General features: G+C 42.3%; 1 pseudogene; it reads right to left on the bottom strand.

The window, feature by feature from the left end:
* Positions 1-1607: 1607 nt before the first annotated feature.
* Positions 1608-86807, bottom strand: LOC115117530 (microfibril-associated glycoprotein 4-like; annotated as a pseudogene).
* Positions 86808-109679: the final 22872 nt, after the last annotated feature.

Below are 109679 nucleotides of genomic sequence, written 5' to 3' on the forward strand. Positions count from 1 at the left end.
AGGTGGATCAGGGAATCGCCCGCAGCAAGAGCAACATCATTGATATATACAGAGAAAAGAGTCGGCCCGAGAATTGAACCCTGTGGCACCCCCATAGAGACTGCCAGAGGACCGGACAGCATGCCCTCCGATTTGACACACTGAACTCTGTCTGCAAAGTAATTGGTGAACCAGGCAAGGCAGTCATCCGAGAACCCGAGGCTACTGAGTCTGCCGATAAGAATATGGTGATTGACAGAGTCGAAAGCCTTGGCGAGGTCGATGAAGACGGCTGCACAGTACTGTCTTTTATCGATAGCGGTTATGATATCGTTTAGTACCTTGAGCGTGGCTGAGGTGCACCCGTGACCGGCTCGGAAACCAGATTGCACAGCGGAGAAGGTACGGTGGGATTCGAGATGGTCAGTGACCTGTTTGTTGACTTGGCTTTCGAAGACCTTAGATAGGCAGGGCAGGATGGATATAAGTCTATAGCAGTTTGGGTCCAGGGTGTCTCCCCCTTTGAAGAGGGGGATGACTGCGGCAGCTTTCCAATCCTTGGGGATCTCAGACGATATGAAAGAGAGGTTGAACAGGCTGGTAATAGGGGTTGCGACAATGGCGGCAGATAGTTTCAGAAATAGAGGGTCCAGATTGTCAAGCCCAGCTGATTTGTACGGGTCTAGGTTTTGCAGCTCTTTCAGAACATCTGCTATCTGGATTTGGGTAAAGGAGAACCTGGAGAGGCTTGGGCGAGGAGCTGCGGGGGGGGCGGAGCTGTTGGCCGAGGTTGGAGTAGCCAGGCGGAAGGCATGGCCAGCCGTTGAGAAGTGCTTATTGAAGCTTTCGATAATCGTGGATTTATCGGTGGAGACCGTGTTACCTAGCCTCAGTGCAGTGGGCAGCTGGGAGGAGGTACTCTTGTTCTCCATGGACTTCACAGTGTCCCAGAACTTTTTGGAGTTGGAGCTACAGGATGCAAACTTCTGCCTGAAGAAGCTGGCCTTAGCTTTCCTGACTGACTGCGTGTATTGGTTCCTGACTTCCCTGAACAGTTGCATATCACGGGGCTATTCGATGCTATTGCAGTCCAATATTACATAATGGAGAACCCAAATATTGTAACACAATTGTAGACCTAGACCTGGAGAGATGAGATGAACACCTACTGTATATTGTATATGTTTAGCTGAGTAAACAATCATGTTGGATGGGAACCTGAAATTCACATTGGGTAGTTCGGGCAATTCAAATTACTCTCTTCTCTTTTTCAATTATAGGAATAGCTTTCAGACGACAGATATTCAATCACACTGGCTTCAGAGACATGTATGTCTTCTTGACCTCCGACCTATTGCTGTACTGACCCCAAAACAAACCTCTGGTTTGAGTATATCAATCCAAATCCTAACAACAATGATTCCTTTTTCCTTGCTGAAAGTGACGTTTGGTGCAGGAGGGCGTATATATTGGCAGATTTCATAACCCTCAGTCCATCCTGCCCATACGGGCCCAGTTGGCAATGTTTGTAGCAAATGTAACAATGAGACCTTTGTGTCTCTCACACCCACTGCCTCATTGGCAGTTGCTTTCCTCCGTTCTTCCCTCTAATTTACATGCTTTCTCTCTCACACTGCATCCAACTCACCCCTAGGAAATGAAGGAGAGAAGAGAGGGAGGATGTATCAAAGAGTGTTATTGTTTATGGGGATCATCCGGACAGAAAGGATCCTTTAACCCCCTTTTTGTCTTACCAATTTCAGTCATCCGACTGCTGACAAACTTCCTGTGGGTTGCCAAAAATAACGCAGGCGACTTGTGTCTGAATGACTATAGATCATTTTAGTTTCAGCCTGTCTGGTGGCTTGCTAACTCATGATTAGCCAGCCTGATCAGCATGCCATAGATTTACCCTGTTTGGAGAGGAAGCAGGGGCCACTGTGAATCAGGCACCGGGAATCACCTCTCAAATAAACTCTCAGCCACATCTCCTTCAAACCACTTCCGAAGGTACTCCGTGGGTGTTATCGGCGGCTTAGTTAATTGCAGCAACAAATGGATGTCTATAAAGGGTGTGGAGTGGGAAGCAGATGTTTTTAGAATGGCACAATTCCTATTTTCTCATCTTTGCTAGAGTGTGTACTCAGGGGATACTTGGCTTAGCAGTTATGTAAGACCATACCCTTGTGCAGAAGTGACATCCAGATAACCCTAGATTCCCCAGTCCCACAGGCTGCAGTCAGCGGTGCATTGGGAATCGATTTCAGGACACCCAATTGCACAGCAAATGCTAGATCAAGTCCCCGGAATAACCTGCAAATTAGATAATTAGTTGAATCCCTACAGAGCCCCTCTCATTCACTCTCTATTCTTGCATACTCTCTCTCACACATAAGCACACATACTCACTCATATACAATCTTTCAAAATAGTGTTAAATCATCTTTGCACTTTGTGTACGTTCTATTTAGATATTTTAGGTATCATCCCCCCAACCACTTTCTTGCTGTACCAGAAGGGGAATGGATAACACATGTGAAGTACAAGCACTTCAGTGCATTGAGTGGCAGGCCTTTTGCAGTGCTAAGAGCTCTGATTGTATCTACAGAACAGTTCAGGTCAATCAGTGTTCAATGGAAACAGACAGTCACTGAGAATAGATGCTGACAGTGACACAAGACGACACTCCCAGCTGGTGTTTGAGATGCTTGAGGAACAGGGGGTTCCAAAGGAAATTCACTGCATACTTGATAAGCCAGACGGCTAGAAACACACAGGCATGACTCATCCTATGATGTAACATCCTGCCAAGCCAAAGCCACACCTGAAAAAAAGCCCCAGACGATGTGATGATACAACCACTCAGCAATCACTGTCTGACTCTGACCTTCGGAAAGACTTCAGCAGCAATTCCTGCTTACAAGACAAGGCTGGTCTGTACTGCACTTGTAGTACCCATGCTTTCACTTCCAAAAGATACATGGCACTGGGTAAATACATTTACTCTTAAAATGTAACAGCTGTACATTATCACTTACACTGAGTGTACAAAACATGAAGGACACCTGTTCTTTCCATGGCGTAGATTAACCAGGTGAAAGCTATTATCCATATTTGATGTCACTTTTTACACCCACTTTAATCAGGTTAAATAAGGATTTGTAAGCCTTGTGACATGGATAGTGTATGTGTGCCATTCAGAGGATGAATGGACAAGACAAAATATTTAAGTGCCTTTGAACGGGGTATGGTAACAGATGGCAGGGGCACCTGTTTGTGTCAAGAACTGCAACACTGCTGGGTTTTTCATGCTCAACAGTTTCCCGTGAGTATCAAGAATGGTCCACTACCCAAAGAGCATCCAGCCAACTTGAAACAACTTTGGGAAGCATTGGAGTCAACATGGGCCTGCATCCATGTAGGATGCTTTGGACACCTTGCAGAGTCCATGCCCTGATGAATTGAGGCTGTTCTGTGTGCAAGTCAATATTAGGAAGGTGTCAATGTTTTGTACACTCAGTGTATATATATTGATTTGTCCAAATTCCAACGAGCTTCATATCGTTCTTCAGAATACTGCCAAATCGAAAAGGAAAACAGCTAAAGGTTATGTTGAAAATCAGATTTTGCTCCTGCAAATGTTTTGTTTTATCCCAGCATTTTGCATTTGTAGCTCAGTTGGTAGAGCATGGCACTTGCAACACAAGGATAGTGGGTTCAATTGTAATGAACACGAGGGGAGACAGAGAGCTAGTTTCAGGGCGCAGCAGGTGTTTATTACAGAGGACCACAGGAGGAGGCAGGTAGCTGGGACCAGGGGCAGGCAGAAGGTCATACACAGGAGGAGGCAGGTAGCTGAGACCAGGGGCAGGTAGAAAGTCATACACAGAAGGAGGCAGGTAGCTGGGACCAGGGGCAGGCAGAAGGTCATACACAGAAGGAGGCAGGTAGCTGGGACCAGGGGCAGGTAGAAAGTCATACACAGAAGGAGGCAGGTAGCTGGGACCAGGGGCAGGCAGAAGGTCATACACAGGAGGAGGCAGGTAGCTGGGACCAGGGGCAGGCAGAAGGTCATACACAGGAGGAGGCAGGTAGCTGGGACCAGGGGCAGGCAGAAGGTCAAACACAGGAGGAGGCAGGTAGCTGGGACCAGGGGCAGGTAGAAGGTCATACACAGGAGGAGGCAGGTAGCTGGGACCAGGGGCAGGCAGAAGGTCATACACAGGAGGAGGCAGGTAGCTGGGACCAGGGGCAGGCAGAAGGTCATACACAGAAGGAGGCAGGTAGCTGGGACCAGGGGCAGGCAGAAGGTCATACACAGAAGGAGGCAGGTAGCTGGGACCAGGGGCAGGCAGAAGGTCATACACAGGAGGCAGGTAGCTGGGACCAGGGGCAGGCAGAAGGTCATACACAGGAGGAGGCAGGTAGCTGGGACCAGGGGCAGGCAGAAGGTCATACACAGGAGGAGGCAGGTAGCTGGGACCAGGGGCAGGCAGAAGGTCATACACAGGAGGAGGCAGGTAGCTGGGACCAGGGGCAGGTAGAAGGTCATACACAGGAGGAGGCAGGTAGCTGGGACCAGGGGCAGGCAGAAGGTCATACACAGAAGGAGGCAGGTAGCTGGGACCAGGGGCAGGCAGAAGGTCATACACAGGAGGAGGCAGGTAGCTGGGACCAGGGGCAGGCAGAAGGTCATACACAGAAGGAGGCAGGTAGCTGGGACCAGGGGCAGGCAGAAGGTCATACACAGGAGGAGGCAGGTAGCTGGGACCAGGGGCAGGCAGAAGGTCATACACAGAAGGAGGCAGGTAGCTGGGACCAGGGGCAGAAGGAGGCAGGTAGCTGGGACCAGGGGCAGGCAGAAGGTCATACACAGGAGGCAGGTCTGGGACCAGGGGCACACAGGAGGAGGCAGGTAGCTGGGACCAGGGGCAGGCAGAAGGTCATACACAGAAGGAGGCAGGTAGCTGGGACCAGGGGCAGGCAGAAGGTCATACACAGAAGGAGGCAGGTAGCTGGGACCAGGGGCAGGCAGAAGGTCATACACAGGAGGCAGGTAGCTGGGACCAGGGGCAGGCAGAAGGTCAAACACAGGAGGAGGCAGGTAGCTGGGACCAGGGGCAGGCAGAAGGTCATACACAGGAGGAGGCAGGTAGCTGGGACCAGGGGCAGGCAGAAGGTCATACACAGGAGGAGGCAGGTAGCTGGGACCAAGGGCAGGCAGAAGGTCATACACAGAAGGAGGCAGGTAGCTGGGACCAGGGGCAGGCAGAAGGTCATACACAGAAGGAGGCAGGTAGCTGGGACCAGGGGCAGGCAGAAGGTCATACACAGGAGGCAGGTAGCTGGGACCAGGGGCAGGCAGAAGGTCATACACAGGAGGAGGCAGGTAGCTGGGACCAGGGGCAGGCAGAAGGTCATACACAGGAGGAGGCAGGTAGCTGGGACCAGGGGCAGGCAGAAGGTCATACACAGGAGGAGGCAGGTAGCTGGGACCAGGGGCAGGCAGAAGGTCATACACAGAAGGAGGCAGGTAGCTGGGACCAGGGGCAGGCAGAAGGTCATACACAGGAGGCAGGTAGCTGGGACCAGGGGCAGGCAGAAGGTCATACACAGGGAGGCAGGTAGCTGGGACCAGGGGCAGGCAGAAGGTCATACACAGGAGGAGGCCACCAGGGGCAGGCAGAAGGTCATACACAGGAGGAGGCAGGTAGCTGGGACCAGGGGCAGGCAGAAGGTCATACACAGGGTAGCTGGGACCAGGGGCAGGCAGAAGGTCATACACAGGGAGGCAGGTAGCTGGGACCAGGGGCAGGCAGAAGGTCATACACAGGAGGCAGGTAGCTGGGACCAGGGGCAGGCACAAGGTCATACACAGGAGGAGGCAGGTAGCTGGGACCAGGGGCAGGCAGAAGGTCATACACAGGAGGAGGCAGGTAGCTGGGACCAGGGGCAGGCAGAAGGTCATACACAGAAGGAGGCAGGTAGCTGGGACCAGGGGCAGGCAGAAGGTCATACACAGAAGGAGGCAGGTAGCTGGGACCAGGGGCAGGCAGAAGGTCATACACAGGAGGAGGCAGGTAGCTGGGACCAGGGGCAGGCAGAAGGTGGGGGTCCAAAAGGGAAACAGTACAGGCAGGGGAAAGGCTAGTAACGTAGTCCGGGAGATCAGGCAATGGGTAGATAACAGGAAATCCGATAGGCTAAAGTACAGGTAAGGAATAGGCAAAAAGTCGTTGTTAGTGAGGCAGGCAAAAACTATCATACACGGGAGGAGTCAATCACAGGGAAAACTGAACTCTGACAGACATGTGTCACAAAACAAACAATACCTCACAGTGATGGGGTACAAAGAACTGAACTAAATATTGTGTGATAATGACATACAGGTGTGTGAACAGGTGATTTAAATGCAGGTGATTGGGATCTGGAACGTGAGCTGCATTCAGGGGATCTATGTGTTTGAGAGTGTGAGCTGGAAAGTGGGTTGGAAAGTGAGCTGCGTTCAGGGGATCTACGTGTTTGAGGGTGTGAGTTGGAAGCAGATGTTACATCAATTCCCGGGACCACCCGTCTGCTATATGCTACATATTTTATTATATTATTATTTGTGGTTAGTTACAAAAAAAAATGCTATTTGTATAGTTTTCATGTATAATACAAATGTATAAATGAATCAATAATACAATGTGCTTTATTCATAATATTACTAGACCATAGTTTAAAGTGTTACCAAAACATATTCACACCATCAGCAAATGGGCTGTAAGCCTAGTGAATATATGGACTTAAATGTCTACAATGTCCAGTCTTCCACAAAACACTTTATTTTGTGTGTGTGGCTTTGTTTCTCAACACATTTTTTATTTATTTAACCTTTATTTAACCAGGAAGGGCTCATTGAGATTAAAATCTATTTTTCAAGAGCGCGCTGGCCAAGATAGGCAGCACCAAGTCATTGCAAAGAAATTACAGACAGACAACATGAAAAACTACAAGTAATCTAGTAAAAACCATTGAATTCACAAGAGTATAAAACAGCAAATTAAAAACATTGATAGGTCAGGGAATCAGCCTCAAAATCCTTCATCAGTGATTTAAAAACACCAATCGGGACAAGTTCTTCCAGTTTAAAAGTATTTTGTAAGGTGTTCCAAGACGATGGCGCAGAGTACATAAAAGCCCTTTTACCAAATTCAGTTCGGACATTTGGAACAGTTAGCAGGATAAAGTCCAGCGAACGAAGAGAGTACCCACCACATTTCTGAACAATAAAAATGCACAAATAAAAAGGCTTTGTAAATAAAAGTATACCAGTGACTGAGTCTACGAGTGACTAGAGAAGGCCAGCCAACCCTGGTATACAAAGTGCAGTGGTGCGTAAGGGTTTTTCAGTTTAAAATAAATGTCAAAGTGCCATGGTAAAGAGTGTCAATTGATCTCAAACACTGAGCGGAAGCATTCATATATAAAATATCCCCATAGTCTAGTAAAGGCATAAATGTAGCTGACACCAGCCTCCTTCTGGCTTCAAAAGAAAAACAGGCCTTATTCCTAAAATAAAATCCCAATTTCAGCTTCAATTTTTGTGTAAGTTGTTGAATATGCAATTTAAAAGAGAGGCCGTCATCAATTAAAATTCCAAGATATTTACATGAGGTTACAACCTCAATCTCCTTGCCCTGACAGGTAGTAATAGGTGAAAGGTTCAGAGGTCTATTTCTTGCATTAGAAAACACCATTAGTTTAGTTTTGTCAGTATTGAGGATAAGCTTCAATTGACACAAGGTATGTTGAACAGTATAAAAAGCAGTTTGCATGTGCTGGAAAGCTTTTGTAAGAGATGAGGCACAACAGTAAATAACAGTATCATCAGCATTTATGTAATCAGGTGTACGTTTCCATAAAACATTATGTTCTTGACTGATGAGAGCCCGTCAAAAGGGCACAACTGATAAGGATGAACATCATCCTGAAGAGGATGTACTGTATTTCCACCAAGAGGACACTCTTTCAGCCAAGTCCCATGAGCGCCCTCTCTAGCCCAGCATCCCAGCTGCTAGGCTAAGCCTCAACTAGTGCCCTGGTGAATTTCCAGTCCACGAATCAACACTTGCCAGCCAACCTTACACCCTGTTGCCATCTTCACGCCCCTATGCCACTGCTTTGGGGCCTACCTTAAATGCCCCAAATATACAGTAGTGGGCAAGGAGGAGGAACAGGGGGGTGGAGGAAACACATGGGGTGTTTGTTTACTCACAGCCCCCCATAAAGGTCTGAATAAGTCTCAATTCTAATGGTACGGCCATGGGACATAACTCTGCCACAGTGCTGTGGGTTTCACGCCAGTGGGCCTGAGGGACGGAACGTCATGGTGGGTCTCAGGAATGTGAGAGCGAGGTTGAATGCAGTGGGCTATTCCAGTCTCCCGTGGCCGTTGGCACTGCTTTGGCAACGAGCGGTGGTTTTGCTGTTGAGAGCAAAGGTCCCTTGTAATGTGCTGAGACACTGAATTCATACACACCGCAAAGGTGCTGGGCTGTGAAGAAGTCATTATAGGGGCCCTGTTTGAAATGCTTGAACCCCGGAAAGAACAGTGAAGAGATTGAGAAAAGCATTTTTTTCCCACCCATCAGCTCTAAGGTATATTTGATGCATGGCAGAATGATAATACATTTCTAAATTCACATCTCACTTTAGCCTTCTGTATTGTAAGTCATACATCTTGATGTGATCTCCCAACACCATGACAGAACCAAGGGCAAATCCTTCCCCCTGTGGAAATATGTTATTCTAAACACATTACTCCATCTCTACAGTGACTCAGTGCACTTGGTTCCATGTCTCTACTGTAGATTTTCATGTCATATTTGACAATCATCCCTCTCAATTTCCTTACAGATCATAATTATTATAATTTGTACACTGCAAGTTGACTACATCTAAGCCCAAAAATAGGTTGCATTTGAAAATAACAACCATTTCATATCTTGAGACATTATTTCATATCACATTTAGACATTATCACATTTCTTATTTTGTCAGAATATATTTGAACAGATTTTCAGCTCAATTCCTGGTGATGATACAGTCTTTGTTTACAAAAATAAATAAATAAATAATAATAATGCTTTACAAAAAACTTTAGTTCCTGGTTGCTGTTGTGAGTCAACTGTGAGTGTTCCCATCTCGCGAGCCCTGTGAGGCTCCAAAACATCTGTCTGCGATCGTATGCCTTGGCCACACTTCTAATAGACAGGCCTCGCCAAACAAATCCAACTTTTGGGACATCAGTCGAAAAGTACTGTTTCTTTCCCTAGTAATGTTGGGGGTCCCAAAAAAAAGGTTGCTGCTTTCTCATTTCCAAGACAAACATTGGTGATACAAAGCTAAGGCACTTTATTTCCACACACCCCTGATGTCAATAGAGAAATATGCAACGATTGATTCAGACAGACAAAAGAAAACAGAGGTGGACTGGAATAAGCCACACACCCTTGTCATAAGCCACACACACAAACCTTACTCCCTACACCCCCCCCCCCCCCCCCACAGCCTTGGCCGCCTAAATCTTAGGGAGTGAACATTTATTTATAATAAGGGTTACATGGAGAAAATCAGACCTCTCTGAAATGAAAATGGATGGCCCTCCCTTCAGCAAAATATATTTTGCCTAAACCCTCCCTGAATGCTTAAAAAAACAAGTGATCTTCCCCTATACCCCAAATAATAATTTAAACAAAGTGGATAACAGAGAACATGTCTACCCTTTACCCTCATGTCTTGGACAGACCAGATCCTTCAATATGCAGTTTTAGAAACTGTTATTCATCCTGTAAGCATTACATGGCAATACAGTAATTTTGATAGCATTCAGGGCTGTGGACCAGAAGGTTGTGGGTTTGCAGACTACTGTAGACAAGAGTAGGGTGGAAAGATTTTCTTTATAGTAAAAGCATTGTATAAATCTTTCACCATATTTGCAGGTCCGGGAAAAAATGGCCTTTTATAAACATTTCATGCAATTCTACCTAATAACTATTTTAATACCACACAAATTACCAAAATGACAGTTTTAGAATGGACAGAGAGAGAGGCCTATGTGTTCATCTTATCATATTTCTCCAATGCCAAATCAGTGCCTACTTTGCCTACTTTCAGCACCATGACCTGTTAATTTCTGATTGATTGTGCTGCTTCAAGTTTCAGCACCACAATGTAAGTTACTCGAATCAGGCTTATTGTGAGGTCAATAACTCTGTTGTCCTTCGGTTCTCCTTCTCATCTTCGAGCTCTCCTTCTCAAACTGAACAGAACATAGGCTATAGGCAAGTCTGAGTGCAAGATGGTGCATTTCTATCAATAATTATTTTTGGAAGCAGTCTTTGACTCTTCTCCTGAACTGCCACCTTAGACCTACACAGCACAGCCATTGGTTAGGCAACACACAAAGTTTTTGATCATCAAGAGCAGAGCAGGCAGAGGCTTAGGACTGGAATATCCAATGCAGTGTGTATTTACACCATCCCAGCAGCTATCTTAGAAATATAACTTTGCTCTGTGCTTCTCCAAGCATGTACTTCGTAGCCTATAGCCTATAGGATATGGATCTTTCGATTGAGACCACACTAAATAGCCTATAGGCACACTTGATATTGTGCGCCCAGTGGAAGATCAGACATGAGTGGCGGCATTGGGCACACATCAATATATAGCCTAATAAGCAACTAACTCTAAAACACTAAGAAATATTGAACTTTCATCAATTACAAATGACATGACCCTGCTCTGGCCTAGATTTTAAAAATCCCCTTGACTGAAATTGAAAAAGCATGACCCTCCCCCATTTTCCTCCAGGTAACCATTCTGTAAATTTCAATCAGTCCCTTACCATACTTTTTTGTATGTGTAATTGATGATCTGATGTGTGTGTGTGTGTGCGCGTGCATGTGCCTCTCAATGTTTACAATCCGGCTGAACCATATCAATACAGTATGTCCAAGTCAACAGGGGTAGCAGCACTGAATGAGTGTGTATGACAGAAGGGGTTTGTCAATGAGAATCCCCACTCTTCCTCTTGGGGCCGCAGCCTTGGTGGTGTGAAGTGGAATCACTTGATAATGAACTTGATTAACGCCATAGATCCTTCCCTTGCAGCCTGTAGTATTGCTTCCTAACACACCCTGTGAATTCTAAATGCATGACAAACATATTTACGTGACCCTTTCTTTATCAAAACCAGCTGACAGTGAGACCAAGCTTAGATCAGTTATTTCAGTTTCAACACCTCAACAACGCCTGGCAGTGTCTGCTTTTGGCTCAACGCGTGTTGTTCTATTCAATGACAACAACAACATGCCAACTAGTAGGTGACGCCTAGCGTTCACCGAGGTAGCCTTGGCAAACAGTATGTACCATTATATTTGAAGAAAAACACAGATGCTTTTCTTGTCAAGATTTGGTGGGATCAAAGACATTTCTTGGCTCTGTCTGAGCTTGGAGGTTGAATGCAGTGAAGTGCTCCTACTACCCTTGTTATATGAGCCCTTTCCCCCCACAAATAACACATTCCAACATTTATTTTTTCCACTAGTCCACTTAAATAATTGGGTCAAGTCAAGTGACCACTGGAACCCAAATGGAAGAGTAAGCCTTTATTTACTTTGTCTAAAGGAAATTTAACACAGCCTTCTTCCAAATCTGGACAGCTTGTGATTTAAAAAAATCTTTAAATAATATTTTTGCAATTGGAAGACTCTCCATTGTTGAGTAGGTGAGCTCATCATGTTTAAAGCCATGATAAAATATGTCCAAACTAATAAACAGGAAATTATGATTTGTGTGGTCAGCCTGGTTTCTGGGGTTGCATTGGTGGCAGCAATTAAAACGCAACGACCCATTTCAGGCACAACAGATAAGGAGGGAGTAGGGCTGGCTGGCACTTGCTCAGTCCATTCATGAGACACATGATGAGGCACGCAGAGGGAGACAGGCTCAGGGTCAGTTTCAGGAGTCTCATGGAATAGACCTCAAACTTCCTCCCGCTTTCTCTCTTTTTCTCTCTTTCTCACTCTCTCTAAAACAACACTCAGAATATAAGCCAAACAGAAACATTTCAATGAACCCCAGAGATAAAACGTACGTACATTCAGTGGACCCCATGGACCAGATTCAGTTCCAATATAATATCGCTCTTGAACACGTCCCAAAATGATGGGAGATACTCTACCTCACCTAAAAATTCAATATAGAAACAGTAGCATCTGTTTTCCATTTCCTGAGGAGAATTAGCCAATCAGTAGAGTAGCGTCTCAGGTGGTTCAGAGGGATCAGCCTGCTGAGAGAGAAAGAGAACATCTGCACACTGGGCTCAGACGTCATTTCAATGTCTAGTTTTGATTTACATTTGGTTGAATTCAACGTGAAATCAGAAAATAAATGTCACGTCATTGATTTAGGTGAAAAGTTGGGTGAAAAAATATTCCCCTACTTTGATGATATTTTGCAAATCCAATCAGTTTTCCACATTGATTCATCGTCATCACATCATTTTATTTTTATGACGTGGAAACAATGTTGACTCAACCAGTTTTTGTCCAGCAGGTGGTGAGTGGAGATGTTCATCCTTCTCTAAACAATAATTAAAGTACATAAAGCCAAAAACATGCACTACCACCTGCATAATACTCAACCTAACTAACTGCACCTAACTAACTGCATTGTAATGGAGAGAATTTGCATGGGGGCTACTCACACTCTTTTTTTTCTTTTACAGTATTTGTGTGTCAAGCAGTTTTGTGCAAGTTTGTATGTGAGTGTGAGGAGAGGAGAGAAGAGAGAGAAAAAACAAGTGTGAGAGAAAATGAGAGAGGGAGAGAGAATGTCAAGGGTTATTTTTGGCCTTGTCACAGCAACTTGTAAATCAATCAAGAGTATTCTGCTGGAGCTACTGATGTGGGACTATTGTCGGAGGAGGTCTGATTCTGGAAATATGTAGAAGGGGTAATAATAAACACATGGGGTGGACATTTTGGAAGTCTTTCAGTCATTTTTGATGTATTCCTCCCCAGAAACAGTTCTCACAGTTACTGTTCCACTTGGTGTTTCTTGGCGCTGAAACTTAGACCGCCAGTGTGAAGTATATCAATAATCCAAAAGAGAGGGAAACTTATCTATTTGCCACAACTGAGTCCCCCAAATGTCTCACATGCATTTGTTTGTCAGAAACAAAGATATTCTCTCTACCAGAGGTCTTGGGTAAATTAACAGCTCTATTTTTAGCCCATTACGCTTCTCCCTAACAAATCAAACTGCACATGGGTAGATCGATGTAGAACAGCTGTGCATTATGATTCCCTTGCCTTTCCCATTGTCAAAGCTCAAATAAAAGAAGAAAGTATGTATGGAACATCTGAATTCTGCACCAGAGCTCTGTTGATACAGCGTAACGACATGTAATTTGGCATGCTGCACACGTGTCCACTTCTATTAGCTTGGATATGAATCAGCAAATGAATGGTTAATGTTATCCTTCTGGAATATCACAGAGTATGTTGTATTTTATATGAACTGTGTTGGGTCATCTTAGAGTGTATTAGGGAACGGACAATGTAAATACAGGACTCCTGTTCTGTTGTCAACATTTCACTATTCCAATGGTTGCACCGTCATAGTGGGTGGATTTCCCCCTCAGTGTTTTTCTTTTCAAGAATCTCATCTTGGAGAGACCAGAATACTCTGTATTTCTGACCACTTCATAGTTGTCAATAATCAACCCCATCCACAATTTAGCCTGAAACCAGGCACATTTCCACTGATGCCCTATTGGCAAGGATCTGTGTCACACACACTTATAGCCTACACTCACACTTATAGCCCACACTCACTCAGTTACTCAGTTACTCACATACCTAACTTACATACTGTACCTAACAGAGCCATATGACCTTGGTGTAGGGAAGACAAAAGTGGTCTTATGGCCAACAGATGGAAGCCTAGTTTTAGATGAACAGGTAAAGATCCTGAAATGGCAGCTAGTATCAACCTGTTAAACCTCCACACACACGCACGCATACACATACACATACACACATGCCACATATCCCACCACACCCACAGATCCTCCCCAGCCAAGCCACACAAGCCTGGCCCGGTTAGATAATTTATGCACAATGGAACATTACATCCTATCACTGGCCTCTCTCCTTTCATAAATACTCTACTGGTCATCTGGAAACCATTAGGCCTCCTTTCCAGAGACAGAGACGGACTATTTGAGATAAAGTTACCCGTTTTTTTTACGTTTCATTAGACAGAAAAAAATGACATCTGTGTAAAAAAAAACAGGTTGCGTGCTGAGCCATACAAAGACTCAGAGCCCAGGGATAATTCCATCTAATTATTTCTTGTCACTTATAATAATCATTCAAATCAAACTAGTTTAAGAAACCCCCCCACACACATGAGCCAATATCCTAGGTCAGAGCCGATGTTGTGGGTCTTAAAGGGATTTCACCCTGGCTTTGCCACAGCATATAGTAGTTACTATATTAACAACATTACGTTTTTGTCATAAACATAAAAATGATCGAAACCACAGTCTAGAGCGAGCTCATTTTAATTTCACTGGTAGAATTGATACTTTTCGACTTCCTGTGTATTCGGCTGCTCATAGTGAACCAAGCATGGCATAAACATGGCATAATTATTTCGCCACTACGGCCTATGTATTGCCTTACCTCCCTAATCTTACTTCATTTGCACGCACTGTATATAGACCTTTCTATTGTGCTATTGACTGTACGTTTGTTCATTTCATGTGTAACTCTGTGTTGTTGTTTGTGTCGCACTGCTTTGCTTTATCTTGGCCAGGTCGCAGTTGTAAATGAGAACTTGTTCTCAACTGACCTACCTGGTTAAATAAAAGTGAAGTAAAAGTCTTTTAACCTTTTCTCTTTGTTAAACTCAGGTTACATGGAGTCCTTCCAAAGGCCCTGCTGAAAAATACCCCAAAGTAGTGGAATTTTGGCTATACGAGTATGAGGGAGTGGACACCTCGCGGTTATGGAGCACAACAAGATTATGGGACAAAACCAGCAAGGGACATTGAAACGTATAAAATCAAGACTACAACAGTAGTCTTAAAAAAACAAGACACATGTACCATGTCAGATGTATAGCTGAAATGTATTAACAAAATAGTTTTCATCCCAATATTACACTTTATATACGTCACAGAAGACTGAAATATAACAAAAACAGCTTGACATAGAAACACTGGATTTTTGGCTGTTTAAAATGTTTTTATTTTATTAATTATAAAATACTATTCCACTCATTCCACCCATGAGGCCACTAGGCCATTTGACTGCAGGAATGGGCTACGGTCTAGAAGCCCTACACCACATCCTACACCCTACACCGCAGAGTCCAGCACACCAGCACACCATGCCAAACACCATTGCCAGTATACCGAAGCCAGATAAAAGACTATAGCTGTGTTTACACAAGCAGCCCAATTCCAATATTTTTTCCACCCCAAAGTGCTGCATGTCATGATGACAGACACTTGTCTCGATCAAAGAGAGAAAACTTGAAATAGCAGCGTACACATTGTTGGATTACTTCATGGAGCAAAAAAAGCTATTCATTTTAATAACGGAGCATCTTCTGAATTCAAACTGACCCCCTGCAATTGGACACGGACATTTCATGAGACTCCTGTTTCCACAAATCAAGGACGTAGAGAGAATTGCCAAGCTAAGGTTGGTCTAAAATTCTCTGTGCTACACCAAACAGTACCTATCCTGTAACTGCCAGTAATGGATACCAAAACTCTGTGGTTCAATCACATTACCTTGTGTAACAATCTGTAGCAAAGAGAACTGGTGATCAGCAGATGATGGGAGAGTCATGATGAAATTGTCATTCACAAATAAAATACAGTACGAAAATACAGTATGATTGGTGTAGTAAAGTTCAGGAAATACTTGTACAGCTGTGGGAGGAGTGTTGTCATGATCAAACTGCCATTCAGCTCCTCTTGAGTCATTTTCTGCTTGAAATCCAGCATAATGTCCAATCCATCCAGAGGGATACAGAACTAGGAGATACAGTTCTGCTACAATGGCGCAGGAAGTCAGAGGAATTATGTTTCTCTCTATCTGGAATCCACTCAGGAAGAAGCCCAGGCACCACATGGTATTCTCTCTAAGATAAGAAAATATAGAATATGTTCAATTGTACAGTTTGAACAACAGTTGTAATGTGCCAGCATAACATGTAGTAAAACCAGCTGATCAGTTTGATATTTACAACAGCAAATTGCTGTATCAATGTTTCTCCTCACTGTTAGCTAGCAAAAACTTAGCTAGCTAGGTAGCTGGATAGCCATAATGGTTTGGAATTATATTTTGCGTCATGCTTATAATTTTGTGTTATTAAAATGCATTCACTGTCATAGTCATAACCAATGTCATTCCTCATCAATTATGTTACATAGCTAGCTAGTAAAATGATTTACCATTGCTGATGTTACATATGTTTGCTAACAAACATGAGGCGTGGCACATAACAATTTAGCAGGTGCCAGGCTAACTAGCTAGCCGACTCCAGTCAAGTGCTAATGTTTGCTGGTAAACCTAGCTTTAGGTGGTTGGTTGTAACATTGTAGCTTCCTGATTAGTAACCATGTCAACAACTAAGAAGAGGTTTTACAATCGAGATACAATACAGTGAGTATACAAAACAATAAGATAACCTGCTATTTCCATAACATAGACTTACCAGGTGAATTCAGGTGAAAGCTGTGATGTCACTTATTAAATCCACGTCCATGAGTGTAGATGAAGTGGAGGAGAAAGGTTAAAGAAGGATTTTTAAGCCTTGAGACAATTGAGACATGGATTGTGTATGTGTCCCATTCAGGGGGTGAAGTGCCTTTGAACGAGGTATGGTAGTAGGTGCCAGGCACACCGTTTTGTGTCAAGAACTATAACAGTGCTGGGGTTTTCATACTTAACAGTTTCGTGTGTGTATCAAGAATGGTCCACCACCCAAAGGACATCCAGCCAGCTTGACACAACTGTGGGAAGCAGTGTTGTCAACATGAGCCAGCATTCCTCTGGAATGCTTTGGACACCTTGTAGAGTCCATGATGGGGTACTGAGGGGGTCCTATAATGTTTGATAAACTCAGTGATGATCTCAGATTGTAAAACCTCTTCTATTTTCTGTCATAGTTATGGCTACCCATAGTTGTTTAGCTAACTTAGCTAGCTACCTACCTAGCTAACTCCCTAAGATAGCAAACACATTTTTTTCTCGATCTCCCCCCACTGTAACACAGTAGTATGTTTGCCAGCAATACACAATATGGGTTTCAATAGATAAACTAAAGATAGATAGCAAGCTAGGTGGCTTGCAGGAAACATTACATACTTAGTTAGCAACCGTATTTGTATTTGTCATCTGCTGTTGATGAGCTTCTAGATCCAACTCTATGTTTCAAATCCTTTTCGCTATATTCCGGTTGAAACATGTGTGGTTGAATGTCACCATGTAGCTCATAGAACATATAGAAATACCTATTTATATTTGACAAACGGCAGCGAAGCAACGATGATCATGTCACCAGAATAAGACCCTCAATATTTATTGGAAAGGAGCATCAAGCTCATCACAATGCACTTTCACCACCCTGCGAAGTTCATCATAACTCATTTAATCTGTAGCCTAATAAACTGCATGCTTTCCCAGATGAGTCGTAGTGAGAGGGTCACAAAACATGTCTATTTTACCTCTATTTGACTAGGCAAGTCAGTTAAGAACATATTCTTATTTTCAATGGCGGCCTTTGATCTTGCAGCCTTTCGTTTACTATTCCAACGCTCTAATCACTTGGCTACCTGCCGCCCTAGTCTTGTGAACTTCCAAGTTTACTTTGATATGATGGTTATTACATCAATATTTGCGCATAAAATCATTTCCACAGATACTTGCAATATACATTTTTTACCGACACAAAAAGATCCCACCTCTTCTCTTTCCATCAGGCCTGTCATGGCTTTTTTTTCAAGTTATACTTTTCAGTATGAATTCAAAGCTTCAAAAGTGCTTCAAAGATGCTTTCCATAAGTGCACAAAACTCAACACTCTCCCCTGTACATAGGAGTGCTGTGAGAATGCAGTGTAATAAAATGTCATCTAGTGTCACACTGTAATAACATTTGGAGTGAAGGGCTTCTAGCGTGCATTCACTCAATCCCTCTTATGATAAATGTCTTCCTGTATACATCAATACTTTATATGCTGTGCAGAACAGTTTTGTTTTACACTCGGTTGACAATATACATGCAAGAGTTTAAAAAAGTGATTGTCTGTCTTTTGCTCCCTCGCATTCTATCTCCCTCTTGCTCTCATTCTTATTCCCTCTCCCTTTCCCTCTCCCTTTCCCTCTCCCTTTCCCTCTCTGTTCCAAAAAAATAAGATGAAAACACACTTATGAAAATGTGTGCCATGGAAGAGTGAGAGAACCACGTCTGGACGGTTCCAGCAGGTGAGTCACAGCGTTCTGACTGGCTCAGGCCCAGGGAGAGGCCTTTATGCAACACCAAAATAACTATGGGGAAAGCAGTAGGGGGGAAACTCTCTCTGTGTATCACATTTTTCCAGAAAATGTCTAATAGCCTAGCAACCCTATAACCTTTGAGGAGAAAGAAAAAAACAATCCTTCATACACTGTTGAGTTACTACCAATGAGGTACAGTACCAGTCAAAAGTTTGGACACATACTTATTCAAGGGTTTTTCTTCATTTTAAATTTTCTACTTTGTAGAATAATAGTTAAGACATCAAACCTATGAAATAACACATATGGAATCACGTAGTAATCAAAAAGTGTTAAACAAATAGATTTTAGATTCTTCAAAGTAGCCACCCCTTGCCTTCATTGCAGCTTTGCACACTCTTGGCATTCTCTCAGCCAGCTTCACCTGGATTGCTTTTCCAACAGTCTTGAAGGAATTTCCACATATGCTGAGCACTTGTTGGCTGCTTTTCTTTCACTCTGCTGTCCAACTCATTCCAAACCATCACAATTGGGTTGATGTCAGGTGATTGTGGAGGCCAGGTCATCTGATGCAGCACTCCATCACTCTCCTTCTTGGTCAAATAGCCCTTACACAGACTGGAGGAGTATTGGGTCATTGTCCTTTAAAAAACAAATGATAGTACTAAGCGCAAACCAGATGACATGGCGTATCGCTGCAATTGCAGCCTTGCTGATTAAATGTTCCTTGAATTCTAAATAAATCACCAACAATCTCACCAGCAAAGAACCCCCACACCATCACACCTCCGCCTCCATGCTTCACGGTGGGAACCACACATTCGGAAATCATCCGGTCACGTACTCTGCATTTCACAAAGACACGGTGGTTGGAACCAGAAAGATACGGTGGTTGGAACCAGAAAGACACGGTGGTTGGAACCAGAAAGACACAGTGGTTGGAACCAAACATTTCAAATATCTTGTTATTGGTGTCTGAATCAAACAGTCTCCTCTGAACAGTTGATGTTGTTACTTGATCTCTCTGAAGGATTTATTTGGGCTGCAATTTCTGAGGCTGGTAACTCTAATGAACTCATCCTCTGCAGCAGAGGTAACTCTGTGTCTTCCTTTCCTGTGGCGATCCTCGTGAGAGCCAGTTTCATCACAGCGCTTGATGGTTTTTTCGACTGCACTTGAAGAAACTTTCAAAGTTCTTGAAATGTTCCCGATTGACTAAACTTCATGTCTTAAAGTAATGATGGACTATCGTTTCTCTTTGCTTATTTGAGCTGTTTTTGCCATAATATATATTTTAACCTAAGTTTAACTAGGCAAGTCAACTAGGCAAATATGGACTTGGTCTTTTAGTAAATAGGGCTATCTTCTGTATACCAACCCTTCCTTGTCACAACACAAATGATTGGCTCAAACGCATTAGGAAGGAAAGAAAATCCACAATTGAACTTTTAACAAGGCACACCTGTTAATTTAAATGCATTCCAGGTGACTACCTCATGAATCTGGTTGAGAGAATGCCAAGAGTGTGCAAACTCACCAACAATCTCACCAGCAAAGAACCCCCACACCATCACACCTCCGCCTCCATGCTTCACGGTGGGAACAACACATTCGGAAACCATCCGTTCACGTACTCTGCATTTCACAAAGACACGGTGGTTGGAACCAGAAAGACACGGTGGTTGGAAATCATCAAGGCAACGCATGGCTACTTTGAAGAATCTCAAATATAAAATGTAACACATTTTTGGTTACTACATTATTCCATGTGTGCTTTTCATAGTTTTGATGTCATCACTATTATTCTACTACAATAGAAAATATAACAAATAAAGAAAAACTCTTGAATGAGTAGGTGTGTCCAAACGTTTTACTGGTACTGTATATTAAACCTGGATTGCTGATCCTGTGTCTTGGCCAGTTAGAGGCTTTGAACCACAGGTCAGTAATATTGGCGCTTCCCAGTGGGAGCAGTCCTCCAATAGGAACGAAATGAATTCCACAGTATTTCAATGAAATATTTATAGGACAATATTACATGTATTTAGGTATTTTTGTTGTTGATGTGCGGACAGTAACAGTAAACCTTTTTGTGTTGTCGTGTCTTTGGCTATGCCGGATTAAGTGATATGACATGCTATTCTGTAAAATCCTTTCTCTGTAATTAATATTACCTGATTGAGCTTATCATGTCAATGTAATTAACTAGAAAGTCGGGGCACCACAAAATAATATTTATAGAGCAGTTATCTTCCGAATAAAATGCCCTAGTAATATTTTACATCAATAGCAGTCAATAATAATCGTCACCTTATTTCAGTCTCATCTGAAAGTTGTAAATTCTTGGTTATCTTCATGAACCCTGGCTAACAAGTTGAATCAGCAATACAAAATTGGGTTTCATTATTTATTTACTAAATACCTAACTAATCACACAGAATTACATATGCACAGAATGAATCATACCTTGATTACAAATTACATGCCATCCAGGTGGTGCTGGATGGCACGGGGAACTCCAAGTGAGTCCAGCAGGATATTATAGTCATTATAAGTGCATAAATTTCTCCTTTACCCAAATCCAGATAGCAGATGTTCTGAAAGAGCTGCAAAACCTAGACCCATACAAATCAGCTGGGCTTGACAATCTGGACCCTCTATTTCTGAAACTATCTGCCGCCATTGTCGCAACCCCTATTACCAGCCTGTTCAACCTCTCTTTCATATCGTCTGAGATCCCCAAGGATTGGAAAGCTGCCGCAGTCATCCCCCTCTTCAAAGGGGGAGACACCCTGGACCCAAACTGCTATAGACCTATATCCATCCTGCCCTGCCTATCTAAGGTCTTCGAAAGCCAAGTCAACAAACAGGTCACTGACCATCTCGAATCCCACCGTACCTTCTCCGCTGTGCAATCTGGTTTCCGAGCCGGTCACGGGTGCACCTCAGCCACGCTCAAGGTACTAAACGATATCATAACCGCTATCGATAAAAGACAGTACTGTGCAGCCGTCTTCATCGACCTCGCCAAGGCTTTCGACTCTGTCAATCACCATATTCTTATCGGCAGACTCAGTAGCCTCGGTTTCTCGGATGACTGCCTTGCCTGGTTCACCAATTACTTTGCAGACAGAGTTCAGTGTGTCAAATCGGAGGGCATGCTGTCCGGTCCTCTGGCAGTCTCTATGGGGGTGCCACAGGGTTCAATTCTCGGGCCGACTCTTTTCTCTGTATATATCAATGATGTTGCTCTTGCTGCGGGCGATTCCCTGATCCACCTCTCGCAGACGACACCATTCTATATACTTTCGGCCCGTCATTGGACACTGTGCTATCTAACCTCCAAACGAGCTTCAATGCCATACAGCACTCCTTCCGTGGCCTCCACTGCTCTTAAACGCGAGTAAAACCAAATGCATGCTTTTCAACCGATCGCTGCCTGCACCCGCATGCCCGACTAGCATCACCACCCTGGATGGTTCCGACCTTGAATATGTGGACATCTATAAGTACCTAGGTGTCTGGCTAGACTGCAAACTCTCCTTCCAGACTCACATCAAACATCTCCAATCGAAAATCAAATCAAGAGTCGGCTTTCTATTCCGCAACAAAGCCTCCTTCACTCACGCCGCCAAGCTTACCCTAGTAAAACTGACTATCCTACCGATCCTCGATTTCGGCGATGTCATCTACAAAATGGCTTCCAACACTCTACTCAGCAAACTGGATGCAGTCTATCATAGTGCCATCCGTTTTGTCACCAAAGCACCTTATACCACCCACCACTGCGACTTGTATGCTCTAGTCGGCTGGCCCTCGCTACATATTCGTCGCCAGACCGACTGGCTCAGGTCATCTACAAGTCCATGCTAGGTAAAGCTCCGCCTTATCTCAGTTCACTGGTCACGATGGCAACACCCATCCGTAGCACACGCTCCAGCAGGTGTATCTCACTGATCATCCCTAAAGCCAACACCTCATTTGGCCGCCTTTCGTTCCAGTACTCTGCTGCCTGTGACTGGAATGAACTGCAAAAATCGCTGAAGTTGGAGACTTTTATCTCCCTCACCAACTTCAAACATCAGCTATCCGAGCAGCTAACCGATCGCTGCAGCTGTACATAGTCTATTGGTAAATAGCCCACCCATTTTCACCTACCTCATCCCCATACTGTTTTTATACTGTTTTTTATTTTATTTATTTATTTATTTACTTTTCTGCTCTTTTGCACACCAATATCTCTACCTGTACATGACCATCTGATCTTTTATCACCCCAGTGTTAATCTGCAAAATTGTATTATTCGCCTACCTCCTCATGCCTTTTGCACACATTGTATATAGACTGCCCATTTTTTTTCTACTGTGTTATTGACTTGTTAATTGCTTACTCCATGTGTAACTCTGTGTTGTCTGTTCACACTGCTATGCTTTATCTTGGCCAGGTCGCAGTTGCAAATGAGAACTTGTTCTCAACTAGCCTACCTGGTTAAATAAAGGTGAAATAAAAAATAAATAAAAAATAATACCTGCTCTATTCCTTTTGGACACGTTTGACCTTCACCAAGTCCTGTACAATCACCAATCACCATTTCTGTCTGGGAGGTCCTTTCAATTCAAAGCCCACTGTCTGTATTTGTAGATCTATGATTGCATTTGAATGAAGTACTGTACACCCTCCATCAGTGCTTAGTTATAACCCTCTGAGACGTTTTGTCAATACATTGAATTTAAATCATTAAGACTGATGGAATTTGTTATTGTCTGAAATATGTCAACATGTACTGCAATATAATTAAAGGATTTATTAAAGGGATGTTGCTAACCGAAATGATCTTGGAGGAACATATAGGGTGACCACATTTAAAATACCCAAATGCGGTACAACAGGATGCCACATACACACACACACAAAAATAAATCTCCCTCCCATGCATGGTGTATTGCAAATGTTTAAGGTGCCGGAGGCCAATACAAATGTAAATGACGTCATAATTTCTCAACATTTCTACAGACAGAATGTCATTATAGGAATATCATTATAGGATATGCATAAAATACATCCTCCAAATGTCTGCCTATGCCCACACACATACTTGGAGCTAGGAACACAAGCATTTCGCTACATCCGCCATAACATCTGCTAAATATGTATGTGACCAAGAAAATTTGATTTGATATTGTCTCAATATTTTTATGTTATTTTTAATACCCTCAAGCACCAAGATAGACATACCTCAATACAAAATAGGCCTATGCATCATCACTGTCAATGGTGAATGATAATTCTTCACATTTTCCCTGTAAAATGTCCCAACTGCATGTGCCTGACATTCATTTGATCTCAAACAGTGTCATGTTAATATGCATATAGATATTCTTGAGTTACTGTTTTGTGAGCAAAGTAGAGCAGATAGTGTTAACAAACTAGGCTATATAGCCTTCCTGTTTTTGTTTCAATCCAAGCACATTCTGCCAAGTGGTGCACGTTGTTGAGTTTTGGCCGTATGATACATCATAAAATCTATTAAGAAATTAGGTGGTGTTTTGGTGTAACAGTAAGGTTATATGCTTTTATATTTGGTTCTGTTATGTAGAATACTAATTAATCATTATGTGCTATTCCAAGACCTTGATTCAGCCTTGATCTAACTCTACTAAAAGAGCACCATTGTGAGAAGTGGGGGCTCAGGCGGATAGGTGGGGGCTCTCAGAGTGAGTTTTTGCGCTACAGAGTAAAGCCTCCATTGTTCCTCCCGCTGTTATTGAAAAACCTAAACACTCGGTTGATATATTATCGAATATATATTTTAAAAACTACCCGAGGAATGATTATAAAAAACGTTTGACATGTTTCTGTGGACATTATGAAGAGTATTTGGAATTTCCGTCTGCGTTGTCGTGACTGCTCTTTCCTGTGGATTTCTGAACATAACGCGACAAATAAACTTAGGTATTTCGGGTATAAAAATAATCTTTATGAAACAAAAGGAACATTTGTTGTGTACCTGGGGGTCTCGCGAGTGAAAACATCCGAAGATCATCAAAGGTAAACGGTTAATTTGATTGCTTTTGTGATTTTCGTGACCAAGCTTCCTGATGCTAAGTGTACATAATGCTATGCTAGGCTATCGATAAACTTACGCAAACGCTTGGGTTGCTTTCGCTGTAAAGCATAATTTCAAAATCTGAGACGACAGGTGGATTAACAAAAGGCTAAGCTGTGTTTTGCAATATTGCACTTGTGATTTCATGAATATGAATATTTTTTTTTGCTATTCAGCGGTTGCTGACGAAAATGATCCCGCGCCAGGGATGGGTAGCGTCAATAAGTTAAATGGTTCCAGTCTGCCGGAAAGCATTCATCCATGTATACGGGTAACAATCTAGCTACATTTTCAGATATTGTGATTGCGCCAGAGGGGAAGGCTACCATCTTATCGACTCTTAACCAACCATGCTATTTTGTTTGTATTTCGTATTGTTCGTAACTTGTTTTGTACACAATGGTGCTGTTACCGTCTCTTATGACTGAAAAGAGTTTCTGGACATCCGAACTGTGATTGCTCACCTCAAACTGGATGAAGAGTTCATCTTCAATGAGTCGGACGGGAGATATATAATACAGACACCTGACCAGGCCCAGATCCCCCTTATTCGCTGGAGAAGGAAATGCAGATTTCGCAGAAAAAGATCAGAGTGCCTTGTGAGGATTATGCGACGAGAGGCTAACCTGCCCATGCCTTCCGTCCTGCTAGCTAAAGTTCAATCGCTGGAAAATAAATGGGACGAACTGAAAGCACGTTTATCCTACCAAAACACTGTAATATCTTATTTTTCACCAAGTCGTGGCTGAACAATGACATTAAGAACATAAAGCTGGCGGGTTATACACTCTATCGGCAGGACAGAACAGCAGCCTCTGGTAAGACACGATGCAGGGGCCTATGCATATTTAAAAACAACATCTGGTGCATGATATCTAAGGAAGTCTCAAGGTTTTCCTCACCTGAGGTAGAGTATCTCATGATAAGCTGAAGAGCACACTATCTAATAACTAGAGAGGTTACATCTGTATTTTTCATAGCTGTCTACATACCACCACAGACCGATGCTGGGACTAAAACCGCACTCAATGAGCTGTATACCGCCAAAATCAAACAGGAAAACTCTAATCCAGAGGCCGAGCTCCTAGTGGCCGGGGACTTTAATGCAGGAAAATTAAATCAGTTTTACCTCATTTCTATCAGCATGTTAAATGTGCAACCAGAGGGAAAAATTCTAGATCACCTTTACTCCACACACAGAGACACATACAAAGCTCTCCCTTACCCTCCATTTGGCAAATCTGACCATAATTCTATCCTCCTGATTCCTGCTTACAAGCAAAAAATGAAATTGTGTGCCCAGGGTGGAGGTCCGAACAAAGGATCCGCTTCGGGAAAGAAGTATTCCTGGTCGTAATGATGGTAAGTTGACATCACTTTTATATCCAATAGTTCTTCCCGGTTGTATGTAATAACACTTGAGATTTTCTGGGCTAGCAATGTAAGAAATTGTACATAAACATTTTTTTTTCAAATGCTTTATTCTCTAAGGACCTGAAGCGAGGTGACCATCTCTGTCGGCGCCATCACCTCAGGAGGCTGAAGAAATTTGGCTTGTCATCTAAAACACTCACAAACTTTTACAGATGCACCATCGAGAGCATCCTGTTTGGCTGTATCACCGCCTGGTAAGGCAATTGCACAGCCCTCAACTGCAAGGCTCTCCAGAGGGTAGTGCGGTCAAAACAATATATCCCCGGGGGCAAACTACCTGCTCTCCAGGACACCTACAGCACCCGATGTCACAGGAAGGCCAAAAAGATCATCAAGGACAACAACCACCAGAGCCACTGCCTGTTCACCCTGCTATCATCCAGAAGGTGAGGTCAGTACAGCTGCATCAAAGCTGGGACCGAGAGACTGAAAAACAGCTTCTATCTCAAGGCCATCAGACTGTTAAACAGCCATCACTAACATAGAGAGGCTGATGCCAACATACAGACTCAAATCTCTGGCCACTTAAATAAATGTACTTAATAAAGGTATCACTGGTCACTTTAAAAATAATTTAAGAATGTTTACACATCCTACATTACTCATCTCATATGTATACACTTTTCTATACCATCTACTGCATCTTGCCTATGCCACATGCCATCACTCATCCATATATTTATATGTACAGTTGAAGTCGGAAGTTTTCATACACTTAGGTTAGTGTCATTAAAACTTGTTTTTCAACCACTCCACAAATGTCTTGTTAACAAACTATTGTTCTGGCAAGTCGGTTAAGACATCAACTTTGTGGATGACACAAGTAATTTTTCCAAAAATTGTTTACAGACAGATTATTTCACTAATAAATCACTGTATCACAATTCCAGTGAGTCAGAAGTTTACATACACTAAGTTGACTGTGCCTTTAAACAGCTTGGAACATTCCAGGAAATTATGGCATGTCTTTAGAAGCTTCTGATAGGCTAATTGACATAATTTGAGTCAATAGGAGGTGTAGCTGTGGATGTATTTCAAGGCCTACCTTCAAACTCAGTGCCTCTTTGCTTGAGATCATGGGAAAATCAAATGAAATCAGTCAAGACCTCAGAAAAAAAGTGTAGACCTCCACAAGTCTGGTTCATCCTTGGGAGCAATTTTCAAACGCCTGAAGGTACCATGTTCATCTGTACAAACAATAGTACACAAGTATAAACATCACGGGATCACGCAGCCTTCATACCGCTCAGGAAGGAGACGCGTTCTGTCTCCTAGAGATGAATGTGCAAATCAATCCCAGAACAACAGCAAAGGACCTTGTGAAGACACTGGAGGAAACAGGTACAAAAGTATCTATATCCACAGTAAAACGAGTCCTATATCGACATAACCTGAAAGGCCACTCAGCAAGGAAGAAGCCACAGCTCCAAAACTGTCATATAAAAGCCAGTCTACAGTTTGAAGCTGCACATGGAAATCAAGATTGTACTTTTTGGAGAAATGTCCTCTGATCTGATGAAACAAAAATAGAACTGTTTGGCCATAATGACCATCGCTATGTTTGGAGGAACAAGGGGGAGGCTTGCAAGCCGAAGAACATCAACCCAACCGTGAAGCACAGGGGTGGCAGCATCATGTTGTGGGGGTGCTTAGCTGCATTAGGGACTGGTGCACTTCACAAAATAGATGGCATCATGAGGAATGGAATATTTTGTAGATATATTGAAGCAACTCAAGACATCAGTCAGGAAGTTAAAGCTTGGTCGCAAATGGGTCTTCCAAATTGACAATGACCTTAAGCATTCTTCCAAAGTTGTGGCAAAATGGCTTAAGGACAACAAAGTCAAGGTATTGGAGTTGCCATATCAAAGCCCTGACTTCAATCCTATAGAAAATTTGTGGGCAGAACTGAAAAAGTGTGTGCAAGCAAGATGGCCTACAAACCGGACTCAGTTACACAAGCTCTGTCAGGAGGAATGGGCAAAAATTCACCCAACCTATTGTGGTAGGCTTTTGGAAGGCTACCTGAAACGTTTGACCCAAGTTAAACCATTTCTAGGCAATGCTGCCGAATACTAATTGAGTGTATGTAAACTTCTGACCCACTGGGAATGTGATGAAAGAAATAAAAGCTGAAAAAAATCATTCTCTCTACTATTATTCTGACATTTCACATTCTTAAAATGTGGTGATCCTAACTGACCCACGACAGGGACTTTTTACTAGGATTAAATGTCAGGAATTGTGAAAAACTCAGTTTAAATGTAGTTGGCTAAGGTGTATGTAAACTTCTGATTCCAACTGTATATGCATTGTTTGCGACCGATCAGTCCCCCATCGACCGATCAGCCCCCCATCTAGCTAGCTAGATGTCTAAACATAAGACATTTCTAAAGAAAACACTTTGCCAGATGATTACATGACCCATCAAGTTAGGGTGTCTGGGGGTTGGTTATAGCATTTCCTTCACATGACCCACCAATTTAGACAACTGTGTGTCAGATAAGTGTCATCTATTAATTTAAAAAAATGTATTAAATATTTTTATCTGGACACAATCTGTTTTTTATATGGCTACTATGCAAGTATCCATTTCACTGTACTGTTTACACATTCTGTATCCTGTGCATGTGACAATTCAACTGTTCATTTGATTTGATTTGATATGGTGTGTGTTTACCAGAGACAGTCATGTGAAGAACAATATGACCTGCACCAAAGTCAGAGTTAGGATATAGGCCATGGACTAAATAAAGTGTGTTTTTACCTGCAGTCTTTCTAGGTTACTACTTTCAGCACTTTTAGTCTTGAAATATTGTGTTGTTTACCACACTAATCACTCTGTTTAGTAAATGCCTCACATGCGAATCCTTAAGGTGATGGGTGGGGCTAAGGTTTAAGAGGGTGTGAACTATGCTGAATGGGTGTAGACAAAGAAGAGCTATCTAGTAGGTGACCCAAAACATTTTAGGGCCATTTTCTCAACAGTGGTTTTACAAGTTTATCAACTTTCAAAGCAGAATTACTTTCCCATTGTTCTTCAACTGCAGTGTCTGATATAGCATTTTATAGCTCGGAGTCTATACTTTTATCCAAAGTAAAAAAACACTGTTTCAAATTTTGCTACATAAGCCCGAATTGAGGCGGTCGGTCAAAAATGTCCTCTCCAGAATGGATTTGAGAAATACTGTATGATTGGTTGATGATAGGCCTATGGCATTGGCCTAAGTCTCGTCTTGCACAGAATATCAGATCTCAACAACGATTGGAGACATATTTAACATCACCAGTAGGCTAGACTACCACATCCTTATGATAACTTTATATATTTTCATAAGGGTAAAGTGGCTGCAAGAGACAGGTTGGGATGTCTGACTGAAATATGGTAAAAATCTACTTTTTTTCTCAATTAGTGGTGTTTGAATTCATTGATACAATGCGGGACCTGATTGTTTGGTTGCGTGACGTGAGACAAAGGGCCAAAATGCAGCACTGTCTGGGACAGTCTGGGACATGTGGTCACCCTAGGAACGTTCAATATTACACTAACTGTATAACATATCTCTGAGACACCGAATTTACGACTTTGTAATGAATGCGTCTGCGTCACGTCAGGCGTTCTGTAAGCATGCCAGAGACTAGAGAAAACATTTTGGTTCAGCAAATAACATTTCTAAATGCTTCGGCTTGGTCGCATTCCTCTCTTTAGCACAAAGACACAACAAAGGCCGATGTGATCGTCCAATATCCTCTCTAGCACCCTAGTAACAGTACAGGGCGCATTACATTAACCGCAGGAGCGTCATATGTGTATAATATCCAGGAATGGAAAGTGTTTCCCCGAAGTGAGTAGAAGGTAAGTTCCCTTCTGGCTCACAGTTCGTCTCAGCACTGTTTTCAATCGACCTAAAGGCATACTATAACACAAAAGCATACTGTGTGTCTTCTTTAATCAAATAATTTTCCATATTAAATCTCAGCCTATCTTTCAGTGCAGTCCTAATATGATTTCCAGTAAAAGAAACAATGTCTCCTTAAATATGTTTTTCATAGATCCTATCCACAACATTATAAAACTCCACAGATAATCCCAATGAAGCAGAATTTGGGAAGTGGGACTATTCCCAGTTACAGTTACCCACCAGGGTGCATCCATGCTAGCCTGCCATGGAGAGCCCAGTCACAGACACACACTGACAATAGGCTACTGAAAGACTGACAGACATGTCACATATGTGTCGCCGCCTCAATTCGGGCTTATGTAGAAACATTTTAAACAGTGTTTTTTACATTGAATAAAAGTAGAGACTCAGAGATAGAAAATTGTATACCATACACTGCAGTTGAAGAACAATGGGAAAGTAATTATCTTTCGAAAGTAGATAAACCTGTTAACCTCCGTTTGGGGAAAATGAACCTTGAATGTTTTGGTTCACCTACTGGAGAGCTCTTCTTTGTCTACACCCATTCAGCATCGTTCACACCCTCTTAAGCCTTAGCCCCACCCATCACCTTAAGGATTTGCATGTGGCATTTACTAAACAGAGTGATTAATGTAGTAAACAACAAAACATTTCAAGACTAAAAGCGGTGAAAGTAGCAGCCTACAATAAGGAAAACTGCAGGTAAAAATACACTTATCTAGTAGTTGGCCTATGTCCTAATCTGATGTTGTTCTTCACATTACCGTCTCTGGTAAATACACACTATATCAAATTAAATCAAATCAAATGTTTATTTGTAACATGCACAGGATAGAGAAGGTGCAAACAGTACAGTAAAATGGTTCATTGCAAAGTAGCAATATCAAAAACAGAAAGTCTCCAGAGAAAAAATATTTTCTAAATATGTTCTAAATATTAGAGGACGCTTCCCTGACACACTTGTCTAAAATGATGGGTCATGTGAAGGAAGTGCTATAACCAACCCACAGCCACATCTAGCTAAGTGAACGTGATCACACAGTCTTCCGGAACAGCTGGTGCTCCCATGCATGTTTCAGTGTTATTTGCCTCAAAGCGAGCGTAGAAGTATTTTAACTTCTGGTAGGCTTATGTCACTGGGCAGCACTTGGCTGTGCTTCCCTTTGTAGTCTGTAATGGTTTTCAATCACTGCCACATCCGACGAGCGTCAGAGCCGATGTAGTCCAATTCGAACTTAGTCCTGTACTGACGCTTTGCCTGTTTGATGGTTCTTCGGATGCCATAATGGGAGTTCTTATAAGCTTCCGGGTTAGAGTCCCTCTCCTTGAAAGCGGCAGCTCTAGCCTTTAGCTCAGTGCAGATGTTGCCTGTAATCCCTGGCTTCTGGTTAGGGTATGTATGCACGTGTAGCCGATGTGAAATGGCTAGCTAGTTAGCGGTGGTGCGCGCTAGTGGCGTTTCAATCGGTGACGTCACTTGCTCTGAGACCTTGAAGTAGTGGTTCCCCTTGCTTCGAGGGTGACTGTTGACGTATGCAGAGCGTCGCTGGTTCGCGCCCACGTCAGGGTGAGGGGACGGACGCAAATTCTATACTGTTACACATGGTCACTGTGGGGACGACGTCATCAATGCACTTATTGATGAAGCCAATGACTGATGTGGTGTACTCCTCAATGCCATTGGAGGAATCCCAGAACATATTCCAGTCTGTGCTAGCAAAACAGTCCTGTAGCTTAGCATCTGCTTCATCTGACCACTTTTTTATAGATCGAGTCACTGGTGCTTCTTGCTTTAATTTTAGCTTGTAAGCAGGAATCAGGAGGATGGAATTCTTGTCAGATTTGCCAAATGGAGGGCGAGGGAGAGCTTTGTATGCGTTTCTGTGTGTGGAGTAAAGGTGGTGTAGAGTTTTTGTCCCCTCTGGTTGCACATTTAACATGCTGATAGAAATTTGGTAAGACGAATTTAAGGTTCCCTGCATTAAAGTCCCCAGCCAATAGGAGCGCCGCCTCTGGGTGAGCGTTTTCCTGTTTCCTTATCGTGGAATACAGCTCATTAGTGCCAGCATCAATCTGTGGTATTATGTAGACAGCTATGAAAAATACAGATGAAAGTGTGGTCTACAGCTTATGATGAGACTCTCTACCTCAGGTGAGCAAAACCTTGAGACTTCTTTAGATATTGTGTCTTACCAGACGCCGCTGTTCCATCCTGCCGACACAGTGTATAACCAGCCAGCTGTATGTTGATAATGTTATCGTTCAGCCACGACTCCGTGAAGCATGAGATATTACAGTTTTGAATGCAATGTTGGTAGTTTAATCTTACGCATAGGTCATCGATTTTATTTTCCAAAGATTACATGTTTGCTTGCAGAATGGAAGTCAGTGGGGGTTTATTAGATCGCCTACAATTTCTCAGAAGGCAGCCCGCCCTCCGGCCCCTTTTTCTCCACCTTCTCTTCTTGCAAATGACGGGGATCTGGGCCTGTTCCCGGGAAAGCAGTATATCATTCATGTTGGGCTCTTCGGACTCGTTAAAGGAAAAAAAGGATTCTGCCAGTTCGTGGTAAGTAATCACAGTTCTGATGTCCAGAAGTTATTTTCGGTCATAAGAAACAAAAGCAGCAACATTCTGTACAAAATAAGTAAAACATTTGTTACAAACAACGCAACGAAACAAGCAAAAAAAACACAATTGGTTAGGAACACGGAAAACGTCAGCCTTCTTCTCCGGCGCCATCTAACTTGTTTTGCCAGTGTTGTGTCGAGTCACAGCGGTTCACACTGACCGTGGCGTTGGCAAAAAGTAGCAAATCACTTTTTCCAAATGATCTGTCGATAGCGCCTGCGATAATTCAGGGCATCAATGATTTTTGGAAAGGAGCAAAACAACTTCTGAAGTACTCGATGAATAACGGCGCAGTAGAAAAGACTATCAACACGTACTGAGCAGCTCACATTATAAACAGAAGCATTCTACATGGCAGACCAATCCAAACTCCTCTCCTGGCATGTCCCAGCCAAACATGGCTAGCGGGAAGGTTCCTGCCTTTTCCATGACTAAACCAACTAGGCTCGTAATTTAAATGTTTTATTTGGATTTACGGATGGAATACAAGTTTGTTTTTAAGGCACATGGAAGTTCACATGTTCCAGAAGGCATTTCAGCCAAAAATGCATTTTGATAAAACATGTTTACGTTCAAATGCCTCTTCTGTGAAGTAGTGACGTGTGACATACGCCCAGTTTCCTGAAACGAGTCACATATTCCAGGCATGTAGGGTCCGTTTTTAAAGAGATTTACATGTGATAAGGCCTGTGATTGGGGCGGTTTAGCATTTGCGCAATGGGGAGCCTCTTCCACGCAGTGGAATTACTTAAACTATGTGGAATGAATAGAAGGCCAAACATGCTATATTAAACAGAAGAGCTCTATTTAAAAAGCAGGCATTGTGAGTAACATAAAACCTATTTGTCTGGACCACTTTGGAAAGGGCACCCATCATACTTGCGCTCAAAGTGTTTCTATATGCACCATGACGGTAGATATTACTTACAGTATAATGCTGCCGCTGTATGTTTTTATTAAGTGTATGGGAATCATACGCCATAAACGTCTTCACTAATGTCTGTAGTGCTGGTAATCTTATTATTCAATTCAATTCTTAGAACTTTCCACATGTTCAAAATACTTACCTCCTTTTTGAATGATTTGTCTCTATCTGCTGGTCTATATGTATGTATGTATGTATGTATGTATGTATGTATGTATGTATGCATGCATGTATGTATGTATGTATGTATGTATGTATGTATGTATGTATGTATGTATGTATGTATGTATGTATGTATGTATGTATGTATGCATGCATGTATGTATGTATGTATGTATGTATGTATGTATGTATGTATGTATGTATGTATGTATGTATGTATGTATGCATGCATGCATGCATGTGCATGCATGTATGCATGCATGCATGCATGTATGTATGTATGTATGTATGTATGTATGTATGTATGTACGTACGTATGTATGTATGTATGTATGTATGTATGTATGTATGCATGTGCTTAAAATGTCTATACGTGTGCGTCTTTGTCTTTGTCTGTTGTGTGTGTGTGTGTGTGTGTGTGTGTGTGTGTGTGTGTGTGTGTGTGTGTGTGTGTGTGTGTGTGTGTGTGTGTGTGTGTGTGTGTGTAAGAGTAAGTGTGTGTGACCTTTAGTGAGAGCGAGCCAGTCCTCATTTCTGATCTGATTTTGCTGTGATTCAAGTCCTTGCGACATCACATCTGATGTAATCCTACTCTGGATTAGAGGACCATTCAAGCGCTCTCTCTCTCTCGCTGTGTGTGTGTGTGTCTAGATGCACTCATGCATGTGTGTTACTGTATGACAGACATGAAGGAGTCCTGTTGAGGGTTTGACTCTATTATAGTAAGGTTTAGTATATTGTTAAGGTGTACAACATTGGCAGCGAAGAGCTGAATTGCAGTCAATCTAAAAAAATTAAAATAAAAATTCCATAAACAAATCAATGGTGAAAATGTGTGATAAATGCCATTGTGAGGAAGGAGGGAGAGTCACGATCAGCCACAAATAAGTGAAAGCCACTAGAGCCTTGGTCAGGGACAGAGTAATACAGATTTGGACTTGGCGCAATGATGACTGTGGTCAGCAGCACAACTTTTCTTTGTAGCCAGTAGCTAGCCAGCTCCTCCCTGACCACCACCAACCGGAGAGCTCACCATACATGGGTAATAGTCTGAAGTAGTACTCCCCAGCATCTGCAAACATCCTCTGCCATCTCAATTGTCCTCTCTGGGCTATTTCTTAGGGCTTCTCTGTTCAACCTCAAACTCGCATTTAAATTTAAAAATCCAGTTAGCCAGCTTGCTATCCAAACCAACCATCCAACCATTTGACTTGCTTGACAGTTTTGAAACACCGTGGTGGTTTCAGACAATAATAATTGTTTTGTCAATTCTTAAAACAAAATGTTAAAAAAATGCTATAAAAAAACAAATATGTACTGCAGAGAGATGACTCATAGCCTCCTCACTGCGCTCCACCCATTACATGTAAAGGAACAGCACTCTGCAGACCACACTGGAAGACAGAGTGCATTTGGAAAGTAATCAAACCCCTTCACATTTTGCGAATTTTGTGAATTTTTACATTTATTCTAAAATTGATTAAATACATATTTTTTTCAGTCACACAATGCCCCATAATGACAAAGAAACCCCTTTTTTTTGCACATTTATTCCCCCCCAAAAAACAGAACTATTACATTTACATAAGTATTCAGACCCTTTACTCAATACTTTGTTGTGTATGACGGTACAAGCTTGGCACACCTGTATTTGGGGAGTTTCTCCCATTCTTCTCTGCAGATCATATCAAGCTCTGTCAGGTTGGATGGGAAGCGTCTCTGCACAGATGTTCAATCGGGTTCAAGTCCGGGCTCTGGCTGGGCCACTCAAGTACATTCAGAGACTTGTCCCGAAGCCACTCCTGTGTTGTCTTGGCTGTGTTTAGTGTTATTGGAAGGTGAACCTATGCCCCAGTCTGAGGTCCTGAGCACTCTTGATCAGGTGTTATCAAAGATCTCTCTGTACTTTGCTCCATTCATCTTTCCCTCCCATCCTGACTAGTCTCCAAGTCCCTGCCGCTGACAAAACATCCCTACAGCATGATGCTGTCACCACCATGCTTCACCGTAAGGATGATATTGGCGAGGTGATAATCGGTTCCTGGTTTCCTCCAGACGTGAAGCTTGGCATTCAGGCCAAAGAGTCCAATCTTGGTTTCATCAGACCAGAGAATCTTGTTTCTTATGGTCTGAGAGTCTTTAGGTGCCTTTTGGTAAACTCCAAGCAGGCTACCGTGTGCATTTTACTGAGAAGTGGAATCCGTCTGGCCACTCTACCATAAAGGACTGATTGGTGGAGTGCTGCAGAGAAGGTTGTCCTTCTGTAAGGTTCTCCCATCTACACAGAGGAACTCTGGAGCTCTGTCAGGGTTACCATCGGGTTCTTGGTCACCTACCTGACCAAGGCCCTTCTCCCTCGATTGCTGAGTTTGGCTGGGTGGCCAGCTCTAGGAAGAGCCTTGGTGGTTCCAAAATTCTTCCATTTAAAAATGACGGAGGCCACTGTGTTCTTGGGTACACTTCCCCAGATCTGTGCCTCGACACAATCATGTCTATGAGCTCTACGGACAATTCCTCACGGCTTGGTCTTTGCTCCGAAATGCACGGTCAACTGTGGGACCTTATATAGACAGGTGTGTGCCTTTCCAAATGTCCAATCAATTGACTTTACCACAGGTGGACTCCAATCAAGTTGTAGAAACATCTCAAGGATGATCAAAGGAAACAGAATGCACCTGAGCTCAATTTTGAGTCTCAGGGTCTAAATACTTAAGGCATTTATGTCTTTTATTTTGAATAAATTTGCAAAATATTCAAAAATATCTGTTTTCGCTTTGTAATTATGAGCTATTGTGTGTAGATTGATATGGAACATTTATTTAGAATAAGGCTGTAAAGTTTCAAAATGTGGAAAAAGTGAAGGGGTAAGAGCTGATCCAGTTTGTTTGGGGGGGGTTAAAGATGAAGATTTAAGGAGGATATAATGATTCATGATCTGTGCTTCGATAATAACCTTCAAGCTCCAGGACTATTACAATCTGGGATGAGATTCCTCAATGTCAGTGGTCAACAACCTTTTCTGAGTCAAGATAACTTTCTGAGTCAAAATGCAAGCCAAGATATATCGCTCAGATTTATTTACACATGACTATGCAACATTAACCAATTAAAAAGCAATGAGGTTTGTGCACTAGGCTATCAGCCCAACATATTATCATTGCATATTAACTACGCTTCTCAGATCATTTTGAAATTATATTTAAAAATAATTGGGTATGTCATCACACTGGTAATAGATCATTTGTTGTTTTACTTGTGAGGCACAGCTAAGTGAGCATAATAATGTGTTTCTTTTTTTTTTACAAGACTGATGGACTGCATCAGTCTGAGAGGAGGGAGGGAGCAGAGGTGAGGCTGTCTTTCACCCAACTCACACTCCCTCCGTCCTCCTTCCCTCCACTGAGAAAAGGGGATACAGTCTTCCAGCTGCCTCATGCACCAATTAATGTTGTTACTGCTATGACCAGAGAAAGTGAAATATTCCTCGATATTAAAAAATATAATAATAAAAACGCAAGCTTATCAGAAGGAATACTTTGCTATACTCATTCAATGCAGCTGCAGTGCTGGTGGCTTATAAAGCTTATAGGCGTTGAACCAAGTGCTGACAGTGCTGAATAACAACTTAAACATGAACTTACTGTACACATAAAAACAGCAGCTCTTTGCTGTTTTTGTTGAGTCTCTAGTCATTTTTTAAAAAGTTTTGAAATCTCACAGTATACACTTTGCTGTGGATTCAAGTTTGTTTTTACAGTCTATGGCTCGAGGAAACTGTGCAGACACAGTGATCTGAGCTATCTGATTTGCCAGTGGTAGGCCTATAGGTGCACTTGATTAGCTCTCTGGGCCTGCCGGGTAGGCAGAGTTCTACCTTCGGACCCATGAAATGGTTAAAAATGGGAACACTTTGCCTTCCTGGCTTAGGGCTGCTGTCGCCCCATAGCACTAACTTCTGTCATCATGAAGTGCTTTGAGAGACTAGTCAAGGATCATATCACCTCCACCTTACCTGCCAGCCTAGACCCACTTCAATTTGCATACCACCCCAATAGGTTCACAGATGATACAATCTCCATCACACGGCACACTGCCCTATCCAATCTGGACAAGAGTAATACCTATGTAAGAATGCTGTTCATCGTCTACAGCTCAGCATTCAACACCATAGTACCCTCAAAAGTTCATAAATAAGCTTGAGGCCCTGGGTCTCAACCCCAACCTGTGCAATTGGGTCCTGGACTATCTGACGGGCCGCCCCCCAGGTGGTGAAGGTAGAAAACAACATCTCCACTTCGCTGATCCTCAACAATGGGGCTCCACAAGGGCGCGTGCTCAGCCACCTCCTGTACTCCCTGTTCACCCATGACTGTTGGCCATGCACGCCTTTAACTCAATGATCAAGTTTGCAGATGGGCAAACAGTAGTGGGCTTGATCACCAACAACAATGAGACAGCCTACAGGGAGGAGGTGAGGGCACTCGGAGTGTGATGTCAGGAAAACAACCTCTCACTCAACGTCAACAAACAAAGGAGATGATTGTGAACTTCAGGAAACAGCAGAGGGAGCACCCCCCTATTCACTTTGACGGGACAGCAGTGGAGAAGGTTGAAAGTTTTAAGTTCCTCAGCGTACACATCACGGACAAACTGAAATGGTCCACCCACATAGACAGTGTGGTGAAGAAGGCACAACAGCGCCTCTCAAACATCTGGAGGCTGAAGAAATGTGGCTTGTCACCTAAAACCTGCACAAACTTTTACATCGGCTGGTACGGCAACTGCACCACCTACAACCACATTACTCTCCTGGGGGTGGATTGGTATGCACAACGCATCACCGGGTGCAAACTACCTGCCCTCCAGGACACCTATAACACACAATGTCAAAGGAAGTGTCACAGGAAGCAATGTCAAAGGAAGTGTCACAGGAAGGCCAAAAATATCATCAAGGACAACAACCACCCGAGCCACTGCCTGTTCACCCCGCTACCATCCAGAAGGCAAGGTCAGTACAGGTGCATCAAAGCTGGGACCAAGAGACTGAAAAACAGCTTCTATATCAAGGCCATCAGAACATTAAACAGCCATCACTGGAACAGAGGCTGCTGCCTACATACAGACCCAAAATCATTGGCCACTTTAATAAATGGATCCCTAGTCACTTTAATAATGCCACTTTAATAATGTTTACATATCTTACATTACTCATCTCATATGTATATACTGTATTCTATACCATCTATTGCAACTTGCCTATGCCCCTCGCTCATCGCTCGTCCATATAATTATATGTACATATTCTTATTCCATCCCTTTACTTAGATTTGTGTGTATTAGGTAGTTGTAGTGGAATTGTTAGATTACTTGTTAGATATTACTGCACTGTTGGAACTAGAAGCACAAGCATTTCGCTACACTCGCATTAACATCTGCTCACCATGTGTATGTGACTAATAAAATTAGATTTGTGCACTTACCGCTAACAGTGCGAAACAAATTTAAAAAATAGGAACGCATTGCTTTATCGTTGGGTTTTTTCCGAAACGTTTGGTGATCGACTAGGAATGCCATGGACATCGACCAGTTGATCACGATTGACCAGTTGGTGACCACTGCTTTATGTTAACAGATTAGAGCCTAGCGCTAACGTTTGGCTGACAATCCCCTGTCTCTGGTGTCAACAGGGAGGTTGGTTATGGCTCCATTTAGATTATGATGATGAATTATGGAGGATTTTACCCACAGAAGATAAAAGGAGATGATGGCTCTAGTTCCCTACATGTCGGTGTGTGTGTCTCTCAGTGTAATTGTTTATGTGTGTGCACACGTTAGCTCGCAATTCTGCAGCTGGACCATCAAAGTTATTTGATTCCTATTTTTAGAAACATTCTGGGTTGTCCATCTGTAGATGCTCTACAGACTATCATAATATCAACAAACTATCTGTTGATAAGCAACTGCTTGCTAAGGTTACGGTTAGGGTTAGGTTTAGAAGAAGAGTTAGGGTAAGGGGGAAGGTTAGGTTAAGAGTTAAGTTTAGGTTAGGATAAGAGTTAGGGTTAGGGTTTGTAGATAGTTAGTTGAAAGGTTACTGATCGTCTGCAGAGCATCTACAGATGGACTAGCCAAATAAAGTGTTACCCAAAGGTTTAATCACTCCCTTTGGAATATCAATTATGGAGAGGCATTCAAGTATGAAGTATGTTTGACGTATGCTCTGACTATATAACAAAAATGGCTGCAAAAAGTAGCAACTTATGATACACATTTTTTTCAATTGAAAACACACACATTAGATGTTTCATTAACATGTATACAGTACCAGTCAAAGGTTTGGACACACCTACTCATTCCAGGGTTTTCCTTTATTGTGGCTATTTTCTACATTGCAGAATAATAGTGAAGACATCAAAACTGTATGGAATCATGTAGTAACCAAAAAAAGTGTTAAACAAATCTAAATATGTTATATATTTGAGATACTTCAAAGTTGCCACCATTTGCCTTGATGACAGCTTTACACAATTGTGGCATTCTCTCAACCAGCTTCATGAGGTAGTCACCTGGAATGCATTTCAATTAACAAGTGTGCCTTGTTTAAAGTTAATTTGTGCAATTTCTTTCCTTTTTAATGTGTTTGAGTCAATCAGTTGCATTGTGACAAGGTAGGGGTGATAAACAGAAGCCCTATTTGGTAAAAGACCAAGTCCATATTATGGCAAGAACAGCTCAAATAAGCAAAGAGAAATGGCAGTCCATCATTATTTTAAGACATGAAGGTCAGTCAATCTGGAGTATTTCAAGAACTTCAAGTGCAGTCACAAAAACCAACATGCGCTGTGATGAAACTGGCTCTCATGAGTTAACTAATCCAAGTTTATAATTTTAAAATTATAAAATTGGATTAGCTAACACAACGTGCCATTGGAACACAGGAGCGATGGTTGCTGATAATGGGCCTCTGTACGCCTATGTAGATATTCCATTAAAAATCATCAGTTTCCAGCTACAGTACAATAGTAATTTACAACATTAACAATGTCTACACTGTAGTTCTGATCAATTTTATGTTATTTTGGGGCGGCAGGTAGCTTAGTGGTTAGAGCGTTGGGCCAGTAACTGAAAGGTTGCTAGATCGAATCCCTGAGCTGAAAAGGTAAAGAAAAGGTCGTTCTGCCCCTGAATGAGGCAGTTAACCCACTGTTCCTAGGCCGTAATTGTAAATAAGAATTTATTCTTAACTGACTTGCCTAGTTAAATAAATATATATATTTTTTAATGGACAAAAAATGTGCTTTTCTTTCAAAAACAAGGACCTTTCAATGTGACCCCAAACTTTTGAACGGTAGTGTATTATTATTATTATTATTTTATTTGTATATCTTTTTTTTTTCTTTGCGATTTTGGAAATTCTCCCGTGACCGCATTTTCATATCAGGTTAGCCCCATACGGGGTCGCGACCCCTAGTTTGGGAATCCCTGTAATAGATAGAACAGTGATGAATGTAGTCGTTACAAAAATGTATTTTTAAACGATAATTTCAAAAAGGTTTTGGCCTTAAAACTCTCTTATTGTAGTTGTAAATCTATTTATGTAATGAACGTTAAAAAAAAATTAGAATCTGAAATGACCAAACCGTGTTGATATTGCTGATGTATCTCTAACCAAAACGTTGTTTCCAAGAAATCTTGTCCACCTCTTTGGTTATGTCCTTTTGCAGACATGGCTTAGTGCACTCTCTGATCCACCTGAATTAGGTTTTACTTTGAAAGCTTGAAAATGTTATAATTTTTTTCATTAGAAAATTGAGGATTGAATTGAAAATAGCTAATTTCATCAATAGCAGCTGAAAAAATTATGTGCTTGCCTCATATAACCACTACTGCATACTATCCTTAAAATGGCACAAAAACTATTGAAGGATTAGTGAAGAAAATGTTACATCATCTCTATCCACTCAATGTGCAAACATGAACTTGGCTTTTTACTTTTTACAACCTTTAATATTTAGGTTGTCGGCTACCATAAGAAGGTGGATTTGGCTTCATGCGAAAATATAACACGACATGCAATTCCCCAAGTCACCAATATGCAAACACACATATGATGAAGAAATATGCTTCCATATGTGTCTTTAAACCAGGCACGCCAGCAACATGGCCCATGCAAGTGGCAGGAGTTGGCCAGTATCCTTATTTTTTCTTCCCTCCAGTATTTTTGATTTGTAGACAGCTTAATAACCTGTCAGAACCATTTTCCATGGGGAAGGAGGTTAAGACATGAGATATGGCTTGCTCCAGGGAAGATTGCTACTGTTACGCCATGAGAAAACAAGGCCAAATGGGTTCACTGAGATGAAAATGAAATATTTCTCAAAGGTCAAATTATATAATCTCAATATCAAATCATTTCTGAGTAACAATTAAGTACCTTACTGTGATTGTTTAAAAAAAAGAATGTCAAAAATAATTTATGACTACCTGGGAGTGGTCTGAGTAGAGAGTAGAAAACTAAACACTAGCTATTATTGACAGAGAGGTTTGGAACTCTCTTTCTTATTGGTCTATTAACTAATTTACCGGCTGGTAATATCACCAGACAGTCCAAAACTCAATCCCACCATAACAGGCAACATTTTCAAACAGCTTTTACACTCAAATGGAATTATCATAATTTTCATGATTTCACAGTATTATTTCAATCTCAGTGTGGAAATATATATAAAACATAGGAAAATCACATTCTTTGACTGCACTGGGCCTTTAAGGGGGGAACATTGAGATAAAAAGGAAGTAGACAGAAAAATATCCACCATGATTTGGTATCTAATGATGAGGCTAGCCCATTATGAAAGTACAGTAGTCCTAGGCCAGCTGGCCTGGCCACTTCATCCGAAACAGTCACAATCAATGTAATCGGTGGGGGAACTGAGGTAAGGAAAATGTGTTATTACATCAGAATATGACAACCTCAGTCGAAGATTATGAAATGGCCACCTTCACATGGCCAGAAAGGCTTCTGGAAAAGCACCACAAGGTGATTTACCTCAGACCAGGCAAGCAAGAAGGTGTTGGATGAACCCTGGCACTGGGAAGCTACATGTAGCAATTTATAATTCATTTACAAAAACACAAGGCTTTCTCAGAGGGATGGATGCGCTTTCCCTCATTTCCCCTTCTCTCGCCACCACTCACTGTGTCCATTTTGGCTGCTGTGGGCATTAGGCTTCCTCTGTCTGCTGGGAGATAGGGAAGCTTGTAAGTAGTCTGGGTAGACATTTGACTAGGTGTTCAGAAGTTTTATTGCTTGGGGGTAGAAGCTGTTTAGAAGCCTCTTGGACCTAGACTTGGCTTTCCGGTACCGCTTGCTATGCGGTAGCAGAGAGAACAGTCTATGACTAGGGCCTTCCTCTCACACCGCCTGGTATAGATGTCCTGGATGGCAGGAAGCTTGGCCCCCGTGACGTACTGGGCTGTACATACTACCCTCTGTAGTGCCTTGCTGATCAGGCCTACCACTGTTGTGTCATCGGCAAACTTAATGATGGTGTTGGAGTCGTACCTGGCTGTGTAGTCATGAGTGAAAAGGGAGTACAGGAGGGGACTGAGCACGCACCCCTGAGGGGATAATGGTGTTGATGTGAGACATGACCAGCCTTTCAAAGCACTTCATAGCTACAGACGTGAGTGCTACGAGTCGCTAGTCATTTAGGCAGGTTACCTTAGTGTTCTTGGGCACAGGGACTATGGTGGTCAGCTTAATGAAATAACAGGATGTATGGCTTTCCCAGGCATTTCAGATAATCACATAATATCCCTGCTGGATTGTAGCCGTACTGTAATACAGCTAATGGTCTGTAATTTGGGAGCTGTAGTGGGTCCTGGTGGTTTACTTTGTCCTTGTGATGGTGACTGGGGTTATGGGTGATGAAAGACAATTGGACCACAGCTGCACTCTCCCAAAAACACCCTAAACGTACACCTCCCACTCAACATTGACCACCGTGGCTGATTTCCCATCATCCCCTGGGCGCTGACAACCGACTCATAACATTGCAGTTTCTACCCCTATGCCGTCTCCAAGACAACCAGTTATATACAGTAAACACTGAAGTGTGAAAACATGATTCACTGGGGATCTATGAAGAGCAGAGATACAAGGGGTCTGTAACTTGACTAATTTGACCACTTTTAGGACTAATATGTTTATATATATTTTTCTGTCGGGTCGTAAGGGAGATTAATTGAACTAGCAAGGGGTAAAACAGTAAAAACTGTTAGCATTGAGATGGTGGGCTTCCAGTTGGTCGTCTGCCAACCTTCCAAAGTCTGGCTTTTCATTTATGTTTAATTTACAGACTGTTTACTCACCAACTCTCTTTCCACCTTCCATACATGTATCTCTGAATAGAACCCAGTTGACAAGAGTCCATGTATAATCCTCCTTTACAGTATGGATGTGGGTGCTGTCTTGCTCTGTGCAACAAAAGATAATAGCCATTCTTTCATGACAATAACGAGCTAATATGGCTGTAGAACATCAAGTTGACATCAGTTTGACCAATTCAAAAACAAGTGAAAGCCCTCTGACATTGGAGCCATATTCGAGCAATTGCGAAGTATAGGTGGAATGCTAAAAATGAAATTCTGACAATTCACTCCAGAACACAATAACATATTCTCCAAAGGATGAAAGGCAATATGTTTTTTTTATGAAGCTCAGAGCATGTAGGGCAATGCAGCTAACGTTTAGGCATTACATGTCAAATTGGGATTTGGAACCGACTTGCTCATTGTCTTTCTACAGGCTGGCCCATGACATTTAACTATGGCAGATTGGGATATTTTTTTATGATAGGCAGTCTGACAATGTTTACCCCAATACCCTGTAATATTGTTTCTGTTGCAAACAAAGTGCTACTGCACAGGTACAAAGCTAATTAAATAAGTACAAGTGCAACCAAATATATTGTTGATTAACACATTTCCTCTTTCTTTCTTTGCATTCTTGACTGAACACCTGCCTGGGCATTATGCAGCTATGCAACTTTCTGTTCTCTATGAGCCCTCAATGTAGCCTAACCAGCCTGAACGAAGATGAAGTCATCCCTGACCTCTGTCTTGGCTGTCACCACGGAACTGAGAACCTAAGAAGCCTTTCACTCTCCAGGTCAGACAGAAACCTGCTTGCCCCTCCATCCGCGTCCACATTCCTCAGGGTCTGTTAACTTCACATTCTTGACCAGCCTCTTGATGCCTCAGGAGACCTTCCCCACTGGCCCACCACCTAGCCATCCCGACCCCCATCCTCTCCCCCTCGTCTCCCATCCCTCTTCTCTGGGCTTGTGGTTAGTGATCCAACTACATCAGTCTGGTTACATAACCAGCTGTATAAATATTGCAAGTGCTACAGCTATCTCCATATGTTTTTTTTCTGGGCTATTTATACTTCAGGGGCTGCCTGGCTAGAGATGGTGAAAGAGGGAAGCGAGGAACAGGGCTTTTATGGAAGATGAGAGTGTACACAGTAACTGTCAAGAAAGATAAATTGGGCAGCTCAATCAAATCATTCCTGTCAGCCAGACAATAACTCCATCTCTGATAGCCTCGTCAGACCCAGGTTTGAACTGGTAGCCTCATCATGCATGCTATATTTACCGATAATGAGTGCGTGGCATTTCTCTTGAAACCTCAGTGATAATGAATGTTACAGTAAACTTTACAGTTCACTGAGCAAACCACTTAATGCTGACCATATTTAATTGTGGTTAAATATTAACCCCATGCTTTTTCGTGATCCTCTTGTGAGCACTCGTGCTAAACTGATGTTTTCTTCAGAAAGGAACTTGATCTTTCTATCACGTTTTGTTATCCTCCATTTAATCACACACAGACAAATATTTTGAGTCACTGAATTACTGAAGTCAGGTAGTAATAATAGTTTGGGGGGTGCTTATATTTGAACTGTTACACACAAATGTGTTTTTTTTTGCATATCGCAACTACCCCTGAGACACCCGCAGGGAGTCACGGTCACCATTGTACAGCGCCCTTGGAACAATTAGGTTTAAGTGCCTTGCTTAAGGGAACAGTGACAGATTTCTTCAACTTGTCAGTTACAGTACTGAAACCAGCAACCTTTCGGTTACTGGCCCAACACTCTAACCTCGAGGCTACAGCCGCTCTGGGTCTAAGAATGTAATGTTTTGGTCATTTGAAGCACTTAATAATTGACCAAATGTAGCTCTAGTCTTAGGCTATACCCCCTGCTAACAACTCAAACAAGTGTTTTGTGTGTGTGTGTGTGTACCTGGACCTGCGTGTGTGTGTGTTTTGTTGTGTCTGTATAACTTTATGTTTTTATTTGTTGTATTTATTTATTTTTTCAATCGTTAGTTTTATGTTGTTTTGTTTTTTCGTTTTTTTTATATACACTGTAAACCTCTTTGAAATGGAACTGTATGTTCTAGGTGTGTTAACCTGTCTGTGGAGTCTCATTATTGCAGCGTGCCATTTGTATATTTTCTCATGTCTGCCACAAAAATAAAAGCAGTGGAAAGAGCCCAATAATAACGTATTTTCTCTGTTGTCCAGACGCTAGATTGGACCAAGAGCCAATGAATAAATCCACTTATTCTCCCCCCTCAGGCTAGACTATATATAGCTCCGTCTGCATATGATTAGTTATGCTGTTAAAGTGAAAACACACCAAAAACGCTCATTTCCACCCACCAAGAAGAGAGAAAAAATAACAACATATTTTCCATTCACACATCAAGGGCTAGACGGCATATATAAACTGAAAGCTAACATTTTGGGGTTTGTTTATTTTTCTCTGAAGTATTTCATTGTGGCACCTCTTCGCTCAAAAAAAAGACTGGGTTAAAAATAACCCACTTTTACATTTTAAATTCATCTAGAATCTGATAGAATGTTCATATTTCATGTACCAAGGTTCATATTTGTGTTATTTAAGCCATTGTGTAAAATAGGTCATTTGTAACAAGTCAAATCCAACATTTTAAATTCTGACAGCACAGGCCTGAACCATTATGGCCTGTTGTTAGAGATGGAAAATGAATCTGCAAAGAAATATATTTTGTTCTCCAAGAGCATATGAATGGTGGTTTTGTTATGATTTAGCTTTGGCCATTTATGTTAAAAAAAAAAATTTAAAAACTTGTGAAAAGCTCAAAATATGAGGTCAATAAAATTCCATCCTGGCCTCCAGGATTTGTCTGGAATGTGTCACTGCTTGGATAGTAACTTTATCTCTGCACTTTTTACTAGCTTTGACAATTTCTTGGCAAATAACAACTTTTAAATCGATTGAATATGTGAGTCATTAAACACATTCTCAGAAAATACCAAAATACTACATTGTCCAAAAATAGGCATTTTCAGGACTTTTTAATAGTTACGGGCTTAGTTGTGGATTCTCTCCTTGCGTTGGCCTGGTGTTGGCCTATGGTCGCAGGTCTGTTTGTTCTGTCCTGCCAACTACTATGGTCATTGTAACGCCATAGGCGTTGGCGAGACAGCACAAACAGATCTGGGACCAGGCTAGGTATTATCCTGCCCCCCTCTCACATGACTATGGTGACACTATTTACCAGAATGCCGCATCCACTACACTTAAACCTTTGGATCCAGTCTACCATAGCGCCCTTCATTTTATTACAGGTGACAGTTTTAATACTCATTACTGCATCCTGTATCAGAAGGTCGGCTGGACCTCACAAAAGACCCGTCGATCACTTCATTACTCCTTTTTTTTTTTTACAAAGCTCTACTCCACAAGCTTCCAACATACCTCACTTCTCTGTTGAAATATAAAAATACAAGAGACCAAATTAGTTTGCAGGGTTGGTTAACTCAAGGACCCGCTTATCTCCACAAGGTAAATCCACCTTAAGTTTTAATGCACCACAATTATAGAATACCTTACAAAACAAATTACACCTTGATTCCTTGCTGCCGATAGGGCAGTTTAAAACTCTGTTGTTAAATGAGTGCACTGAAGTGTGCAGTTGTTTCAGTTCATTATTAAAACTTGTTATAATAACCTGATGTAATGTATTTAGGGCTGTTGAGTAGTTTATATTTTTGTTGTTGCTGTATTGGATGTAATTACTGTCCTCAGGGCACCATTTTAAATGAGACATTGGTCTCAATTGGGTTCCCCTGACTAAATCTAAGTTAATAAAACAAAAAAACATTCCTTCACTAGAAGGCTAATCAGCCCAGCCGTGCTGGTCAGTCCTGTTCCTTGAACCCAGGCATGTGGGTGGACACCCCAAGAGGAGGGAGGGACAGAGAGACTCACCCCAGGAAGCCAAGGATGGATATATTCACCTGGGAAGAGAAAAGAACAACAAAGGATAGGATAAGGCAGAGGAAGGAAGAAGTGAAAGATATGACATGGAGGAGAGAGAAAGGAAGGACTAGAGGATGAAGAAAAATGGAAGAGGAGAAGGGGAATATAGAGAAGAGAGATTATAAGAGGGCAAGAGAAGAAATAGGATGAAAATAGATCATGAGTGCAGGGGAGATACCTCAGAGATGGAAGAGAGAGAGAGATGGAAAATTGTAAATTGGTGAGAGAGAGGGCCAATGGCTTTGTTTTAGCCTACCCAGACCCTCTTTGGTTCGGTCTAGTTGGCAGAGGATGACGCACAACAATACTCAAATTCAATTCAAGCTAGCGGGAAAAACATGAGAGGAGTCCCAGGGTAGTAGAGTGATCTGCAGGCCCTGTGACTGGAACCCTAATGGAAGAAATGTAGACTGGGCAGCCAAGCGAGGAATAAACTCAGGGGAAGTAGAGTTGAAAAGCATGAGCTTTCTGTGTATGTGTGTGTACTACATTATGCATGGTCTAATTCAGCGGTAGTATGATTTCCTGTTAGCAATCATTACTCTGTTTCTCTGAGTAAAATGTTAAATACAGGGGGTCTTAACAGCATCTTTCATCTGTCAAGGCCTTATTGCTTAAATGGCCAGGCATTGGATTTCCTGTTTATTTCAGGTTCCACAAGGCTCTAGTGATAGCATTTATAAGGAAAATGAAAGCACTTGTATCATGGGTATTCCCCCCACCCTCCTCTATTCTTAAACTCTTGTATTCATGACCCCCTTCTTAAGGATACTTTATAGGAAGCATTAAGTGGAATCATTATCCTGGAATGTTTCGTAACTTTATTTCCTGGGGGAAACCATCCAGCCAATGTTTTGACAAGCTTTTAGGGGGGTTTCATAACTTTCTGACACATCCTTGGTTGTTTTGTTCTCCATGGGGATTTAATGTTTTTGTGTTTGGATAGATTACAATAAAAGGGCACTCTTCTCATTACAGTAGATCCCTGGCCATGTTGGCGTTGTCATGTAGGCACAGATCTTGGATTATCCTTTTTCAAATGTAACCTTCCCATTAGGCACCATTTTTTTATATACACTACCATTCCGTGAAAACATACATGAAATGAGTTGCATCGTCAAGATATAGTCAAGATGTTGATCAGGTTATAAATAATGATTTTTAATAATTGTGTCCTTCAAACTTTGCTTTCGTCAAAGAATCCTCCATTTGCAGCAATTACAGCCTTGCAGACATTTGGCATTCTAGTTAATTTGTTGAGATAATCTGAAGAGATTTCACCCCATGCTTCCTGAAGCACCTCCCACAAGTTGGATTGGCTTGATGGGCACTTCTTACGTATCATACGGTCAAGCAAACCCACAACAGCTCAATAGGGTTCAGATCCGGTGACTGTGATGGCGACTCCATTATAGACAGAATACCAGCAGACTGCTTCTTCCCTAAATAGTCATTGCATAGTTTGGAGCTGTGCTTTGGGTCATTGTCCTGTTGTAGGAGGAAATTGGCTCCAATTTAGCGGCGTCCACAGGGTATGGCATGGCGTTGCAAATGGAGTGATAGCCTTCCTTCTTCAAGATCCTTTGAACCATGTACAAATCTTCCACTTTACCACCACCAAAGCACCCTCAGACCATCACATTGCCTCAGATGGCGTCAAGCACTCCTCCAGCATCTTTTAATTTTTTCTGCATCTCACAAATGTTCTTCTTTGTGATCCGAACACCGCTAACTTAGATACAGTGGGGCAAAAAAGTATTTAGTCAGCCACCAATTGTGAAAGTTATCCCACTTAAAAAGATGAGAGAGGCCTGTAATACTCATCATAGGTACACTTCAACTATGACAGACAAAATGAGAAAAAAAAATCCAGAAAATCACATTGTAGGATTTTTAATGAATTTATTTGCAAATTATGGTGGAAAATAAGTATTTGGTCACCTACAAACAAGCAAGATTTCTGTCTCTCACAGACCTGTACCTTCTTCTTTAAGAGGCTCCTCTGTCCTCCACTCATTACCTATATTAATGGCACCTGTTTGAACTTGTTATCAGTATAAAAGACACCTGTCCACGACCTCAAACAGTCACACTCCAAACTCCACTATGGCCAAGACCAAAGAGCTGTCAAAGGACACCAGAAACAAAATTGTAGATCTGCACCAGGCTGGGAAGCCTGAATCTGCAATAGGTAAGCAGCTTGGTTTGAAGAAATCAACTGTGGAAGCAATTATTAGGAAATGGAAGACATACAAGACCACTGATAATCTCCCTCGATCTGGGGCTCCATGCAAGATCTCACCCCGTGGGGTCAAAATGATCACAAGAACGGTGAGCAAAAATCTCAGAACCACACGGGGGGACCTAGTGAATGACCTGCAGAAAGCTGGGACCAAAGTAACAAAGCCTACCACACTACGTCACCAGGGACTCAAATCCTGCAGTGCCAGACGTGTCCCCCTGCTTAAGCCAGTACATGTCCAGGCCCATCTGAAGTTTGCTAGAGAGAATTTGGATGATCCAGAAGAAGATTGGGAGAATGTCATATGGTCAGATGAAACCAAAATATAACTTTTTGGTAAAAACTCAATTCGTCGTGTTTGGAGGACAAAGAATGCTGAGTTGCATCCAAAGAACACCATACCTACTGTGAAGCATGGGGGTGGAAACATCATGCTTTGGGGCTGTTTTTCTGCAAATGGACCAGGACGACTGATCCGTGTAAAGGATAGTTGAAGTGTACCTATGATGAATATTACAGGCCTCTCTCATCTTTTTAAGTGGGAGAACTTGCATAATTGGTGGCTGACTAAATAGTTTTTTGCCCCACTGTATGTCTGTCCATAACACTTCTTTCCAATCTTCTTCTGTCCAGTGTCTGTATTCTTTTGCCCATCTTAATCTTTTATTTTTATTGGCCAGTCTGAGATATGGCTTTTTCTTTGCAACTCTGCCTAGAAGGCCAGCATCCCAGAGTCGACTCTTCACTGTTGACATTGAGATTGGTGTTTTGTTTGCACTGTTCTGTGAAGGGAGTAGTACATAGAATTGTATGAGATCTTCAGTTTCTTGGCAATTTCTCACATGGAATAACCTTCATTTCTCAGAACAAGAATAGACTGATGAGTTTCAGAAGAAAGTTATTTGTTTCTGGCCATTTTGAGCCTGTAATCGAACCCACAAATGCTGACACTCCAGATAACCAACTAGTCTAAAGAAGGTAAGTTTAATCGCCTCTTTACAGTAATCAGCACAAAAGTTTTCAGCTATGCTAACATAATTGCAAAGGGGTTTTCTAATGATCAATTAGTCTTTTAAAATTATAAACTTGGATTAGCTAACACAACATGCCATTGGAACACAGGAGTGATAGTTGCTGATAATGGGCTCTGTACGCCTACGTAGATATTCCATAAAAAATCAGCCGTTTCCAGCTACAATAGTCATTTACAACACTAACAATGTCTACACTATATTTCTGATCAATTTGATGTTATTTTAATGTAGAAAAAAAATGATTTTCCTTCAAAAACATGGACATTTCTAAGTGACCCCAAAATTTTGAATGGTAGTGTATATATCTGATCAGTTTTACCTTCCTCCTACCCCTCTAGATGTTTCCACTCAAGGCTGTGCAGAAACATAATCAGCGCCATGCAGAGTCAACACACTTCCCGCCTCTCACCTCCCCAGAGTCGCACACACTACACTGTACACTACTGAGGTCTGATCCCCATTAACCCTCCATTAAGCCTTATGACTGCTAATGACACCTAATGACCTAATGAGAGGCCTGGAATAGCACCAGGCTCCCTGGCTTCATACCCTCCATACCATACTATTACTATCCCACCACAGAGCCACATGCCTGGGCTAGGAGCCTGGGCTAGAGACCCAGCCTACCTCTACCTTGTGTATAAAGGCTAAGGGATAATGCAAAGCTCCTCGGGACTGGAAATAGCCCCTGTTAGAGGACCCCCCCCCCCCCCTCCGCTAGCCTTTGGAAAGCTAGGGTGAAAAACATACTGTAACTCACTGATGAGGAGCAGGCCAGTTTGGGGCATGGGGAGGGGACAGAGGGATTTGTGTTTGTAGGGAAGGGAGGTCAGGGGTCGGACTATTTTGTAACTGGGTGTATAGGGGGATTGGATGGAGAGATGGAAGGAGAGTGGGACTAAGTGGATGGATAAGGTCGACCCACTACAAATAGTGATCGTTACATACAAAAATGATGTACTACTGGTGCTTGGCAAATACTAGAACACAGAAACACAAGACACTCACCCTTTGTCTATCCTGTGTAGACCCTGTCTGGACCAGAGTGCATACCGTTCACATTGCAGCATTCTGCCTCTGTCTGATGGTTGTGATAATTCATTGACAGGTTGATAGTTGCACCAGACAAATAAAAATTGATTCATAGGTGTGTGTGTGTGTGTGTGTGTGTGTGTGTGTGTGTGTGTGTGTGTGTGTGTGTGTGTGTGTGTGTTTGCGCGCACATGCGTGTGGGCGTGCATGAGTATGTACAGTACATGTTGGCATGCAAATCTCAGATGGACCATCAAGGTTATTTGATTGTTATTTTTAGAAACATACATCAAAACATTACAACTCTGCATTTATTATCTATCCTGTTGCCTAGTCACTTTATTTGTAGTTATATGTACATATCTACCTCAATTACCTCATAACCCTGCACATTGACTTGGTACTGGTACCCCATGTATATGTAAGTTATTATTACTCATTGTGTTTTTATTACTACTTTTATTATTACATGTTTTACCTTTCTATTATTTCTTTCTGTAACGTACTTTAGGCGTAGTGGGTGCGGAGTCAGGCGCAGGAAGCAAAAGGTACAGAACAATGTGTTATTCTGGTACAGAGAAAAATGGTCACCCAAATACCGGACGCACATACAAGACTGGCCCAAAACCAGGACCCAACCAGTCCGGAGGAAAAACAAAGGGAAACACACTACCACAAACATACACAGAGGAAAAATAAGCCCAAAGAGCAGGCGGGCCTTACCGGCTTAAATAGCTCAACTAAAAACCTAAACAAGAAACAGGTGTAACCAATAAGACAAAACCAACTGAAAAGGGAAAAGGGATCGGTGGCAGCTAGTAGACCGGTGACGACGACTTCCGAGCGCCGCCCGAATAGGAAGAGGAGCCACCTTCGGTGGGAGTCGTGACACTTTCTCTCTGCATTTTTGGGAAGGGCCCGTAAGTAAGCATTTCACTGTTAGTCCACACCTGATGTTTATGAAGCATGTGACAATACAATTAGGTTGAAATTAGAAACATTTATTGTGTAACTGGGAGTCTCATGAGTGCAAACATCCGAAGATCATCAAAGGTAAGCGATTTAATTTATTGCTTTTCTGACTTTCGTGACCAATCTACTTGGCTGCTAGCTGTTTCTAATATTTTGTCTACTGAGAGAGATGTTCTTACATAAACGCTTGGTATGCTTTCGCCAAAAAGCTTTATTGAAATCTGAATGTATTCAACTGAAATGTTGAAATGTTGAAATGCCTTTGAACGGGGTATGGTAGTAGGTGACAGGTGCACTGGTTTGAGTGTGTCAAAAACTGTAACGCTGCTGGGTTTTTTCCGCTCAACAGTTTCCTGTGTGTATCTATAATGGACCACAACCCAAAGGACATCCAGCCAACAGCAGGCCAGTGGTTGAAAACGAGTCATTGATGAACTAGGAGAAAGGAGGCTAACGCGAATTTGAGCTCTACAAACAATTACTGCGACCTCATGGCTTGGTTTTTGCTCTGACATGCACTGTCAACTGTGGGACCTTATATAGACAGTTGTGTTCCTTTCCAGATCATGTCCAATCAATTTAATTTACCACAGGGGGACTCTCATCATGTTGTAGAAACATCCCAAGGATGATCAATGGAAACAGGATGCACCTGAGCTGTAACGTAACAAAATGTGGAAAAGTCAAAGGGTCTGAATAATTTCCGAAAGCACTGTACATTTCCCAGAATGGTGTCAGTTTGTCACAGGACCACATCATATGTAATAGTGTTCCTTTGTGCTTTTTGCATCTACAACGGAGAAGTGACATTTCTGGGTGCATTAGATGCATTCTGGCAGGGGTGTAATAATGATCTTAAAATGCAGTAGTTTATGTCTTAGATTGTAGGAACAGGTATGAGCATTTTCACATATCTGTGACCAATGGCTCTCCTTACTTTCTTCCTTTAGATCTGTTTCCCATTATTTCCTTAGGTTCTGAACCATCAGGAACTTTCAATCAAACCTTGATGTACGGTAACTCGGCAATCAACTTCTTTGGCGCAGGAGCTTCTTTCAGTATTTTTTTTATCTGCTAGATGCCCTAGGTTCATCCAGACTCTGTTGAAGTGATTAAATAACATTTCAGGGTTGTACAAACTTAAAGAAGTCAGCCTTGGATAATCCAAATGTTTCTTGTAATTGACTGAATGACAGTAAAGATCCATCATAGCACACGCTCAAAATCATCCAAATATGTCCAATAGGAAACAAATAAACATTGAATAAAAATGAATTTGGATCATGGGTTACCCAGGATAAACTGGACTGGTGACTGGTCAGTTCTAGTTAGTTTCTACCATGACATTGGACATTTGATTGAAGCTGGTTCTGGGTCATTGATCACCAATCTCCCCTAGGGCTGTGTATTTTATATGACCTGCTCTTTTCTCCACTTGTTTTCCCTCTATTTCTTAGATGAACTGAATACCCTCTGTGACATATTTACTAAATCGGTGGACTTTGAGATTAAAAGGGAAGGAATATTAATATTTACGACCACACGAGAGGGGCTTTTCAGGATAACATCACTGTGCAAAAGGCATATGAGGAATGTTTATTTCTAGCATCAGTAGTTTGACTTTATTTTCCTCTGCAGACAACATAGACCTCTCTGATAGGTTGGCACTGAAAAAGCAATTGGCACTGAAAAAGCCACGTTTTTCCCTATTTTTCCTTGAGTCGTCATGACAACACTGCAATACCTTAGTTTATTTATCATTTTGTTTTGGAAGATAAGTGAAACATATTTCAAAACCACTTTTACTCTGATGAATTACTGTTCCTGTACATAGAAGTGCTAGATTACTGTCTAGATAAAGATTATTTGTACATATGGGCTGGTTCAAACATACTCCAAAGAATTGAATCAAAGCATTGGATAGGGGTAGCAACATGCAGGGTAACATTGGATAGGGGTAGCAACATGCAGGGTAACATTGGATAGGGGTAGCAACATGCAGGGTAACATTGGATAGGGGTAGCAACATGCAGGGTAACATTGGATAGGGGTAGCAACATGCAGGGTAACATTGGATAGGGGTAGCAACATGCAGGGTAACATTTGAACAATGCATAACAGAGTATGTCTGAGGGGTACATACTGAGTGGCGGAAAACAACCATTTCTTGTTTAGCTCGGCTAGGTGTGACATCTGAACGAGGTGTGTGTGTGTGTGTCTGTGTCTGTGTGTGTGTGTGTGTGTGTGTGTGTGTGTGTGTGTGTGTGTGTGTGTGTGTGTGTGTGTGTGTGTGTGTGTGTGTGTGTGTGTGTGTGTGTGTGTGTGTGTGTGTGTGTGTGTGTGTGTGTGTGTGTGTGTGTGAGTAATATATAGGGGAGTGCTGATGGAAGAGGGATGAAGATGTGCTGCAGTGTTTTGTAACATTGCTCCCTGGTCCGCAACATCTCTGTCTCAGCCTCACCCTCAGCCCCTGCCTCTTCAGCACAAGAGAGGGGATGGAGATGGAGAGAGGTGGAGAGAGCAAGGGGAGGTAGAGAGGAATGAGAGAGAGAGAATAGGGAAAGAGGAAGGGAAGTGTATGTGGATAGGACACAGAAACAAAGAGGCAAGAGAGAAATGGAGAAGAAAAAAGAACAGAGGATAGAGAGGAAGGAAAAAGAGGGACAGATCGGAGAAAGAAAGGGGAAAAGATATCGAGACAATCAGACAGGGGAAAGGAAAGAGAGAGACAAAAACAGAGTGAAAAAGAGGAGGGAGGAAATATTGAGATTCTCAGAGAGCATTCAATCAAAAGTAAATTAGAACGCTATGTACCCACATGGCCCTCCACCGTCCCCTGCATCCCCATGACTTCAGACCCTGACCAAACCCTGTAGGTCTCTACTCATTCAAAGTCCCAAAATAAATCATTATCTTAATTCTTTAAAAGGCCCAGTGCAGCCAAAAACTTGATTTCCTGTGCTTTGTATACACAACATGACCAAAAGTATTTGGTCACCTGGTCTTTGAACATCTCATTCCAAATCATGGGCATTAATATGGAGTTGGTCCCTCCCTCCCCCCTTTGCTGCTATAACAGCCTCCACTCTTCTGGGAAGGCTTTCCACTAGATGTTGGAACATTGCTGCGAGGACTTGCTTCCATTCAGCCACAAGGGCATTAGTGAGGTCGAACACTGATTTTGGGCGATTAGGCCTGGCTCGCTGTCGGTGTTCCAATTTATCCCAAAGGTGTTCGATGGGGTTGAGGTCAGGGCAGGCCAGTCAAGTTCTTCCACACCGATCTCGACAAACCATTTCTATATGGACCTCGCTTTGTGCACGGGGTCATTGTCATGCTGAAACAGGAAAGGGCCTTCCCCAAACTGTTGCCACAAAGTTGGAAGCACAGTTTCATCTAGAATGTCATTGTATGCTATACCATTAAGATTTCCTTCACTGGAACTAAGGGTCCTAGCCCGAACCATGAAAAACAGTCCCAGACCATTATTCCTCCTCCACTAAACTTTACAGTTGGCACTATGCATTGGGGCAGGAAGCATTCCAAACCCAGATTTGTCCGTCGTACTGCCAGCTGGTGAAGCATGAATTATCACTCCAGAGAACGTCTTTCCACTGCTCCAGTGTCCAAAGGCGGCGAACTTTACACCGCTCCAGCCGACACTTGGCATTGCGCATGGTGACCTTAGGCTTGTGTGCAGCTGCTCGTCCATGGAAACCCATTTCATGAAGCTCCCTACGAACAGTTATTGTGCAGATGTTGCATCCATAGGCAGTTTGGAACTCGATAGTGAGTGTTTGCAACTGAGGACAGACTATTTTTATGAGCTACGTGCTTCAACAATCGGCGGTCCCGTGTTGTGAGCTTGTGTGACCTACCACTCCTGGCTGAGCCATTGTTGCTCCTAGACATTTCCACTTCACAATAACAGCACTTACAGTTTACCGGGGCAGCTCTAGCAGGGCAGAAATTTGTTGGAAAGGTGGAATCCTATGACAGTGCCACGTTGACAGTCACTGAGGTCTTCAGTAAGGCCATTCTACTGACAATGTTTGTCTATGGAGATTGCATGGCTGTGTGCTCAATTTTATACACCTGTCAGCAAAGGATGTGGCTAAAATAACCGAATTCACTAACTTGAAGTGGTGTCCACATCCTTTTGTATATATAGTGTATATTTCCACAGTATGACATTCGAATAATACTGTGAAATTGTGATAATTATGATAACGCCCATTTAATGCAAGAGCTGTTTGAAAATACTGGCAGAAACTTCAGCCTGTTTCGGTGGGGTGGATTTTTGGCCCCTCCCCACTCAGACCCCTCTCAGACAGTCAAAAAGTATAGTCAAAAGTCTAGCTTTTTTTATGGGGTAGATCAGCTTTAACATTGTAGATATATTGTTGCTTCATTTGTCTGCATCATTTCCAATCCCCCGTATATATTTTTTAAAATATATATTTTACTTTATTATTTTCCCTAACCCTACCACCCCTCCTCTAATTGGAGTAAACTAATAGACAGCAACACTTAGATTTCTACTTCCATCTTATACATTCTATATGCTTTTTACGGACACAGTATTTTTAACTGTGCTTTTTCACAAAGGTTCTGAACCTATGTACATTTTATTTTATATTTTTTTAATTGAATATTTAAAACATACAATATACTTGCAGGGAAACCGCTCAACAACTACATCACATTAGTCATCTAACAGACTCACATCCAGAGTGACACACAGAAGCAACCAGGGTCAACACCCTGCTCAAGGGCATGTCGACAGAACTCGCACAAGGTCAAAAACGGGGACCCAAACCAGCGATCCATCAGCCACTGGCCCAAGCTCCCAACAGCCAGGCCACCAGCCCTCCAAGATCCCCCCCACAGTTCCACAAGAGCTGCCCATCAACCATCTGAGACCCAACTCCCCCCCACAGCCCCCCACTGAGAAAATAAGATAAAAAAATAAAATACAGAAATAATTCCGCCTGTCCCCCCAAGACCCCCCCCCCCCCTCAATAACCAAGAATATGAACAAAGAGAAAGAGAAAGAAAAACAGAAAACAACAATGCAAAAAACAAAACACATTAAGGACAACACAAATAATAACAGCAAGGTCAATTGAATATGTTTGAGTGCATGTATGGCACTATTTACATGTGTGTGTCCGTCTTTGTGCATCTGTGTGCATTTGAATGAGTGTGTACGTATATGCATGTGTACAAACACCTGCATGGCATCAGCCTCAGGCAACCTGAATTAGCTGTAAAAACACTGCCCTTCAGTGTCATTCAAACTGACGTTTTGTTATGTTTTATTTTGACTTTATTTTTTATACTTTTATCTTTGACCGTCATTCTGTCCCCCGCCCAGCAACTTTACTCCCACTTCCACATCCCGATCCTCAGCTTCCCTCAGCCCATCCCATCTATCTCTGCTGGCCACCCTCTTCAGATTTCTACGCACCATATATCTTTGAACTATACTGTGATGTTTATCATACAATTTCAATCTATCTAATCGAATAGAATCCATAGATTGCGAGATCAAGAAAAAATAATTTTACTTAGAGAATTGGTATATTAGTTATTGACTGACCCGGTCTCTGAAGATCTCACAACAGTACTATTTCCAGGGTAAATTTTAGATCCATGTTATGCATTTTCAGCCATTCCTGAACATGAGACCAGAAACAGGCTACCTGAGGGCAACACCAAATAAATGATCTATTGATTCTGTATCCTCACAACAAAATCTGCAGAGCTTCGATGATTGTATGCCCCAAATATTCAACATTTTGTTGGTGGCATAAATTCTAGGTAATAATTTTAGCTGAAAAGCACAAAGTCTTGAATCTTGCTTCATTTAATATATCAACTCATACACCCTGTACCATGGAATCCGTATATCAACAATCTCTTCCCAACTCTTTTGCAATATGTATAGCACAGCTTGGTTGTCAAACCCTGACCGTAGAGATCCTTTTTATGTCTCTATTTGGTTTGGTCAGGGTGTGATTTGGGTGGGCATTCTATGTGTTGTATTTCTTTGTGTTTGGCCGAGTGTGATTCCCAATCAGAGGCAGCTGTCTATCGTTGTCTCTGATTGGGAATCATACTTCGGTAGCCTGTTTTCCCACCTATGTTGTGGGAACTTGTTTTTTTGTTAGCGCTGTGAAGCCTGTAGAACGTGAAGGTCGTGATTTCGTTTGTTGTTTTTGTTTGGTGTTCTGACTATTAAAGATGATGAACACTTACACGCTGCACCTTGGTCCACTTCTTCAGACGAGCGTTACACTGGTACTCAAATGAAACTGGTATACTTTCCTATTTATGCTATTTTTATTCCTCCGCCAGTTTTGATCCTTTATATTGGGCACACAGACCAGTTCCATACCTTCTCCCGCTGCCACCAGCCTCCTTTTTTGGGGGTAATGCTGTAATCAATTGGTTGTACCCTTGGATTGAGCAGACCTTCCCGTACAATTCTGATAACTCCATGAAAGACAACTCTTCCAGTCCAATTTACAATATAATTGAACCTCTATGGGATTCTGATATATGAACAATTCTTGTTAATCTAATCTGCACTGTCCAATTTACAGTAGCTGTTTGAGGAGAGTGCACAATTATGAACATGAAAATGTATTAACAAACAAATCAGGCACATTTGGGCAGTCTTGACACAACATTTTGAACAGATATGCAATGGTTCATTTGATCAGTCGAAAACGTTGCACATGCACTGCTGCCATCTAGTGGTCAAAATCTAAATTGCGCCTGGGCTGGAATAACACAATATGGCCTTTCTCTTGCATTTCAAAGATGATGGAGAAAAAAATGCATGTTTTTTCTTTACTATCTTTTACCAGATCTAATGTGTTATATTCTCCTACATTAATTTCACATTTCCACAAACTTCAAAGTGTTTCCTTTCAAATGGTATCAGGAATGTGCATATCATTGCTTCAGGTCATGAGCTACAGGCAGTCAGATTTGGGTATGTCATTTCATAGTTTCAGATTGTAAATTAAAGAGACATTTTAGCTAAAAGTATTATTGTATTATGGATGGATTGACTATGAGTTTTCAAATCACCCAGCATTACTATTTGTAGAGTTAGCTCCAGGTATATGTTGCAATTCTTCAGCCATTTCTGGACTTGTGACCAAAAACAAGCTACAGTGATGGAAAAAAGTATTTGCTCCCCTGTTGATTTTGTACATTTGCCCAATGACAAATAAATGATCAGTCTATAATTTTAATTGTAGGTTTATTTGAACAGTGAGAGACAGAATAACAACAAAAATCCAGAAAAACACATGTCAAAAATTGTATAAATTGATTTGCATTTTAATGAGGGAAATAAGTATTTGACCCCCTCTCAATCAGAAAGATATCTGCCTCTCAGGTGTCTTTTATACAGGTAACGAGCTGAGATTAGGAGCACACTCTTAAAGGAGTGCTCCTAATCTCAGTTTGTTACCTGTATAAAAGACACCTGTCCACAGAAGCAATCAATCAATCAGATTCCAAACTCTCCACCATGGCCAAGACCAAAGAGCTCTCCAAGGATGTCAGGGACAAGATTGTAGACCTACACACGGCTGGAATGGGCTACAAGACCATTGCCAAGCAGCTTGGTGAGAAGGTGACAACAGTTGGTGCGATTATTTGCAAATGGAAGAAACACAAAAGAACTGTCAATCTCCCTCGGCCTGGGGCTCCATGCAAGATCTCACCTCGTGGAGTTGCAATGATCATGAGAACGGTGAGGAATCAGCCCAGAACTACACGGGAGGATCTTGTCAATGATCTCAAGGCAGCTGGGACCATAGTCACCAAGAAAACAATTGGTAACACACTACGCCGTGAAGGACTGAAATCCTGCAGCCGCCGCAAGGTCCCCCTGCTCAAGAAAGCACATACATGCCCGCCTGAAGTGTGCGAATGAATCTGAATGATTCCGAGGACAACTGAGAGGAAGGGTTGTGGTCAGATGAGACCAAAATGGAGCTCTTTGGCATCAACTCAACTCGTGTTTGGAGGAGGAGGAATGCTGCCTATGACCCCAAGAACACCATCCCCACCGTCAAACATGGAGGTGGAAACATTATGCTTTGGGGGTGTTTTTCTGCTAAGGGGACAGGACAACTTCACCGCATCAAAGGGACGATGGACGGGGCCATGTACCGTCAAATCTTGGGTGAGAACCTCCTTCCCTCAGCCAGGGCATTGAAAATGAGTTGTGGATGGGTATTCCAGCATGACAATGACCCTAAACACACGGCCAAGGCAATAAAGGAGTGGCTCAAGAAGAAGCACATGAAGGTTCTGGAGTGGCCTAGCCAGTCTCCAGACCTTAATCCCATAGAACATCTATGGAGGGCGCTGAAGGTTCGAGTTGCCAAACGTTAACCTTGAAACCTTAATTAATGACTTGGAGAAGATCTGCAAAGAGGAGTGGTACAAAATCCCTCCTGAGATGTGTGCAAACCTGGTGGCCAACTACAAGAAACGTCTGACCTCTGTGATTGCCAACAAGGGTTTTGCCACCAAGTACTAAGTCATGTTTTGCAGAGGGGTCAAATACTTAATTCCCTCATTAAAATGCAAATAAATGTATAACATTTTTGACATGCGTTTTTCTGGATTTTTGTTGTTATTCGGTCTCTCACTGTTCAAATAAACCTACAATTAAAATTATAGACTGATCATTTCTTTGTCAGTGGGCAAACGTACAAAATCAGCAGGGGATCAAATACTTTTTCCCCTACTTTTTGGACTGTACCAAAATAAAATATCTTCGCAACAAAATCTGCAGAGCTGGGATTGTTGTATCCCCCATATACAGTGCCTTGCGAAAGTATTCGGCCCCCTTGAACTTTGCGACCTTTTGCCACATTTCAGGCTTCAAACATAAAGATATAAAACTGTATTTTTTTGTGAAGAATCAACAACAAGTGGGACACAATCATGAAGTGGATCGACATTTATTGGATATTTCAAACTTTTTTAACAAATCAAAAACTGAAAAATTGGGCGTGCAAAATTATTCAGCCCCTTTACTTTCAGTGCAGCAAACTCTCCCCAGAAGTTCAGTGAGGATCTCTGAATGATCCAATGTTGACCTAAATGACAAATGATGATAAATACAATCCACCTGTGAGTAATCAAGTCTCCGTATAAATGCACCTGCACTGTGATAGTCTCAGAGGTCCGTTAAAAGCGCAGAGAGCATCATGAAGAACAAGGAACACACCAGGCAGGTCCGAGATACTGTTGTGAAGAAGTTTAAAGCCGGATTTGGATACAAAAATTTCCCAAGCTTTAAACATCCCAAGGAGCACTGTGCAAGCGATAATATTGAAATGGAAGGAGTATCAGACCACTGCAAATCTACCAAGACCTGGCCGTCCCTCTAAACTTTCAGCTCAAACAAGGAGAAGACTGATCAGAGATGCTGCCAAGAGGCCCATGATCACTCTGGATGAACTGCAGAGATCTACAGCTGAGGTTGGAGACTTTGTCCATAGGACAACAATCAGTCGTATATTGCACACATCTGGCCTTTATGGAAGAGTGGCAAGAAGAAAGCCATTTCTTAAAGATATCCATAAAAAGTGTTGTTTAAAGTTTGCCACACGCCACCTGGGAGACACACCAAACATGTGGAAGAAGGTGCTCTGGTCAGATGAAACCAAAATTGAACATTTTGGCAACAATGCAAAACGTTATGTTTGGCGTAAAAGCAACACAGTTCATCACCCTGAACACACCATCCCCACTGTCAAACATGGTGGTGGCAGCATCACGGTTTGGGCCTGCTTTTCTTCAGCAGGGACAGGGAAGATGGTTAAAATTGATGGGAAGATGGATGGAGCCAAATACAGGACCATTCTGGAAGAAAACCTGATGGAGTCTGCAAAAGACCTGAGACTGGGACGGAGATTTGTCTTCCAACAAGACAATGATCCAAAACATAAAGCAAAATCTACAATGGAATGGTTCAAAAATAAACATATCCAGGTGTTAGAATGGCCAAGTCAAAGTCCAGACCTGAATCCAATCGAGAATCTGTGGAAAGAACTGAAAACTGCTGTTCACAAATGCTCTCCATCCAACCTCACTGAGCTCGAGCTGTTTTGCAAGGAGGAATGGGAAAAATTTTCAGTCTCTCGATGTGCAAAACTGATAGAGATATACCCCAAGCGACTTACAGCTGTAATCGCAGCAAAAGGTGGCGCTACAAAGTATTAACTTAAGGGGGCTGAATAATTTTGCACGCCCAATTTTTCAGTTTTTGATTTGTTAAAAAAGTTTGAAATATCCAATAAATGTCGTTCCACTTCATGATTGTGTCCCACTTGTTGTTGATTCTTCACAAAAAAATACAGTTTTATATCTTTATGTTTGAAGCCTGAAATGTGGCAAAAGGTCGCAAAGTTCAAGGGGGCCAAATACTTTCGCAAGGCACTGTATATATACATACGTATATAACATCCTATTGGTTGCAAGAATTTTGTAAAATAATTTAAATTGAAAAAATGCAACCAGTGCAACCATTGAAGAAATATTGCACAGAAAAAGTATTTTGTTGACACAGCAGTATCACGTCAAGTATTTCATTAACTGTAAAACCACTCATGTCATCTACAGATTGGAATGTCCACAGTGCAAGGTGTTCTACATTGGACGGACAAAGAGACGCCTTCAAGACCACTTAGCGAAACACAAGTATGCCATACGGGTAGGCAATGAAGACTACCCCATGGCAAAGCACTACAAGTCCTTACACCATGGCAACCCTGCCTCCCTACAAGCTATGAGTATTGATCATCTTCTGGCCTCAATTAGAAAAGGGGACCATCTTAAACATCTAAACCACAGGGAAAGTTTGGGGATTTACAAACTACAGGCCGCTATGTAGCCTGGTTTAAGTGAAGATATGGATTTCTTACCTTTCCTGTAGGGTCGTGAGAGGTCCATTTACTGTCATCTAGTGAACTTTTTGCTCTACTGCCTTCAGCTATGTCTAGACTGTTGTGGTCCGTGTTTGCTGTGTTCTAGTGTACTATAAAATAAATGGCTCTCCTATTCTTAGCACTTTGCCCAGTCATATTCAAGGTTATAACTACCTTGCTATGGGTCCTGATCATTCTAGACTTGAGTTGCATTTTTGATAACATAATTTCAGTATATCCCTTTTGAATGTGTATAGTATTGCTTACTAGGTGTTGTCCAATGACTTCTGTAACCACCTCTTCAAATCACAGTTGATTGGAAAAAGCTGTTCAAAAGAGGACATTGTATTATCATATCGTTGTACTCCCTGACAAAGGCCATGAAGCCGAAACGCAACAGACTTTTTAAACTTTGTTTCCATTGAACATGCCATACAAATGAAGGCATTTTAATACATGTATGAGATCAATGCTGTTGTGTCCATATAAATATAGGAAGGCTTGATGTTAACATGAGAGCCCTACTGGAGACAAGAGAGAGGAACGTTCAGAGGGGTTTTGATCATGTGCAGACTTTTGGTCAGTCGGAGAAGACCTACATTAAAAGGACATTAAAGAAGGGAAGATGGTTGGTACACAACCTTGTAATGAGGTGTGAGAACCAGAGTGATTTTGATTTGTGGGGAGAAAGGAGAAGAGGAGTGCCTCTTTATTATTCTTGTGGCTGCTCCTTGGTTCGGTAGGACCATATAGATTTTTGCTTCTGTTAGCAGGCATTCTTGGTTTTCATCAAAAGAATATGGGCTATTTTTGCTCTCTTTCCATTACCAATCAGATTCACATCCCTACCGCTGAAGTAATCAGTGCCAAGACCAATCTTCAGAGAGTGAATTTACAGTTGAACTGCTCTTGACTGCCTCAGTCTTCATATATAAAGATGATGAATGGATAGTCGGAATATAGGACATGTTTAGATAGTGTCTATATAAACACAGTAGCATGGCTGATTCCCATTTAGATACATCTGATCCATTTAATTCAATTATGAATGGGTGTGACTGGACCTGCCTTGGCCTTATATTTTCCATTCCAATTCTCATTGACATCACTTCACATTTCAACTTGATTCAGTCAGAAAATCGGAGGATAGATTGTGCTCAGTTTCAGGCCCTGGAAAATGCATTGTGTTTGTAGCCAGAGGTTTAAAGCTTTATCCCCTTAGTGAGCAAACAAACACAGGAGTCAGAAAAATTTCTGATGGCCAGAACTTCGCTTTCTTTGGATGAAGATTTGAATAATTCCTCAAGACCTTGTTGCAATTGACTCCACTGTTTCCCAAGTAACCCGAAGACATATTGCTTATTTTCAATTAGCCAAAGCAGCCTCAATTGCCTCACTGTTTGTATCCAATAAGTAAATAAACCTCAAAGGGCATAATTGGCCAAATAAAATTAAGTCTTAAATTGATTGATAGGTAGTATAATGATGCTGGAAACATAATTATTATGAGGTTTTAGGAGGTCTCCACATTGCATCAGGAGTGAAACTCTTAATTCTCTGCTAAATTGTGAGAACAATGTCTTAAGATGCTTGACCCACAGAGCAAATCACCAAGGACATTCTATTCTCCTTTTGTTTGCAACATAACTAAATTGATTCATGGTGTTGCCAGTTCTCTCTCTTTTTTTCTCCCTCTCTCACTTTTTGGCACACTCTTTATATAAATGAAACAGAGGCTAACTTTGTTGGCACTATTGTCAACAGGGCTATTTTGGAATTTAGCAAAGTGGGAATTCATGTGCAACAGAATGCAGTCTTTGGCATGTTATTTGTCCCTATGAGAGCATTACTCAGTTACTTTGGTTTTGGAGGAGAATAACATGCTCAGAATGTCATACAGATGTAGGATCATTCTTTTGTTGCTGAGAATTTTCCTGCACAACACGAAATGCTAATTTGTAGTGTATTGAAGGTTTGTAATTTCCACTTTAAAATGTCAGACTTTATTTGCCTAACATCATTTTTTTTAAATTCCATTATTTATCATCCACGTAATAATTAACATTTCATGTAGCTGCAGGATTATTTTCCTGCTGTTGCAAAATGTCTCAAATTAAGATGCTACATCTGTAGACATGTTTCATTGGCCCTCGTTTGACACTCAAAAGAACACGTCTTGCCAGAATAGAGAGTGACCCTTTTATAGCCATGATGATGACTTCACCAAACGTTGCATCACCACTTTAAAAAAAATTGTCCTTGGACTCCTGACATTGTTCCTCTCATGTCTCCGCTTTTAACGGTCGGGGCTTAATGAGCTTCCAATAATAGTTCAGTCATTTGGAAGATGTCAGTTTTCAGGTTACAGCTTCCTGTCTGCTAAACCTCACCGGACCGTATTCCTGATGGATCAACGCTCTAATTTGCTTTACCTGATGATGAGCATCCCCTTTCCAATCTATAAATCCTCAAACTTTCGTCAGGGGTTCCTCTTGACCCAGAAAACCGCGACGATTACAACACACCAGGGTAGTCACATTAGCATTTTCCCTCTTGTTTGTACAGTGAGTGGGATTCAAGTATGAGGTCAAAGAATAATGAATCTATTAAGTAGGACACTGTGAAGGTTGAGCTCTATATCTTCAAGAAGCGATTTGTATCGAACGAGACTTGGAGGTCACTAGTGCCAGTGATAATAGATGAACAACCAATTCTTTCATTTTAATAACTGTCTATTTTACGCAGTGCATACAGTGTGATGTGTTACATACAGTATGATAGAATCCTACTTATAACATCTACAGTACAGGGTAAGTGCATGTGGTAGAGGTAAAAGGACACATCCTTGGATGATCAACTAAGGGTATACCTACAACTGTCTCCACAATACCCTCGCTCAACACACACACATTTAAAAATATATATATATATATATTTCACCTTTATTTAACCAGGTAGGCTAGTTGAGAACAACTTCTCATTTACAACTGCGACCTGGCCAAGATAAAGCAAAGCAGTTCAACACAAACAACAACACAGAGTTACACATGGAATAAACAAACATAGGCCATAGTGGCGAAATAATTGCAATATAGCAATTAAACACTGGAGTGATAGATGTGCAGAAGATGAGTGTACAAGTAGAGATACTGGGGTGCAAAGGAGCAAAATAAAATAAAAATAGATAACAGTATGGGGATGAGGTAGTTAGATGGGCTAATTACAGGTGGGTTATGTACAGGTGCAGTGATCTATGAGCTGCTGTGACAGCTGGTGCTTAAAGCTAGTGGGGGAGATATGAGTCTCCAGCTTCAGTGATTTTTGCAGTTCGGTCCAGAGAACTGCAAAGAAAGGCGGCCGAAGTAGGAATTGGTTCTGGGGGTGACCAGTGAAATATACCTGCTGGAGCGCTTGCTACGGGTTGGTGCTCCTATGGTGAGCTGAGATAAGGCGGGACTTTACCTAGCAAAGACTTATAGATGACCTGGAGCCAGTGGGTTTGGCGATGAATGTGAAGCGAGGGCCAACCAACGAGAGCATACAGGTCGCAATGGTGGGTAGTATATGGGGCTTTGGTGACAAAACGGATGCCACTGTGATAGACTATATCCAATTTGCTGAGTAGAGTGTTTGAGGCTATTTTGTAAATGACATCGCCGAATTCAAGGATCGGTAGGATAGTCCGTTTTACAAGGGTATGTTTGGCAGCATGAGTGAAGGATGCGTTGTTGCAAAATATGAAGCTGATTCTAGATTTAATTTTGGATGGAGATGCTTAATGTGAGTCTGGAAGGAAAGTTTACAGTCTAAACAGACACCTAGGTATTTGTAGTTGTTCACATATTCTAAGTCAGAACCGTCCAGAGTAGTGATGCAGGGCGGGTGGGCAGATGTGGGCAGCGATCCGTTGAAGAGCATGCATTTAGTTTTACTTGCATTTAAGAGCAGTTGGAGGCCATGGAAGGAGAGTTGTATGGCATTGAAGATCGTCTGGAGGTTTGTTAACACAGTGTCCAAAGAAGGGCCAGAAGTATACAGAATGGTGTCGTCTGCGTAGAGGGGAATCAGAGAGTCACCAGCAGCAAGAGCGACATCATTGATGAATACAGAGAAAAGAGTCGGCCCGAGGATTGAACCCTGTGGCACTCCCATAGAGACTGCCAGAGGTCCGGACAACAGGCCCCTGATTTGACACACTGAACTCTGTCTGAGAAGTAGTTGGTGAATCAGGCGAGGCAGTCATTTAAGAGTCTGCCGATAAGAATGTGGTGATTGACAGAGTCGAAAGCCTTGGCCAGTCGATGAATACAGCTGCACAGAATTGTCTCTTATCGATGGCGGTTATGACATCGTTCAGGACCTTGAACACACAACCACCCAACCACACACACACTTGAACACGTACGCGCCCAGGCACACAGACACAAATGCACACACACACACACACTACATACATGCACAGATTATTAATTTAGGCCAGACATTATCCTGCCCCCACATAGAAAGGTGAAAGGTCAACCGAACTGAAGCATGCAGTATGGTCCACTGCAAATCCTCCAAGCAATGGCACAATACACTGATAAACAGCTTAAGGTTCCTCAAAAGAGATTCATGATCTCAGAAGAGCTACCCTGTTTAATTCCCTTTAATCCTACCTTCACATTCTTTCTCTTCAATCACTCCCATTGTCTTGTATTCCCTTGAATCTGCCTCTGTTTAAAGTGCCAGGGTCTTTTCTTTGAGCCCTCATGTGAACGAGCGGATTGTTCTTGGTGAATATCTGAGTGATCCCAGAAGGGGTCTCTCTCTCTAGGCGCTCTTACATAAGCCAGACACCGCTGTGTAAAGACACTCTTGTTTCTCAAATAACTAAGCCACATCTTTCACTAGTTCTTCATTTCATCCCTTTAAGGCCCTAACCCATATATCCAGGTGTTGCCTGCCTGCCTCCATGCACCACTTTAGCCTTCCATGAATGGAGCATTTTGGAAAAACTCTGAATGCATTAGGGGCTGGATTTTTTTTTACCAAACTCGTTTCCCTCCAGTTAGTGTTCCCACTGCCCTGGTTCTGAGGGGTATAAACATGGCCAAAATGTGTGGTGGGAGTTGTTTTAGTTTTTGTTGTTTTTTTGTGGGGTTTTACTCTTTTCCTCAATAAGTTTTGGCTGCGTTCAGAGTTGAGTTGAGTTGGTTTATGTAATTATTCCATGTCCCTGACATTATTTAATTCAGGTTGAGGAGGGTGACTGTGTACATGCACCTCTCTCCAAATAAACACTGTTGTCAAGAATTAATCAGTCTTACCTAAGCTCTCTTTTTCGGACTTGGACTGTACCAGATAGTATTGTTTGCTGAGTTTTGGGATAAGATGTTATTTCTAAGCATTTCTCGCATAGTTTACGTAATGACACAGTGAAAAGACTGTCTAGTAATGCAGTCCACTTTGAATCACATAGATTAAATAGAGAGTCTTGGTGCATACTGAGCCCTCCAAATCATCAAGAGGATGTATCCAAAAATATCGTAGTCAGGCAGTTTTTCACTATGCACCATAAGCACCTGAATACAGTTATTTGAGATGCTATTATGCAATAGGCTACTGTAGGCCAGTGGTCCATTTTTTGTGCCATAATCAATTTACTGAAGGTCTGCGTAAAATGCTTGCTTTGCACTCAACTCAGCCTTGCAGTGTGTACATTGCACTGCATAGTGTAATGCTGAATGACTTATGAATAGGGTTTCATAGGGTTATTCCAAGGGTTGTTATGTATCCTACCAATACCATTCAAAGCATGTTGATGCTTGGAGTACTGTACCAATATGATGAGCAAACAAGCTTACACAAATGAACCAGAACTGGCATTATGCTTTGAGGTTAAAATGACTCATTCTCAAAGACAGAGGCCCTATTTGATTATTCAATATGTTCTATGAAAACAACATTAAGGAATAGATTCAATGATTGCAAGTGATGAAGGATGAACTTTTCTAAAAATGGTATCATACATATTATGGGATTTTCAAATACATTACCTGCTCAGAAGCACACAATACCACTGACTGCATCAAATGTGCTTGGAGGAATAGTGCTCTAGGTAAAGTGCACAGAATAGAATGCCGTAAACAAAGAGCATGGAGGCAGACTCAAGCCACTGTAGCTTATTATCCCCCCCTACTGGATAGAATGGAGCACTGCAAGAGGAACATCACTTCACTTATACACAAAAGCCTATTCATTTATTATTGATAAATCAACCATTGATATGAAATGCAATCTCAACTTCCAAACGCTTCCACATTGGGTGCTTTTTATGTGTCTTGTATCAGTTTGTTCATTCAGTATTGCTTTTCTGTGCTTCACTGTGTAACTACAATCACTGCTTCACTGTCTCAAGCTCCTCAGCTCATCAGACACAAGTCACATTCCTTCATTTGCCCTTTTGTCCTATTTCCCTCCTACTGTATGTGGGAATCACAAAGGGGAACACTCACACACTCAGACACGCCTGGCAGGCCGTCCAGCTTCCGTTCCATGCCATCCCTGCTCCCCCAGTGCTACCACCCGTTTGGGGCCAAACCCGCCCCCTCTCCACCCCCGGCCTGGTTCCCCATGTGCTCCGGCTGCCAAAGGCGACCACATAGACTCCTGTATCTGTCCAGACTCCTGTTCGACCTGGCAGCTAATCGCTGGCAGCCTAGGACTGTGTCCCTGTGTGACTCAGGCTGTTCTTGTGAATGAGATAGAGACGGACAGACTGTTACAGACCCATATCCTCTCCCCACAAACAACCCACACAAATTCTCTTTGGCCATGACCCAAACACAGTCACACACTGTTTTGGGGGAGATGTGGGAAGGAGTTGACTGAATGACTGACTGGAGTGAGTGATGATTCAACACTTTCCATTACAATGGAGTTTGGGCTGAAGATCAAGGGTACATAGAGGTATATAGAGATGCCACTCTCTTGATATCCCTGTCCTTCTGTCCGCCCATCTATATATCTTTGTCCTAAGTATATGTGCTCTGTGCATGCTTCAGTTCCAGTCTTCCCCAGGTGTGTGTATTCTAATGTATGGTAATCTCCAGGTCTTTCTGCATCCTCCTCAGTGGCTGCAGCCTGCAGCAGTCCCGGGTCAATTTCACATCCAGGTGCTGGGGAAATGGCAGGTGTGCTTCACATGCCTCTGTGCCCGTCTGTGTGTGCTCTGCTTGCCCGTCTGTGTTTGCTCTGTAAGCTCTCCAGGCCCACGCGGATAAAGGCCCCTCTGTCTCTGTTCGTGTCTCTGAGACCTAGGATCAATGGTTGGCTCTGGTAGGAGATGGGAATAACTGAAGGAGGTGATGAATGAGGAAAAGCACTGCAAAAAAAAGCACTGCAAAAAAAAACACAAATGTCCCCAAATAATTCACTCTCACTCATTCAGTGTGTCCGTTTTTTCTCTTGTGGTCTTTTCTCCCACCTGGTTTACCTAGTGGTCTTTTCTCCCACCTGGTTTAACTAGTGGTCTTTTCTCCCACCTGGTTTACCTAGTGGTCTTTTCTCCCACCTGGTTTACCTAGTGGTCTTTTCTCCCACTTGGTTTACCTAGTGGTCTTTTCTCCCACCTGGTTTACCTAGTGGTCTTTTCTCCCACCTGGTTTAACTAGTGGTCTTTTCTCCCACCTGGTTTACCTAGTGGTCTTTTCTCCCACCTGGTTTACCTAGTGGTCTTTTCTCCCACCTGGTTACCTAGTGGTCTTTTCTCCCACCTGGTTTAACTAGTGGTCTTTTCTCCCACCTGGTTTACCTAGTTGTCTTTTCTCCCACCTGGTTTAACTAGTGGTCTTTTCTCCCACCTGGTTTGCCTAGTGGTCTTTTCTCCCACCTGGTTTACCTAGTGGTCTTTTCTCCCACCTGGTTTACCTAGTGGTCTTTTCTCCCACCTGGTTTACCTAGTGGTCTTTTCTCCCACCTGGTTACCTAGTGGTCTTTTCTCCCACCTGGTTTAACTAATGGTCTTTTCTCCCACCTGGTTTACCTAGTTGTCTTTTCTCCCACCTGGTTTAACTAGTGGTCTTTTCTCCCACCTGGTTTGCCTAGTGGTCTTTTCTCCCACCTGGTTTACCTAGTTGTCTTTTCTCCCACCTGGTTTAACTAGTGGTCTTTTCTCCCACCTGGTTTACCTAGTGGTCTTTTCTCCCACCTGGTTTAACTAGTGGTCTTTTCTCCCACCTGGTTTACCTAGTGGTCTTTTCTCCCACCTGGTTTAACTAGTGGTCTTTTCTCCCACCTGGTTTACCTAGTGGTCTTTTCTCCCACCTGGTTTACCTAGTGGTCTTTTCTCCCACCTGGTTTACCTAGTGGTCTTTTCTCCCACCTGGTTTACCTAGTGGTCTTTTCTCCCACCTGGTTTACCTAGTGGTCTTTTCTCCCACCTGGTTAACTAGTGGTCTTTTCTCCCACCTGGTTTAACTAGTGGTCTTTTCTCCCACCTGGTTTACCTAGTGGTCTTTTCTCCCACCTGGTTTACCTAGTGGTCTTTTCTCCCACCTGGTTTACCTAGTGGTCTTTTCTCCCACCTGGTTTAACTAGTGGTCTTTTCTCCCACCTGGTTTACCTAGTTGTCTTTTCTCCCACCTGGTTTAACTAGTGGTCTTTTCTCCCACCTGATTTACCTAGTGGTCTTTTCTCCCACCTGGTTTACCTAGTTGTCTTTTCTCCCACCTGGTTTCCCTAGTGTCTGTCTCGCTCTTTATTTTTATTCTCTCTTTTTGCCCTTATACCATTTGTAAATCTTTTATTGTCAATGTTTGTCATTCAATAGTTCTGTACAACTCCTTGATTTTCTTCATTTACTTTATTTTAAAAGTCTTTATTACATTTTTCAAAGAACATTGAAACTGCTTGATTTACGCCAAACTCAAACCAACAGTTACTCCTATTTCCAGACAAGGTCTGAGTGAATATGAAGGCTATGAGAACCACATTCTGCTGAGACATGGCCTTGAGGAATTCAAAGCAGCTTTGTCTTTGCTCAATTCTATGATCTCAGTACAAGTAATTTTCCTTTGCTTTATTTGAATTGACCTCATACCACCACCACACCACAGCAACCACGTGCTGCAATTACTGCTATTTTAGAGCCTGACATTACAGTTCTTTATTTTTGGAGTTTCTGGGCTAAAATAAACGCAGACAGCATCCAGGGGCGGTGGATTTAGCTGACTAACGTGATAAACACTAAGTGTACAAAACCTTTCTAACCCCCCCCCCCCCACCCCACCCACCCCCCTTTGCCCTCAGAGAAGCCTCAATTAATCTGGGCATGGACTCTACAAGGTGTTGAAACTTCGTTGGGCATGGACTCTACAAGGTGTTGAAACTTCGTTGGGCATGGACTCTACAAGATGTTGAAACTTCGTCGGGCATGGACTCTACAAGGTGTTGAAACTTCGTTGGGCATGGACTCTACAAGGTGTTGAAACTTCGTTGGGCATGGACTCTACAAGGTGTTGAAACTTCGTTGGGGCATGGACTCTACAAGTTGTTCCACAGGGATGTTGGCCTATGTTGACTCCAATGCTTCCCACAATTGTGTCAAGTTCACTGGGCACAACCCCTGTGCTATCTTGGAGCACAAGTACAGGACATTACAAGGCTGCTTCCTACTGTTTTATAACAGCTTTTTTACAACAGCTATTGTATGCAGTACATGTGCCTATGAACTTCAGTTATAGTGTTAGCAATGAAGCTGTCTGCCATACTAGGAAGTCCACTGTGGGCAGCTCACCATGCACAATCTGCTCAAACATAAATAGTACTGTCATGTCTATCTCTAAGCCTCCCAGTAAAGCAATACAAACAAGAAAATTGCAAGAAATAGCCCAAATTAACATATGTAGAAAGAAACAAGGTTCTTGAAAACGATAACTTGCTAGTAAGAGATAACTTTCATATACTGACTATCTTTGAAACTCACATAGATAATACCTTTGATGATACAGTGGTAGCAATACATGGTTTCAATATCTTCAGAAGAAACAGGAATGACAATGGTGGAGGTGTTGCCGAGTTAAATTCATGTAAAGCTAAGAGAGGATCTCATGTCAAATGCTGATATGGCTACAGTAATTTGGGTACAGGTTCACCTGCCTCACCTAAAGCCCATTCTTCTGGAAAGCAGCTATATACCACTAAGTGCTAGCAGTCAGTATCTGGATACTATGTGTGAAATGCTTGATAATGTATGTAAAATTGTATACCTGCCTTAATTATTCTGGACCACAGGAAGAGTAGAGGATCCATAATAAATACAAATACAAATAGCCTCCACAATCCAGTGGAAGAGACACTGCTTAGACCACAAGCTGAATTAGCAAAAGTTGGTCACATAACCGGATATCCCGGACTGGTTCGAGCAAGGGCCGCCTGAGCGTGCTCCAAAGCCAAGACAAAGTACACATTAAAAAATGACAAAATGTGGAAAAAGTGAATGGGTCTGACTACTTTCCGAATGCACTGTATATTTGAACTGCAAATGGCATGCACTGTGGCTGAAAACGTTAATGCAGGGAAATGCTTGCAGCACTGGTTATAGCTCGAGAGCCAGAAACATACTGCACTGAGATTGGAGTCAGACAGCTCTTTTTCTGGTTTCTTATGAAGCCTAAAGACTGACTACGGGACACTAGCATGGAAGTATGTAACTGCTGCCAAAAACGAATCACCTATAAAGCCCATAACCTGTATCACTGGACAACTCATAGGGACTACTTATCTACAGGCAGGAATCAGCAATGAATCCCAATAATAAGCAACCTATGGGGAGTGGCGCCCCCTTGTCACTCTCACCCTGGGAATACCACGTGAACACTGTGGAACATGGGGTAACAGAGGGGACAGCATTAAAGATGGACAAGCTTCCAACTTACGTTGTGCTTCCGTGAAACTTAATAGCCTGCATGAAGCCCGGCCACTTTACGGGCACAGGGGGCTCTGGCAAAGGCTGAAGTAGCACCACGTTGTCACAGTAATGTTTTTGTGGAGGGGCGCACTAGTCACTCAGACACATGCCAAGGCCCTTCACTCCAGAGGTTACCCAAGCCAAGTGCTAGGGGGGCTGCTTCTTCATTGGAGGTGCATGCAATCCCCATTTCATTCACTCCCTACAACTCCAGGAACTGAAAATAGGAATGGGGCTGCCATAACGCCGGGGGAAAGCTAGTTAGTTTCATGCACCAGAAGTTAAGCATGTTAGCCAGGAGACTTTTTAGCATTAGCTCGGCTAGCTAGCCTCTTTGACTGCAGCATGGTTCGTTTAGAATAACCAAGCGACTTAACGCTACATGAGCAACTCCACTGTGGGAAGGAAGGAATAGCTAGTCATAGCTCGCCTCTTCGAGTTAACCAACCTGTCTAGCACGCTATGAAGCACTCATTTAGCTAGCCCAGTGTTGAAAGTCCACTGGGCCCTTCATCAACAAGTCTGGGAAGAGAGGCAACCAGTGCTCCACCGAGGCAGACACAGACTACCCTCTGAATCTGGCTGCCCTCTCTCTTCAAGTAGCCTCCCGTAACCGGCGACAGAGTGCGCAGGAGCCAGGGTGGGCGCATTCAGCCACCTGCATACCCGACGCCCAGGGAGACAAGACATTTGCTCCGATTACCCAATCCATTTCCGCTTCCTGCAACTCAGTCCCAGCAGAGGTACCGGCATCTGGGAAAGGAAAGTTGCCATTGGTAACTCAACTTTCTCAAGAATGCTACATGTCTTTCTAGGGAGTTTGTACGTGGCAATGCACATACGGACTGTTTCGAGCAAGGGCCGCCTGAACGTGCTCCAAGCCGAGACAAAGTACACATAGAATGTGAGTATCTTTCAGAGAAATGCTATAACCGCATACCTGGGGGCATGATCTCGACCCCGAACCCGGCATAGCCATTGTCGTATCAGCCGTTTTCTTAGCCATCTTACTCATTGCACTAACAAATTGAAGAATAACTAATTGTTTGTGATTAGAAAACAAGTAGAACCTTCAGCTCACAATGTCCAGGGGGTGAGAACGCTCTCCCACTATGGGACAGTTTAGTTGGCGCAATGTAAGACAGTCTCGTTTTCCAATGGTTTGTTTTAGTAGCGTGAATCGTTTCTGTTCACACCAAGGTGAAGAGTGGAATAATTGAAGGAATGAATTTGAGAGTCATGCTTATCACCTGTGGAAGATGGAGCTTCCAGCAAGTAGCAGATTTCATTGACCTTGTCAGGCATGATTGTAGATCTTTCAACCAAAGTCAGGAGAGTGAGACTCCCCATAGTATGTTGTACCGAAGTTGACTGACGAAAAGGGAACTTTACAGCTGAAGTTTGATGGAACGCCTCTGGCTCTTTCAGGGTCATATGCTTTCCCTTTTCACAGGGAATGATCTGCAGTGCTACACTGTGCATTTAGCATTATTAAGGACTAGGGGCTGGTCACATGATGAAAAAGTATTCATGTGCGAATCAATCAATTTCCTCAAAAGTAGCTCCAAAACTATTGGGACAGTGATATATATATTTTTTTTGGGGGGGCTCAATACTCCAGCACTTTGATACAATGACTATGAGGTTAAAGTGCAGACTGCCATGTTAAATTTGAGGATAGTTTAATCCTTATTGCGCAAACCATTTTGAAGTTTTTGTACATAGTCCCCATTTTAGTGGACCAAAAGTATTGGGACAATTTCACCAGTCAAAGGTTTCGTATGTGGTCCCATATTGCTAGTACGCAATGATTACATCAAGCTTGTGACTCGACAAACTTGTTGGATGTATTTACTGTTTGTTTTGGTTGTGTTTCAGATTAGTTTGTGCTCAATAGAAATGAATGGTACATAATGTATTGTGTCATTTTGGAGTCATTATTATTGTAAATAAGAATAGAATAAACACAACATGGATGCTACGATGATTAAGGATAATTCTGACTGAAACAGGAATAATGAGAAAGTTGAGAAAGTGACAAAGTTAGAGGCATAAATAATTCATTATTCACGATTCATCCATCTGTAATCATTGTAGCATCCACATTTATGTAGGTGTTTAAAACATATTATATTCTTATTTACAATAAAAGTGACTCCAAAACTAAACAGTACAGTATTTACCATTAATTTCTATTGGGCAAACAGCAAATGCATCCAACAAGTTTGTAGAGTCACAAGCTTGATGTAATCATTGCATGCGAGGGGACCAAATACTAAACTTTTTAGTAATTTGTCAAAATTTGGTTCCCTAAAATGGGGGGACTATGTACAAAAAGAGATGTATTTTCCAGAAGGTTCACCCGATATGGCTGAAAATACCCTCGAATTAAAGCTGTCAGTCTGCACTTTAACCTCATTGCATCATTTCAAATTCAAAGTGCTGGAGTAGAGAGTCAAAACAACAAGAAATGTGTTACTGTCCCAATACTTTTGGAGCTCACTAATTACCTTTTTAAACTGTGGAATGGTCAAGTGTGTTTTTTTGCTTGTGGAAGGAAGGAAAACAAAACAAATAGGATAAAAATAATATTAATGTATATAAAAATTATGTATGTAAAGAATGACACTATCTTAAGTGTTACACTATATGTAATGGTCTTTAAGTGGGTACAGTATATCAAGTTCAGACTGGAATACCTCATACCTCTGGATTGTAATGAGAGGATTTCATGGGACACCAGGAGCTTTAGAATGATGATGTGTCTAATAATGGCAGTGGGTCTCTCTCTCCCCCAACCATGAAACAGGCTCAGGAAATCTCTTTCATAGTGGTAGGATAAGCTTGCCCTGGTTTCATCAAAGAATGGTGCTCTGACGAAATGACACTGCAAGACACAAGCTCAGTGTAGGAAGAGGATGAAAGGATGAATGGAATGATGGATGCCTCATAGGGAGAGGGGGAGGCAAAAAGGGGAGGACAGGTGTGGTTGGGGGTGTAATACCTGTCACTGTTTGCCTGATCTTTGTGATAAGAACACGTAATGGGCTTTAAATGTCCCTGTCGCCCTGTTCCAGTGGAAGAGCTTCTCTGTGGAGCTACTGCAGAAACACCATCACTACCTCTCAACTGGGTTATGAGATGCACAGACAGACGTGTGTGTCAGAGGATGAGCGAGAGAGGGGAGACACTGGAGAAAGTGCTAATATTGACTCTGCAAATAGGAAATGGAACGATGGAAGGCTTCTGCAAACGTGCACTCTCCAAGGCCGCAGCAGAGTGTTTGAAGAGTGGTGTGTGTGTGTGTGTGTGTGTGTGTGTGTGTGTGTGTGTGTGTGTGTGTGTGTGTGTGTGTGTGTGTGTGTGTGTGTGTGTGTGTGTGCATCTGCTTATATCTCTGCGCAAAAAAAATATTCATCATATACACAGTTTACAGTAGGTATAAAATATGCAGCGAAATGCTTATGTGCTAGCTCCCTCAACAATGCAGTACATTAATCAATAATAACAATGAAAAGAGTCAAGTCAAAAATAACAAGTAGATGAAGTAACAGAAGAAGTAGTATGCATAGTAGTAACAGAAGAAGTAGTATGCATAGTAATAATGGACCGTATTTACAAATATAAAGTGGGTGCTGGAATTAACAGTATATATTAAAATGGCAGTGTTGAATGAGTGCGTGCGTGTTCTTGTGTATGTGTATGTTTATGTGTGTTTGTGTGTGTGTAAGGGTTGCATGTGTGGGTAGTCAGAATAAATCCTTTCTAACGTGCATATAGTCTCTCCAGTGCAAGTAGTCTCTAAGGTGCAGGTCTGTTTAGGGAGACAGCTAGGTTTAGCTTTTCAGCAGTCTGATGGCCTGGCGGTAGAAGCTGTCTCGGAGCCTGTTGGTCCAAGACCCAAAACTCTTACAACGCTTGCCAGGTGGTAACGGAGTGAACAGTCTGTGGTTTGGGTGACTGGAGTTCTTGGTTCTCTCAGGCCTTCTTCAGACATCGCCTGGTGTAGATGTCCTAGGAGGCATAGTGCTCGCCCCCAGTGATATATTGGGCCATCTGTACTAGAGCCTGACCAATAAATCGGTTGACCAATATTGTCTGCCTATATTAGCCTTTCACAGAAATATTTGTATCTTTCTTTATTCCACAGATAAAGTGCCAATGCTGCTATATTTAGCAAGTGTTTAGACCCCTCTAGCGACACATTTTCAAAAAAGCAACTAGCGACAAATCTAGTGACTTTTTCTGGTGCTATTGGAGACTTTTGGAGACTCTGACGTGAAAGCACATATCGTTCTTACTCTTTTCACAAGCAGCAGGTGCTGCCGTGTGCCCCACCCCTGTCCCAAAGCACACAGGCGTGCAGCAGTCCCTCCCAGCTGCAGTCACAGCAGGAGATGTTCACCCCACCGCATCCAGACTGCAAATGAATCGCGCATGCGGGAAGCTGCCGCTGGCTGATCCCACCCTGGCTTACATTAAAAAACATTTTTTTAACCTGAATTAGGGCCAGACTAGTCACCATAATTTTCTCACATTGCCATTGACAGTTTTTTCTTTTGTCTCTTTTTGGTCCATTTAGATTGTTAATGTAGATTGTATACAATTGTTTTATTTTTTATGTTATGGTTAAAAATTTTCATGTTTTACTATGACTTGTTGTATGATCCTAAGTGGACTATAAGGTTAAAAACCAAACCAAATTAAGAATACTAAACCAAAAAAACTTTTACAAATTTAATTTAAAAACGAAGTAACTCCTCCAGTGTCTCTTTTGGGTCACTTTTACCAATCTCAAGCATGGATAAAGGAGGAGGGTTGGAATTGTGACATCAAAAAAAACAAGGATCGACATAAGAAAGTTCATTTGTAGTTCTAAACATATTTAGGGTGTTTTTTACTCACGTTTTGTCTCTCCCACAGCATTATTCCTCTCTTTTACAGCGTCCATCACAATTAGATGCACAGCGTCCAATTATGCAAATTAGGTGATGACGTCAGTTAGCGACTTTTAGGACAGCCAATAGCTACTTTCCTTACTGAGGAGTTGGCAACACTGATCATTCAGCCCTAAGTCACAACGTGAGACAGAGTAGGCATTGGGGTTTGATGTTGGGTAGCTTGCCACAGCCAGCAACAGCATATTTGAATAAGTAAATACACTTCACCAAGCAAGCAGCCATGTCCTCATCACATTCTCACTCAGGTAACAATAACTGGCTGGCTAGCCAGCAAGGTAGATAGCCTAGCTAAATTAGAATGTATGTTACTAAAACGAGTGCGGGAAGCATTTTCATGCATAAATATTTTCAGCCATCAACGCATGCCATTGGCAGTTGAAATATATAGCTAATACATTTATATTGAAAAACAGTGTAATTTACATTATGGTTTCAGTAAGAAAACGTTGTCTTAAGGAACAGCTAGCGTGTGCTTGTCATAACAAGTTCATTGCAGGTTGCCATATAGTGTTTGGTTGCATGACCTTCTGTACTCCATTGCCATATACGGTTGAAGTCGGAAGTTACATACAGCTTAGCCAAATACATTAAATCTCAGTTTTTCACAATTCCTGACATTTAATCCAAGTAAAAATTCCCTGTCTTAGGACAGTTAGGATCACCACTTTATTTTAAGAATGTGCAATGTCAGAATAATAGTAGAGAGAATGATTTATTTATTTTGACAGCGGAGTCAATCACCACCTTCCGGAGACACCTGAAACCCCACCTCTTTCAGGAATACCTAGGATAGGATAAAGTAATCCTTCTCACCCCCCTTAAAAGATTTAGATGCACTATTGTAAAGTGGCTATTCCACTGGATGTCTTAAGGTGAACGCACCAATTTGTAAGTCGCTCTGGATAAGAGCGTCTGCTAAATGACTTAAATGTAAATGTAAATGTAAATTTATTTCAGCTTTTATTTCTTTCATCACATTCCCATTGGGTCAGAAGTTTACATACACTCAATTAGTATTTGGTAGCATTGCCTTTAAATTGTTTAACTTGGGTCCAATGTTTTGGGTAGCCTTCCACAAGCTTCCCACAATAGGTTGGGTGAATTTTGGCCCATTCCTCCTGACAGAGCTGGTGTAACTGAGTCAGGTTTGTAGGCCTTCTTGCCCACATGCACTTTTTCAGTACTGCCTACAAATTTTCTATAGGATTGAGGTTAGGGCTTTGTGATGGTCACTCCAATACCTTGACATTGTTGTCCTTAAGCCATTTTGCCACAACTTTGGAAGTATGCTTGGGGTCATTGTCCATTTGGAAGACCCATTTGCGACCAAGCTTTTAGTTCCTGACTGATGTCTTGAGATGTTGCTTCAATATATCCACATAATTTTCGTGCCTCATGATGCCATCTATTTTGTGAAGTGCACCAGTCCCTCCTGCAGCAAAGCACCCCCACAACATGATGCTGCCACCCCCGTGCTTCACGGTTGGGATGGTGTTCTTAGGCTTGCCAGCCTCCCCCTTTTTCCTCCAAACACAACAACAGTCATTATGGCCAAACAGTTATATTTTTGTTTCATCAGACCAGAGGACATTTCTCTAAAAAGTATGATCTTTGTCCCCATGTGCAGTTGCAAACGTAGTCTGGCTTTTTTATGGCGGTTTTGGAGCAATGGCTTCTTCCTTGCTAAGCGGCCTTTCAGGTTATGTCGATATAGGACTCGTTTTACTGTGGATATAGATAGTTTTGTACCTGTTTCCTCCAGAATCTTCATAAGGTCCTTTGCTGTTGTTCTGTGATTGATTTGCACTTTTTTGCACCAAAGTACGTTCATCTCTAGGAGACAGAACGCGTCTCCTTCCTGAGCAGTATGACGGCTGGGTGGTCCCATGGTGTTTATACTTGCGTACTATTGTTTGTACAGATGAACGTGGTACTTTCAGGCGTTTGGAAATTACTCCCAAGGATGAACCAGACTTGTGGAGGTCTCCAATTTCTGTTCTGAGGTCTTGGCAGATTTCTTTTGATTTTCCCATGATGTCATGCAAAGACCTTGAATTAATAATAATAATAATAATAAGTGAAATAATCTGTCTGTAAACAGTTGTTGGAAAAATGACTTGTCATGCACAAAGTAGATGTCCTATCCCACTTGTCAAAAATATAGTTTGTTAACAAGACATTTGTGGAGTTGTTGAAAAATTAGTTTTAATGAATCCAACGTAACTGTATGTAAACTTCCGATAACTGTATTTTCAAATCTTTAAGTTGTATCTAAAAAGGTAAACTGAATTGTTTTGTATTTAATTTCATATTTGTAGAGAATATAGTAGCCCAATAATGGACTAAAGGAGACTAACATTGCTCCTTGTATTCCAAGGACCCTACATATTCTGTTTAGAGGGCGAATTGGCTCTGGCAGCCATAACAGCCAAATACTCCATCTAAACGTGAATTGATATTCGATTGTGGTACGGTTCTAGAAACATAAAGCCCTGTACTTTCATATCACATGAAAATAATTTCACAAATGCTAAATATACACCTTACTGTACACTGTTTTAACCTTTTTTACATTTTTATTTTAGCTACCTTTTTCTCCCCAATTTTCTCCCCTACCGGCTCAGGAGAGGCAAAGGTGCAGTCCTGCTTGCCCCGAAACATGACCTTCCTAACCGCGCTCATAAACACCCTGCCAGCTTAACCCAGAAGCCAGCCGCACCAATGTGTTGGAGGCAACACTGTTCAACTGGCGACCGGGGTCAGCCTGCAGTTACCAGGCCCTCCACAAGGGGTCACTAAGGTACCCGGCCAAACTCTCCCCTAACCCGGATGACGCTGGGCCAATGAAGCCGGCCGGGTATGAACCAGGGTATGTAGTAACGCTTCTAGCACTGCGATGCAGTGACTTAGACCGCTGCCCCACTCAGGAGGCCCCAACCAGTTTTAACACCGTTGCAGTATTGTTCAGTGACAACATGTTTGTGGAGTCCGACTTCCATTTACAAAAAGGTGTTAACTAATATAACTAATTAGCCCAGACTTTGTCTTCCATCTGTTTTCCGTAAACAAGCATTGTAACATGGAAATGTGTCCGTGTAGGAACCCTAACCCGATAAAAGTGTTTAGTAGGTTAACCTTTTTTTATTATTATTCCTCGCTGATATGAAAGACACGTTCCTTATGTTTCCATGAACGTACCATGAACGATGTGTATTAGCATTTAAAGCAAGCGTCGGGGCACTAAAGGTAGTTAGCATCTATGAATGGGGTAGAGGATTTTATTTAACCATTATTTAACTAGGCAAGTCAGTCGACTATGCAGTGCCTTCAGGATATGCAGTGCCTTCAGGATATGCAGTGCCTTCAGGATATGCAGTGCCTTCAGGATATGCAGTGCCTTCAGGATATGCAGTGCCTTCAGGATATGCAGTGCCTTCAGGATATGCAGTGCCTTCAGAAACATTTTTTTGTGTTACAGACTGATTTATTTCACACCCATCTACACACAATACCCCATAATGACAAAGTGAAATTTGTGCTAATTTATTGAAAATGAAATACAGAAATATCGCATTTACATAAGTATTCACACATTGGCAGCGATTACAGCCTCTAAGAGCTTTGTACCCCTCGATCGTGCAATATTTGCACATTATTATTTTTTAAATTCTCCAAACTCTGTCAAGTTGGTTGTTGGTTGTTGATTATTGCTAGACAGCCATTTGCAAGTCTTGCCATAGATTTTCAAACTGATTTAAGTCAAAATTGTCATTTTATTTGGCCTTGTGTTTTAGGTTATTGTCCTGCTGAAAGGTGAATTTGTCTCCCAGTGTCTGTTGGAAAGCAGACTGAACCAGGTTTTCCTGTAGGATTTTGCTTGTGCTTAGCTCTGTTCTGATTATTCTTATCCTAAAAAACTAGCCTGCATTTTTGTAGTGACTAGGTGCATTGATACACCATCCAAAGTGAAATTGATAAATGGTCATGTCTATTTTAATATTTATGTTTCTATGATATCAATAGGTTGCCTTTGGACGGTTGACAGTATAATTTAAAACAATAGATATTCCCATTCAAGTTAACATTCTCCGAAGTGTGGACCTTCAACCATTTTTGTTGTACCATTTGAAAGTAGAAATGTCTATTTTAGTTCCATTTTAGCACATTTTTTAGCCACAATATGCCCCCCCCCCCCCCCCCCGTATTCAGGAGCATGTTGTGATTTCAATATTTTTCGATAATTTCTGTTCAATGATGGAAAATGCAATTTTTTTTATTCAAAACTAAGTTTGCAAGCTTTTAAATTATATTCATCTCAACCATTTATATTTTCCATGGTGGGGTATGCAATATAGGTACACTTTGACCACCTTTATCTCTTAAATGTTTTGGTATTCAGGTTTACAAAAGAGAAAATACTGTATGTATGGAAGGCTTTGTTCAAATCAGAAGGGGTGCTGACAAAAAGTGATTGAATTCAAATGGATTTACCCCATGTGTTCAGTACATGTAATGTCCCAGTAGTTGCTATCCAATATCCTTTCCTGATGTCCAATTCTATCCCAAGGGAGTTTTATTTCACACTGCAGTCTGTTCATGTGTAATAAGTTTGGATATTTTCCAGGAAAGTCCTTATTCTTTTTTCGAGAATAACACTCACCTATCTATGCTCAGTACTGTCCAGGAATTTGTTATTGATAGTCTTGTCTTGTTGGCTGAGTCTCTTAAGAACAGATAGATACTGGTGTAATCACAACATGACATACAGACTACAGCGAAAACACAATAACCCAAAGCTTGTGTTTTAGTCATGTATTGCTCAGCGTGCAGTTGCACAAGCTGCTTATCCAATGTTTTCCCATTGCCAATTAAAAATAAACCTGGTTTCGGGAAGAAAGGAAATGAGATGGGGCATTTTCAGAAATCCCCTGGATGTGGACTTCTGGTGTTAATCCCTAATGTATACCCTATTCACAAACATCTATATCCCTGGACGTTGAGGGAAAATAAGTTGGGTGATCTTTAAACACGTATTTCCTAAAAGCCCTGGGGCAAATATTGAACTTGTAACAGCTGTGTGTAATTCTGGGCTGCTACCATAACATAATTAATCTTACTAAAGGCTGATCTCGGAACAGATTATACAAGTGAGACATTTTCATCATCAAAGTCAAAGGATAAGAAACCTTATCACAGTTTAAGAGAATACCCCATCCAAGAATATGGCCTATATAGTTTTTAAGATGAGAGTGAGATTTAGGAAATAAAATAATTCAGATCCCAAATCATGTAGTTTGCAACCCACATCAGCCCCTTCTAAACTCTTGGAGACTCTGTTAAACCACATGCCATGTGTGTGTCCCGGGAGACAACAGGTCTGATTTTCATACTGATGGACTTAAGAGAGTAATAATAACCCTTCCAGTGTATCCAGATAATGACAGGCCCCCAGTGTCCGGTCTGGAGTGTGTAGTCACTAGCTCTGCTGGTCAGCTACTACGTAGCAACATTGCGGTGCCAAAAGCCTATGTAAACGATCACCAGAACGGCCAAACCCCCAAAAACATTGTTACCCGTTTTGGGCTATAAAATGTGTTTCTTATGATCAAGTTCGATCCCCATGGTTAATTATTTCAAAGTTATAAATCAAGATATTTAATCAAATTCTGACTACTACATTTGTCGTCATACAGGACCACGTGCTGAAACAAACCAATTACGGGCCGGAAGGCAACGAGGAGGCTCGCACCCTCGTGCAATAGACATTAAGGCTGACTCTCTCAGGCAGGATGAAAATGACTACATTGACCACGATCCTTTGCTAGGTAAGGTCACTTTCACCATGATCCTTAACGACTTTTTGGTGCCATTCAGCCCAATTCAGCAATATGGCGTGCTTCAAATTCAAATACTTCTGGCTTCATGCTCCGTCGGGAGTTTTTCATAGGAATACATGGATGATGTCAGCACTATCATTATCTACTGGTTTTAATTTCTATGGATAACACCGATACTATAGTATGTGTTATGTCCACTCGCCATACATACACCTCATTGGGATTTGTAGTCTGGCATTCATTAAACCAGAAACCCCCTCCCCATATATATTTTCTTTCACAGTTCCCAGAATAATTGTCCTAATCTTTGTCAAAGGTTGAGAACTTATGTCTATTTTGATGGGCCATCAACAAGTCTCCTCTCCTCCATTGGTGAAACCGTTGATGTGTACCCAATGGACTCTGGGCCAATGGAGAAATATGAGTACTGGTGTTGACCTGGGAAAAAGCAAAGTCGTCCATGTCCTCCCTCAGTTCATACCTCTTCCTCAGGCTGATATGGAAGCTGTTGTCCAGTCCCAGCCAGTATTCTCCTTCTGCATTTCCAAACCCTCTCTTGTAGTGACTCAAGGATCTGTAGAAGTTCATCCTCCTCAGGAACACTGTCCACTTCCCCCCCCATCATGATCATGTCACAGCACACATTCACAGCCGACGTCAATCTCATGAGGTAGATAATGTAGACGCAACTGGGTTGCAGGTACATGCAAAAATAGCACATGCTCCTTTGCCTTTCCAGTCTCCAAAGTGTTCTTTTGGGTAGTGGTATAATTTCCCACCAAATGTAATTTTTTTGTATATATTTTTTTGTCATTGTTGTTCGGAACCCACTGACCGCAAGTCGTTGTCAAGTTCACCACCCCCCACCCCGTCCGTTGGTTGCACCCAGGTTGTGCCCTGTATAGCGCTAGCCTGCACCTGGTTGTGACTTTTGCCCACCACTTCTGTCCTGTATAGAGATTGCGAGCACCCAGGTATCCAAACATGCATGGGTTGAGAGATGCAGTCACCGGTTTAGTGTGTATAGATAGCTAGTTATCTATTTGAAATGTCAACAGTACTGCCACAGCAGCAAAACATTTGAAAAACACTTGATTTAGCCTACATCATCATCAACATTCAGTCTGGTTGGCTGATATGCGCAGCAGAGGGAGGCAGAAAGACACAGAGAGGTAAATCAAATCAAATCAAATCAAATCAAATTTTATTTGTCACATACACATGGTTAGCAGATGTTAATGCGAGTGTAGCGAAATGCTTGTGCTTCTAGTTCCGACAATGCAGTGATAACCAACAAGTAATCTAACTACCAATTCCAAAACTACTGTCTTATACACAGTGTAAGGGGATAAGGAATATGTACATAAGGATATATGAATGAGTGATGGTACAGAGCAGCATACAGTAGATGGTATCGAGTACAGTATATACATATGAGATGAGTATGTAGACAAAGTAAACAAAGTGGCATAGTTAAAGTGCCTAGTGACATAAGGATGCAGTCGATGATCCAGAGTACAGTATATACGTATGCATATGAGATGAATAATGTAGGGTAAGTAACATTATATAAGGTAGCATTGTTTAAAGTGGCTAGTGATATATTTACATCATTTCCCATCAATTCCCATTATTAAAGTGGCTGGAGTTGGGTCAGTGTCAATGACAGTGTGTTGGCAGCAGCCACTCAATGTTAGTGGTGGCTGTTTAACAGTCTGATGGCCTTGAGATAGAAGCTGTTTTTCAGTCTCTCGGTCCCAGCTTTGATGCACCTGAACTGACCTCGCCTTCTGGATGATAGCGGGGTGAACAGGCAGTGGTTCGGGTGGTTGATGTCCTTGATGATCTTTATGGCCTTCCTGTAACATCGGGTGGTGTAGGTGTCCTGGAGGGCAGGTAGTTTGCCCCCGGTGATGCGTTGTGCAGACCTCACTACCCTCTGGAGAGCCTTACGGTTGAGGGCGGAGCAGTTGCCGTACCAGGCGGTGATACAGCCCGCCAGGATGCTCTCGATTGTGCATCTGTAGAAGTTTGTGAGTGCTTTTGGTGACAAGCCGAATTTCTTCAGCCTCCTGAGGTTGAAGAGGCGCTGCTGCGCCTTCTTCACGACGCTGTCAGTGTGAGTGGACCAATTCAGTTTGTCTGTGATGTGTATGCCGAGGAACTTAAAACTTGCTACCCTCTCCACTACTGATCCATCGATGTGGATAGGGAGGTGTTCCCTCCACATAAAAGAAATCAAGCTAGCTAACAGCATATTTACATCAATCTTCAGCATCAATGATCAGCTGATAGCCCATCCTCTTTCCCGATAGCAAACATGTCTTTAGGAGGCACTGTAACTAGCTAGCTAACCTAAAAATAATTCAGGGGGAGGGGTGCCCTTTAAAAAGATACAGTATATATTGCACCTGCCCCTGAAAGGTCTGTGCACGGCCATGCTGGTTAAGCCCAGGAGGTCACGTGTGTCTGGATGTGTAACTGCAGCTGTCCTTTGCAGCTGGGTAAATTATTGTTACTGTAAAAAAAAGAAAAAAGGGAAAAAGCATCCCATACATATGAAACATAATCAAGGGGCTTCTCTCTCATTTCCTCTGGGGGATATGATTCACTGCCCTTCCTCCTCACACTCATAAACCACCCACTCCCACCGCCAACGTCCCAACTACTTCCAGCACCCACCGCTTTCCTCCTGAACCTGTGGAATTATCTGGTGACATCATCATCATCCACGGGTTCCAGGGAATGTGAGAATAGGTTGAAGGGGATAGAAGGGAGGGGGGTGGGGAGGGGAGGGGAGGGGGGAAGTAAGGAAGCTGGCACTATTGTGAATGATTTATTTTACAATAAATATAGACTGAAGGCCTTATCATGGACTGAGATCATTATCTTTGTGTTGTCTCTATGGCAGTAAGAGAGAGAGAGAGACTGTAGGACAAATTCTCAGGGACTTTTGACTGTTATCCTATTTATTGTTGTCCTGTAGGCTACTTCTAGTGGTTTGCTGTTGCAAAATAAAAATGTTCATCATCACTCTCATTACTAAAACAAATGTTTTGCTTCCCAACACAAAACTATATGAAAAGTCAGATTATACATGTATTAACTCAGCATGATGTAATATGTCTTCAAATACAGTATTTCAAATATAGTTTTTCCTCTAATCTATACTTGCTGTGATTTTTGTATTTTTTCTCTACGATTTATTCACTTAGCTTAAAAAAAGGAAAAGCTTTCAAAAGTACGACATCTTTAAAAAGGTATTCCTAGAGAAGATCCAGCCATTTTCAATGTTTGTAGAGTGGAACAGGGAGAAGAAATAAGGAATAGCAGATGATTTCAAGACACTACCAAAGACAGAAACAGTGACATGCAGTAACTTGAAGCACACTTTTCAATTGAACGGAAAGTTATCGACAAGGGCATAATTTAGGCCATTGTAAAAAGGACCAGAATGAGAACTGGCATGTCTTCATAGAAAATAGAGCTCTGAAAAGCAACAGAGCTGGCATCATTTCTTCTGAGTCCCTCACTGATATGGCCCAGAGATGCCGGACAACTCATCTACTTGGAGGCCACATTATTAAACTCCCCCAAACCTGATGGAGGGGAGCAACAGGCCTTGTGGAGGAACACTGTCGGCATTGAATCTGCACAGAAGAGAATTTCATTGATAGAGAATGAAACGAGACAAAGTGAAAGGAGGGTTATGTGCGCACACTTGCACAGATACACGTGATCATTATTTTCTGCAAAAGCCACAGTATGACACTACAAACAAAAATGTGTTGCTGGATGAACAAGACTGTCATCAGTAGAGAAAGAGAGAAGGCTGTGAAGTGACAGGAAAGGCACCCTTATTTATCATAGCAGATGTATCTCCTCTGACTTTCTCATCTCACTCAGAGTTGTCAAAGCCTATTTATCCACAGTGTCCTGTCGCTCATGTTTCCTCTGGCCTCTAGGGCTCAGTGACAGTCCTCTGAGGAACCCATCACAGCCTTTAACACCTATCTCTTAAGGATCAGACCATTTTTTCCCATTTTCTCCTAAAATTACATACCCAAATCTGACTGCCTGTAGCTCAGGACCTGAAGCAAGGATATGCATATTATTTTAGACTGATCCAATGAACCATTGCATATATTCAAAATGTTGTATCAAGACTGTCCAAATGTGCTTAATTGGTTTATTAATATATTTTCAAGTTCATTATTGTGCACTCTCCTCAAACAATAGCATGGTATTCTTTCACTGTAATTCTTCTTCTTTCACTGTAACGGTGTTATGTTTCAGGACAGGTAATGTGTGTTGTGGTGTCACATGGAGAAGACTAGAAGGACATTGAAAATCAAACCTGTTCTTTATGAAACTGTAACATGAAAACGGAAGACACTGGTCAATTTTAAGTAAAGCAAGTGTATACATGCAGAGTGCTCATATGCCGGATAATTGAAGTCTCAGGCAATTGTCTTAGGGTTCTGAGAATTATAGAAATGCATTACAAGCTACGTGTTGTAAAATTATAGGGTGTGATTTATCAGTATGTGAAATTAAAGATAATATATGTTCTTACTCTTTCAAATTCTACTGTATGATCTGACACATTGACAAAACGTTTTTGTCAATGTGGGTATGGATTTATAGCACTATGGCTCTATAGTCAGCCAGGATGTAAGATAGTGGAAGCAGGGCCATTCCACTCAGCTCTTTCCTTAATGTCAGCCATCTGAACCTTTTTGTAGGGCTATCCAAGCTATCCAAGCTATCCAAGTTCAGCGATTTAACACAACACATTCAATGCCTGCGATCTGGTTGCATCTCACTGAAGAACAGTGGACAGTGAGAAACACTGAAATGTAATTCACACCCTTCATCCATAGAAAATGTAAGTCCTGAGAGAACACCGGTCAACTGTAAATCAGCCGACTGAGCTTTTTTTCCTCACGTTTCGCATGGATAGCATTATTTTCCTTTTTTAGCTTTCACCTTGGGTTTGGAGAAGTATTTTTGGACGACCATTTGGGAAAACAAGGCCTGACTGGAAGGTAGCTTGGATACAAAAAGGTTCAGCTGGCCCCGAGGGGAATGGCCCTGTTCAACTATCTGACTAGATCCTGGCTGACTATAGAGCCATAGTGCTCTATGAGAGCTTCACTGAAGTCCATTTATTATCTGGTATTTTGGGAGAATCTAGAAAAGTGCACAGACAGCTGGTTTAGAGTGCATTATGGGGTGTAAACAACTGAAGTAATGGCAACTGATTACTGCTATCTGTGTGTTATTTAGTGGCTGAAAGGTTTTTGAGCAAGAAGTTTGTTCATAGTTTTAGAAATGTGCCCAGAGAGAAATTGAAAATCTAGACTGTATTACCACAGTAGTAAAATAAACAGATTTTTCTAAAGGTTTTGAATGTGTGTGTTTATAATGTGTGTGGTTTCTAACACTTGAAGAGTATTGTGTATTGAATGATCTAATATTTTTAAGATAAAACCACCGACTGATATGGATGAAATCCATACCCATCTGTCACAACACCTAATACGAACGTGCACGCGTCCACAACTTCCTCATTTCCACTAATCTCTCAATGATTTGTACATTTTGTTCTATTGGCTATTGGAGCAATTCCTTTTAGCAAGGATATTTTTTACCAAATCAGGAGGGACCCCTAGTAGAGGGACCTCCATTTAAAATTAAAAGCTGAGTTTTGAGCCAAATGCAGACTCCAGTAGTTCAGGATATCGCAACATAACTCATCCATTTTGCACCTCCAAATATGTGCCCTACTTTTTCTGTTTGAAAGTGTATTCCAATCTCCATAGTAATGATAACTCTGCATGTGTTTTGGCTTGGGTGCTAAGAAAACAGACAGCCTACTCGTAATCCTTAGTGGTGGTTAATATGTAGCCATAAATTCACAGACAATGATTCTCCCCCTCTTACTAAGACTAGGGAATGGGGGCGGCTGAGGTCATAGGAAGTCTTTGGTCTAATTGGGATAGCAGTGAGGGAATAGGCTATTCTACTACTGCTGACATGGTTCTGTTTCATCCTGGCCTTGAACACACAACCGCAGTGTGAAACAGTAACTTTGAGGTTCAATGAAAAAGGGAGGGAGGAAGGTTTTCCTCATATCCAGCCAGCCCATGGAGGGGTGGATGATGTCAGGTTGGGTTTCTGTGGTATTGTTTAAAATGCTCACCACCAGGGTCAATAAACGGAATTGGGAGGCAGACAAAACAATGCATTCCAAAACAGGAAGACTGGGACTAACAGGAAATGCCATTTTTTTTTCATGTGTGATTTTTGGGACGGTTGAGTAATCAAGGGCCAAAATGACCTTATTTGGTGGTTACAGTACCACCAGTGGTAGGGAGATGTATCTTCCAAATGTTGTCCACAGTGTGATATCAGGGCGTTAGTGTAAGGATCAGAGCAAATTATTTACTTGAATGTGGGCCCTGCATGTAATAGTTCATACATGGAAAAACTAAGTACATACATGCAACTGCATAAAAGTACAGCTTGGCTTAACTTTGATCCTAGAGATCCTCTGTAGCTCAGTTGGTAGAGCATGGTGCTTGCAGTGGCAGGTTGGTGGGCTCGATTCCTGGGATCACCTGTATGTAAAATGTATGCACACATGCCTGTCGCTTTGAATAAAAGAGTCTGCTAAAAGGCATATATTATTATTTTAGAACAACCACTGTTTCTGCCATGGGGCTCTACATCAAAGCTTGGCAGGCTGTCTCTTTTGAATAGATCTGAGTTTTGGAGAGGATTGTCTTTGAACTGCTAGCCATCTGATCTGAAAATACCCATCCAGCAGCCCAGTGAGGGAGCCATCTCTGGTCTATTCCGGTGACCTTAAATGGTATTTCCCATTGTCACAAAGAAGATAAAAGAGGACAGATGTTTTCAGAATTATTCTTGACCATTATTAATTGTCATTGATTTAGCTCTTGGTCTCTCCAATAACCTTTTCAGGTAGTTTGCAATGTTGTGCAAAATGTGGCTGTGAAACAGAAAATGGGAGAGATGCTTTTTCTGACAGTAAGATGAACCTAAATGTCGTCTTGGTAAGAGGGACATGTGTTGCTCGAGGACCACCGTAGCCACTATAGCCTTTCTAGATGTACTGTATAAACCCATTGTTATGATCAGACAGGACCAGAAGCCTAAAACAATTTACAATTGAAGTTTAATTTACATTGAAGTCTAAAACAATTTACCAACGTGCATTAAAAAACAAACCTTGGTACATCAATCATTCAATATTCAAGGGATAACCATAGAGAATGATAGAGACTCTAGTGCCCAAAGCACATTTTAGCATGGGCAATGCCATGGAGGACATTCAGCATTTTGAAGTAGTCAACTCAGTGGGCTTTCTATGGGTTAAGGAAGAATCATATAATTCCATTCAGGTCCTCAGAAGGGATCAGGCAATTAATTATACTTGTGAGCAAACATTCCATAACTACAAGTGCCAATAAATTGCAAACCTTGGCTTTATACCTGTTCAAGCAACACACACCAGGTGGCAGTATGCACCCTTTCAGTTTGTTTACCAAGTCATAAACGCAGTACAATAAGAAAAGTGACTACTTCGAAATATAGATGGCCTCAATGGCGCTGCCCATGCGCTCACAGACGACATTTGTTTTATTTTATTTAAATGAACCTTTATTTAACCAGGCATAATGGGACAGATACAAAGAAAAGTCCTCTATAAATTTCTGCCGATAGCCAAATCAGCTCATTCATAGTTTCCAGCTTTCCATTCACAATTAACATATAGGAATTAGGTCATTTTAATGGGGTGTTTTACACAAACCATGGTGGTAAACACGCCCTCTGTGGCTCTGGGGTGACATGGCAGTAGCAGTGGAGGAAAAGGACACCACCCATTGTCTGTCTGGCTGTCCCTGCTCTCCCTCACACTGTCTGAGTCTAGGCCTTAGGGAGGTCATAAGACAGTTGTGGGAGGACAATAATCATAAATGTGACATAATATAGACCCAGTAAACTTGATGTTGTGCAGTGTTAGGATGTTGATTTTAGGTTGCGGTTGTACTTTGTTGGTAACAAAAATACTATATGACTATGACACGATACTACATGTCTAATTCGAGACCATTCATGACTGCAATTAACTCTAGAAAGTGCATGACTGTCATAAAAAAAGATGTTGCATCACTGTGGGAAGACTATCTTCACATTCAGCCTCAATATCCTGTGTTTGTCCTAAACGTTCACAAATCTGTAAAAAAGGGAGGCCAGTAACATTGGCACCGACAATATAATGTCATTCTCTTTTCGTTCTGTTGCATTCAGTGCATAAACAGTGCATTCAGAAAGTATTCAGACCCGTTGACTTTTTCCGCATTTTGTTACGTTACAGCCTTATTCTAAAATTAATTAAATAGATTTTGTTCCTAATCATAATCTACCCATAACATGACAAAGCGAAAACAGGTTTTTAGAAATGTTTGCAAATGTGTTAAAAATAAATTAAAACTTAAAACTTAAGCGTTCCTCATTGAGTTCCCTGAATTACTATCGGACCTTGTAGTCATAGCAGATAATATTCTAATCTTTGGAGACTTTAATATTCACATGGAAGACCACAGACCCACTCCAAATGGCTTTCGGAGCCATCATCGACTCAGTGGGTTTTGTCCAACATGTCTCTGGACCTACTCACTGTCACAGTCATACTCTGGACCTAGTTTTGTCCCATGGAATAAATGTTGTGGATCTTAATGTTTTTCCTCATAATCCTGGACTATAGGACCACCATTTTATTACGTTTGCAATTGCAACAAATAATCTGCTCAGACCCCAACCAAGGAACATCAAAAGTCGTGCTATAAATTCTCAGACAACACAAAGATTCCTTGATGTCCTTCCAGACTCCCTCTGTCTACCCAAGGACGCCAGACGACAAAAATCAGTTAACCACCTAACTGGGGAACTCAATTTAACCTTGCGCAATACCCTAGATGCAGTTGCACCCCTAAAAACTAAAAACATTTATCATAAGAAACTAGCTGCCTGGTACACAGAAAATACCCGAGCTCTGAAGCAAACTTCCAGAAAATTGGAACGGAAATGGCACCACACCAAACTGGAAGTCTTCCGACTAGCTTGGAAAGACAGTACCGTGCAGTATCCCTTACTGCTGCACGATCATCCTATTTTTCCAACTTAATTGAGGAAAATAAGAACAATCCGAAATTCCTTTTTGATACTGTCGCAAAGCTAACTAAAAAGCAGCATTCCCCAAGAGAGGATGGCTTTCACTTCAGCAGTAATAAATTCATGAACTTCTTTGAGGAAAAGATCATGATTATTAGAAAGCAAATTACGGACTCCTCTTTAAATCTGCGTATTCCTTCAAAGCTCAGTTGTCCTGAGTCTGCACAACTCTGCCAGGACCTAGGATCAAGAGAGACACTCAAGTGTTTTAGTACTATATCTCTTGACACAATGATGAAAATAATCATGGCCTCTAAACTTTCAAGCTGCATACTGGACCCTATTCCAATTAAACTACTGAAAGAGCTGCTTCCTGTACTTGGCCCTCCTATGTTGAACATAATAAACGGCTCTCTATCCACCGGATGTGTACCAAACTCACTAAAAGTGGCAGTAATAAAGCCTCTCTTGAAAAATCCAAACCTTGACCCAGAAAATATAAAAAATATATATTGAATCTTCCATTCCTCTCAAAAAGTTTAGAAAAGGCTGACAAACAATGTATATGAAATGCTTCAGTTTGGTTTTAGACCCCATCATAGCACTGAGACTGCACTTGTGAAGGTGGTAAATGACCTTTTAATGGCATCAGACCGAGGCTCTGCATCTGTCCTCGTGCTCCTAGACCTTAGTGCAGCTTTTGATACCATCGATCAACAACATTCTTTTGGAGAGATTGGAAACCCAAATTGGTCTACACGGACAAGTTCTGGCCTGGTTTAGATCTTATCTGTCGGAAAAATATCAGTTTGTCTCTGTGAATGGTTTGTCCTCTGACAAATCAACTGTAAATTTCGAAAACATAATGTTAACTTTCACTGCTATGCTGATGACACACAGCTGTATATTTCAATGAAACATGGTGAAGCCCCAAAATTGCCCTCGCTAGAAGCATGTGTTTCAGACATAAGGAAGTGGATGGCTGCAAACTTTCTACTTTTAAACTTGGAGAAAACAGAGATGCTTGTTCTAGGTCCCAAGAAACAAAGATGCTTCTAAACCTGCATTGCTTGCTGTTTGGGGTTTTAGGCTGGGTTTCTGTACAGCACTTTGAGATATCAGCTGATGTACGAAGGGCTATATAAATAAATTTGATTTGATTTGATCTTCTGTTGAATCTGACAATTAACCTTAATGGTTGTACCGTCGTCTCAAATAAAACTGTGAAGGACCTCGGCGTTACTCTGGACCCTGATCTCTCTTTTGAAGATCATATCAATACTGTTTCAAGGACAGCTTTTTTCCATCTAAGTAATGTTGCAAAAAACAGAAACTTTCTGTCCAAAAATGATGCAGAAGAATTAATCCACGCTTTTGTCACTTCTAGGTTAGACTACTGCAATGCTCTACTTTCCGGCTACCCGGATAAAGCACTAAATAAACTTCAGTTAGTGCTAAATACGGCTGCTAGAATCCTGACTAGAACCAAACAATTTGATCATATTACTCCAGTGCTAGCCTCCCTACACTGGCTTCCTGTCAAGGCAAGGGCTGATTTCAAGGTTTTACTGCTAACCTACAAAGCATCACATGGGCTTGCTCCTACCTATCTCTCTGATTTGGTCCTGCCGTACATACCTACACGTACGCTATGGTCACAAGACGCAGGCCTCCTAATTGTCCCTAGAATTTCTAAGCAAACAGCTGGAGGCAGGGCTTTCTCCTATAGAGCTCCATTTTTATGGAATGGTCTGCCTACCCATGTGAGAGACGCAGACTCGGTCTCAACCTTTAAGTCTTTACTGAAGACTCATCTCTTCACGAGGTCATATGATTGAGTGTAGTCTGGCCCAGGAGTGTGAAGGTGAACGGAAAGGCTCTGGAGCAACGAACCGCCCTTGCTGTCTCTACCTGGCCGGTTCCCCTCTTTCCACGGGGATTCTCTGCCTCTAACCCTATTACAGGGGCTGAGTCACTGGCTTACTAGGGCTCTTTCATACCGTCCCTAGGAGGGGTGCGTCACTTGAGTGGGTTGAGTCACTGATGTGATCTTCCTGTCTGGGTTAGCGCCCCCCCCCCCCCCCCCCTTGGGTTGTGCCGTGGCGGCGATCTTTGTGGGCTATACTCGGCCTTGTCTCAGGATGGTAAGTTGGTGGTTGAAGATATCCCTCTAGTGGTGTGGTGGCTGTGCTTTGTCAAAGTGGGTGGGGTTATATCCTTCCTGTTTGGCCCTGTCCGGGGGTGTCATCGGATGGGGCCACAGTGTCTCCTGACCTCTTGAGTGGCCCAGCCAGAGCCCGGACTTGAACCCGATCGAACATCTCTGGAGAGATCTAAAAATAGCTGTGCAGCGACGGTCCCCATCCAACCTGACAGAGCTTGAGAGGATCTTTAGAGAAGAATGGGAGAAACTCCCAAAGTATTGGTGTGCCAAGCTTATAGTGTCATACCCAAGAAGACTCAAGGCTGTAATCGCTGCCAAAGGTGCTTCAACAAAGTACTGAGTAAAGTGTCTGAATACTTATGTGAATGGGATATATGTGCAAACATGTCTAAACCTGTTTCCCCTTTGTCATTATGGGCTATTGTGTGTAGATTGATGAGGGGGGAAAAAAAAACAATTAACCAATTTTAGAATAAGGCTGTGACTTAACAAAATGTGGAAAAGGTAAAGGGGTCTAATACGTTCTGAATGCACCGTATACACCCTCCAAAATGATTTATCTTATTTGCCTTTTGCTTATCAGATGTTTATGTTCTATGTTGGGATATGACGTTAACGCAACTATCCCCTTCACGCAGGCTTCTAATGACTTAACTAGCAATTAGGAATGGTATGCAGAATTAGAGCATTTCATTGCCTGGGGTCATAACAATATCATCCCAAAATGAATAAAGTGCTACTCTGTCTCGGTCTCGGCCATAACCGTTTTGGGCTTTGTGCCTTTAAAGCCTTGTTCACATTGGCAGTTTGAAGTGACTCAAATCCTATTTATTTGCATATCCGATTAGAATCTGTTCTTTTTTTCATGTCTGAATAGTCAAAAGGCACATGGAATTGGATATTTCAAGCCACATACAAATCTGATTCATGAGGGGTATTTCTGTTTATAATGAAGCCCTTTTGTGGGAGAAAAAAAACTAATTCTGATTGGCTGGGCCTGGGCCTGGCTACCCAGTGGGTGGGCCTATGCCCTCCAAGGCCCACCTATAGCTACACCCCTGACCAGCCATGTAACATCCATAGATTAGGACCTAATTTATTTATTTCAATTGACTGATTTTCTTATATGAACTGTAACTCAGCAAATCTTTGAAATTGTTGCATGTTGCATTTATATTTGTGTTCTGTATACATAACATTTTTGTTGATAGCCCCAAGTATTGTATATACAGTAGGATAACATGTTTAATTATATGTGATGGTTTTTATGCTATTGAAAATTATTAATATCATTTATACAACAACCGTGACAAAAAAAGGCTTGGGCTAACAGTATCAATTCACACTGTTTTTATTTGGATATCTTATTGGCCCAATCAAATCCACTGAGATGCAGCAACTTATTTCGAATGGTATTGTAACTGTGAATAAAAATGTTTATCCATTGTGATTGTGAGATTAAAATTTTGGAATTGGTTAGTCACAGTCTCTTGTAAGTAACAGGTTACACCTGGGCCACATCTCATGTGTTAGCCACTCTGCCCCCTATAAAACCTGCAATTATGAGAGAAAGGGTATAGCTAATGATAGGGGGGCATTTACTCGCTTCTATTCACTCCCCCGAACCGATGGGTGAAGCTCAAATAGCTGGTCTTCCTCTTTGACAGAACGCATTACAGGAGGACAATACAGCTGGCAGTGAACCGAGATACAAAGCCCTCGCGGCATAGCAGGTGAGGTGAAACCATGACACGTGCAATTGTGTGTGTGTGTGTGCGTGCGTGTGTGCGTGTGTGTGTGTGTGCGTGTGCGTGCGTGCGTGCGTGTGTGCGTGCGTGTGTGTGTGTGTGTGTGTGTGTGTGTGTGTGTGTGTACGTGCGTACGTACATGCGTGCATGCATTTGAAGCGGAATAGGGGCCTTGGTATGTGCACGTGGCTGACAGGGAGAAGGGCATCTCTGTCTTTGCCTGTATTTTATTTATAGTAGGCAGGGTCAGTTCCTTTGGATGCCCTCCGCTCACTAGCGAATGGTCAAAGCAGATGCTCCCAGTTGCCACAACAGAACAAGTGGTTTGGGAAAATATAGCAACACGATATGTGCCTCATATCTGTTTATCAATAAATCCAATAGAGAATCAAACCACATGCTGTCAATCTTTATTTGCACGAGTTGTTCTTTGTGATTAAATTACATTAAATCACAATTCATTGCTGACTGTTTGTATAGTTGTTGTGTTTCTCTATTGCAAAGAACATGTGTTGTTTGTCATGTTGAAATGTCAAGAAAAATAAAATATAATCGAATGAATTTGATTTGATCCCTTCTAAGACTGTGTATTGTATGTGTGCTTTTATACTGCAAAATACATTGTGTGTGTGTGTGTGTCCCTGTGTATGTGTTTACATGTCTATGTGTGTGTGTGTGTGCCTGTGTATGCGTGCACATGTCTTTGTGTGTGTGTACCTGTGTATGTGTGTACATGTCTATGTGTGTGTGTGTACATGTCTATGTGTGTGTGTGTCCCTGTGTATGTGTGTACATGTCTATGTGTGTGTGTGTGTGCCTGTGTATGCGTGCACATGTCTTTGTGTGTGTGTACCTGTGTATGTGTGTACATGTCTATGTGTGTGTGTGTGCCTGTGTATGCGTGTACATGTCTATGTGTGTGTGTGTGTGTGCCTGTGTATGCGTGCACATGTCTTTGTGTGTGTGTACCTGTGTATGTGTGTACATGTCTATGTGTGTGCGTGTACATGTCTATGTGTGTGTGTGTCCCTGTGTATGTGTGTACATGTCTATGTGTGTGTGTGTGTGCCTGTGTATTCGTGCACATGTCTTTGTGTGTGTGTACCTGTGTATGTGTGTACATGTCTATGTGTGTGTGTGTACATGTCTATGTGTGTGTGTGTCCCTGTGTATGTGTGTACATGTCTATGTGTGTGTGTGTGTGCCTGTGTATGCGTGCACATGTCTTTGTGTGTGTGTACCTGTGTATGTGTGTACATGTCTATGTGTGTGTGTGTGCCTGTGTATGCGTGTACATGTCTATGTGTGTGTGTGTGTGCCTGTGTATGCGTGCACATGTCTTTGTGTGTGTGTACCTGTGTATGTGTGTACATGTCTATGTGTGTGTGTGTACATGTCTATGTGTGTGTGCGTGTCTATGTGTATATGTGTGTACATGTCTGTGTGTGTGTGTGTGTGCGTGCGTGCGTGCGTGCGTGCGTGCGTGCGTGCGTGTGTGTGTGTGTGTGTGTGTGTGTGTGTATGTGTACATGTCTATGTGTGTGTGTTTGTACATGTCTATGTGTATGTGTGTGTGTGTGTGTGTGTCAATGTCTATGTGTGTATGTGTGTGTACATGTATGTGTGTGTGTGTGTATGTTTATGTACATGTCTATGTGTGTGTGTGTGTTTGTACATGTCTATGTGTGTGTGTGTGTGTGTGTGTGTGTGTGTGTGTGTGTGTGTCAATGTCTATGTGTGTGTTTTTGTATGTGTGTGTACATGTCTATATGTGTCTGTGTGTGTGTGTGTGTGTGTGTGTACATGTCTATATGTGTCTGTGTGTGTGTGTGTGTGTGTGTGTGTGTGTGTGTGTGTGTGTGTGTGTGTGTGTGTGTGTGTGTGTGTGTGTGTGTGTGTGTGTGTGTGTGTGTGTCAATGTCTATGTGTGTGTTTGTGTATGTGTGTGTACATGTCTATGTGTGTGTGTTCCCACTATACAGTATACGATTCCAGGTGTTCTACCCTATTGAGATATTGCTAGATCACACTAGCTAAAAACAGTTCTCTAGCCAGCCAGCGGGATGTAAGGGCTAAAATGAAGAGCACATTGGAGTGAGTCTCTCCTCTCCTTAGGAGCAAATGTGTTTTTCAATCACTCAAGTCTATTTATAGCCTCTGGAAGTATCTGATTGGACAATCTTTGCTTTCATTCTCCTGACCTTGACTCCCTCTCTGTTCTAAGGCTGCAAACTGAAACTGGCACTAGAGCACTGTAAAACACATTGGGTTACATAACAATTTAGTAAGTAAACCCACATGAGGAATAGAATTTCACTCCCAGAAAGAAGGTGGTTGGTTTTCCTGAAACCTATTGATTGGGTCTTATTTGGAGAGATTTAAATGAGTCTCTGGTTTTTCCCAGGATGTGGACTGTGCTGGAGGTCCAAAATAGAACAATGTACATGTTGGGCTAACAATGCTTTGGGCTAACAATGCTTAACAATGGTGACTGTTTTTCAGGACTCATTGGTTGGAGAGACTATCCTGATCACAGTTGAATTTTGTAACACCTGAGTGTTTATCTCTGCCTGTGTGCGCATGCAGACCTCGGCCCATCTATGCCTATTCCTTCTAAGTGTGTGATAGCATTTTTCTGCTTCCGTGTTTGTTTCTGTCTGAGTGGCTAGTGTTTGTGCATGTGTCTGTGTGTTTGTGTTGGGCTTTGAGGGATTCCTCCAGGGGACACATCACAGTGAGACAGATTGTGTGCACTGTAAACACAGGAGACAGGAGACACAGTGGAAATAAGGCCTATAACTCAGTCCTCTTTGATGCTGATATGGAAATCCTTGTGATAGTGTAACTGCAGACAAGGGTTCAACCTTCAATTTTTCAAATACTTAGAGTGTTTGCTTTAGACTGTCTAGAGTATCAGCGGGGAGAGGCTGACAAAGTTTGGTTATATTGCAAGAGGCAAGCCCAGTTTTTCTCAGTTTCACAATTCGTGACATTTAATCCTAGTAAAAATTCCCTGTCAGTTAGGATCACCACTTTATTTCAAGAATGTGAAATGTCAGAATAACAGTAGAGAGAATGATTTCTTTCAGCTTTTATTTCTTTCATTACATTCCCAGTGGGTCAGAAGTTTACATACACTTAATTAGTATTTGGTAGGATTGCTTAAATTGTTTAACTTGGGTCAAATGTTTCGGGTAGCCTTCCACAAGCTTCCCACAATAAGTTGGGTGAATTTTGGCCCATTCCTCCTGACAGAGCTGGTGTAACTGAGTCAGGTTTGTAGGCCTTCTTGCTCACATGCACTTTTTCAGTTCTGCCAACAAATTTGAGGTCAGGGCTTTGTGATGGCCACTCCAATACCTTGACTTTGTTGTCTTTAAGCCATTTTGCCACAACTTTGGAAGTATGCTTGGGGTCATTGTCCATTTGGAAGACCCATTTGCGACCAAGCTTTAAATTCCTGACTGATGTCTTGAGATGTTGCTTCAATATATCCACATAATTTTCGTGCCTCATGATGCATCTATTTTGTGAAGTGCACCAGTCTCTCCTGCAGCAAAGCATCCCCACAACATGATGCTGCAACCCCCGTGCTTCACAATTGGGATGATGTTCTTTGGCTTGCAAGCCTCCCCCTTTTTCCTCCAAACATAGCAATGGTCATTTTGGCCAAACAGTTCTAGATTTGTTTAATCAGATCAGAGGACATTTCTCCAAAAAGTACGATATTTGTCCCATGTGCAGTTGCAAACCGTAGTCTGGCTTTTTTATGGCGGTTTTGGAGCAGTCGTTTCTTCCTTGCTGAGTGGCCTTTCAGGTTATGTCGATACAGGACTTGTTTTACTGAGGACATACAGTGCCTTGCGAAAGTATTCGGCCCCCTTGAACTTTGCGACCTTTTGCCACATTTCAGGCTTCAAACATAAAGATATAAAACTGTATTTTTTTGTGAAGAATCAACAACAAGTGGGACACAATCATGAAGTGGAACGACATTTATTGGATATTTCAAACTTTTTTAACAAATCAAAAACTGAAAAATTGGGCGTGCAAAATTATTCAGCCCCCTTAAGTTAATACTTTGTAGCACCACCTTTTGCTGCAATTACAGCTGTAAGTCGCTTGGGGTATGTCTCTATCAGTTTTGCACATCGAGAGACTGAAATTTTTTCCCATTCCTCCTTGCAAAACAGCTCGAGCTCAGTGAGGTTGGATGGAGAGCATTTGTGAACAGCAGTTTTCAGTTCTTTCCACAGATTCTCGATTGGATTCAGGTCTGGACTTTGACTTGGCCATTCTAACACCTGGATATGTTTATTTTTGAACCATTCCATTGTAGATTTTGCTTTATGTTTTGGATCATTGTCTTGTTGGATGACAAATCTCCGTCCCAGTCTCAGGTCTTTTGCAGACTCCATCAGGTTTTCTTCCAGAATGATCCTGTATTTGGCTCCATCCATCTTCCCATCAATTTTAACCATCTTCCCTGTCCCTGCTGAAGAAAAGCAGGCCCAAACCATGATGCTGCCACCACCATGTTTGACAGTGGGGATGGTGTGTTCAGGTGATGGGCTGTGTTGCTTTTACGCCAAACATAACGTTTTGCATTGTTGCCAAAAAGTTCAATTTTGGTTTCATCTGACCAGAGCACCTTCTTCCACATGTTTGGTGTGTCTCCCAGGTGGCTTGTGGCAAACTTTAAACGACACTTTTTATGGATATCTTTAAGAAATGGCTTTCTTCTTGCCACTCTTCCATAACGGCCAGATTTGTGCAATATACGACTGATTGTTGTCCTATGGACAGAGTCTCCCACCTCAGCTGTAGATCTCTGCAGTTCATCCAGAGTGATCATGGGCCTCTTGGCTGCATCTCTGATCAGTCTTCTCCTTGTATGAGCTGAAAGTTTAGAGGGACGGCCAGGTCTTGGTAGATTTGCAGTGGTCTGATACTCCTTCCATTTCAATATTATCGCTTGCACAGTGCTCCTTGGGATGTTTAAAGCTTGGGAAATCTTTTTGTATCCAAATCCGGCTTTAAACTTCTTCACAACAGTATCTCGGACCTGCCTGGTGTGTTCCTTGTTCTTCATGATGCTCTCTGCGCTTTTAACGGACCTCTGAGACTATCACAGTGCAGGTGCATTTATACGGAGACTTGATTACACACAGGTGGATTGTATTTATCATCATTAGTCATTTAGGTCAACATTGGATCATTCAGAGATCCTCACTGAACTTCTGGAGAGAGTTTGCTGCACTGAAAGTAAAGGGGCTGAATAATTTTGCACGCCCAATTTTTCAGTTTTTGATTTGTTAAAAAAGTTTGAAATATCCAATAAATGTCGTTCCACTTCATGATTGTGTCCCACTTGTTGTTGATTCTTCAGAAAAAAATACAGTTTTATATCTTTATGTTTGAAGCCTGAAATGTGGCAAAAGGTCGCAAAGTTCAAGGGGGCCGAATACTTTCGCAAGGCACTGTAGATACTTTTGTACCTGTTTCCTCCAGCATCTTCACAAGGTCCTTTGCTGTTGCTCTGGGATTGATTTGCACTTTTCGCACCAAAGTACGTTCATCTCTAGGAGACAGAACGCGTCTCCTTCCTGAGCGGTATGACAGCTGTGTGGTCTCATGGTGTTTATACTTGCGTACTATTGTTTGTACAGATGAACGTGGTACCTTCAGGTCTTGGCTGATTTCTTTTGATTGTCCCATGATGTCAAGCAAAGAAGCACTGAGTTTGAAGGTAGGCCTTGAAATACATCTACAGGTACACCTCCAATTGATTCAAATTATGTCAATTAGCCTATCAGAATCTTTTAAAGCCATGACATCATTTTTCTGAATTTTCCAAGCTGTTTAAAGGCACAGTCAACTTAGTGTATGTAAACTTCTGACCCACTGGAATTGTGATACAGTGAATTATAAGTGAAATAATCTGTCTGTAAACAATTGTTGGAAAAATTACTTGTGTCATGCACAAAGTAGATGTCCTAACCAACTTGCCAAAACTAAAGTTTGCCCCCCCCCCTCCTCCCTCTCTGCAGATGACTTCGTCAACCATTTTGAAAAGAAGGTCGACGACATCCGATCCTCGTTTGCTAAGTCAAACGACACCGCTGGTTCTGCTCACACTGCCCTACCCTGTGCTCTGACCTCTTTCTCCTCTCTCTCCAGATGAAATCTCGCGTCTTGTGACGGCCGGCCGCCCAACAACCTGCCCGCTTGACCCTATCCCCTCCTCTCTTCTCCAGACCATTTCCGGAGACCTTCTCCCTTACCTCACCTCGCTCATCAACTCATCCCTGACCGCTGGCTACGTCCCTTCCGTCTTCAAGAGAGCGAGAGTTGCACCCCTTCTGAAAAAACCTACACTCGATCCCTCCGATGTCAACAACTACAGACCAGTATCCCTTCTTTCTTTTCTCTCCAAAACTCTTGAACGTGCCGTCCTTGGCCAGCTCTCCCGCTATCTCTCTCAGAATGACCTTCTTGATCCATATCAGTCAGGTTTCAAGACTAGTCATTCAACTGAGACTGCTCTTCTCTGTATCACGGAGGCGCTCCGCACTGCTAAAGCTAACTCTCTCTCCTCTGCTCTCATCCTTCTAGACCTATCGGCTGCCTTCGATACTGTGAACCATCAGATCCTCCTCTCCACCCTCTCCGAGTTGGGCATCTCCGGCGCGGCCCACGCTTGGATTGCGTCCTACCTGACAGGTCGCTCCTACCAGGTGGCGTGGCGAGAATCCGTCTCCACACCACGTGCTCTCACCACTGGTGTCCCCCAGGGCTCTGTTCTAGGCCCTCTCCTATTCTCGCTATACACCAAGTCACTTGGCTCTGTCATAACCTCACATGGTCTCTCCTATCATTGCTATGCAGACGACACACAATTAATCTTCTCCTTTCCCCCTTCTGATGACCAGGTGGCGAATCGCATCTCTGCATGTCTAGCAGACATATCAGTGTGGATGATGGATCACCACCTCAAGCTGAACCTCGGCAAGACGGAGCTGCTCTTCCTCCCGGGGAAGGACTGCCCGTTCCATGATCTCGCCATCACGGTTGACAACTCCATTGTGTCCTCCTCCCAGAGCGCTAAGAACCTTGGCGTGATCCTGGACAACACCCTGTCGTTCTCAACTAACATCAAGGCGGTGGCCCGTTCCTGTAGGTTCATGCTCTACAACATCCGCAGAGTACGACCCTGCCTCACACAGGAAGCGGCGCAGGTCCTAATCCAGGCACTTGTCATCTCCCGTCTGGATTACTGCAACTCGCTGTTGGCTGGGCTCCCTGCCTGTGCCATTAAACCCCCTACAACTCATCCAGAACGCCGCAGCCCGTCTGGTGTTCAACCTTCCCAAGTTCTCTCACGTCACCCCGCTCCTCCGCTCTCTCCACTGGCTTCCAGTTGAAGCTCGCATCCGCTACAAGACCATGGTGCTTGCCTACGGAGCTGTGACGGGAACGGCACCTCAGTACCTCCAGGCTCTGATCAGGCCCTACACCCAAACAAGGGCACTGCGTTCATCCACCTCTGGCCTGCTCGCCTCCCTACCACTGAGGAAGTACAGTTCCCGCTCAGCCCAGTCAAAACTGTTCGCTGCTCTGGCCCCCCAATGGTGGAACAAACTCCCTCACGACGCCAGGACAGCGGAGTCAATCACCACCTTCCGGAGACACCTGAAACCCCACCTCTTTAAGGAATACCTAGGATAGGATAAAGTAATCCCTCTCACCTCCCCCCCCTTAAAAGATTTAGATGCACTACTGTTCCACTGGATGTCATAAGGTGAATGCACCAATTTGTAAGTCGCTCTGGATAAGAGCGTCTGCTAAATGACTTAAATGTTAAATGTAAACAACAAATTCAAGGAGTGGTTGAAAAATGAGTTGTAATGACTCCAACCTAAGTGTATGTAAACTTCCGACTTCAACTGTATGTAAAAGTATGTGGACACCCCTTCAAATTAGTGTATTCGGCTATTTCAGCCACACCCGTCGATGACATGTGAATTAAATCGAGCACACCACCATGCAATCTCCATAGACAAACATTGGCAGTCGAATGGCCTTACTGAAGAGTTTAGTGACTTTCAACGTGGGACCGTCATAGGATGCCACCTTTCCAGCAAGTCACTTTGTCAAATGTCTGCTCTGCTTGAGCTACCACGGTCAACTGTAAGTGCCGTTATTATGAAGTGGAAACGTCTATGAGCAACTACGGCTCAGACGGGAAGTGGTAGGCCACACAAGTTTACGGAATGGGACGGCCGAGTGCTGAAGCACGTAACACGTAAAAATCGTCTGTCCTCGGTTGCAACACTCACTACCGAGTTCCAAACTGCCTCTGAAAGCAACGTCAGCAAAATTACTGTTCGCCGGGAGCTTCATGAAATGGGTTTCCATCGTCGAGCAGCCACATACAAGCATAAGATCACCATGTGCAATGCCAAGAGTTGCCTGGAGGGGTATAAAGCTTGCCGCCAATGGACTCTGGAGCAGTGGAAACGCGTTCTCTGGAGTAATGAATCATGCTTCACCGTCTGTCAGTCCAACGGACAAATCTGAGTTTGGCGGATGCCAGAAGAACGCTGCCTGACCCAAAGCATAGTGCCAACTGTAAAGTTTGGTGGATGAGTAATAATGGTCTGGGGCTGTTTCTCAGGGTTCGGGCTATGCCCCTTAGTTCCAATGAAGGGAAATCTTAATGCTACAGCATACAAGGACATTCTAGATGACTCTGTGCTTCCAACTTTGTGGCAATAGTTTGGGGAAGGCCCTTTGCTGTTACAGCATGACAATGACCCCGTGTACAAAGCGAGGTCCATACAGAAATGGTTTTGAGATCAGTGTGGAAAACCTTGACTAGCCTGCACAGTGCTCTGACCTCAACTCCATCAAAAACCTTTGGGGTGAATTGGAACACCGACTGCGAGCCAGGCCTAATCGCCCAACATCAGTGCCCGACCTCACTAATGCTATTGTGGCTAAATGGAATCAAGTCAAAGCCGCAATGTTCCAACATCTAGTGAAATGCCTTCACAGAACAGTGGAGGCTGTTATAGCAGCAAAGTGGTGACCAACTCCATATTAATTCCCATTATTTTGGAATGAGATGTTTGACGAGCAGGAGTCCACATACGTTTGGTCATGTAATGTATTTAAGTGCCTTTGAACGGGGTATGGTAGTAGGTGCCAGGCTCACCTGTTTGAATGTGTCAACTGCAACATTTTCCCTTGTGTATCAAGAATGGTCCAAGAATTCCTTGTGGAATGCTTTCGACACCTTGTAGATTCCATTCCCCGACTAATTGAGGCTGTTCTGAGGGCAAAAGGGGTGAAACTCTATATTAGGAAGGTGTTCCTAATTTTTTTGTCCACTGAGTGTATAAAAACCATTCTAGCATATTGCTAAATACCAACAATCTCCATAATTTCTTTCTTTGTCCTCTATATATTTCCACTTTTGCAAGTGAAACCCATTTTTTGCAAGTCAGTGGACCTAGACCTGGCCATGTGTGATATCCATGTAGGTGTTCATTTAGCCTACATTGTAAGACCCAGAGAGCAGCACATGTCCACTGATGGGTGGTGCGGTTAAGCATGCCGCCAAGGTCTGTCAGCTCACTAGCTAATGTAGGACAGAGAGTGAGAAAATAGCATCCTTGTTGTCAGCCCCTTAAACCAGTTGTCATTGCAGCCACTTGAAGGAGCATTACCATTAAAGTAGATTGAAGAGGTCGGAGCAAACTTGAGACCTGTTACAATGGGAAAAATAAAACTGAGCCGGAGAGACTGAGAAACAGCTTCTACCTGCAGATCATCAGACTGTTAAACAGTCACCACTAGCCGGCCTCCACCCAGGACCCTGCCCTGAACCTTAGACACTGTTCTAGCCGGCTACCACCCAGTACTCTACCGTGCACCTTAGAGACTGCTGCCCTATGTTTTTATGTTTTTATTTTTTATTTCACCTTTATTTAACCAGATAGGCTAGTTGAAAACAATTTGCAACTGCGACCTGGCCAAGATAAAGCAAAGCAGTGCAACACAGACAACAACACAGAGTTAAACATGGAGTAAACAATAAACAAGCCAATAACACAAACAAGTCAATGACACAGTAGAGAAAAGATAGTCTATATACAGTGTGTGCAAAAGGCATGAGGAGGTAGGCAATAAATAGGCCATAGGAGTGAATAATTACAATTTAGCAGATTAACACTGGAGTGATGAATGAGCAGAAAAGTAAATAAAATAAAAACAGTATGGGGATGAGGTAGGTAGATTGGGTGGGCTATTTACAGATGGACTATGTACAGCTGCAGTGATCGGTTAGCTGCTCAGATAGTTGATGTCTAAAGTTGGTGAGGTCACTTTAATAATGTTTACATACTCTTTCACCCACTTTATATGTACAGTGCATTCGGAAAGTATTCAGACACCTTGA

This window comes from Oncorhynchus nerka, linkage group LG4 (genome assembly GCF_034236695.1).
Source record: "Oncorhynchus nerka isolate Pitt River linkage group LG4, Oner_Uvic_2.0, whole genome shotgun sequence".
In the NCBI taxonomy this organism is placed as follows: Eukaryota; Metazoa; Chordata; class Actinopteri; order Salmoniformes; family Salmonidae; genus Oncorhynchus; species Oncorhynchus nerka.